Source organism: Podarcis muralis, chromosome 3 (assembly GCF_964188315.1).
Source record: "Podarcis muralis chromosome 3, rPodMur119.hap1.1, whole genome shotgun sequence".
In the NCBI taxonomy this organism is placed as follows: domain Eukaryota; kingdom Metazoa; phylum Chordata; class Lepidosauria; order Squamata; family Lacertidae; genus Podarcis; species Podarcis muralis.
This window is the reverse complement of record NC_135657.1, coordinates 118833701-118944710: the sequence shown is the minus strand read 5'-3', so window position 1 is coordinate 118944710 and position 111010 is coordinate 118833701. Positions and strand designations below refer to the sequence as shown.

The 111010-nt window shown below is 42.7% G+C and overlaps 3 protein-coding genes across 7 annotated transcripts; 2 read left to right on the top strand and 1 right to left on the bottom strand.

Annotated features, from left to right (window-relative positions):
• Nucleotides 1–8785: 8785 nt before the first annotated feature.
• Nucleotides 8786–73410, bottom strand: COMMD1 (copper metabolism domain containing 1). 3 transcript variants are annotated; one of them, XM_028721921.2, is made up of 3 exons: nt 73162–73402; nt 50278–50562; nt 8786–9043 (listed from the first exon to the last, which is right to left on the bottom strand). In XM_028721921.2, exons 1-3 carry the CDS (start codon nt 73351–73353, stop codon nt 8936–8938), a joined length of 585 nt encoding a protein of 194 aa, XP_028577754.2. In that variant the 5' UTR covers nt 73354–73402; the 3' UTR covers nt 8786–8935. The 3 variants fall into 3 exon arrangements, with proteins under 3 accessions (XP_028577754.2, XP_077782697.1, XP_077782696.1); XM_077926571.1 differs by lacking the exon at nt 8786–9043 and adding an exon at nt 23868–23897 and having other exon boundaries at nt 73162–73408; XM_077926570.1 differs by lacking the exon at nt 8786–9043 and adding an exon at nt 48626–48720 and having other exon boundaries at nt 73162–73410.
• Nucleotides 73411–75900: 2490 nt separating this feature from the next.
• CCT4 (chaperonin containing TCP1 subunit 4) lies at nt 75901–90006 on the top strand. Its single transcript, XM_028721927.2, has 14 exons — nt 75901–76157; nt 78563–78615; nt 79676–79765; nt 81101–81209; nt 82302–82444; nt 83355–83476; nt 83566–83698; nt 84312–84451; nt 84933–85029; nt 85430–85540; nt 87357–87487; nt 87581–87815; nt 89445–89558; nt 89848–90006. Exons 1-14 carry the CDS (start codon nt 76025–76027, stop codon nt 89860–89862), a joined length of 1626 nt encoding a protein of 541 aa, XP_028577760.2. The 5' UTR covers nt 75901–76024; the 3' UTR covers nt 89863–90006.
• Nucleotides 90007–93433: 3427 nt separating this feature from the next.
• FAM161A (FAM161 centrosomal protein A) lies at nt 93434–104453 on the top strand. Of its 3 annotated transcripts, none has more exons than XM_028721925.2 (7): nt 93434–93649; nt 95768–95998; nt 97503–98687; nt 100673–100840; nt 101019–101118; nt 102112–102272; nt 103963–104453. In XM_028721925.2, the coding sequence occupies exons 2-7, from the start codon at nt 95838–95840 to the stop codon at nt 104198–104200; spliced, it is 2013 nt and encodes a 670-aa protein (XP_028577758.2). In that variant the 5' UTR covers nt 93434–93649; nt 95768–95837; the 3' UTR covers nt 104201–104453. The 3 variants fall into 3 exon arrangements, with proteins under 3 accessions (XP_028577758.2, XP_028577755.2, XP_028577756.2); XM_028721922.2 differs by having other exon boundaries at nt 93442–93649; nt 95763–95998; XM_028721923.2 differs by lacking the exon at nt 100673–100840 and having other exon boundaries at nt 93445–93649; nt 95763–95998.
• The last annotated feature ends 6557 nt before the right edge of the window (nt 104454–111010 follow it).

Genomic DNA, 111010 nt, shown 5'->3' with positions numbered 1-111010 from the left:
TTGGCTTCATCTGGGTTGATTTTGGTTAGGCTAGCTTCGACTCCGCATATGATGTATTCCGTGGGGATGCGTCTCGGGTTTACTAATCATATATGATTTACTAATCATATATATATATATATATATATATATATATATATATATATATATATAAAGGTAAAGGTACCCCTGCCCGTATGGGCCAGTCTTGACAGACTCTAGGGTTGTGCGCCCATCTCACTCAAGAGGCCGGGGGCCAGCGCTGTCCGGAGACACTTCCGGGTCACGTGGCCAGCGTGACAAGCTGCATCTGGCGAGCCAGAGCCGCACACGGAAACGCCGTTTACCTTCCCGCTAGTAAGCGGTCCCTATTTATCTACTTGCACCCGGGGGTGCTTTCGAACTGCTAGGTTGGCAGGCGCTGGGACCGAACAACGGGAGCGCACCCCGCCGCGGGGATTCGAACCGCCGACCTTTCGATCGGCAAGCCCTAGGCGCTGAGGCTTTTACCCACAGCGCCACCCGTGTCCCATATATATATATATATATATATATCAGTCCGCTATTGGTCTTGTCTGCCCAATCCACTGCACCCTGTCTTTGCATGCAGGGGAAGTCCCTAACCACAAAGGGTTTGAGACCCATCGGCTACTCTGACCAGGTTTAGACAGCTACTTGAAGCCGTTCCTTGGGGCTTTGCTGCTGTCGCATTCTGACAGTTTCTAGGAGCCATAGGTGAGCACTGAGGGCAGGGTGGGGACCAAGATGGACAAACTACCACAGAAGGAGCACGACGTGTCCCTCACCAGAGGTTCTACCCTTCCCCTAACACCCCATGCATATTGCTCTGCTTTCCTTTGGACCACATCAGTGAGGCCGAGAGGGAGGTCTTGTCGTCTGGGCAGCCCAGGACCTCCAGACACACTGGCCCGGCTTCACCCTGGGGAGGTCACTTTGGTTCTGCTAATGCAGCGGTTTGGCTTCACTTCCAGAGGCACACGCCATTGTCTCTTGAGACAGATGGATGCCAATTATATCAGTCCTCCAAAGAGCTTGAGGTAGAGCCAGTGGGTTCCCCCCACCTTTTAATCCAAATAACCCTGTGAAATAAGGTAGAGACAGTAATTGGCTGTGATGGAGCCAGTTTGTCAGCCTCTATGGTGGGTGGCTAAGCTGTACCCTCCAGATAGTGGGCCAACTCTCTTCAGCCCCAACCAATATAGTCAGAGGTTAGCCGGGCTATTTTTGTAGAAAAATAGGTGCTGGAACTCACCATGAATGCCCTCCTTGTTCTCTTATAATGGCAATGGCACCCACCTGACAGGTGCTGTGTTCTGGCTAAAAAAAGCCCTGGTGGTCAGGAATTAGTGAAGTTGTAGTCTAATAAAATAAAATAAAACAAGCAACATCTGTTTTATGAAGTGTTATAAGAATTAAAATAATGACGTAGAGCAGAATAAGATGTTAGCAAGCTTATAGGTGAGCTCCACTCCCACAGTCTCTTATCAACCCCGATGGTGGGGAGAATGGATAGAAAACTGCTTTTGTCTCTCTGCCCCCACCCTGACCATACCACTAGAATTTAGGGTTCCCAAATGAAATTGGTTGGGAATGAATGCAAGACAGACAAAATGAAGTGCTCTGTTTTAATTAGAGAAATTTAAGGAGAAGTCTACCCATGACTCCTTTTCATGACAGCCAACTGGAACCAACCATGTCCAGGAAACAGGTCACTGAACACCAGTTAGTGGGGAGCTGGTCTTGCTTGTGGGCTACCCAGTGGCATCCAAATGGTTAGAGGGGAAAATAGGATACTGGAGTAGATGGACCTAGGCAGGGTTCTTATCACAGGTGCCAACTCCCTGCGGCCCTGGGTGCCCAAGCACCCACCAAATTCCCCATGAAGGGGCTGGGCACCCACGACCCTGGGCACCCATGGTCAGGGGGCAAGCTGGCACTCCTGGTTCTTATGTTTTTACTCCTATGCAAATAAAATGGATAAAAGGACCATTTAGGCATACTGATTTAGAATATGGCAGAAGGATAAAAAGATAGCTCATCTCTGTCACTTGAAGTGATTCTATGCAGCCTGAGCAGGGAGCGGTAATGGCAATGAAGAATGTTTTCCACAAAACTAGCCAGCTTTCCCCTTCTCAATATTGTTTCAGCTTGAACTACTCCCCGTTCGTTGTTTTTACATCCATCTTTGAGAAACAGAGAGCTTGTTGAAACACCCAAGTCCACGGTTTCAAAAGGTGACAATCGCAGGAGAAACTTTGTGAAGAATGCTTTAGGGAAGCCTCAGTCAGAGCCACCGCACATAATGAGGTAGCCTGTCAGATCCTCTAGTCCAGCAACACTTCCAGCTGTGGCCAGCCAAATGCCTCCCAGAGCTCACACGTAGAGCACGAAGATGATAGATATTCCCTGTTTGCCCTGACATCTTTTATTTAGAAACTTATGGTCTCTGATTTATGGCTTCTGCAGGAAAACATCAGTGATATACACACCCTAAATACTGCATTTCTCTTTAATGTTTGTTGAAGTCAGTTGTTTAGAGTTCCTGTCATGTTTTCTCTCCTCTGGCATTGCAGAACCATCTCAGAACCATCCACACAACTTCTTCATTATAAAGCTTGTGCAAGTGAATTAGTTCCATCAGCTGCTGGGAAGGATCACTGAGCCACCCCAGAATCTTCCTGTTTCTCCCATGAAACTATATCCTTAAAAGGCTCTCATTAGAAATGACTGCAGCTCCCCTCAGCTAAATTAAGCTACTCTTTCTAAATATTTAAAACACACTAACACAAAAATGTCTGGAAGTGGTTGGGGCAGGCAGGAGGAGAAGCGGAGGAAAGTTCAAGAAATAAACAAGTGTGAACTAGGGGAAATGCATTAGATTCATCAGTCAAAATGCTTTAATGTTTCCTGTTAGCAATCTAAGAGGCATTTAGGATTTATTTTTTATTCAAGTAATAAAACCCCCCTCACAGTCTAAACTGCTTATTAAAGGGAAGCAGTGATCATTGTCTACCAGTACTTTTAATATATGCTTTCAAAAATCCAGTTTTAAAGCAACTACATTCCACTAAAAGATAAAACTTTATGCTTCAAAAAATAGGAAATAACATGCATTAGGCAAATGGACAGAAAACAGAAAGTCATCTTGCAGGCAGAACAGAACATCCTAGAAGACTAAAAGAGTAGGCAGTGAGTTCTATCCAACTCAATTCTACTCAGAGTAGACACAGTGAAACGAATGGACTTAAGTTAGTTGCCTTCTCTGAGTATGACTAACATTCTTTACATTATTATTAGCCCCAAAACCCAAACTCACAGCTGGAAAATTATTCCTGTCATTGTGTTATGCCTGTGAAATCCATTGATAACAAAAGATGGTGCAGATGTTCCCATGGGCAAAATCAGCCACAGAACAGCTGAAGATGAGGATGTTCCAGAGCCATTTCCATGCCTAATATTGAGGACAAGAAGAGGCAAGGTAGCAGTCAACAAAGTGCCATGTTGGGTGAATAAACTATGGGATGATTTTAGTTGCCGAAAAGTTGATATATTCAAGGAAGAACAAAGTTGAAGATTACAAAGGTTTTGGCTGAAATCAGACAAACAAATGGGGGGGGGGGGGAGAAGAAGAATAGAGCCCATAATATTTTAACACAAAAACTTTGTAGTAAAATAAGAGGGTTTCTCCCCCAACCCCTTGCATTCAACTTTATCTGTATAAATCAGAAGTAAATGATACTGTTCAATACAGCTGTCAATGGAAGCAGATTAAAAAGAAAGTAGATTATTTTGAACTGCCACAAAAAGCTGGTAGGAGAGAGAAACAAAGGTTACAATCCTGAACACAGTTAAGCTGTTTACAGGATGAAAGCAGCCTAACTGCATGAACTGCTCAGAATAACAGTTTAAACTGTGAAGGTATTCTGTGTTAGTGCTTGGCAAAAACTAGATGCTTATACATATTACACGACATTTAACAGTGTCCAGAAACCCATCTAATTAATATGTGCACGTCAACTCACTGTAGTGCATAGTTTCTTTAACAGGAACTGTAATTTTCTGTAAAGCTAAATTACAGTGTTTATAGCTTTGATTACAGCCTTCATTGAGCCTTACAGCACCACCAGAAGGTAACATATCAACTGCAGTAAACAAGCAATTTTGGAGGTGGCGTACCTGGCATATTGTATTTTCTTGTGTTATCACAATTACTAACTTTCTGGAAAGAGGTGCTGCACCCACTACTCAGCTATGAACAATGACAACCAGTGAGTATTCTCCAGAAGGAAACTGGTCTGAATGCTTAACGGACAGTGTGATGGTGCAGAAATCTAGTTACAGTGCCTGTCTGGTACGAAGGTTGCAGACATCATGTGCCCTGTACAAATAATGCAGCGGTGAGGTATTGGAAGAAAAATGTAGATTGCTCAAGATGCTGAAGTCCAGCACCTACTTCCAAGGCAGCATTTCAGAAATCTAGACTGGCAGAGCTGAGGGAATTTTTACAAGAAGCCATACCTATGCAGAAGAGAGGTCTTCACTTGAACTGCAAGGAACCAGACTGTTGGCACTTAATGTAAAATCTATTTTGCATTTCCCTTTCTGCTTTGCAGATGGGGATTTTGGTGATAAGCTGGTATTCAGGCTTGAAACTTAAAATTGTGTGCTGAACAGACATAACAAATGTCATTCATATATCTCAGTATTTAATTGAGTTTTTACATTAAAAACAAAGCAAACTTACAAACAGAATGCCAAAATGGTTACTTTAAACCAAAGGCCTCAGGTTGCTAAGCCAGTTGCGCCCCATGCCCTCTGCACGGATATGATGCCTTGTGAGACCAAACCCGCAGTCCTGTGTCCAGTTCTGGGCACCACAATTTAAGAAGGATGTTGAGAAGCTGGAAACATGTGCAGAAGAAGGCAACCAAGATGATCAAGGGTCTGGAAACCAAGCCTTATGAGGGACAGTTGAGGGAGTCAAGTATGTTTAGCCTGGAAAAGTCGAGACTGAGAGAATATGATGAAGATGATGATTTATTTTATTATTTATTAAATTTGTATACCGACCTATACCTGCAGGTCTCAGGGCAGTCCATAGGATAAAATCAAAAAAGAAAACCACAAACTAATTAATCAAAATGAAAACAACCTAATCATTCCCCCCCCCCATGTCTTAAAAGGGCATAGGATGTCAATCAACCAAATGTCTGGTTGACTGATAGTACTCACCCCACCCATCTGACTGGGTTCCCCCAGCCACCATCTTCAAATATAGCCATTTTCAAGTTGGAGCAAGCTTGCCTTCTCCTGCTCTGGAGGCTAGGACCCAAACCAAGGGCTTCAAGCTACAAGAAAGGAGGTTCCAACTAAACTTCAGGGAGAACTTTCTGACAGTAAGAGCTGTTCAACCAGTGGAACGGTCTCCCTTGGAAGGTGGTGGACCCTCCTTCCTTGTAGGTTTTTTAAAAAAATGTATTTTTATTAAAGATTTTCTTGGTTTACAAAAGTATGTGCAATCTCTCTCTCTCTTTTCCCCCCGAGTAACATTTTTTACAGATCAGTTTCATTTGTTGAGACATTAGGAAGAAAAGGGGGAAAGAGGTGAGTGGGGGTGGGGTCGGGTGGCCATGTTTCTATTTTACTTAATATATGTGGGGTTTTGTGTCAGCGTCGCTTGTGCAGGTTCCGTGCTAGTCACTTGTGTTCCTTGGGTGGTGAGAGAGGGTGGGGTTGGCCGAGGGTGTGGTTGTTCCTTGCAGGTTTTTAAGCAGAGGCAGGATGACCATCTGTCATTGATGTTTTAGTTGAGATTCCTGCCTTGCAGGGGGTTGGACTAGATGACCCACAGGGTTCCCTCCAACTCTGTGATTCTCTGACTTACAGAAATATTTTTCAGTTACTTCAGGATATCATCCATTTTTTTTCTAAAATGATTCTGACTTTCCTGCCTCAGCAAACCTCTGGTAAACTATTTCATATAGTTTTGTAGTGTGTAAAATACTACTTCCTGACATCTACCTTGAGTTTCTTTGCAGCTTTCATTTACACCACACTGCTCCATCCACTGAAGAATTTGACATGATGTAGCTTATTTAAACTGCATCCTTCAGTTCAAAAAACAGTTCTTGTCCAAAGTATATTTGAGCATTCAATATAATTCTGTGATCAAAGGTCACAAGTGCCTCAGCAGTTAGATCATGGTTTTAGTGTTCTTGACTCGTTAGGCAAGATCACATATCATTAACCATTAATATTACAAAAATGTGGCAACAGAAACAAAACATCATTGCATGATAGGAGGCCAGACGTCGTCGTGGTGCTGAACGGAGAAGTAAAATGAGATGGGGAAGGTGCCTTCAGATACTTGGCCCAGTTGAGGGCTTGGCTTGCAAGGACATCTGCTGCCATGGCACCCATGTGGGCACTCTTGGCATATCCCACTGCACTTGTCCTATGACGAAGCAGCATGTGCTTTCTAGGGATGTGATTAAGAGGTGGAATGTGTGCTGCTTGGTTCCTTATATTCTGTCCGATGTGTATGCTGTGCTATAAGAGGGAGGGAGGACCTTAAATCTTGTCCAGTTTGTGCAAATTAAGGAAACCCACACCATTTATTATGTCACATTGTTTATTTTGCTGGTTATGAGGAAGACCAAGGAGCTATGCCTGAAAACTCAGTTGCTATAAATTCTACTCATCAAGTCATTTAGTTCCTGGGATTCCACAAGGCATTGCCCCATTTCCTGGCCCAATTCAGCCCATCACCTAAATCAAAGGTGTAGGACCTCATGCCTGGGGCATTAATCTAAACTTCTCTATCTTGTCTATAATGCCTCTTGCTTGCCTGGAGGTGTGAGTGTGTGTGGTTAGAAAGTGCTGACTTTTGCATGGCTGGACTGAAGTCATAAAAGATAAGAGTCACATCTTTCAACCCACCTTACTTTTTGCTTCTGGACCCACCTACTATTGCCATGCGGCTCCAGTAAGGTTGCGCCCGGTAGATTCCAACCCTCAGGTTTAATAAAGATTCCTCATCCATGATATAAACCAGGGGTAGGCAATCTAAGGCCCGGGGGCTGGATCCTGCCCAATCGCCTTCTCAATCCGGCCCACAGATGATCCATGAATCAGCATGTTTTCACATGAGTAGAATGTGTGCTTTTATTTAAAATGCATCTCTGGGGTATTTGTGGGGCATAGGAATTTGTTCATCCCCCCCCCCAAAAAAATATAATCCGGCCCACCACATGGTCTGAGGGACGGTGGGTCAGCCCACGGCTTGTACATAATGTGGAACTGCAGATTGCTCCAATGTGAAAACAAAGTTTTCACTCTCTTCCTCTCTTGCGGGCAAAGGAGGACAGTAGTGTAGGAGCAGATGTTTCCAATAACCATAAAATCGTGTTTATGACAATGAAACAAGGATCAAACTGTGGTTTGGTATCCAGTAGTAGTCCTTCAGAAAACCAGGTCTTCTGGGAAGAGATGTATTTCCTGCTGCCCCATAAGCAATGTTTTGTTTTTTGTTTAAAATATTATTCAAAATATGGAGGGAAGGGGCAAGAGAACTAGGACCTAGCATCAAATTATTTCTCACACTGTCAGAAAAAGCAGGAATGGGACCACACATGGGGCTCCTGGGCAACAACCAGTTCTCCTCTTGAGGCAGATAGCCCCACTGAGAAATGGGAGTAAGGTGAAACTGAACACTTGACATGCTGAATAAATTAGTTAAAATATTGAAGGATGTTCTCAAAGGAGGGGAAAGAAAAATCCCAATAGCAACCCTGCCAAAGAACCCCCCCCCCCCCACAATCAAATCCATCCACAGAAAGCAAGCAACAGTACTGTAACCCCTGAGAGGTTCTGGATTTCATATATGCATGTCACTTTAATATTTTGCCCTACAGTTTACATTTTCAATATGCACTGTTATATACCACAAGGCATTGCTCTAGAGATGTAACAGTTCATGCTGAAAAGTCTTTCTGATGTTAATTTGCTCTCCATCTGAAATTACACCTATTTAGGCTTTTCAAATGACTGGATAATAATTTCCAGCATGGGATTTTGAACTTTCATGCATTGTGCTTGAAGTAGCCAAAATACACTTATGCTTAATTTTCCTGATAGGGTCTGACAGTCTGACAATGGTTTCCAATTATGAACTCTTTGTGTATACAAAAAACTGCTGCTGAATATGAAGGGAAATAAAGGTACGTATAGGAATTTACTACAGGGATTTTTCTCCTGGGCCTATTGTCACATAGCAGCCACTGCCACAACTCACTGGAGGGAGGACCAGGCCTAGGCCTCACCGGCGCATAATGTAACTAGCCCCGCCCCCAAAGGAGGACCGTCTGTGCAATGGTCTGAGCCACACAGCATTTCTCCCTAAAGAAGGGGGAGCTTGAGCCAGAATGCACACACGAAGGCCTGTTTAGAGTACCTGTGCAGCGATGGGGCATGCACCTGTCCTTTCACCATGCAAGCTGCGATGTCAGCTTAAGATAAATGCCTGAACTGGCCTTCACGTCTGAACCAGGACTCTTGTCTTCGTTCCCCAGTACAATCTGTATGTATAACTTTCCATTCTTTTCACTTTCACATTCGTTCTCATTTGACGCAAGGGAGCTCTTTTCTGGTCTCAACTGCTGGAGAAAAAAAGTGAATAATAGCAATACCTCCTGTTGTTCTGCAGAGCTCTGCTATTAACTCTATTTTAATCCAATTACATCCTTTTGTTTTAATGGGCGGAATGATCTTTGCAAGCGTCTATGCATGTTTTTCCTGTGTTACTTTTTTGTCATCTTTATTTCAGTTCTTACATGACAGAAGAATGAACTAAAATATTTCACAACAAGCATGATGACCAAAGGAATAAACAGGAATTAAAACATATTTTGTGCCATACACAGTTTTAAATCAAAAGCTAGTTTGACTGAGTCAGAGAAGTAATGCTGTCTTCAATCTCCGAAAGCTTCCTCATCATTTGATTCAATTTGATCTCATCAAATTCCAAAGTCAAAAATTCAGATTCCTGGAACAAAGAAGGAAGGAAGATGTTAATGTTAGGAAAAAGTGCTGGAAACTTAACAAACAAAAAAAATCAGGAGCAAGAAAGACTATTTGGATGAGAACATCTGTGGACTGGTTCCAAACTAGACTTTTTCCTTCACAGAAATGCTTTGGAATAATGGCTGTGGGACAGTGAAAACAGAAAACAGTATGATGAAAGGAAATATCCATATTGATTTTTCTTCCAAAAGGAAAGTCATATGAGTATGTAACAGCAACACAACCCCCACCTACGAAAGGTGCAGCAGTAGGGTGGGGTGGTGGGGAGAAGTCCTGTGGGGCCTTAAAGACAAACCAATTTGTTGCAGCATAAGATTTCATGGTCCCACTGTCTACCACATGCAGGAAGTGTATAGATTACTGATGCGCACAGAGAGTCGCCAAGGATAGAGCTTGTCACATGGTCTACATGATCAATCATACAGTGTGAGAAAGTGACTGTCCTATTTTTTTGGGGGGGGGGCAATGTTTTTACATAAAGCTAATATGCATAAAGGTTAGCTTTCAAATTTCCCACATTCAGAAACCGTTTCTGCATCAAACTGTCTGCTGAAGAATGTCTACACATTTGACATAAATCCCTTGGGTGCAGCAGCGGTTTCTGAGAAGTAGTTGCTAGCATACAAGCCTCTTGGGCTTCATTTTTGCTCCAGAAACTGCTGCTAAACCCCAGTAGATATCCCCAGTATGTGGTTGCACTTTGTGGATTTTGCCCACCATTCCCCATCTTTTCATTTAAGAGCCCCTGATAAGCTTCGGAGGAACTCTTCAGAGTTCTGTTCTTTGAAAATCACAATACCAGGACAGTTGAAACCCAAACCAGACGCCTTGCAAACTAGTTACAGGATATATATTTTATCCCTCCCTGAATGCCAGCTTCAGTCAAGCAACAATGCTGCTCATCAGATAATTCTTATTTTGGCAGAGGAGCATGTTGGGCATTCCTCAGCACTGAGAGCAAGAAGAGCAAAAAAACTATTTTACATGTCAGAACTACTGATACTTACAAATATGCTGTACTGTAAAATAAAAGGATAAATATGGACTGACACATACATTAACGTTACAGAAGCTGCTTTAATGTAAACTGAAAGACGCAGACTGAATGTTATACATATTAATGAGAATAATATGTTTTAAACTGAGCTATCTGTGTCTTTCAAGGAAAAGTCTCTAAGTCAAAGTTATAGTGAAGAATTTGCGGCATTTACAACAAGTCAAACCAAAACTATACATACAGGGATTTAAAATGCACACACGCACATGCACAAACACAACCTTGCTGAGTCAATTCTGGCTATGAAGAATGTATAGGCAACAGCACCCCCCAAAAAAAACAACCAGAGTCAGTTTTTGTTTAACATACTTTATCTAAATAGTCTCTGAACTGATTCATGCTAGCAGTCTTTTTTTTTCTAACAGAATCAAGTGAAACCAAAACGGTAAACAACATTTCTTGCATAAAATTTCACATTAAAAACAGAGAAGAAAAACGAGGATGAGCCCACTGAGAATGGAGGACCAGATACATAACCTAAGATGAGTTTTGCTCCATATCTCTTATACATATAAGGCTAAATAAGCCATGCTTGTTTAGCTGAGAAACTGTCCCAAGGCCATGCTCCACATGAGAGCAAAAAGCACAGAGTCATGATAGTCTTAGGGGAGGTTTGTTTCAGGATCAGGCTTCAGCAAAACTGATTGGCTGGCAATTGTGGCGACAGGTCCTCCTAGCTCTGGCAAGTGGGTGAGGAAAGAGACTAAAAGTTTTTCTATTGTTTGTGATATATTAGAACAAATTGAAAAGGTTGGAGATGGAGGAAGATGAACCAGTCTTCTTCAAACTCGGCCCTCCAGATGTTTTTGGCCTACAACTCCCATGATCCCTAGCTAGCAGGACCAGTGGTCAGGGATGATGGGAATTGTAGTCTAATAACATCTGGAGGGCCGAGTTTGAGGAAGCCTGTTCTAGGGAAATGCTTACTTGGGTGAAACTCAACTGTAAAAAGGGAGGGGGAGTTGGGGAGTGGATTTGATTCCCTCCTTTGGCCTGAAACCCTCACACTAAGAGAGAAACGTTAGAACTGAAAGCATTTTTCCTCAACCTTTCCTCTTGTGGAAGCAAATTCCATAGTTAAGTATTTGGCCGGTCCTGACTCTTTCAACATTCAGATACACAGGATGTCCATGAGGTCCAGAATTATGAGAGAGGGAGAAAAACTTTTCTCAATGCCAGGCATAATTGCATGTACTTCTGTCATGGCACCTCTTTTCTCTAAAGTAAAAAGCCCCAAATGCTTAAACTTTTCTTCACAGGGGAATTTCATCATCCTCTTGATCATTTTATTTGCCCTTCTCTGAACCATTTCCAACTACAATGTCTTTTTTGAGATGAGGCAACCAGAACTGTACACAGTACAGTAAGCCCACAACGTATGCAGGGGTTATGTTCCGGGGATCACACCTAAAGCCAAAATTGTGTATAGCCAAAACACTTTGGTTTCAATGGTGGGTGAATGTGCCAAAGTAATTTTCTACTTTTTTTGCCATGCACGTAAAGCTGAATGCACACAAGTTAAATGTGCACAAGTTACGGGCTTCCTGTATTCCAAATGCAGTTGCATTTGCAGTTCCTTTCCTAATGATAGTTAGCATGGAATCTGCCTTTTTCACAGCTCCTGCATGCTGAGTCGACATCTTCATTGACCCCAAGGTCTCACTCTGGTCAGTCACCACCAGTTTAGACTCTATAAGCATGTATGTGAAATTAGGATTTTTTGCACCAATGTGCATCGCTTTACACTTGTTAACACTGAGTAGCATTTCTATATCCCTCCACTGTCCATTTATTCCTACGCACAGAATCATAGACTTGTAGAGTTGGAAGGGACCAGGAGGGTCATCTAGTCCCAACTCCTGCAATGCAGGAATCTTTTACTCCATGTGCTTGAACCCACAGCCCTGCGTCTCATGCTCTCCCCACTGAAGCATATTCCACACTCTCTGCTTCCTGTTACTTAACTAGCTCCTGATCCCCAAGAGAACTTTGCCTCTTATGCCATGACTGATAAGATTCCACAGACGTTTTTGGTGCGGTACTTTGCCCAAAGGTTTTTTGAAAGGACGGATACAACTATGAGCAGAAGAATTTTTTGGGGAAATGTATGCAGCCAATGAAATCCATGATTCACAGTCTAGCCTATTTCCTAGACAAGGAAATGTGAAAGGCTATTTTTGTCAAGCCTGTCAGTTCTGCTTACCCAGATTGATAAGTGCTGTCTGCTTTGCTGCAGTCAAATATGTTTCTTATCAAAGCCTTCAGAAAGCATCTTCATTCCCCCTGCCATGTTGCCCGGCCTCCCACATTCTTCCCAGTGACATTTAACAGTACTCTGAAGGGACACTAACATCCTTTGCTAAATCATATTTTAGGGACCCCTGAGTCTGTCCCCATAACTTGAAAGTTCAGTAGGTAATCCATTTTGGACAGGCACTATAATATATTTAGCATATCGGTTAACAAATATAACATGAACAATTTTCAGCTTTACTTTTCTCGTAGAGTCTTTTCTTTCCACATGATTGTCTTTCTAAGCCGGCTGGAGGCTGGAGGACGCATGGAAAAGTGGCGGCTGCTTCTGCGCTACTTGTGCATGTCAGCTGCTAGGCAGGGAGGCTGAGCAGCCTAAAAAAGCCCCGCTGTGCCTGCAGCCTCTTTGGGGCTTCCTCTGCCCCCACACTGGCTCTGTGAAGGGTTGGCCTCACAAGCCACAAGGACTCGCCAGCTCTCTCCCACAATTTCCTGGTTTGAGTCTATTTACTTCCCAGCATCGTGCGGATACATGGTCAAACGTGAGTTGATCATGTGTAAGTGGGGGGGGGATGCCTGTATAATGCCCCTTGGGGTCCCTCCCAACTCTGCAATTCTAATTTCAATGAGCCTGCTCTAAGTAGGACTAACATTGGATACAGCCCATCATTGCAGCAGAGCGGTTTATCGAAGACAGGCATAGGCAAACTCGGCCCTCCAGATGTTTTGGGACTACAATTCCCATCATCCCTGACAACTGGTCCTGTTAGCTCGGGATCATTGGGAGTTGTAGTCCCAACACATCTGGAGGGCCGAGTTTGCCTATGCCTGATCTAAGAGGATTTGTACACATGGCATTGCAGGAAGATGGCTGTTCATATAGATGTTTGCAAGTGAGGGGAAGTTAGAGGCACCCATAGGTAAGAGTATTTCTGTAAAGGCCAAAATGTTCAGGAACTAGCGGTACAGACCATCTATGCCCTCTCTGTATACCATGTGCAGTGGTCTTGCTTTCTTTGGAGAATATAGGCTGCAGTAAGCATCACCTGAAAAAGGTGCTTTTAAATCAATTTGACTATGCCTTTGGAAAACGTGTTCTCTTACCTTGAGAGTGAAAAATTGCTCACCTGAATATATATGTCTCAAGAGACCTTGTTATTTGCTGTTCAGTTAAGATTCCTACCTCAATGGGACTTGCCTAGATGTAGCTACAAAGCCATTGCTGCTAATATAAATGAAAATAAAAAACCAATATGAAATGTGTGTAGACCCCAGAAAAGACTGTGTGTCTTGCTTTTTGTAGCTGAGCATGACAGCTAAGCACACACAGATCATATACAATGAGTAGCATCAAACGAAGGCAAACAGACATTGCCAAAGTTGCTCTTTTCAAATAAAATCAGCAATCTCAGAAGACACAAACTAGTCCATTGTGCAGTTGGGTAAGGATGTTGTAAAAAATTATTTAACATCCTATTGCATTCACTTCAACTGGATCAAACTGCAGGACTCAAAAAGTTTTTTGAAGGACTATTCCTATCCTGTGAGGTTCAAACAATGTATGATCACCAAATAAAAGCTGGATAATTTCAAAGTTAATGAGACGCAGTACAATCTTATTGGCCTAGTTGTTTTCATATGCACTACAATCTTGGCAGCAAAAGAAAAGAACAAATCACTATTCATGATAATTTCTCAATACAGTGGTACCTCGGACTACGAACAGTCCTGTTAATGAACCATTCGGTGAACGAACTCCGCAAAACCGGAAGTAGGTGTTCCGGTTAGCGAACTTTGCCCAAGAGGGTGAACGGAAGCCAAACGGTGGAAGGGCACTGGTGGCGGGATGCCTCAGTAGGGAAAACGCGCTTTGGTTTAAGAACACTTTGGTTTAAGAACAGACTTCTGGAACGAATTAAGTTTGTAAACCGAGGTACCACTGTAAATATAATTCTGACATGTACAGTGCAAACAAATGCATGTCTACCCTGAGGTCAATTAGATTACTCCCCAGTAAGTGGATACAGAATGGCAGCATCAAAATCCTGAAAGTGAGGCTTGTATCTGTGATTCCTTTCCATGGGAGAAGCATTTGATATGCAAAATTTTGTTTGCTCTCCCATAATTAGTTGGGTATTACATGATTTAAGAGGCTATGTTATAGGAGGAGGGGGAAAAGTTATCCGTCTTTCAAGAGGAATTGTTCTTTAATTCTTCTAATGTAGAATCAATCATATCCTATTGGAGATTAAATTGAAAGGATTGAAGGAACTGGAGCAAGTCCAAGAACAGAAGTAAAGCCTTCCATTTGCTACAGTGCAGTAAATTTAATTTCACTGCTTTTATGATATTACGTTTTTTTCAATCCATCATTTATAACCCTTAAATCAAAGGAGGATTATTTACCAGCACTCAAGTTAACCTTTCGAGGCTGAGCTCCAGTTGGTATGTGTGAAGTATTGCACACAAAGAATTTGAAAGATACGTTCTAACCCACCATAAGCAGAATCCACCGGCAATTCTTCCTATACAAGTCCTGCTGGAATGAATGGTGAAGTTAACAAAAGCACATACAATGCCCCTTTGTTTTCATGTAACCCATAGTAATATGTTGGGTTCTAAGATTGAGAAATACAAATAATAGTATTTGCGTTGCTAGTCATTAAAAACAATTGTACACAAGCTTATGAACTGTCCCCTCCTTCAGGTTTCACTATTCAGAACAAACAAAGTTTTAAGTAGGGTGGTTCCTTATGTGCTGCCCAAAAAGAAAATATGTATCACTGAAGACGAGAACAAAGGAGCACACAAAAAAAACCACTAGTGCGGCATTAGCCTCACATGTAGACCCTGCCGTTGAATTTCTGCCAGTTGTGCAGCTGTTAAGGGGGACCTTCAAACATTCAGTGAGAGGAATCCATGTGTTCCAAGAGCAAAGGAAGAACGAGATAAGGACAGTGGAGGGGGAGAATGGGAGGGAAGAATGGATGCTGCAGTGCTTAAAGGTCAGAAGTGCTGCCACCCTGTCACCTGGCTTGCCTAATTTCAGTGGGACTGGCCGCAATTCCTTTGCAGACAAGGAAAGCCAATCCTCTCAATTTACGGTATAGGGGTACGCACATCACTCTTTCTCATTACTCCTCCTGCCTGAAATTATGCTTCAGCCCTTTGCAGAAGAGATTACATCCAGGGAGCAGATGCAATCAAGAGAGGAGGGGGAGACTTTGGCTGTGTACACACTCCAGTTACTTTGCATGCAGTGCAGTGCTACTAATAGTTTATGAAGTCGTGTAAGCATGTGGTTACCACATTCCACACTTTGCTTGTAGTTTCTTGGGAAATGCTGCATTTTGATGCATTTATCCCCAACCACTTTTTTATGGGAAGTTACCTTTGCCCTGCGTGTTTCAAATTTCAAATATGTATTAATTTTTAAGAAGTACACTACAATTGTCATACAGGAAGGTAACATGAAATGCTGTTCATTAACATGGCTTTTAAGGTTTATAGGGAGTAATTCCCTGAGCAGAGATGTGTAGGATTGTGCTATAAGGCAGCTACAAAAAATCCAGCGCCAGTGAACGCCCTCACATTTGTGATTCTCCATCTCATGTTTCTCTACATTATTGAAAAAGGGAGTTTTGTCATAATCACTTGGCTCCCCTCTCTGTGTTGCTAGGACACGGGTCATCCATAATTGATTTGGATTAGCTAGTTTTTAGAGCTGGATGTTTCAATATAAATAAAAACTGTTAAAATATCCTCTTCAAAAGTTTGCAGCATTAGCAGTGATGACATGGAAAGACCATGAAACAACTTCATGCCGGGTCCGTGGCCAGGGTGAGATTATCCCCTGCTGGAGACCTGACTAACCCAGTGCCAGTAAATAAGGGTGTACGCCAGGGTTGTATTTTAGCGCCTCTTCTTTTTAACTTATTTATCAGTGATATGAGGAACCCATTAGCCGTCTCACATAAACTTATCCACACCCCTCGTATAGCAGATTACCGTTGTCCTTTACTTCTCTATGCAGATGATGCGGTACTACTCTCTTACTCCAGAGTGGGTTTAAGGAGGGCACTAAAGATTTTTGCGACATACTGCCATTCTAATCATCTGTCTATCAACCACACCAAGTCCAAAGTACTGATATTTTCAAGGAGTCGAAAACTTTATTCATGGAAGCTGGAGGGCACGAAAATCGAACAAGTACATAAATTTAAATATTTAGGAATTTATTTTCAATATAATTTAGGGTGGGAAGCGCACGTTGAATATCTTCAAAACAAGACAAAAGCCCTATCACACTCCCTCCTCCGTTTTTTCTACTCTGAGGGGGCCTTATTCATCCCTGCGGCCTTGAAAGTGTATAGCATCAAAGTGATGGCCACAATGGCCTATGCTGCTCCTTTATGGGCTGCCTTTGCAAACCTCTCACCTTTAGAGTCACTTCAAAGCCAATTCTTACGCCGACTTCTAAAATTACCAACATGCGTAAGTAATGCGGCTATTCGCTTAGAAATGAAGATCCCCTCAGTGGAGCTAGTAATATGGAGGAGAGTTTTGATTTATTGGATATCCCTATGGCATAAACTCCCGAACCACTATCTCATTCAATGCATGTGGCGGGATGACTTCACAAATTTGTGGTCAGGAAAAATCCATGCCAAATTGCTGTCCTATGAGATCTCCCCCACTGAATTGCTCAAACTGGATCGAAATGTGGCAAAAAGGTGTATAAATCAAAGGCCGGATGATGCGGAGCTATACCAAAATTTCGTAGCTGGTGGCGGAGCCTGCTCGCCGTTAAATTTCGGCATAACCCCTATCTACCGCGCTCCGTCCTACTTAACATCGCTTATGGCCGCGTCTCACCGATATGCCTTCATTAGAGCTAGGTTCAATGTCTTTCCTACAAACGTGTTGAGACATAGATTCACTAAGGGCCAAGTCCCTTCAATGTGTGCTTGTGAAATGAAAACATCTGAATCTTTACATCATGTTATGTTTATCTGCCCTTTGTACAGTTCAGCCCGTGCCAGTATACTAAACTCCATAATCCAGCCTATGGCTGACAAACCAGTAGACCTACAGCTTGCCTGGGTTCTTCAAGATGTGGATCCTTATATTACCCTACAGGTTGCTAAATTCCTAACAGCCGTCCTCTCATACAAGAGACGGAATGGAATGTTAGCTGATTATTGATAGTTATAAGAATTTTCTATAATGACATCAGATATTGATTTTAGCGTAGTGCCAAATCTTTTTTATCTTAACCTTAAATTTTTCTTATGAATGGCTAATATCTGTCCTTGTGAGCTGTGAACTGTGTTATACTACTTGTGGTTTGTACGAGTCCGCTGTTTTATTTGATTTGTTTTGTTGTGTTGTGTTTTATGATGGGCGTAAAGCCGAATAAACGTTTTTGATATTGAAACAGAAGGTAATAATCTAAACACGAGAAAAATGACCACATTCCAGAGCACCAAGCCACTTGGTATGTGCACAGAGACTTGAGACCTTTATTTCTTAAACACTGGCCACCAAACAATGCTACACTAAAGGTTTTTTTAAACATAAAGGAGTCAGGGGCATAGGATGACTATATTTCATGAATATTGTTTACTTCTAAACAAGTAGTAGTCCAGGATGTACATATGGAGACCATTGTCTGCATCCTTTAGGGTTTGGATTGCATCCAAGTCAGAAATGTAAAGTTGCAGTAAAGTTTTTCATCTGTCAGGTTGATCTTGTTAACCCCAAAGCTGTTCAGTACTTAGTGTGGGCTTTGCATGTATTTCAAGTAAGCAAGCAAAAGAACATTTGCAGGGCTCTCACCTCGCATTCCCCATCTCAAGGGGCCCACCAAGATTACCTAGGGCAGGAAAAGAGGGACGTGATGGCAAAGGGTCTCCACGTCCTTGGTGGATACCCTTTTCTACCAAGGAAAGGACTGGAATGAGTAGTCCCAAGGGGAGTGTGACGATGTTTGCATCAGTTCTTCCACCTCTGTATGAGGTGGCATGAATTGAAACAGGAAGCAGGAAGCATTTTCTGACACCTTGGCAATCTGGCATCAAATAACGTTGCAGACGAAGCATTTGCTGAAAGCAAAAGTAATGTCTCGGAGCTTGCCATAGTCAGGTGACGGGGGCAGTGGGAAGACTCCATTGTGATTGATAGGTGAAACTTGTAATCAGAGGGAATTATTATACCAAGAAAGTAAATCTTTTTTCCTCTACCCCCAAAATCAACTTTAGAAAGTGTCTACCACTAAAGTCTGTCCCTATTTATTTGTATTTTGGCAGATTTCTTACTCAGTGTCACCCCTCTCAGGTCTGCACTTTTCAGACCAATTTTCCACAGTGCTTCCTTTTTCATTGACTATAAAACTGTAACATTTGCTCGTCGCTTAATTTTCTTGCCTTCAGAATGGGTCCCGTGCCTACTTTGTTTGTTTAGTTGTTTAGTCATGTCCGACTCTTCTTGAACTCATGTTGGTAGCTTCGAGAACACTGTCCAACCATCTCTGTCGTCCCCTTCTCCTTGTGCCCTCCATCTTTCCCAGCATCAGTGTCTTCTCCAGGGAGTCTTCTCTTCTCATGAGGTGGCCAAAGTATTGGAGCCTCAGCTTCAGGATCTGTCCTTCCAGTGAGCACTCAGGGCTGATTTCCTTAAGAATGGATGCGTTTGATCTTATTGCAGTCCATGGGACTCTCAAGAGTCTCCTCCAGCACCATAATTCAAAAGCATCAATTCTTCGGCGATCAGCCTTCTTTATGCTAATTTTATTCAATTCTGTGACAAGATTAAAAAGTATAGGCATTTCCTTAAAACACACACATCCAAAACTTTAAAAGTGGTCAGCACAAAAGCCCCTGTAATTAGGTAAGCTAGTAGGCCTGCAACCGTCATCCACTTCTGTTAAAAAGAAAAAAATTATAGCTTGATAGACTCTGAGCTACATCAAACTGAGGCAGGCTGTTTTCCAAAGCACCAAATTGGGGTTCAAACAAAATCTGGTGGTTGGTGCACACCCCTGCTAATTATTTGCATAAGGAAGTCAAAGTAATTAAGATACAATTGTACCCTTAATGTTTGAAAGATTAATGATATAAAGAATGCTGCAGAAGTCCCGAGAAGGAACTTAGCTATGCAATAGCTGAGCAAATATTTGCACAGTGTTCTTTGAAGTAAATGAGGACTAATAAGGCAATTATGCCCAGTTCAGCTTTGATGACATCCTCTGGCATAGAATCCTAAAACTCAATTATGGTTTATATATAATTACACACTGCTTCCTTTTGCCATTCTAAATTAATTACATATCAATGTCATTGATTTTCATTCTTCTCATTATTCTCTCTCATATAAGAATGCCTATTATTTCTTGCTTACAAGTGCCATTGAGTGGTTTCTACACAATGGTGAAAGTAACCTTCTAGGATAGTTTCACTGTTTGTACCAAGGAGAGAAAACTCATTTTGCTGCTTTTAGGGCAAAGCTTGCTCTTCTTTTTACTCTGAAAGGGCCTGCAAGCTCATTGTGTTCTTTAAACAATTAAAAATGCCATTTGTATAGGAAAGGAAAGGAGAGGAATGAGTAAAATGTGGAATCCTTATCAGATTCCAGAAGTGGAAGGAATACCACCAAGCCCATTTATTTAGCTAGATAAAGGCTGTAAAGTGCTTTGCAGTCTGAAAGTATGTGCACCCAAGAACACTTAGATTGAATTACTTGGGCCTTAACCCCCCCCCCCTGTTGTGGATTTTAATGGATGGGACATGGTTTTGAAACTATTAGTAACTGTGAGCACAAAACACAAAGGCTATTAGCTAAGTATTCCAAATGGGCAGCAACAAAATGCGAACTTGTGTGAATATTAGGACTGCAATTATGGAAGATGACGGGAGTGGTTTTTATTTTTGATGTTGTTTCTGCCTGAAGAAAAAACTGTAAATTATGGAAACAATACTTGATCTTTTAGCTACATGCCTCAGATAATTTTTGATGAAAATGAGTTTCGCTGCTAATAATAAGTGCTGCATAACTTGCAACGCATTTAATATACTATTATAGTATCCCACTCGACTCGGGAAAAGGGGTTGGCCCCTGATTTTCTAACAGCCCTTTTCCGACCACATGACAGCAGTCGCTCTTTCCCCCCAAAACTTCATCAAAAATAAAGTTCTCACCTCTCCCAGAAAGAAAAACTTACTGTTTGTGATTTTATCATATGAACATTTAAGTTCTTTTTGCATTGCAGACGTAAGAGGAAAAATAAATATTACTGATATAAAACCAGCAGAATACCCTTCCATATTCTTCACAAGGTAGAAGATTCAGAGATTTCTGTCAGGTTGCCCACTGAAAGGGGTTCAACTTAACACAGATAATTTTCCCTGACTGGAGTGGTTGTCAGTAACCGGCCTTATCTTTAAAGCCAAACAGCACGATGGAACATTTTGTGTAGGAATGGAAAGGCATTAAAACTAAAACAAATACAGAAGAGCCAACAGTTAAATTAGGCAGTGTAAGCCAGTAACCCTGCTGGCAATCTACAGAGACAATGCTTTCAAAGCTGGAATAAGCATTTGGAGTGCTGCTCCCATTAAAGTAAACAAACACACATTAGAATTGAATAAAATTATTCTGGCAGAAGAGCCACAGCTTCATTTTGTTACTCCATGATGCCTTGGCTTCACTTCCATTTTGTCAAGTGTTTTCCTGGAAGCACACACAAAGAGCCCTGCTGTGTCCGCCACTGGGGAGTCAAGACGGGATTGCGCTTGAAGTCTCTTCACTACAGAATACAAAAGCTGCGTAGATATTGTTGTTTTTGGGGAAGACATGGGTGCCTAACTTCCAGTTTCCTGGCTTTGTGGAGCTTGAGCCAGCAGAAGAAAACCTGAACTCTGATTTGTAACCTGGCATTAAAAAATGCATTTCCCTGAAACAAAATACTGGAGTTGGTTAAACATAAAGAGTTTTGTAAATATTAATTGTTTAGTACAACAATTGATAGTTCTCAAGGCTACAAGCATGTTCATTCACACTCCAAACTCTAAACTGAACTGCAGCCCATTGTGAAGGGCACACATCAAGAAGAGTGTTACTGCTGGATAAAGTTTGGATCAGATCCTAACAATTTATGTGGAAATTCCTCAGTTTGGTTGTATATGTTTACATGGTTTCTTTACTGTCTGACTACTTAGTTACGGTGCAGTTATATTTCCCCCCCGCCCCCGTGTTGTAAGCTGCCTTGTGCATGGTTTGAACTGTGGACAGGTGGCATACAAATAAAACCATGTATGTATGTATGTATGTATGTATGTATGTAACAATAATGCTTATTTTAAACTGCTAACCACATAGCAATTCTTTTTTGAAAGAAAAAAGAAAAGGACTAAATCCCATTTAAATTTAAATCCCATTATATTCAGTAGGCTAGAACAGGCAAATCTGGTTTAGATCTGGAAGACACCTCCAAAACCTAGGAGTAAGGGGGCCCATTATTATTATTACTACTACTACTACTACTACTACTACTACTACTACTACTATCCCACCCTTTCCTCTCAGAGAAGCCCAGGATGGCAGTTATTAATTTCATAGTTGCCAAAGTTTAGCCATCAAATGCTTGAGTAAACAGGAATGTTTTTAGTAGTGAGGGAGACTGACAAAGCTCAGCTGGGCGGGCATTCCACAAACAGAGCCACCACAGAGAAGGCCCTGTCACGGGTCAACCAGGCAGCAGCCAGAGGCGGTGCCACCAACAGGGCTCTTGTGCAGATCGTAATTAATGAACTTGAAAAGCAACTGTATAGCGAACTCCTCTCTCACACCCTATAGCCCAGGTTCACTGGTATAAGCCCCTGCATGTGACTCTAGAGAAACAGGAAAAAAGACTCAGCAGGTTATGGGATAATAGAAATATTGATGACCAACACAAGGAAGCCATAACTGGACTGGGGTTTGATATAGATCTCATATAACCCCTATTTTAAAACAGCTGCAGTGATTATCGGTTGGTTTCCAGGCCCCATTCAAGGTGCTCACATTAGTCTTTAAAGCAACTTAGACCCCAGATATCTGAAAGACCGTCTCCTTCCCTGCAGACCCTCTCCTCTCTGACAGCAAGGTGCAAAGGAGATCTCTTGGTAGTTCTGCCACCCTCAGAAGAGGGCAATCTGTGGCAGCCGCTTACTTGGGGAACTCCTTCCCCACAGACATGCCCCCGGCACCTTCACTATGCACCTTTTGGCAGATGTGTGCTTTCAGGACTCATCCTGATGTTGTATTTTAAATTGTTGTCACCCCCTGGGACCTTATGGTGAATGGTGGGACATACATTAAAATGATAATAATAATCCTTTGGTAGCTCAGTCAGTATAGCATGAGACTCTTAATCTCAGGGTTGTGTGTTTGAGCCTCACACAGAGCAAAATATTCCGGCATTGCAGGGGGTTGGACTAGATGACCCTGGTGCTCCCATTCAGCTCTATAAGCAAAGCAAAGCAAAGCAAAGCAAAGCAAAGCAAAGCAAAGCAAAGCAAAGCAAAGCAAAGCATATACTTCATATACATTATCCCTAGGGAGGAGACAAAGGTTGTAAAATGGTAGCTTATATAAGGACACCCAGTAACTAGTAAATTAAGAGCTGGGTCTATAGCTATGTTTGTGCAGATGTGAGATTAAAAAATAAAACTAAAATATGATAAAAATCCTCAGCACATTTTGCTGTATGGTAATTAGGCAAAGCACAAGTGAAAATGTTTCAGAGTATCTTTCCTCATAGTGTATTAAAACCACTGGGGTGTGAGGTTATGAATAACCTCTGAAACAGGCTAATGAAAAAGCATAATTTAGTCTCAGCCTCTTTCACCTCTGCTTAGAGACCAGCACTGGTTGTTATTATTATTACTATTATTATTATTAATTTATACCCTGCCTTTTACCCTGACGGAGATTCAAGGCGGCAGATAAAAGCATCAAAAGCTAAAAACATATTGGGGGAAAATTGTTAAAAAAAATGAAGCATTAATAGAATTAAAACTATATACATATTAAAATATGTTTAGAAACATAAAATAATTACAGTAAAAACAGCATGGCACCAGCCCATTCATTAAAAGCGGTCACTTCTAAAAAGCCTGTTGGAACCCACACTTTGGGGCTCCCCCCCCTCCTGGCACCAGGCAGACACCTATTCTGAACCCCTTTTGGCACCTGCGCCTTTTAAAAACATTTTTGTTTTGGCAGGCCTATCTAGGTATGTAGAGGTTGGCAGGTATTTTTTATCTGTTTACAGCTTAACTGTTGGTTAGAGTTTCTATCTACAGTCAAGCAATATATTTTGTTAAATAAACACATAAAGTAAATAATGGAAAACGCAATGTATTAAAAATACAGCAACGATACACTGAGCACGTTTTAGTGAAGACTGTTCTCACTGATATTCTCTGTCAACAATGGTGTTTCCAAGCTCTCTTTAGATATAAATATTCTGGAAAAAGAAAAAGAAAAAAAAATGAAAGAAAATGAACTTGAAGGTTCAGAAAGAAGGGTGGAAGCTTCAGTTCTGCAGAGACATCTGTGTGGGCGGACTTTTCTCTTAAACCTGAGCTGAATATCGCAGCACACAAAAGGCCTAGGGGCCCACCCACACAGATCCTGTTGTCCTTGCTCATGGTCTGTATTTTCATTAAACACATAATTCATAATTTGTTGCACAAAGTAAGATCGGCTAAAGTATGGGATCTGCACTATAATACTGTTCTTTCAGGGTCTTAAAGAAATTGAGCCAATAAAACAGGGCACATCAAAAATATTTTAGCACCATGTTTGAAAAGCAGCTTTCCCAGAACAAGCTTTTCTACAAACTGCAATATTTCAATTTGGGAAATTAAGACAATGAAGTTTGCCTTCTTCTTTGACACCAATTTTTTGTATCCATAAGACAATGGAAGAGAACAACAATTTAATTATCCTCTATGCCAGGAAAGAGGTCCAGGTCTGTATTCATAAAACACCTGCTTTTCAAGAGGGACAGCTATGTTTGCAAGTGGATCTATATTGACAAACCAAGGTTTGTGATCAGCTAGGAAACCAGAGACAGAAACTGTGATTTGCAAACTGTTGCTTGGCTGAATGTCTGAATTGACAAGTGATAGTTATACAGTAACCAGTTCTGCTTCTAGAGATTTCTGAATAATGGATAAGAAAGTGAACTGAACTTATGAAACTGTCCCAAGGATGGAAAACATAAACAAAAATGAAGCTTAAAATCCACGACTTGCCTATTATATACTTGGAAGCGCAGACTCTGGCCAGTGCCCAGTTCACATATCACAGTAAAGCATAATTAATAGCTTACAATGAACGTGTCTTTCTGGGTACCGTAGTTTTCTCTTCTCAATTTGCAAACTGCTATTACATGGATGAAACAAATGACAATCTGTGGCTTAGTGTTACATCTGAAACGAGAATTGTAGCTTATTTTGCTTTGAGCTTGAGGCTCTCAGTTGTTTTAAGGCTGATGAAACAGCATCGGGTACAGCAAGAGACTCTTTTGTTCTAGCCACACATGTTGATTGCAGAGTGTTATTTGATAGTAAAGGCACAGAAAACTGATAGTCTACCAACAATTGACCAATGGAAGAGGAAGATCTGGGACATAATGATCATTAATAAAGTAATGAGATATAAGCAACTATGGGATGGAAGGATGCAGGCAAAATAAAATTTTCAACAAAATTGAAAAAATTCTTTTGCATTGGAATCAATATAAAACAGATGAATCTGTTATTTTAGATATGTAAAGTATGACATAAGTAAGTGTATGTATAATATTGTACCTAAATATAAAATAAAAAACCTAAATATTAAGCTATTTTTAAAAGGGATACTGGTTTCTTTGAATTTTAGAATCTGGTTAAAAAAGTTCCACCGAGTGCTGCTCTGAATCCAACCCTATGATGGGGGGTTAGGACACAGCTTATCTGCAATAGCATTCATCCTGGGACACACCAGTTAGGATCCCATTGTGACAAAACACTTCATAAATGCAAGATATGAAATGGAGACCCTTCTTAATTCCACCTGTGTACTAAGTGCTCTGAAGTGTGATGGTTATTATTTTCAAGTCTGTGGGTGTTCTATTCTTCTAAATCTTTTGCTTAAGTAACAATGGCTATCTCCTGAAAAGAACTTATTATTTCAATACAGTAAAAATCATTTTGAACACTTTGTCCTTCAAGTTACCACGTTTGTTTTCCTCTTCTTGTCTTTGTGTTTACTAAGCTATTTTTTGCACAGCTTTTATAATATCATCTACTAGTGATTGCTTAAGTTCTCTAACAAACCCTCTTCTCAAACCTTTCTCTGAACTTTTGAAAATTACACCTCTTGCATACAAATCTCTCATTTCTGCTGCAGTCTGCTGAAGATAGAAACATTGGAAAGTGAAAAATGAAGTGATTTAACATGCCCACTTTTCCATTGCATGCCTGGACTGGACAACCACCTTCCTTTCTGTTCAGAACAGAGAGGTGCAAAGTGTTGTTCTCCCTACATAAGTGTTGTGGTGGTTAATATACTGTCAGCCTTTTCCCCTGCTACTTATAGGGGCCAAGGGACCATGTTCATCCCATTTTGTGGCCACTTTTTCAAAATTCCATACTGGCTCAAAAACATAGGCAACTTCACATTTAATCACTGTGAAAACATAGTTGGTTTTTATATCTTTAGGTTATAAAACTTCAGGTTCGACTTCCGGTCGGCGCCAGCGTTTAATGGCGGTCCTTGCTTCGAGCTCCGAAGCAGGACTGCTCCGCGAGTTCGGGTCTGACCCGCTACGGCGAGCGGGGGACCCCTAAAATCACAGGCGCTGAAGCCTGTGAACAAGGAGACTCGGCGGGCACCTTTTGCGCCCCCCGGTACTGCGAAAGAGCCTTTTTAAAGGCTCCGGAGCGGCATCGGGTGTGAGCGCGGTGCTGAGAGTCGCAACCCAGCCCGCGGAGTGAAGCCGCGTCGCCATAAACGGAGAGCGCCGATTCCTTCCTGAAACTGGAATTTGACCATAAAACCCGTGAGTAAGACTGACAGACGTGAACGGGACATTTAAATTAAGTTTTGGAAATTTGGCTGAAAACGGGAAAGGCATAAAGTAAGGAAGTCTGCCTCCCCGGACTGCATGGCAATCAAAGCAACGAAAGAGCAAAGCTGCACTTAAAAGAAGGCTAACTTTTAGGCTGTCAAAACCTGACATCTGACTTAAACTTCCCCCCAGTAAGCAGGAGAAGGGGGGAAGGATAATTGGACATTGTAAACCTGCTTGAAGTAAAGTGAGGAAAAAGACTTTCCACTGTCAAAACCCCGGGACGGGCTGCCGGAGCAAGGCACCGGGAAAGTGAACTGTCAGTTTAGATTGGATACAAAGTTGGGGTTTTGTCTGAAACAAAGTTATTGGACTTTGATGGAATTACTTTGTTGAATTTCTGACTTTTGAAAGTGTTACAGAAACTTTTACTGTGGACTTTTACTCAAGATGGTGAAAGAGTCAAATTACAGAGTTATGAGAAATTAAAGTCTAAGGTAAGAGATTGGTTGCATTACCTTCAGATAAACGAGGTATTTAAACAGGACAGGAAAATAGGTTTCCAGATGGAGAGGTCAAAATTAGAAACAGAACTGTTAGAATCCAATACTAAGAACTTGTCAAGAATGTACAATTTGCTGTTGAAATGGAATACACAGGATGAAACGGTGAAAGCAGCTATGATTAAATGGGCACAAGACATTGGTCATAACATTATGTTCGCTGACTGGGAACAGTTATGGAATACTGGTCTTAAGTTTACGGCATGCAATGCTTTAAGAGAAAACATTATGAAAATGATTTACAGGTGGTATATGACCCCAGTCAAGCTTGCAAAAATTTACCATTTGCCCAATAACAAATGCTGGAAATGTAATGAGACTGAAGGTACCTTTTACCACCTTTGGTGGACCTGCCCGAAGATTAAAGCCTTTTGGGAAATGATCTATAATGAAATTAAGAAGGTTCTTAAATGGACCTTCCCTAAAAAACCTGAGGCTTTTCTTCTGGGCATGGTTGGCCAATTGGTGACAAAGAAGGATAGGACGTTTTTTATGTATGCTACTACAGCAGCAAGAATTCTTCTGGCAAAGTATTGGAAGACACAAGAGCTACCCACTCTGGAAGAATGGCAAGCGAAGGTGATCTACTACATGGGACTGGCAGAGATGACCGGCAGAATCCGTGACCAGGGGAAAGAGACAGTGGAAGAAGACTGGAAGAAATTTAAAATTTACCTTAAAAATTGTTGTAAAATTGAAGTGTAATGAGATGTTAAGGTGTTAAGAAATAGAGAATTGCAGCTGTAAACAATAAGTTAAGGAAATTAGAATGAAAGTGAATTAATTAATCAGTTGGAGGGTTGCTGAAGAAAGGCAAAAACAAGGATGCAGAAAAGGGGAGGTATGGGGAAGTCCGGGAAGCAAGGTGTAGGAAGATAAGATTACGGAAGTATACATGTTTATATGTTTGTATGTTTTGTTTGTTTTGTTTGATTGTTTGTTTTTATTATATGCTTGGAAAATTAATAAAAATTATTTAAAAAAATAAAAAATAAAAATAAAACTTCAGGTTCAAAGAATGTAGCCATTCCCACCCCCACTGCCCACTAAACATAGTCAAAAGTGGAGAGGAATGCCAATACCAAATGCTGCCATCTATTGTTGCACCGATTAAAGAGAGATGGATTTACTGTCTTTGTACACAGAGTTTCAATTAGCTATCATGTCTAACAGCTATGAATTTGTTCTTTTCTGAAGCTAGTGGTCATCAAAGTAACAGCATTCATTAAGCTACTTGTTAGGACTCGGCTGTCTGTTTCCTAAAATCATAGAGCACATGAAAAACTTAGATATATACACGTTTGTTTGTTTTTTGTATTTGCTTTCTTCTTCTTCTTCTTTTATTTTGACAAAGTAATAATCATAAATAAATAAGAATAAAAATGTGCGCCCCACCACCGAGACCATTCCATTGTAACTATCTAACCTCCCAAAATTTCAACACCTCTTGCGATGGTTTGACCCTTTTCCATTTTAACAGTACAAATTCTACAAACACCTTCTATATCTCCTCAAAATCATTTCTCCTGCGTATTCCCCATCTCACCTTAAAGGCACATGTTAATTTATCATTAATAGCTACATCCCACACCTCTTTATACCATTCTTCCATTTTATATTCTGCTTGCCCCTTCCATCTTCCTAGCTATTATAATTTGTGCAGCTGTCAATAAATTTGTGAGCAAGTCCTTCCTAGCCTGTGAACCTTCCACCCCATCGTAAATTGATAATAATGCTACCTCTGGACTTTCGGTCAGCTTTAACCCAGTGATTTCTGTTAGCTCCTTAAACAGATATATACACATGTTGAAAGTATTTTATTTTGAAAAGAGGCAGGTCTTCCTGCAAGATCTACATACTCCTTACTCATTACAGATATGAGCAACTGTCAAGCAGAAAAACTAACCTCTCCTGATGTAGCCTATGATAAATTATCAACATACATAATCTACCCAATGAAAACGTACATCTCCCCAAAGTTTTACAAACATCGTATCTGCAGAGCTTTAAATGGAGTTACTAGCTGCTTACCAAGCTGCCTAATAGCAGCTTCTGGGGGCCAAAGTGTATCAAAATGACCAGCTGTGGTCAATTCCCTGTTCTGGTGCCCTGCAGCAGTGTGAGTGCTGATTTTCTTGTGGGTAGTGATGTGAGGTGAGAATATTCTCTGGAGAATAGTCTCTGCTAGAAAATTCTCCGGAGAATATTCTCCACAAACTGTAAATTCTGTGTCGTCGACACAGCTGCTTTAAATGTACAAAACTCATTAATCGAGAATATTCTCAGGAATATTCCCCAAAAGATTATTCTGGAGAATTTAACATCACTACTTGAGGATTCATCCCACAGCACTGCTGTAACATTTAAAGGTCTGACTGTAGGTCCTAACCAGGGGTCAGCAAACTTACCGTGTCTCGGGCCGGTGTCTCCAGCGCCGATTGTGCAGCGGGCCGGAGGGCGGGGGAGCGTGTGCCCATACGCATGCGCACACCCTATTTCCAGTGCACTTCTGGGTTGGAGGAGCACTGGAAATAGCTTGTGTGCATGTGCATGGGCCTCCTCCGACCCGGATGTGCACCGGAGATAACGCTTGTGCATGCGCACAAGCTATTTCCGATGCTCCTCTGATCCAGAAGTGGGCAGCCGCGCAGCACCGGCAAGAGCGGGCAGCAGCAGCGGGGGTTGCTGTGGGTCGGATAAACGAGTCCCTCGGGCCTTATCCAGCCCGCGGCCCTTAGTTTGGGGACCCCTGGTCCTAACCATACCATGGTTGCTCATGCAGAATCTCATTAGAGGCAGATGCTGCGTGCCAAGGACCTGTGTGACTGCCCCCCTCCCCGCATAATGACGAACCTATAATCATTACAGCGGACACGGGTGGCACTGTGGGTTAAAGCCTCAGCGCCTAGGACTTGCCGATCGAAAGGTCGGCGGTTCGAATCCCCGCGGCGGGGTGCGCTCCCATCGTTCGGTCCCAGCACCTGCCAACCTAGCAGTTCGAAAGCACCTTCGGGTGCAAGTAGATAAATAGGGACCGCTTACCAGCGGGAAGGTAAACGGCGTTCCATGTGTGCTGCGCTGGCTCGCCAGATGCAGCTTGTCACGCTGGCCACGTGACCCGGAAGTGTCTGTGGACAGCGCTGGCTCCCGGCCTCTAGAGTGAGATGAGCGCACAACCCTAGAGTCTGGCAAGACTGGCCCGTACGGGCAGGGGTACCTTTACCTTTACCTTAATCATTACAGCAATCCTGAAGAAGCCATCAGTTCCAATGCTTCTGCTGTAATGCATATGAAGTGCCTGAAATTGCTCAGATTGTATGCTAAACAGCAGGGCCGGCCCAAGACATTTGGCACCTGAGGCAAAAGGCCCCCCTGCTGCACCCTTGCCTCTGGATGGTATCCTCAAGGGAAAGTCCTTGCAGAACCTTGCCATCAGGAGAGGGTGTGTTGTAGCTCCACATCCGGAGTTTCACCTTGCTAACAACCCTGGCTTTAAACTGCATTGTCATTCAGAAAGAGAGAAGTGAACTATTATGGAACTCAACTTTCAGCCAAACTAAGGATGTGGTTTTCTTCTTTTTCCTGTCAGCATATACAAATGTAACTGGTGAAGATTTTGCTATCATTTCAGCTGCTAATTTTTCACCTATCGGATAGATGCTAGACAAAACTAGAGTCCTACCAGAAAATAGGATTTTGTTACTTGGTTGCATAATTAATTGGAAAGAATAATTTTAGAAAACAATTTCCCCTAAAATATAGATTGAATCTTTTATAATGATTAGCAGCCATGTGTTCATACCAGCTGGCAAAAAATCCTCTTAATATTTGGCTTGGACCATACAGTACTCTGATCTCTCTCACTTCATGTGACTATAGAGCATCGCTGATAAGAGCATACTCACTTTAAACCCTTTAATTACAATCAATCTGCTGAAAGGTAAAGTCCATTTTGATGACACTGTGGAAAGCTTTCATTTCATTAAACTGACATCAGACAAATTTCCAGTAAATATCTGATCAATTTTTCTGTAACACATGGCAAGCTTAAAGCACATAATTTCAGAAAAGCCTTAAGCTTTCCACTACTTTGTATAACATATAGAAGTCAGCCATGTTTTAATGCTCTTTTTAATTTTGTTTTTATTTATTGTTATATTTCTGTGAGAGTTGCCTTGAGTGCTGCCTTTTTCAATATAGAAAGGTCTATAGAACAGATCTAATCAACATTCATGCTTCATTTTAAAATTTGAACAGAATTGCAAAATGCTACATGCAATGTAAAAGAAACAAGAGATTACAGCTTTCTTACTACAGGATAACTGCTACCGCAGGATTAAATAAAAATGAAATCAGTAGACCAGAAAGATTCATGGGTATGTTGCTAGGTAGACTGCACAAAAACATATGTGCTTCCTTCCCTATGCCATGAAAAAAGAGGGGGGGGGGGACTTTCCCACTTCAAAGTTAACATATCTTTGGTTCAAACATGGAAACAATGGCTTTCTTTGGCTGATATGACTGGCGCTCCTGTCAAAGCCATGGCTGAGTCCGGGAGCACCCAAATGGCTCAGGCTGTTGACACAATTGCCCCTGAGCTGCCTCCCACTTTGTGTGGAGCCTGTTGGGCTCCCTAGTATATTCCAGAGCTTAGGGTGAGGAAACAAGCTGGGAAATGGCTCAAACATGAGTGGAGGAAAACTCCAGCTGAAAGCAGCTGAACACTGTACCTAGTGGCAGTGAAGGCAGCAAAGAAGACATACTTGGATGGCTCTGTTGCATCCTCCTTGTGCTGTGGTCTAAACCACCCAGCCTCTTGGGCTTCCGATCAGAAGGTTGGTGATTCAAATCTGCACAACAGGGTGAGCTCCTGTTGCTCTGTCCCAGCTCCTGCCAACCTAGCAGTTCGAAAGCACGGCATTGCAAGTAGATAAATAGGTACCACTGTGGCGGGAAGGTAAACGGCGTTTCCGTGCGCTCTGGTTTCCGTCACAGTGTTCCATTTAGCCAGAAGCAGTTTAGTCCTGCTGGCCACATGACCTGGAAAGCTGTCTGTGGGCAAACACCAGCTCCCTCAGCCTGAAAGCGAGATGAGCACAGCAACCCCATAGTCGCCTTTGACTTAACCGTCCAGGGGTCCTTTACCTTTACCTTTAACTCTGTGCCATCCAGTAGAGCTTTCCCAAGTAGTGCAGGCAGGGGCGTACGAAGTGGGGGTTGGAGGGGGCGGGCAGCCCCGGGAGCCACTCTGGGGTGTGTGTGACAAGATGGCCCCTGCCTCCCCCTCCAGCTGTAGAGTGGCCGAGGGTGCACGCAGTCCATATGGAGTGTGCTCTCACACACCAACCATACGGGCATCCGTACAGGCTGCCTCTCGCACGGCGACCGTACGGGCTGCAGCCCGTGCACACTCCATACGGGATGCCACACATGTGCAGTCCGTACGGGATGCCACTCACACGGCAGCCTGCATGTCCACTGCACGCAAGCGGCATCCCATATGGAGTGCGCATGTGCGGCATCCCGTACGGTCGCCACACATCCGTACGGGCTGCTGCTTGCAGGGCGGCCATACGGGCTGCCTGCCGCACATGCGCACTCTGTACGGGCTCCTCCGCCCTGGGTGCTGGAGAGGGTTCCTCCGCCACTCAGTGCAGGGCCTTTTATGGTGTGACCTGAAGGAGGTGACAGAATCAGTGGTATCTCACTGTGACTCGATTGCAAAGCACTGGCTGCCAATTGGATTCAATTCAAAGTGCTGGTTTTGACCTATAAAGCCTTAAACAGCTCAGGACTACGATACCTTGAGGAGCACCTGTCCCCATATGAACTGGCTCAGACTCTGCAATCATCACCTGAGACCCCTCTTTGTGTGCCTCACCACAAAATGTTTGGAGGGCAGCAACACAAGAAGGGGCCTTTGCTGTGGTGGCTCCCCATTTGTAGAATGCTTTCTCCAGGGATGCTCCCCTGGTGCCATTATTACGTATCTTTAGATGCCAGGCAAATACATTCTTTTCCTCCCAAACTATGGCCTCTTAAACTGTGTGTTTGCGGGGTGTGTGTGTGTTGTTTTTGTTTGTTATTGTGATATGTATTTCTGTGTTTTTATACTGTAACTGCCCTGTGATCTTTGGATGAAGTGTGGTATAGAATTAACAACAAGAATAGCAACAAGAACCACAGACAATTGAAGTGGACAGTGCTCACTTGAAATTAATGCCCTTTAGATCTATCAGACTGATAGTAGCCTGTCCACTTGCATAATAAAGCTCTTGAGCTGAACTGCCTCCTAGTCATTCATGTTCTGGAAGATCTTATTCCCTAAACGTGAAGAATTAGCTTCTGGTGTGCATAGGTATATATCCCAAGCATGCATGGCAAGAGCAAGCTGAGTCCCACTCTTCCAAATGCTCCTGGAAGTCCACAACCAGGCCAGGATGACAAATAACCTTTCCACATGCTTTGTTCCTGGCCTTAAAATTTTGAACACAGCAACTCCAGCTAGGCATCATTTGTTTTAGTTTTATTTATTATTTTAAAGGTTCCTACGTTGCCTTTCTGTGCAAGCTGTCAGGTAGCAAGCGCCTAAGCCTGCTTGGTCAACGTTTTTAAGACAGACCAGTCTCCAGTATTGACACGTACTTGAACTGCGCTTCAGTTCTGATAGCTGCATTTCAGCTCAGCCCATGGACGTAGCCAGGATTTATGTTGGGCAGGGGGCAGAACCAAGCTATCTGTCATGCGATAGGTCAGTTAGCTAAGCATTTATATTTATTTACTTGATTTAGGGGGGCAACTGCCCCCCTGCCTACGCCCATGGTTCAGTCTTAGTATTCCCATCGCTGGTGTGCAGGACTTCCAAACCCAAGTCCTGCTGCCCACGCCCTTGTTCTCCCACGCAGACATTGGGCTCCACATTTACCTTGAGAAGGAGACTGGGGTCGGGGGAGCAAAGAGTGGGATATGTTTGCTATTCTAGGGAAGAAGCTGGGGAATGTCACTAGAATCGTTGATGCTGCCCAAACCAGGACAAAGGAAGATCCACCCAAAGCAGTGTGTGCTTTGTATGCTTGGGGCATTTCAGCACTCGCTTAAAGGTGGAATATGAGGTGTGAGGGGGGAGGGCTATCAGAAGGAAAATGGGCCGCCATCAGCCCCATACAGACATAGCATTGCTGTGTTTCCACATTTTGGCTTCAGTTCTTTATGAATAAAAACAAGCTTTCATTATGCCAAGCACTGCAAATACACACCCACAGAACTTGGGATGATAATCATGTGAAAGGTCTCACATCTAAAGACCTCAAAATAAATGTTTTGTCCTGTTCCACATTTTTCCTGTGACCCAGCAGACGTACAGAAAAGCTAAATGAGCTCTTTGATAATTGTCTGCCATGGGACAAAATGAAATTAGTAAAGGAAGAAGCCAACATTTGAAGCAAACCAGCTAGAATTCTCCACAGAGAAATGGGATTTATTGATCTCAGTTAGGAAGATTTGTTCTTGCATTTTCAAGCATTTGTTCAAAAGTATCATTTTCCAACTGCAGAATCTGTTCCAAGAACACAGGAGGCTGTGTTATACAAAGACAACTACATCTAGCTCAGGATTGTCTTATTTATTTTGCATTAAACCCAACAAAAAGTGGATTCCATAATAAAATATTAGTCTTTTAAGAGCTGCAAGGGAGACTGGGTTGGCTGATCTGCTTGCTTCCCTTACCTCTCACAGCACAGGCTATGAAGGAGCATATTACAATATAACTGTTCTATTATTGAAGGACATGCTTAAATGTTACATTGCAAATGGGCCCCTCGTTAGAATGTCTAGCCTGGGCAGATAGAGATAAAGAACAAGGATTTATTGTCACACCAGGATGAGGGAGGTTGCAGGAAGGAGGGAGAGAAGACCAAGACCTTATATGGTAATATAGGAACTTATTATAAGTTTCGATTTCCCAGAAATCAGGTGACTTACAAGAAATCAGGTGACCTACAAGAGATCAGGTGGTATTCTATTTTGCAAATCTATATAAAGGGGCGCACCCTGACTACTGTGTACAGGTTGCGTACTGATCGCCCTGTGCCTTTGTTCTGCATATGCACTTCAAATAAAATTCCTGTTAATAACCTGCAAGAGCGTTTTGCCGCTTTGTGTGAATCTGTGCTTCAGGGACCCAAATAGCAGATATGTGTGGTCCTTCAGCTATAGCCGATGTTGTCACCCTTGCAAAATGTTTAATGTAAGTTGTGTCAAATACACACACACACACACACACACACACACACACGATGAATAGATCTATGGAAATAGGTGTTTTTCAATTGGGGTGATACCTCAGATCAGGAATAGTGGTTTTTACTAATAATTCTCTTCTCCTCTGCAAAAACCCACCTTGAATTGTAGTTACACTAAGAATTATACCATAGATCAGGTTTCCCACCCTGTTGCCTTCCAGATGTTGCTGTACTGTAACTCCCAACATTCCTGGATAGTACTGGCAATGCTGATAGGGCAGATGGGAGTCCAACATCTGGAGGGGAAGGCTACCACAGATGGTCAGCTTAAGGACAAGGACTCCCTCTTAATGATTTGTTAGCTGCCCTGGGAGCTGTATTTGGCTGAAGGGTAGTGTATATTTCCTTTAAGTAAATAAATGAAACTTTCAACACCAAGGAGGTGCTTAGAGAGATGAGATTTCCAATAACATCATTAATTGTGGCAGAATCTGGTGACTCACTTCCTCAAGCACCATTACAAACTCCAGCCACAGCAACCGCTTCATCCTCTGCAACATCTGCAGCTCTGCTGTCTCTAGCGTGGAGCTGGCTAGACATCCAAGATGCCTGAAACCAGGAAGCAGTGAACCCCTATTAGTCAAATTTTTCAATATTTTCTGTTTATTTGTGAAACACCCAAAAGGCAATACACACAGGAAAAACTTGCACGCACATTATTAGAAGAGGTGGTCTCTACTGAAAGCCTTTCCGCTTGTAAAATTTCACATGCGTCCACACAACCTTCATGTAGAAATGTGTGAAAGCAGACATACATCTCCAAGTCTGAGCCAGAAAGAGAGGAACTGAAAGGATAGTGGAACTATAACATGTATCTCAAGAAAAGGAGTTCCAGAAAAGTCTGTGCTTGCGCTGCGTTTTGTATGGCACAGCTGAGAGTTAAGCATAAGGACTTGGTACAAGTATGATCCCCTGGAACTGCCACTACTATTGCCTGGGTACTGCTGAGAGGAGCTCTGAGCTAGGGAAGGAGTAAGTTGATGGCACTTCCAAACATAAATATAAAAGAAAATGTAGGAAAAGATGTATGGATAATGGGTTTAGAGAGGTTTAAACTTTTGTCTCTGGGTCAGAGCCGTTTTGCCCAGACTGCCTTGGTTGTGCATACAGTGGTACCTCTGGATGAGAACGGGATCCGTTCCGGAGCCCTGTTCGCATCCTGAAGCGAACACAACCCGCGTCCACACGTCTGCATGCCACGATTCGCCGCTTCCGCGCATGACGGCATTTTGACCATCTGCGCATGCACGAGCGGTGAAACCCGAAGTAACACGCTCTGTTACTTCCGGGTTGCTGTGGAGTGCAACCCAAAAATATTCATCCCGAAGCTACTTCAACCCGAGGTATGACTGTATTTCATACCTTCAGACTATGGGGAGACAGATTCACTCCTTACAGAGCCCTGAAAAGCAACATAATCTTAAAATAGCTAAGGCATGGGCTATTTCAGAAAGGTTTTTTTAAACAACTAAAACGGGGGCTACTCTTAACAGGGGTCCTATAATGAAAGTGTAACCCGTCCAAATATTCAGGCACATAGAATGCAGCCACTCCCACGAGCCTAGGCTGCAGCTGTAGTACTGAAAAACTTGCAACAATCTGAGAAATATCTGTGGATAAACAGATTATTTTGAATTACAGTTTATGCAATGAATCCTCACAGTGATCCTAACATAGAAAGCAAGGCATAAAAAAACTGCATGTGGGAATTTTACTTGTTTAAGCATCGCACGAAAGATCTAGCTTTCAATAAAGCTTTTATTAACTGACATCCTCCAAAAGCGCTTCAACATTATCATTCTGTAATTTGCAGGAAAACATTCCTACATCTATGAAGTGCTGCCTACTATTGTTCTAGCTCCACAGAACGAGCATACTAATAAGTTATAGAACACTAGCAGCCCTGCACCGGGCTTTGCTTGGGAATTCTAAGAACCAAATAATTTTAAAAAAATCAAATCAGAACAGTTTTGAAAGGCTCAGTCTACCATCTTGATTCAATACGGCACCCAAGTCTACTAAATATAGACAATCTTCTCCTTGTTCTCAGGAACAATTATGCAAACATTGGTGAAAATTTCTGGTGATGCTAGGAATGCTAACAAGAACAACAATTAGAGTAGTTCTGAAAGTAGTGGTTAAAATTGGGACAGTTTTGAAAAGTTCAGTTCACTACCTTGATTAAAAATGGTGTCCAGTTGTATCTAAACACAGATGAAAAACCTACTCCTTGAACTCACAGAATTTGTTTACGGTATCTTAAAAGCAAAGCTAACCAATAAACAACTTTCCAAAATAAATAGTGGATGCTTTGCCACGTGAAATTGTAAAATGATGACAACAGGCTCTAGAGGCTCTGTTATACTGCTTATATATTCTTTGTTTGACAAAGGAAATTCAAATCTATACTTAACAAAATTACAGGACTCTGTACAAGTACAAATGCTTAAGGATTAAAAGGCTGACTATTAAAAGCAATAGTCTTCTGAGAAACAGAAAATTGACAGGAAGTCATGCAACAAGGAATGGTGTCACATTCTTAATCTACAATTATAACTTCTTCTTCAGGAACTTCCACATCCTGCCGTAAACCACATGCAGTAGTCATACCACAAAATGGAAATTCCTCAATACCCCTCCCCCCCCAAAGGAATTACAACAGAAAACAGAGGTGATCAGTTACAGAACAACCAATAATGGCTTGAACCCAGAGTTCCTGTGAGTCGAATTCTGCTCATTGAAAATTCATGCAGAAAGGATAGGAGAGATTTGCAGGGACCCCTGCAACCCACTTTCCCCAGTATTATTTTCCACCAATAAGAAAAGTTATTACGATAAATATTTTTTTAAATTAAATAATTAATGTTTTAATGACGTCTATATAGCTTCTGGGGGACGCGGGTGGCGCTGTGGGTAAAAGCCTCAGCGCCTAAGGCTTGCTGATCGAAAGGTCGGCGGTTCGAATCCCCGCGGCGGGGTGCGCTCCCGTTGCTCGGTCCCAGCGCCTGCCAACCTAGCAGTTCGAAAGCACTCCCGGGTGCAAGTAGATAAATAGGGACCGCTTACTAGCGGGAAGGTAAACGGCGTTTCTGTGTGCGGCTCTGGCTCGCCAGAGCAGCGATGTCACGCTGGCCATGTGACCCGGAAGTGTCTCCGGACAGCGCTGGCCCCCGGCCTCTTGAGTGAGATGGGCGCACAACCCTAGAGTCTGTCAAGACTGGCCGTACGGGCAGGGGTACCTTTACTTTTACCTTTTTATATAGCTTCTGGCAGGGTGAATCAACATGTGGCCCTCAGCAACATTTGATGCTCCCCCTGCCTTTGCGCTGTGTTTCCAAAGCTGGGTAAGCAAGGCACTTGGCTTTGAGGAGGCATGAGAGCTCCAACAGGGTCCTAGAGTCCCGCCTCCTCCTTACTCAGCTTTGGGGAGGAGGTGGGAGGGCTGTAATAACCTGCCAGAGCGCCCCCCGACATACAACAAGGCAGTTTGCAGCCCACGGGTTCTGTATCAAAGTGCTCTTGCTGTTGAAAAATTTCACTTGCTATGAAAAGTCGGGCCACCTTGGCTTAGGGAGTGCACAGGGATATCTCTGAGTTTGAATCTGGCCCTTGAACTGAAAGTGGTTACCCCCTCCTGGTGCCTATGAAGGGCGAGCAAGGTTCAGGCAGGAAGCAAACGGCAAGAGAGCTGGAAAAGGTGGAGAGAGAAGAGAAGGAAGACTGGTCTTTAAGAACCACAGATTCTATTAAAAAATACACACAGGAAACATAATTTTACTCTGTACCTGGTTAGTGTGGGTTGCTTGTTGGCCTGAATTTCTTTTTCACATGAATGTTTGAGTACTTGGCATTTGAAGGCAGAGGCACATATACTGTAACTGACGTTTCTTGAAGGATTCATCATTGTGGTGAAATCGACATCTCCATCAGACACATATTTCCCCATCTACTTATGGATAAAAGTACTACTACGAATCTCAGTTTGCTAGGGTAAAAACATACTTTAGTTCGGTTATTGAAAGAGGAGCCACAGTAAAAGTGCCAATACATATTTTGGCTAAGATGATTTGAGCACCTCTGTAGTATGGAAGCTAGTAACCCTAGCCTCCCCCACATGCTTAGAAAGGATGCATATAGGCTCAGTTATGGCAAACGAAAGTTAATGTGGTTTACTGTGAAGACACGGAGGTGGACTGTTTTTTCCTTCCTGTTCAGGCTAGAAAGAAACAAACCACACTCCCTGGTTTAGTTTTATGTCTAAATGAGGGAACATGGTTTGTTTCGCACCAACCAACCATAACTAGTCCATTCCCAAATCAAATTCATCCAGTTAATGTATTTGTAGATACTTTTGACATTCTCTCAATTTTACAATGCAATTAAGTTCAGACATACATATCGGTATGTTGCAACAACTTCCAAAGCAATATACCGGTAATAATATAAGACTATCAAGGGTTCAGCCTCATTCTTCCTGAACTTTAATCTACATGTCCTGCCAGAAATCCAAGACAGCAGCTCAATGACAGAGGTTAATGGTGCCATTCAGAACGTGAATCATTCAACCCCTACTTCTGTTTCACAGCACCCAGGTTAAGGTGATCATTCATGTGAAATGTCAGGTATATACTTTGCAGAATGAGACATCTCCCTGTATCAAAGACCTATTCCTTGGATAAGGGTGTACGTTCTCCCTCAGAAATTGTCAATGAAATGTATGCAAGCTGAGAGGGTTATACCAAGCTACGATTTACTCATGGTAAACCCACTGAAATTAATGGAGATAAGTTATTCACACCGATTAATTTAAATGGGTGTACTCTGAATATTTTTAACAATGGATATAACTTAGTGACTGTAAGAGACACTAGTCTAGAATGTCTGAATCAACGTAGTCCTTTTACATTTAAGCATCACATCTGGCTACAGTTGAAATAGTGCTATATTTTCTTCTGTAATAATAATAATAATAATAATAATAATAATAATAATAGCAGCTATGTGTCATGGGCTGGCTGGATGCAGAGGAGTGTGAGGGGGCACTAGCTGGGAACCCCCAGGGAAAGAAGGCTCAGAGCCAGGGGACTAGTGGTAGGATCACAATGAGTAGTCCAAGGGAGGAAAGGGAGCTGACTGGGAGGAACAGGTGCCAGAAGCTGAAGAGGCAACAGGGTTCAGTGAGCAGGAAGACGCCGTGGCAGAGGAGGGGGTCCAGGAGACAGAGATGAGGCAGGCTGCTGAAGAAGCCAGGGAGTCCCCCCCCCCCTCGTGCTACAATCAGCTCCCCTCCCACCCCATCTCCTAAAACACACAGAGAATTGAAAAGAGCAGAGCAGAGTTTGTTGTGTGCAGATGCAATTTGTGAATGCTTGAGAAAGACCCTGGAGAGAAGGAGCCTTAGAGAGTGTTGAGAAGTTGGTGACCTTCAGTCCTTGCAACTGCCTCACTGGAACAAGACCTACTGGGAGGAGTTACTGGGATCACTTTCAATAAAGAGCCAACTTCACTGACGCCATGTTTTTTATCGCTGACCTATGCCTGCCACTATGGGCCAAAAAAGGCAACTCCTTTTCGTGACCAGATCAAAAGGCATTTAGAAAAATGATCCCATTGAATAGTCATAGTTACATCACTAAATCCCTCTTGATCACCTTCCCTCCAAAACACGGTTTTGGCAGCTGGGCGGCAGTTATCAAGCACAATTGGATCCAGGAAGAGCCTTGGAATTGGATCCAGGAAGAGTACTTATTAGACCTTAATAAGACAGAGTATGAGGAAGACATGGGGACTGAACAAAGGACTGCAGTTGGTGCATAAAGCCAGAAAACAGGATGAAAATGTCTGTGTACAGGAAAGATTTACATTTTCTTCCTCCTGTCCCTCATACAGCAATACCTTGAATTTTCTTTGGATGCATCATATTTGATTTTTCCCCCAGCTGCTAAAGAATGTCTAGTGTATTCCCTGCTTATTTACACCTGATGCTTAAGTAAATTTACCCACCCACAAGTAAAGCATTCCACTCACATTTGCAGGTTTGAGGCACACACCTTTCCACTGTGCTAATAATAAGAATGGTTCCTTTTTCAATTTGACATCGGAATGGGAGAACCAAACTTGAGAACACTATTTTTAAACAAAACAAACCCAGATCCCTGTGGTCCACAAGCTGGAACTAGTTATAAAATGGCAGCGCAAGAGTTCAGAAAACACTGGGTGAAATTCAGACAGGCAGCAACAACTAACCTAAGTGACACGGATCGCATGAGTGAAATGGGTTGTGTCCACCAGTGCTGTTCCTTGGTAAGAATGGGAGGGAAGCCATTTTTGGTGATTCTCCCTCCCTCCTGTAACCCCACACCCAAAAAATGGCTCTGGAGTGTTGGGGGATTCTCCAAAACAGATTTAGGATGCCAGGCGATGTGGCAGGTTGGTGGTGGAATGGCTTTCCTCTCCATTCTGCTGACAAAAGTCTTTCCGTTAGCTAAGTTGTACCACAGGATACAACCCAAAGTTATGATTTTGTTGTTATTCATTTCATTTCTATACCGCTTTATATTTTTAAGAAAAAACTATCCAAGCAGTTTACAAACTACATTAAAACATCAAATAAAACAACCCAGAATAAAATATTACAGAAGAAAGCCAACTATAAAGTGTACATTCAAAGCAAGATAATGAACAGAAAAATAAAAAAATTATCTCAAAGGTTTTGGAATAAAATATTACAAAGGACCTCAAGTACAGAATGCACATTTAACAAAGCAAAGCTTTATTTTTTTTAAAAAAAACTATCTTAAATGTCTTGATTCCACCTCTTCGTGTATTATAGTATTAAATACACGAAGCGTTGGAAACAAGACATTTAAGACAGTGGGGAAAGGCCAAAGTTCAGCATCATGCAGAAAGTCTCTTGTTCAATTCCCCTCCAGAGAGGCTGGGAGAGACCCAGGACTGGAACTCTAAAGCGCTGCTTCCTGTGGGCATTGGCCGGACTGAGCTAGAGGGACCAAAGGTTTGCCTTGGAAGACTTTATATTCAAAAGAACTATACTTTCATAATATATAACTGAGAAGAATATGTTTACAATCTCATGCTTATTCACGTTGTTCCTTATAGACAGCTCCTGCACCTGTTTCTCCCTATGAACATTTAGGGATCTTCCTCTGTCTGTTTCACTTCAGAAAGATCACACTGGCACACACTGTCCTCAGCAGTATACAGCATACCATATACCAGTGTTTCCCAACCGGTGTTCCGCGGCACACTAGTGTGCCGCGAGACGTTGCCTGGTGTGCCGTGGGAGGGAGGCGGGCGAGTCGGGCAGCGAGAGGCGGGGCGGCGGCGGCGAGGATCCGCGTCGAGCCGGGGGCGGCTCCGCGGTGGTGGTGCCGAGGTTTCTCTCTCCATTCTCCCCTCACACACACACAGAGGAAATAACACAGGATCAGCTGATAGGACCTGGCCAATGGGGCGGCGGCGGGGCAGCGCGCGCAAAAGGGAGGAGCGCGAGACGGCGGCGGCGCAGGACGGGAGGGCGGCGCATTGCGCGTGCTCAAACCCGCCCTCCGAGGCGCAGAGGGGAGCTGGGCAAGCGCCTTCTTCAACCACGCGCTCGTTTAAAGAGGCAGCGCCCGGGCGGAACAGAACTCTGTGCCTCTCACCTAGGGATGAAGGCGGGCACCGGCTTAAGCCAGTAGTAGCCTAATAATGCATTAACTTCCGTGGGACTTCCAAGTAAACACAGTAGCCCAGCGCCTCCCTCCCCAAAAGGAGGGGGAATTACAGCAGCGCAGGCGACTCCTGCGTCTCCCCGATATTTAAGGCTGCCATCCCTCGTGCACACTTACGCGGGAGCAAAACCCCGTGAACAAACTAGGGCTTACTCCAGAGTAAATACGGGTAGGATCTGGCTGCAGTTGTACAAGAAGAAGCAATTGATAACGTTTTCGCGCCTTCGGGATTGCCTTCACGCCTTCCTCCTCCCGGGTCCTTGAGAGCGCGGGAAGCGGCAGCGCGAGACCGGCGTTGAGCCTGGTAGGTATTGCGCTTGCCAAGGCAGTCATTTGGGAAATGAAAACTTGCAAAGCAAGCAACCAGTTCAATCTGAAGTACGTGTATGCTTAATATCCTGTATCTGAAACCTGTTCTGCCCCCTCCCCCACACTTGGTGCCATTTTCATCTACACATGCAGCAGAGTAAGTTGACCCAGAATAGTAGCAATTCAGATGGGAGAATGACAGTGCTGAATGCTTTCCCATGTAGAACAGTCCCTGCAAATAAAAACCTAGCATATTTGGAAGAGGGATGCTAGCCTAACCATTACCTTCTATGCTGTTACTATTTTTTTATTTTTTTTTACATAAGTAAAAAGTGACCTTTCCCCATCTGGCATGGTGGTGTGCCTCGAGATTTTTTTCATGAAACAAGTGTGCCTTTGCCCAAAAAAGGTTGGGAAACACTGCCATATACAACCTAAGGTCCGGGGGCCGGATGTGACTCAATCACCTACTCAATCCAGCCTGTGGACGGTCCAAGAATCAGCATATTTTTACATGAGTAGAATGTGTCCTTTTATTTAAAATGCATCTATGGGTTATTTGTGGGCCCTGCCTGGTGTTTTTACATGAGTAGAATGTGTGATTTCATTTAAAATGCATCTCTGGATTATTTGTGGGGCATAGGAATTCATTCATATTCCCCCCCCCCCAAAAAAAAATACAGTCTGCCCCATTTTCACCACCCCCCCGAAACATCCGGCCCATCATATGGTCTGAGGGATGGTGGACCGCCCACGGCTGAAAAAGGTTGCTAACCCCTGGTATACAGAGAAACCCATCTCAGCAGGCATTCTCCCTCACACACAGAGAGAGAAACGGAGAGCAGACAAAAACGACAGCTACTTGAATAACAGTCACAACAGAATGGAATGCCTCCCTTGTGTGTCTCACAATCAGCCAATCACATGAGAGCTGCTGCCAAAGGAAAAAGCCCAAGTTAAATATACTCAGTAATTTAACATAAGTAAACAGTCCCATTTCAAGAAATTAAACCATTATCCTTAACATAATCTGCATAAGAAATGGACAGTCAAGATTCTCTGAGCTGCATATTAAAGAGGGTTTAGTGGATTTGAGCATGATCATCTTGCTTCATTTCCTCACCTAAGGTCAGATATGCCAGGCAACTAAACATCACATGATAAACTCTACTTGGATTGAGTCTTTTGAGACATTGGCAGCTGCAGAACAGTTTCAGCCTAGTTCATTCTGCTTCTTCAATTAACCCACCACCACATTCTATTTGCATGCTAATGAAAAACTAAAGTGACGTCTTTCAAGATTGGCAGCAAAATGAAATCTCAAGAATTACTATTGAGTTCTTGTCTCTTGCTGGTTTCCTTCATATGCACAAAGCCAAAGTCTGTTTAGCCTAACTATGATTTGTTCAAGTCTCCAAACCCTGCTCTGCAGTTAACCACGGCTTGTTTTGGCCAACAAACCACAATCTAAAACTATGATTTGTTGTTAGCTTATGAATCATGTTTTCTTTTAAATATGGCTTGGTGTTATGTTTGAACCTGGCACCTTCCCTTAACCATGGTTTGATTGCCCATCCTGTCCAAGATGTTTGCCATGCTACAGAGTCTCAAGGCACGAATGGTTTGAGCGGCTAAGTTCACTAGGCTAAGTTCACTAGTTCACTAAGCTAAGCGGCTGTTGCTCACACTTTCGTCAAAGGTTATCTCACTCCTAACTCTTCCCTGTCCTGCTCCTCCCTGACAAGCCCTTCCTTGCAAAGCAGGCAGCCTTGCTTCTCAACAATGAGAGGAGATGACTGCAGTCCAGTGAACATCTATAAGGGTATGAATGGCAAAGCAGCAATGTAAAATTGTATAAAGTAGATAAATAAATGAGTAAATTAAATGAATATGGAATAGGCAGAAAATATTAAAAATAAATTTAAGGAACCTCAGAAAGAGGGGGAAGGAAGTCAGGTTTCAAAATGTTAAAATGATTGTAAAATTACTGAAATGTATAAAATTGAAAATGATAAAAAAGCAATGTAAAATTGAATAGTACACTAGCATAGTCAAAATTACTTGTATTTTAATTACTTAGATTGAAAAACACAACAGCAATTCAACTGGGAGTAGTGGTGGTGGTGGTGAAAAAAAAACAGAAATCATTAACACTTGTAAAATGGCTAAGGCTTAAGTAGTTCACACAGCAACTCCACAAAATCCTAGGAGGATAAAACCAAACAGTGAGTTTTCAAACAAACCTCAATCCTCCCCATAAAAAGCTTGCAGCCTGCAGTTTGCAATTGGTTCCTCTTCTGCAACCACCTGGTTGGAAACCACGGTGCCTGGACATCTCAATAACGTTGTCTGAACCTACTCAATGATCTAAGCTGCTTTGGGCATGTGCTTTCACAACACATTTTAGAGGTGGTCTTTTATGATCAGTGCTAAGGGGCTCCGAGATGCTGCTTCTAGAGACCACCATTCTAGGGAGCTCTCACCAAGCTAAATGACACACTGGGCAGCGTAGGTGACACACAGGTATGGTCTGCAAATTCCTCCTGTCACAGCCAACTCCTAGGGGGTGAGGTCTCTTTGGTCCCTCCTAATAAAATATTTGAGAGGGCTGGGCCTCCCCAAAGTTGATGGGCATTGCCATTCAAATGGTCCTTGGAATCCCTTGACTCATGGCAGAAGGCACCCCTGAGGGAAAAGACACAATAATAGACAGAGGAAGAGGTTGGGGTCTTTAGTGATCTTTGGTCCTCTACCAACATTCAGGAGAAACTCACTCATTAGTTTAAGGAAGATGCCATTTTGCCTGGCACTCCAAGGAAATGTGCCAGCAGAGCAAGGAAAAAGGGAATGCCTTGAAAACGAAGAACAAGGAAGTGCTCAGGAGTGGAACCCAGGATGATGCCCGTCCACAAGGCGGCAACCACCCTTCTAGGTAGGAGAGACGCGACTCCTGGCTACGCTGCGAGGAGTGGCATTGTGTTCCTAACCAGCATCAGTAGAACAGTTCAGACCAACTTGCGCAAGGAAACCAGCCTGTCAAGGCAGACTCCTCACCCCATCCTAGGCATCTCAAGGCAGCGACAGGTGCCAACTCTGCAAAGGCCACTATGAAAAAGCACTTCTCTTCCTTGGGCAGTACTCACAGCAGCCTTTTCCAAGGCTTGGACTGACTGCACGTGGTGCCAACCCAGTGAGCAGCCCAAAGTCAGCCAAAGCACCATCACCTAGGAGACAGAAAGACCTACAGAAGAGCCGTCTTCAAACACCTCCAACATCACTGTATACCAAAAGTTACTATTGCCTAAAGAAGCCATAGCAGTGCTCTAGAATGAAGCTTTTGGTGCTCCTCTTTTCCCACAATAGGTTAGAGGCAAGAACAAGAAGGGAGGCAGGCACTGGAGGAATTGCAACATCTTCTGTTAGCACTCAGTCAGTGCAAGGAGACTGGTTAGAAGTTGAAGATCTAGCCTGCAATGAGTTGGCACTTGCATGCTGGCGGAAGTGAACAGTGGGACAAAGATCCAGCGGACCTTTGAAGATGCCAGCTACAACTTTCACAGCTTTCAGCTCAGAAGCATTCTAGAGCTGGAGCATATTCTGGGTGGGAGCTTACTTACAAAGTAGAACTTCCCACCTTTTCAGAAGCAACCTATTCTTCCTCTTTTTTCTGCTTGTTTTAGGTGGCACAGACAAACAAGCTGAGGAACCTGAAAACTGCACTTGCCTTCAGCAACAGGAGAAAGAAAAGGTGCTACTGACCAATGCGCAGGTTAAGGAACTGGATAAAGAACAGCATACATACACCGAAAGGAAAAAATTAAGAGCAAAAGGGAGTAACAAAAGATGCACTAAAGCCTCCCCAGCCACCTTTCTCACAAATGAGGCTCAGGTGCCAGAAGTGGACTCAGAGATGGGCAGGGGTTGGGAGTAAGTGGCAACAGAAAATATTGAAGGTGATCTTGTTCCCAATTGTATCCTGCTAACACACATTTTCTTTTTGTTCAGTGTTTGATGATGTAGTAGAGAAATAATGTAGAGGAAAAATAACCATTGACATCGTGCACAGCTTTTAAACAACGTTCAGGATAATAAATCTGTTTTAGTCCACTTCTCCCTCAACAGTGTGAACCTTGCCCTTTTATTACTGTTTTGTTTTTGTTTTTCACATTTCACTTTATCCAGTTACATAACTGTTCCAGCTAATACATATATTTTCAAGGTGAACAAAGCTCAAGCGATTACATTTATCCTGGTCACTAGGGTGACCGATTTCTAATAGTTTTCACTTGGGAGATAGTATATTTTTAATAAATTGCCACTATTACACCTGTCATACAAAAGTAAAGTAAGAAAGACATGTAACAGTCTGGATTAAAGTTGCAGGAAATGGGAAAACACTACTGCTCCTCCAAGTCTGTGCAAAGTCTTTCCACAACTACTCTAAAAGACATTTTGCATGCTTTTTCCTGCCTCTTAACACCTTAACTTTGCTGCTTCCTTTTCTGAGCCTGCTTCTAAAAAAGGTAAAGGTAAAGGAGCCCTGACAGTTAAGTCCAGTTGCAAACAATTCTGGGGTTGCGGCACTCATCTCGCTTTATGGGCCGAGGGAGCCGGCGTTTGCCTGCAGACAGTTTTTCTGGGTCATGTGGCCAGCAGGACTAAGACGCTTCTGGCGAAACCAGAGCAGCACACGGAAACGGCGTTTACCTTCCCGCCGGAGCGATACCTATTTATCTACTTGTACTTTGACGTGCTTTCGAACTGCTAGGTTGGCAGGAGCAGGGACCGAGCAACGGGAGCTCACCCCGTCGCGGGGATTTGAACCACCGACCTTCTGATCGGCAAGCCCTAGGCTCTGTGGTTTAGACCACAGCGCCACTCGCGCCCCTTCAAATATATGTAGAAACCACTATTTCATGTGATCCGTCTGTAATGGCAATCAACTCAAACAACACAAATTTGATACAACCACAGTTTTCCAACTTCCTATTTCTTCCCCTTTGAGATAACTGTAAAAATTCCTACACATTGCAAAGGATTCTGAAACAGATTCTGAGGGCATTCTCAGGTCATGAAGGGTGCCATCCAGGCCTAACTGCTTCTCCATTAAGTGTGCATTTCAAAATGCACTCAACATTCTCGAGAGATAGTGCCTTTCACAAAAAGTTCCAGAGTTTCTCACAATCTGTGTACTTGGTTGCTTGTCCACCAAGGCTAAGCGTCTCTTCAGGGAATCTCTGGTCAGTTTCTGTGGAATGCCAAGTTTCCTAAGAACACAATCTTAAAATGGCTGGCACATGGTAATGATCACAAATGCCAGCACATTCTGAAACAGGGAGGGGAGAGAGAATTATTCAGGTCACTTAAACTATTTGTACAATAAACTATCTGAGATAAAGTTCTTGAGAAAAATTCACAGGATGACGTTATCGTTAGCTTTGACCAGATCAAGGAATATCAGATGAATAATCTGATTTCTGTTATTTGGGATGAGTGTAAAACTAAAATGAGAAAGTGACTTTAAGAAAGTAATGCTTTTAAGAGATGTAATGCTTTCAGAAACATATATTAAAGCAGTAAATACTTTTATCTTGAGCAGAGAGTTAGCCACAGTACTGCTGCATGACATGCTTCTGTTTAACATTAGTAGGTGCCAAGAAGAACCAAAAAGCTGAGAACAGATCCCCCACCCCAAAATCTGGCTAAATCCTTATATATACCTAACTGTTCCTCCAGTGAACTGAGAATAGCATTTGAACTTCGCAACAGCTCTGTCAGCTAACCAAGTTGTGAAAGAGTGACTTGCCCAGTGAGCTTCAGAGCCAAGTAGATATCTCAAAATAGGTTTTTGCATGCGCAATTGTAAAGCTCTCATCACAACAAGACCAAGGCTCTCATCCAAAGACTCTCTTCTTCACACATGGTGTTTTTCTTACACGGAAGGTAACTGGGAGTCAGCTCCTGTTCTGCAATAATTCTACATGTGTAGAAGCAGGCTCACACATGTGTAATTATTGCAGAACAGGATTTGTGTAGAAGCAGGCTCGGGGACGTGGGTGGCGCTGTGGTGTAAACCACAGAGCCTAGGGCTTGCTGATCAGAAGGTCGGCGGTTTGAATCCCTGTGATGGGGTGAGCTCCTGTTGCTCGGTCCCAGCTCCTACCAACCTAACAGTTCGAAAGCAAGTCAAAAGTGCAAGTAGATAAGAAGGTAAATGGCATTTCCGTGTGCTGCTCTGGTTCGCCAGAAGCAGTTTAGTCATGCTGGCCACATGACTCGGAAGCTGTCTGTGGACAAACACTGGCTCCCTCGGCCTATAGAGTGAGATGAGTGTGCAACCCCAAAGTAGTCCGCAACTGGACCTAATGGTCAGGGGTACCTTTACCTTTACATATATTTACCTGAAAATAAGTAAAACACTTTTCAACCATATTCACATCGAATGTACATTTGTTTAGGACTGCAGACACCAGTGATCAGCTGATTGGTAGTGCCTGGAAAGCCCATGCACAGCACTTTGCAAGTCCTGATAACCAGATGCTTCTTGGGGCTTGCAAAGCATTGTGCCTTTGACTAGATTTCAAACTGTGCATACTAAAATGCTTCACCTGATATCATTGTGATGTAATGTGACTGACAAACCTGCCAGTCTTGTTCCACAGGGGGGGGGGGGGGGAGAGATAAAGATCAGTTCTGTTGGTGAGAACCAGTTCTCTACCCCTGAGTAAACAATAAACTCTGTAAGATTGTATCAATAGACACCCACAACTTGGCAGAGTGCTCTGTGTCTGTACGGTTTCTCAGTTGTCTGACATGGTTGGAAGCTGAACCCCATGTTTAAGAAACATTTTCGCGCTGATAAAGCAAGATAAAAATTCCTCACCTGTCCATGCTTCTTCCCCAGTTCCATTTCAACTATTGCCACAGGGTTGTTTAATTGGTCAGCGTGTCTTGACTGAGACTTTAAATCCACTCTCCAGCTGATGTTTTTCAAGCTATTTTCCCACTTGCTTTGATTTATAAGGCTGTCTCGAATTTTCACTCGGTGGCTTTTCCAAAATTTGGCAATGACTGCAGCTTGCTCAGTTGTGATGCCTCCTGGTTTCTTCGTCTGTGCAGTCAAAAAAGCCTCTAGCTGATTTAAATCCATGTCAGCTGAAGCTATTGACTGAAACAAAAACAAAAAAAAAATATAGATTCAGGTAGGCAGCTGTGTTGGTTTGACGCAGACGAAATAAATGGTCCAGTAGACAATTAAAAAAAATTAAAAATTAAAAACATAGCCTGTATTAGTGTACTTTTGGAAAACTGAGGTATGGAATACAAGTCCCTAATAATACTACATTAGTTACCACTCCTCATTCTTGCAGAAGGAAACATGGAATGGATTCAGTTAACCAGTTCCCAAAACATAATGCAGTAGTATATAATCAAGGAAGTGCGGACAGTGAACATAAAAGGCATAAACTCTTCCATAACATACATTATTTGGTCCTTAATACACGATAAGCAGCTGTGTGCACTGCATGCCACTATTGTGCCTACTATTGTAGCTGCAAGCAAGGTGCCACTTCCTGTCAGGTTCTGAGTTCAGAGTTGATTTCCTCCCCAACACCATCCAAGTAAGTTACTGTATTTTTTGCTCTATAAGACTCACTTTTTCCCTCCTAAAAAGTAAGGGAAAATGTGTGTGCGTCTTATGGAGCGAATGCAGGCTGCGCAGCTATCCCAGAAGCCAGAACAACAAGAGGATTGCTGCTTTCACTGCGCAGCGATCCCTCTTGCTCTTCTGGCTTCTGAGATTCAAAATATTTTTTTTCTTGTTTTCCTCCTCCAAAAACTAGGTGCGTCTTGTGGTCTGGTGCGTCTTATAGAGCGAAAAATACGGTACCTTCATTTTCCTTTGATTTAACGGCCTCATACAATGGAGAAGAGTGAATTCTGTCACCTGGGTGACATACCTCAGCCCCGGATGTACCCCATGAACAAATTCTTCTTCCACAAGGCAGAACTTTTTCGAGAAGCACAGAGAACTCATGAGAAGGGTGAGCGGTGAAAGCTGCTTGGTATTAGCCAGCACGTATGTGAAATTGTGGAACTCTGAATATTTTATATTTAAGCAGGAAAAAGAATAATTAAAGGCTCTTAAAAATGGGGGGGGGGGGAGTTTGCTAACCTGCCTAGAATAAATCTGTTATGGTTCTATTTGTTCCAAACAGCTGCCTTCTCATATCTCACCCTATAAAATAGTAATACTCAATCAATCTTTATTACGGTCCAGAGACCCAACAAATCGTTACAAAGCAATACACAATTCATATAGCCTACCTCCAGGTTAAACATGCATTTTGTTCAGAATATAGGGATCATTGGTTCTTGCAACCACTGATAAAAACTTGACCACTGCTAATGTTCTAGCATTTGTCCGGTCTTCCAATAGGAACCTGACATAGTGAGCCTCTGATTTTCCCGGGAAAGGCACCAGCAAGGGTAGTATCAGTTCAGCCCTGGCTTGCTCATATTTTGCACAGTGCAACAAAATATGTTTTATGGAATCGATGTCTTGAGCACACGAGCAAAGTCTGTCCTGGTAGGTAGGGAACTCCTCTCAACCTGCCATCCAACAATACTTTCTAATGTTACTTCCATAATGGAAGAATAATTGATCAACAAGATGGTTTTTATATTAGATCCAAAAGCAAAGCAACCCTACTACACACACAACAGGAAATACAAATATAAATTCATTATGTTTTCTGAGAAAAAGAGTCTGACAAGCAAATCACTATTAGTTTCCTGAAACAGAACTTTTCTTACTCTGTTGTATGGGACCGATTTCAACCTGTTACCTCTGAGGATGTGGACAGGCTGCTTGAACAAGTGAAATTGACCACCTGTCTCCTTGCCCCTTGCCCACATTGGCTCATAAAAGCCAGGCAGGGCTGGGCAAAGGGCTCCATGGGGTGGTGAGTCTTCCCAGAACAAAAAAAAAAAAAAAAAACAAAAACAAAAAACCACCATCTTTGGACACAGCCATAATGTTCAATTATTTTCCGGTCTCAAATATTCCATTCTCGGGCAAGATGATTGAGCAGGTGGTCACTGAACAACTCCAGGCATGCCTGGAGGATGCGGACCATTCAGATATCTTCCAATCAGGTTTCAGGCCCCACCATGGGACTGAAATCACCCTGGTCATGGTGCTCGATGATCTCCGGCGGGCTAGGGACAGAAGTAAAAGCTGTTTCCTGGTTCTACTGGATCTCTCAGTGGCTTTTGATACCATCAACCATGGTATCCTTCTGGACTGTCTAGAAGGGTTGGGAGTTGGGGGCCATGCCCAGAAAGTGGTACAGGGGGATGAGTGAGTCCCTGGGCTCTCACTTGTGGGGTGCCTCAGGGTTCCATGCCCCCCCCCCCCGCTTTTCAACATCTATATGAAGCTGCTGGGAGAGATCATCAGGGGGGTTGGACTGGGTGTTCACCAGTACAGTGGTGCCCCACAAGACGAATGCCTCGCAAGACGAAAAACTCGCTAGACGAACGGGTTTTCCGTTTTTTGAGTCGTTCCACAAGACGAATTTCCCTATGGGCTTGCTTCGCAAGACGAAACGTCTTGAGTTCTTGTGAGTTTGTTTCCTTTTTCTTAAAGCCGCTAATAGCCGTTAATAGCCGTTAATAGCCGCTAAGCCGCTAATAGCCGTGCTTCGCAAGACGAAAAAACCGCAAGACGAAGAGACTCGCGGAACGGATTAATTTTGTCTTGCGAGGCACCACTGTATGTGGATGATACCCAGCTCTACCTCTCGTTTAAATCTGAACCGGTGAAGGCAGTGAATGTCCTGTGTGAGTGTCTGGAGGCAGTTGGAGGAACAGCCAAGTCTCAGGGGGGTATTGCCTGGAGGCAGAGCCCGTATGCAGAGGCCCTTCTTGGTGGTGGTGCCCACTCTGTGGAATACTATCCCATCAGATGTCAAAGAGATAAATAATTGTTCAATCTTCCATAAACATCAGAAGGCAGCCCTGTGCCAGGAAGCTTTTAATGCTTGATGCATCGTGTGTTCTTTTATACTCTGTTGGAAGTCTCCCAGAGTGGCTGGGGCAACCCAGACAGATGGGCAGGGTTCAAGTAATATATTATTATTATTATTATTATTATTATTATTATTATTATTATTATTAACAACAACCAGGATCTAAAGTGATACTGCTGAATGCCAGTTGAGTCCGTTGTAAAGCATCTGTGATATAGATTCAGGTAGGTAGCCGTGTTGGTCTGACGCAGTCAAAATATATATTAAAAATAAAAAATTGTCCAGTAGCACCTTAGAGACCAACTAAGTTTGTTCTTGGTATAAGCTTTCGTGCGCATGCACACTTCTTCAGATACTAATCTTCTTCACATCTGAAGAAGTGTGCATGCACACAAAAGCTTATACCAAGAACAAACTTGCCGTAGTTGGTCTCTAAGGTGCTACTGGACAATTAAAAAAAAAAAATTATATATATCATCTGTGATATAGGATTTGATCCTGGATTAGAAGGTTGACCAGGCTAGCATTACAGAGACAAGTTGAATGAAGAAGGGGAGTTAATTTCTCTGAGTTGTGCCCGGCTGTATCATTAGTACAGCATCAGCCTAGACCTGGTGGGCAGTATATATGAGGTGTAGCAGTATATATAAATATTTTAAATAAACAACTAAATAAATGTATCCATGCTGGGCTCCTTTTAGAAAGGACAAAATATAAATGTAATAATAGCAATCTATTTTGGGGGAAAATATCCTTGATTCTATAAGATTAAATATATAATAATAATCACAATCCACAGAGCACATCAGGCAAGTGTGTTTAATGCTAGCTTTTATAGTTCATATATTTTAGAAGTTCTTAAAGTGTAGACCTCTCTCTTTCATCTCCTGAAAGTATTTGTGGTTTTAGTCACTCCTTCAACTCTTTCCCAAATGGGTACTAAAGGTAGCGTAACACTTTGTTCTATAGAAAACTTGGGCTTTCAAAACAAAGGCATTCTCTTGAAAGCCCTTTGCAAGGTCACAGCACTTGTGTGAGCTGAAAAAGAGTTTGCTTACACCCACGGATCTTCATAACCAGGAAAATGCAGATCACAGGCAGGAAGTGTGCTGACCCCATTACTTCCTCACTGAACATAGAAACTGCAATGCTGTATTGCTCTGCCCATTAGGGGAAAAAATCGTTACAAGTTGGAATAAGCGTCCTAGTTATGCTTATGATTTATTTCATTATAAAAGTTGTACTTTGTCAGACATGGCTCCAGGAGGGTAGCCATGTATTCTGTTTCACAGAGCTCAGTCCTTTATTTCAAGGTTTCCTCTAATTGAAGGGCTGCCAGGTCCAAGGCCAATTTAAAGACAAAGAACCATAAGAAGGCAGAAATGGGGCTTTCAGCAATTAGCACCTGGAGAGCAGACTGAGCAGGCATGCAGATCACCTAGTCGCAGTCTTTCACACTATGGTGAGACTATTGTATTTCTGAAATTGCATCTACACGTATAAATTAGCATTTGCAAATTGTATGCAAATATACCCCATTTTACCCACTTTTCGTTGATGTCCTTTTGACAATACATTAACTTGCCACATCTGGGAGCCCTCACAGGGGCAGACTGGTCTTTCAAATGTCAACAGTGCAAGAGCAAAACTTGGCGCCTCCTTCCACATCTTGCCTCCTGTTCTGCTCAATTCACTACATCACAGTTGCAGCCCCCTGCAGCGCCCCCTAGGCTCAGCGCTCAGTGCGGTGGGACCGGTCGTGCTGCCCTAAATCTGCCTCTGGCCCTTAGGTCAGCTGACACCACACAGTATTGCTTCATATAAAACCAGTGCCATTTATCCTTATCATAAAAACAATATGACAGAGCAAAACAGAATAACCTGCCCAGCAGATTCAACCAAATACCAGTGTCAAGTCATGCAGCTGAATTAGATCCCTGTGGTGTAAACCACAGAGCCTAGGGCTTGCTGATCAGAAGGTCGCCGTTTCGAATCCCCGTGACGGGGTGAGCTCCTGTTGTTCGGTCCCAGCTCCTGCCCACCTAGCAGTTCGAAAGCACGTCAAAGTGCAAGTAGATAAATAGGTGCTGCTATGGCGGGAAGGTAAATGGCATTTCTGTGCGCTGCTCTGGTTTGCCAGAAGCGGCTTAGTCATGCTGGCCACATGACCCAGAAGCTGTACGTCAGCTCCCTGGGCCAATAAAGAGATCTGCAACCCTAGAGTCGTCTGCGACTGGACCTAATGGTCAGGGGTCCCTTTACCTTTACCTATGTAAGAATTAACAGTCCCAGATAGGACATATTCCTTAAGGAGGATTCCTTTTTAACAGATAAAGAACTACATTAAATGCAGCCTATTTGGTCTGTTGTCTGAAAGGCAACTATTTCAAGGGAACCAAATGGGGCGGGGGGGGGGGGACCTATGGGAAATGGACGACAAGCAATAGAACTTTTAAATGACCTTCGTTGCCCTGGAGAGGTCATGTGAATTACTCTCCTTCCTTAATCTTTCCATAAAAAAATCACAAGTTCCTATTTATTACATTTCTTCAAGCATTCTGGGAAACCAGCTTGCTGCTTTGGACTGCTCTTCAATGTCTCATCTTGTTTCACTTAGAAAGCTAAAAATAGAAGACGGGTCAGCTCATGTTTTGAAGACACGAGGGACAAAAAGTTGCAGTTCTCTCTGGCTAAATTTAGCATAGCGGCACTCACTCGAGGTTACTGTAGGCAATTACTGCACATTTTGTTTTTTCTGCACACTACAGTAATGAACAAAGATGTGCACAGCTCCACAGAACAGTAGAAATACTGTATTATTTCACAGACAGTTAAGAAAGGAATACATCTTTACGCTTGAGAGCTTCCACTTATTTGATTTCCAATTATGATATACCTAATTGTAAACAGAATTCATCTGAAAGCTTGTGTAAATAACACTCTAAAGCAAGCTGGATTTGATTTAAATCACGATTTAAATCACTAGTCAGTAAGACTTCATTTAAATCATTTCCCACCCCCCCAGAAAGCTTCAGCCTTGCTGGCATCCTCTTAATATTGACAACCAGATGAAGGTTTCATTTTTTGAATAATAAATTTTCAGAGAAGTTTTTACAGTTATATCAAAAATTACTGATTTGGTTATACTATTAGAAATACATAGATAGATAATTATTAAATTATTGTGAGGTTTAATAAGTTAACCGTTTATGTTTGGACAATTTTTCTGCTGTACTTTATTGGAAGAAGAAAAAAAATCATTTCCTTAAGAACAATTTACACACTTTATTTAACTAAAGCAATAACATTATAGCATATGTATCCATGTTTGTTAACTGATGTGGCTAAATGGTTTTTTAAAACAAAAAAACCCCCAAAAACTTTGACTGAGTTTTAGTACACATGAAAAACTTAAAACAAATCCTTATTTCCTGGTGAATAGCCTTTGGACTATAATGTATCTTAAACAGAAAACTATATTTAGAAATATTTTCCCTCCAAAAGCATTTTATTTTAAAAATCTGATTTAAATAAAAAAAATCAGATTTAAATTTTTAAAAATGGATTTTTTTAAAATAATTGATTTTTATCCACCCTGCTCTAAAGTTTTAGATATAATAATGTGTGGACCTAGTGCTTCAACATCACACTTGAGACATGGCCAAACCAAGGCCACGAGGTGCATAGTAAGATATCACAATCCTGATATTTATTCCCCCTCAATATTTATTTAATAATATTGAAATCCTGGTATTTATTCCCCTTAAGCCCATAAGAACTAGACATACATAAGTAGTAATAGGCTCTGCAGCCATGCATATCTACTAATTAATAGTTTGCAATGTCACAATAAGACTACAGCCTGGGAGCTTCGGTTGTTGCACCTGGCCCCGCAGTCCTGCAGTAGCCAGGGGCCACCTGGCTGGTGGGAGAAGCTTGGCTCTCTTCTTTAATTTCAATTGTTTCCACGATGAAAACAAGCAGTTAATGTCACAGGCCATTGCTTAGTGGGCAGAGTGTTGGACTAAGGGAAATGCAGGGAAGATGCAGCTATGAAGCTTCGCAGACAGTGTTGCATCTGTCCGGCTTTCTGAGCTACAATGCGTCACCCGCCCCCCCCCAAGTTAGTGATGACATTCAGTGTTGGGAAGGCAGGGGGGCAACACCCCCACCGACTGTGGCTGCATTTGTCACCCGCTCTTAGCATAAACTACCTCCCAGGGCTGTAGCAATGATAATATTAGAAGGGAATTATGCATGCCAGCCTGAAATCCTTGGGGGAAGGGGAGAATAAAAATTTAATAAAATTGCTTTATTTAAGTTAATGCAATTGCTTTATAATTCACAACCATCAATCAACATTTGCTGATTACAAAAAGTACAAAAACTTGTTGATTATCTTCTTGGGTTTGTTTGTTTTACAAAAATTATCGCTTGGTCAATTGAACAACATTTACTGTCCACGCTACAGGTTTACCATGCTAAATATTGAAACGGATTTCGTAGTTTAAATACAGCTACTTCAAGAAAAATGGAGTGGTTGGGGAAATCAGGAGCTACCACAAGTTGTTTTGCACTGCTCCAAGACAGAATAAATTGCTCCCACTGAAACGTTAACAAAAAGGAAAAATGCAGAAATGATACACATATAAGCCACTGTGGTTGCCATGTTCTGGACTTGATTGGCCCTAGCATCTCCTTTTGACGACCATCTTGCTTTTGTTTAACTTATCCGGTATGTGAGACAGTTGCCTGTTCTTTCTCTACAACTATTTAGGCCACATTCTCTTAGTATCATGGAGAGTTGTACCAATTTTCACTGCACAAACGTACAACTTCAGTTTCAGCCAGATGGAAATGCAATATGGCCCAATTTAATAAGCAAAACATGCAGACAAGCTGGCCTATCTACATAAAACTGAAAAGTAATTGGGAGTACAGAGTAGATTTAAGACACCCACAAAATTTAAGGCCCCTGCCATGCAGTGCTATGTGTGTCCACCGACACCCGGGTTTAAGCATGTACAGGATTGTCACCTCAAGAGCTGGAATGTGTTTCAAGCGAACCCCATGGCGGCAGCAGACGATGCTCCTCCCACAGCTCCTGCACCACGTTGACCTCCCCATGCGTGGCTCCTCCCCCTCTTGGTAAGTAGTGGCAACCCTCAGAAGAACCAGGCGCGCAACTCCATCTTCCTGGCTCCTGTTGGCCGATGGCACTATCAGGACTCCTTTGACTCGAACCATTGGCTGCTCAGAAGATGCTCAGCTTGTCTTCTGTTAGGAGAACACTGGAGAAGCCAGTAGGAGGACCTCCCTCTGCAAATTATTTGTACCACTGAGCCTAGAGCTTGCTGATGGGAAGGTTGGTGGTTTGAATCCCCAAGACGGGGTGAGCTCCCGTTGCTCGGTCCCTGCTCCTGCCCACCTAGCAGTTCAAAAGCACATCAAAATGCAAGTAGATAAATAGGTACCACTCTGCTGGGAAGGTAAACGGTGTTTCCGTGCGCTGCTCTGGTTCTCCAGAAGCGGCTTACTCATGCTGGCCACATGACCCAGAAGCTGTACGCCGGCTCCCTCGGCCAATAAAGCGAGATGAGTGCCGCAACCCCAGAGTCGTCTGCGACTGGACCTAATGGTCAAGGGTCCCTTTACCTTTACCCTTTTGATACAGCAATTGTGCAAATGGGCTGCATGTCATCTAGAGAACTGCTAAGGTGATCTCAGACACCGGTACATTTTTCTCTTTCCCTACCTTTTAAAATCCCACAAACTGCTTTTAACTCTCCCTGCTTTCAAAAGCCGTTTTCCATACAGCACAAGGTAGTTTTCACTACTGAAAAACAAGGTTTAAAGCCCTCCTAGACCACAAGGAACTACCGGTAGTTTTAGGGTCCCTTTAATCCTTGTAATCATATTTAAGTATAAAATAATTCAGCTAAAGAGATTGGGGGGGGGGGAGGTCACACACAATAAAAGGGGAATAGTTATAATGTTTTAAACATTCTGTCCAACTCTGGAGGTGGTTCTGTATTTTGTAGGGTTGTGAACTACATTAAGAAAGGTTTTATGGAATTTCAGGGACACTGACCTTTAAATAGAATACAGTTGGATGAGCCTCTTCATGCTAAAGCTTAGAAAACTGAAAGAGAAATAACAAAATCCTCTTGCCTCTAAAAGGAAAGGAAAAGGAAAGTGCACTCAGAAAAGTATTTAATGAGCTCTTCCAAATGGCAAACAGCTAAGCCCTTGCCTTTGTGAGAAAGAGAGCTGTAATGCTTTGTACTTCAGAGGTCAAGAAAGAAGAAGAAGAGCCTGGGATGGGGAAAATGCAGCCTACCTCCAATCAATAATCCCTGCAGTGCACAAGAGGACACAGGCTCAGTCTTTATCGATTTATGTAATGCCTGGATATGGAGGTGGTGCTTTAGAATCTAATAAGACGTTCGAGGTTTGCTACATTCTGTAACCTGATTCAGAAATATGAGGAAACTGCAGGATGTATTCTGCAGGACTGCTTCCTGTGCAAGGAAGTGTTGGAATACTGTACCACCAAAGGGTTGTGAACATACTATATGGTAAACACCCTGGAACTTTAGGTCGACCCTCAAGACCTGGCAATCTGATTTAAATCCAAACATGAGAGAGGGACAATTCAGGGAAAATGTGTGATACTGTTAACTGAATTCAACCTCATCTTCCAAAAACGGGTAGCTACACGCGGGTGGCGCTGTGGGTAAAAGCCTCAGCGCCTAGGGCTTGCCGATCGAAAGGTCGGCGGTTTGAATCCCCGCGGCGGGGTGTGCTCCCGTTGCTCGGTCCCAGCGCCTGCCAACCTAGCAGTTCGAAAGCACTCCTGGGTGCAAGTAGATAAATAGGGACCGCTTACTAGCGGGAAGGTAAACGGCGTTTCCGTGTGCAGCTCTGGCTCACCAGAGCAGCGATGTCACGCTGGCCACGTGACCCGGAAGTGTCTCCGGACAGCGCTGGCCCCCGGCCTCTTGAGTGAGATGGGCGCACAACCCTAGAGTCTGGCAAGACTGGCCCGTACGGGCAGGGGTACCTTTACCTTTACTAGACAACAGATCTTTAAATTTCTGACTCACAAATGTATGTCTTATTTTCAGAGTGTTCTCAAAGTGCGCACACTTTATCATTTTAGTTGTGCCAAGTTAAAGGGTAGTTATAGTTCATGTTTTAAGACAGAATTCCTATCTTTAGTAGCACTGAATCTAAACTTGTGGAGGAAAACACAGGAGAATGGCACTTCAATGCTGGCAACACATAATTGCCCCATTAAAAGTGTGTGAAAGAAACCTGGCCAGTCCAGAGTAAACACATAGTGCTTATGCCCCTAGTAATAAAAACAATAAAACAGCATGCTTAACTTTGGCTATATTGTTCTTTTTAATTCATTCCAAAAAGCCAGATACATTTGTTTATCACAAAGTTAAACCAAAGTTATACATTTTAAAATAATCTACACATTGTAAACATCGTGATTTACCTGTTTCAGGTTTAGTCTGTGTCAGTTATAGTTGACTAAGATTAACAGTGATGCAAAATAAGCAAAATAATAATTTGAACCCCTAATTTCATTTGACAGCATCAACTATTCAGAAGTTTCCTGTTTTCTTTTTTGCTATTTATTTTATACAGTGTTGTTCAAGAGAGATTTTAAATAGGAAAAGAAAAGAAGGCAACCAGAATCTGAATTGTGAAAGCTGGAGAAAAACTGAAGGGTCTTCAAAATCTTTATACTCTAACTATACGATTAAGTAGAAATAAGCAATGTGTGTAACAGTTCTGTTACTTCATTAAGCAGGAGAAAGGGCAGAGAAAAGCAATAATAATGGAGTTGGAATATCTTCCCTACATATAAAGAATTATGACAAGGACTATGTTAACAAAAAAGAAAAGGCTGGGGGAACATTGAAGACGATGGCTCATTCAATAAGACTGGAATAGGTTTAGGACAAACAAGAATATGCCGTCCGTGAGCTTTCGGAGAAGGTGAACCTTTGGTATGATTCAGCAAAACAACTGCTATATTCTTATAGGCTCTTTCTTACATCAACAAGATACAATGAAGTGCACTTTGTGCTGTTCTCATTTCTTCGCTTGGCCAGTAGGCATCAATAAATTAGACAGTTAACTGGCACAGTACATACTGTACAAGCCCACAAATTAAATGAGGCACTACAACAGTAGAAATAAAACATTTTCAATTAAAGTAAGGAACACAGCACCTTGGCATAGTCACAGACCCCATGGGTGATATCACATGTTCATCATACTCAAGAGTAGACCCACTGAAATCAATGGCCTTAAGTGATTTATTTCCTGTCTTCGGGGACGGGGGGGGGGGGAGCAGTTTGCAAAGGATTTTTGAAAATGGAAATCTATTCTGTGCAGACTTTATTAAAAGGTAGTGAATGCAGAAGACAACAAATGTTCTTTCAAATAATGAAGTCCTCAGGGTATAAAAATATTTATTTATTTGTGTATTTATAACCTGCACCGTTCTAAAAATATTTCAAGGTGCAGTACAACATTAGATGGAGTGTCACAAAAGAACAGCAAAACCAAATAACTGCTTCTGATCCAGAGATTTCTTATCAACTCTGCCTGTCAGTTCCTTCGGTTTTCAGCTGCTCTTTGCCCCACACTCAGACTGGGCAAGCTAGTTTGGGCAGCCCATTCAAAGGCCAGGGTGAACGGCAGCATTGTTTGCTCATTAACTAGCATTAATTGTAACCAAGGCATGCCAAAGCTAAAGGAAGTCTTTGAATAACAGGACTGCATAGCTCACCATATTAAGTATTCTGGCTGATCCCCAAATCGTCTCTTCTTGTGAAACAAGTGATGTCAGCTCAAATGCTAGTTCTACCATCACTATTTTTCCTGTATAATGTTTTACTTACAGACTACAGTGGTACCTCGGGTTACATACGCTTCAGGTTACAGACTCCAATAACCCAGAAATGGTACCTTGGGTTAAGAACTTTGCTTCAGGATGAGAACAGAGATCGTGCTCTGGTGGCGCGGCAGCAGCAGCAGGAGCCCCCATTAGCTAAAGTGGTGCTTCAGGTTAAGAACAGTTTCAGGTTAAGAACGGACCTCCGGAACGAATTAAGTACTTAACCTGAGGTACCACTGTAGTCTGAAAACAAAGCCAGTTAAGAAAAGCAACACATTATTTATTCCTTGCAACAATAGCCATGTGTAATGCTTCTCTTCTCTTCTCTTCTCTTCTCTTCTCTTCTCTTTTCATTTTATTTAATTTATTACATTCCTTTCCCCTTTCTTCTACCATGGAAACTCAACTCAGTGTAAATACAGGGAGGAATTCAATGCTGTGCTATTATGAGCAGTGCAAGCGTTTCCACTTGCCAGATAGAACAATCTCCTCCTTTCTCCCCCCCCCCCCGATGATCAGGTGATTGCACAGGCGGAGGCTGGAAGTGGGGGGGAAAGCCTTCAGACTATGATCTGGGGCTGCTGTCATCTAAATTTCCATATTTAGTAAATTGGGAAACCCATGTGGGTTTCAACAGGAAAGATGCTAATGATTCAATCACACTGCTTTGCCTTTGGCAATTCTTTATTATGCCCTGCACCAATTTTTCCATCTATGTATTAATCCCATCCAGACCTGAATAGGTACAGATTCATATGCAGCCCCCAAGATACCCACAAAAGGTTTTTGGAGTGCTAACTCATATAGAGAGCTTTATTGAGAGACTGAAGCAGTAGTCAACCTTGTGAGAGGTCTCTGATATAAAAGATAATACAGATTCAGAATGAGAAATGCGGCCATTGCTTAGAAACACGTTCTGAATTGAAGGAACTTGAAAAACAAATCATCACATAAGCTGACTATAACCTTCATGCAGAACAACAAGTCTTGTCATGGCTTAGTGAGCCATCTGTACTACAAGGATGAAGGTATGTGTTACACTTTATTGTTATGAAAGTCGTGTTCTTCCTAAAGTGCAGTAGCAAACGCATGCTTCCAGCTGCAATGCAATCCTAATTCCCGTGGTTTCTCTGTCAGATAGCTGAAGCACTCTGGTAACTGCTGTTCAATAATTAGCAGAGGTCAATCACAAGCATTTTAATTCTTAAGGTTGAAAAGCACTGTTCAAAAAATAAGCCTGAAGAGGGAGTTGCTGCAAGAGAAGCTCTGTTGTGCTGGCTCCCTCTAGCACAACCACTCAGTTGAATCCGGTCCATAGGGACCATAAAAGACAGATCACAAGACTGTCCCCCTTCCTCACACAAAAGCCTTACCAGTTCAACATACCATTAGACCCATTCAGACCTGCAACAGTGCCACTGACACAGGAAGATCCTTAGGCCTTTGTGCTCATGAAGAAAGACACATATAAGCTTGAAAAATGATTTCGTGCAGGACAAGGCTATGAGTGGCTACTAGTCATTATGTCTTTGTTCTATTTCTACTGTAAGAGGCAGTGATGTCTTTGAATGACAGGTGTTGGGAAATGCACATAGACAGGTACTGTTCTGCTCACATCCTACTTGAAAGCTTCCCCCAGGTCTATGGTTGGCCAGTGTAAGAACAGTGATCCAGCAGGCTCTTCTAACATTCTTATTTGTGCCTTCCCTTTTCCAATTCACCACTATTGCATCATTCAGTTACATTATGCTGTAGGTACTTACAGCTTCAAAAGCAGTCATGTACAATGTAATATCTAGCATCTCTGAAATAAGCTAAGCAAAAAGGCAGTAACAGATTTAGGAAGCAATCCAAACTCCACCTTTCCACTGGTGGGGCTTTGTGGAATGGGGAAGCCAATGCCTCATACATAGCTCTCGGCATTCACGTCAGAAAGTGGGGGCAGGTGGGAAGATGAGTGGGCTTGTTTCCAGGTCAATGCTGTTCAGTGCCGGATTTACGTGTAAGCTAAACAAGCTCTAGCTTAGGCTCCACTCTCTTGGGGGCCCCCCAAAAAATTAAAGGGATAAAACCTGGATGTACATTTCCAAAATATCAGATAAAAAACTAATAAAATAAAGCCTACATACAGCAACAGTGTTTTCTGTTGTGTAGGCTCCTATTTGTGATGTGGAAATGGCTTTAGATACCTATTAAAGGTAAAGGTACCCCTGACGTTAGGTCCAGTCGTGGATGACTCTGGGGTTGCGCACTCATCTTGCTTTATAGGCCGAGGGAGCCAGAGTTTGGCCACAGACAGTTTCTGGGTCAGGTGTCCAGCATGACTAAGCTGCTTCTGGCGTACCAGAGCAGCGCACGGAAACACCATTTACCTTCCCGCTCCAGCGGTACCTCTACTTGTACTTTGATATGCTTTTGAACTGCTAGGTGGGCAGGAGCAGGGACCGAGCAACAGGAGCTCACCCCGTCATAGGGATTCGAACTACCAACCTTCTGATTGGCAAGCCCTAGGCTCTGTGGTTTAGACCACAGTGCCACACGCATCTGAGATACCTATTAGGTCCATAAATTACCATATAGCATACATTCAACACAAAAAACAGCGACAATTTGTTGTTGACAAAGGACAGCTGGACATATAAAGGGCCCCATTACCTTCAGAAGCCTAGGGCCTCATCAAGCCTAAATCCGGCCCCGATGCCGTTGCACAGTGGCTCAGTCTCGCCTCCTCCCTTGGAATGCCCCAGGAGGCCTCCTGCTCGCCCATGTAATTTTTGGAGGGCATCTTAGCTTGGAAGAGCAACACCTCTGCCTAACCTCAGCAGCCCAGCTTAAGGAGGGCTTGGGTTGCTCTGTTAAGCTACACTATTAAATACACTTAACATGAAAGTGCATTCTCTTGACATCAGCGTGTTTTGCTTCCTAATGGGCTTGGGACATTAAAATATATGCATGGTTTTGAGAGAATTGTATGGCCTGCTTTGGATGCGATTGCACTTCCCCTACAATTAGGCTTGCAGGTCGAAAGTTCTCCTAGATCTGGCATTTCTGGGTGTTCAGAGGTCATCAGTAACCAGGATGTCTGTAAACAGTTTCTAAGTTATAACCCTCTCAGGGGCAACGACTGGGAATGGACCTAACCAAAGTCATTAATCTCCAGCTCTCATAGGCTGTCATTCAAAAGCACCTGTAATTTCTGACTTGCTCAAAGTGCAGAAGCTGTATTATTAGCTAGAGTCTGCTGTGTGGGACATGCAACACCAGTTGGTTTCATCTTTTTAGCTAACTATTTGCATCCAGGATTAATTCAAAATGCTGATTAAAACTGTAAAGGTTGTAAACAATGAAATTAATTCAACAGGGACAAATGGAAAGTTCTACACTTATGCAGAAAGAACCAGCTGCACAAATATAAGATGGGGGACACCTGGCTTCCCAGTAGTATACGAGAAAAGGATCTTGGGGTCTTAGTAGACCACAAGCTTATTAACATGAGTCAACAGCAAAAAAACAAATGCTATTCTAGGCTGCATCAACAGAAGTATAGTGTTCAGATCAAGGGAAGTAATAATACCACTCTATTCTGCCTTGGTCAGACCACACCTGGAATACTGTGTCCAATTCTGGGCACCACAGTTTAAGAAGGATGTTGACAAGCTGGAAGGTGTGCAGAGGAGGGCAACCAAGATGATCAAGGATCTGAAAACCAAGCCTTATGAGGAATGGTTGAAGAAGCTGGGTATGTTTAGCCTGGAAAAGAGGAGAGATGAGATATGATAGCCATCTTCAAACATCTTAAGGGCTGTCACATGGAAGCTGGAGCAAGCTTGTTTCCTCCTACTCCAGAGGGTAGGACTCAAACCAATGAAACCAAACCCAATGGTTTCAAGTTACAAGAAAGGAGATTCTGACTAAATACCAGGAAGAACTTTCTGACGGCAAACATTGTTTGACTGTGGAACGTACTCCCTCAGAAGGTTGTGAACTCTCCTTCGTTGGAGGATGGATGGATGATTAAAGCAGAGGGTGGGTGGTCATATGTCCTGGATGCTTTAGCTGAGATTCCTGCGCTGCAGGGGGTTGGACTACATGACCCTGGGGGTTCCTTCCAATTCTGCAATTCTATGATTTCGCTATCTGAAGGACTAGCCTGCCTGCCTTGAGACTCTATTCTACGTCCCACCATCCAAGTCAGAAGCGGGCACAAGGGATACAGCCCTCTCAGTTTCAGCATCTAGATTGTGGAATGCCCTCCTGAATGATGGCCACTGGGTGCTCTGCCTATCACATTTACATATTGACCCCCCCCCCCATTATTTCTGTGGGCTTTCGGCACTGCACAAACTCTGTGGTTTTAATCTGTTAAAAACTGTTGTTTTCAACAATTAACTTCGTTTCATTGCAGCCCGCCTTGCAGTTCTCATCATCAAAAGGCAGGCTAAAAAAGCACTTAATAAAATATACAATGATATTGCATAACGGTTATAGTTTAAGTACGATTCCATATTAATTATGCAACTTGTTTAATATTCAACCAGAGTTGAATAACAAAATGCTGCAGAAGTCAGCATAATATATTTTGTATGTTCTAAGAAACGATACATATTCATGAATTTTAAATACTGAATTTTAAAACAAGAACTATGACCCATCTACCAGTATTTGAATTGAAGCTGATATTGTATTGCCATCTAGAGGCAGAAAGTGAAGTAGCCTCTGCTTAAATTATTTCTGTAAGAAGGATGGTGTACAGTACTTCGGATAACAAGTGGAATAATTTCAACTTTCAAGGCTAGACTATACCAGTGTTTCCCAACTGGTGTTCCGCGGCACACTAGTGTGCCGCGAGACGTTGCCTGGTGTGCCGTGGGAGGGAGGAGGGCGAGTCGGGCGGCGAGAGGCGGGGCGGCGGCGGCGGCGAGGATCCGCGTCGAGCCGGGGGCGGCTCCGCGGTGGTGGTGCCAAGGTTTCTCTCTCCATTCTCCCCTCACACACACACACAGGAAATAACACAGGATCAGCTGATAGGACCCGGCCAATGGGGCGGCGGCGGGGCAGCGCGCGCAAAAGGGAGGAGCGCGAGACGGCGGCGGCGCAGGGCGGGAGGGCGGCGCATTGCGCGTGCTCAAACCCGCCCTCCGAGGCGCAGAGGGGAGCTGGGCAAGCGCCTTCTTCAACCACGCGCTCGTTTAAAGAGGCAGCGCCCAGGCGGAACAGAACTCTGTGCCTCTCGCCTAGGGATGAAGGCGGGCACCGGCTTAAGCCAGTAGTAGCCTAATAATGCATTAACTTCCGTGGGACTTCCAAGTAAACACAGTAGCCCAGCGCCTCCCTCCCCAAAAGGAGGGGGAATTACAGCAGCGCAGGCGACTCCTGCGTCTCCCCGATATTTAAGGCTGCCATCCCTCGTGCACACTTACGCGGGAGCAAAACCCCGTGAACAAACTAGGGCTTACTCCAGAGTAAATACGGGTAGGATCTGGCTGCAGTTGTACAAGAAGAAGCAATTGATAACGTTTTCGCGCCTTCGGGATTGCCTTCACGCCTTCCTCCTCCCGGGTCCTTGAGAGCGCGGGAAGCGGCAGCGCGAGACCGGCGTTGAGCCTGGTAGGTATTGCGCTTGCCAAGGCAGTCATTTGGGAAATGAAAACTTGCAAAGCAAGCAACCAGTTCAATCTGAAGTACGTGTATGCTTAATATCCTGTATCTGAAACCTGTTCTGCCCCCTCCCCCACACTTGGTGCCATTTTCATCTACACATGCAGCAGAGTAAGTTGACCCAGAATAGTACCAATTCAGATAGGAGAATGACAGTGCTGAATGCTTTCCCATGTAGAACAGTCCCTGCAAATAAAAACCTAGCATATTTGGAAGAGGGATGCTAGCCTAACCATTACCTTCTATGCTGTTACTATTTTTTTATTTTTTTTTTACATAAGTAAAAAGTGACCTTTCCCCATCTGGCATGGTGGTGTGCCTCGAGATTTTTTTCATGAAACAAGTGTGCCTTTGCCCAAAAAAGGTTGGGAAACACTGGACTATACATCCATAGTTTTTGCGGATGAATGTGAAGTTTCAGTCTGAAATACACAAGACATTAATGCTTGACAACCAACTATTCCAGTTACAATTTCTATGGTAAACAGACTGGTCATCAATGAGATGGCCAGCATCTAAAGTGGAAAGAGAATGCAATAGCCCAATACTGGTGGGGTTTGCATGTCACTCTACACCATAATTAAAATGAACTATTGTTTAATGTAAGGTTTAATGTAAATAGGCAGCATGCTGCTCCAAAGTCCACTCTTTTCACTTTGCCCTGTTGGAGAGGAAACAAGCCAGAGTCTAGGCTCCTGGTTTGTTTGTCTCCAAACACAATGCAAGCAGAAGCCAAAGTTTGTTTCTTGGCTTACCATTCCTCATTTGTTTGGGGGAAACAAACCATGAGCCCAGCTTCATAGGCAGTAACAAGGCAGATTCTAGCGAGTTTCTTCACTGGCGTGGTAGAAACAAGAGCAGAGGAGACGAGAAGCGTGGCCCTCGGAGCGGCGTGCGCCAGCATGCTGCCCATTCACATTAAACCACATTTAATTTAATTAGGGTTTACTGTGACCTGCAAATCAGATCACTATGTGAGCAAATGCAGTACCCTCATGAAAAGGAATGCCTCTGAAATACCAGTTGCTACAGATCACACAGGAAAGGGGCTTATTTTGCTGATGCTCCGCTTGGGGGCTTCCCTGAGGCCTCTGGCCAGCCACCCTGAGAGCAGAGTGCTGAACTTGGTGGGTCTTCTTATGTTCTTCTGAAAATGATTCCAAAAAGGTGTTCTGCAGGCCTAAAATGCAGTATTACTAATTCTTCTTGCAAGAGTACTAAATCTTTTTGCGCCGATACATTCCTACACCACAGAACTTTTTCCAGCATCATTATATTTTATTCATTTTCTGTCAGGCACGTCACTGCAGAAACTATATTTGCAAACACACTGCTAGGTCATGGGAGGTGGGGTTAACGAAGGTAAGACTCAAAGAAGGCACACAAAAAGAAAAGGATTGAGTGAGCAACATGCATTTGTGGGGAGGCGGAGAAGACCCAGACCCAAGAAATTTTTATTGCCACATATTAAACTGGAAACATCCAGAGGGACAGACAGGTAACAATAAACAGAAAACGCTACAGAAAATATAATGTGTGCAGACATGTAAACTGAAATAAATTACATAAATGGGAAGAAATCAGAAGGCCCCTACCATTTGGCAACGTCAGAAGAGAATGTAAAATCACTCGCAAAATATTTAACAATGAATTACAGTACAGTGGTACCTTGGGTTAAGTACTTACCGTAATTCGTTCCGGAGGTCTGTTCTTAACCTGAAACTGTTCTTAATCTGAAGCACCACTTTAGCTAATGGGGCCTCCTGCTGCTGCCACACCGCTGGAGCACGATTTCTGTTCTCATCCTGAAGCAAAGTTCTTAACCCAAGGTACCATTTCTGGGTTAGTGGAGTCTGTAACCTGAAGCGTATATAACCTGAAGCAGCTGTAACCCGAGGTACCACTGTATGTTAATTTCTATCCACCCATCAGAGGTAGAATGTCCTAGTTGCGTCCTTCACATAGCCTGAAGCACACTTATGAAAATAAATTATCTTAAACAATTGTCCTGCCTCCCCAACAGTGATGTGGGTTTTTCGGGGGGGGGGGGGGAAGATGAATTAAAAGTAATTTGCATTGGAAAAGGTTAGCTAGAGAGTAAGCAAATTTTGTATGTTTCTTGTTCTTCCGTTGAGTAAACAAAGCTAAACACTCTGAAACTACCAAGTCTGCCTGATATTTATTTGCAGTTGGCATGCATTCATTGCTACTAATGAACTTTATGAAACAAATTTTGTTTTACCTCATGGAAAGTTTTTGCTCTGTAGCACTGCTTCACAATAAGCATAGCTCAGGATGGGAATCGCCACCATCCGGCCCCCAGGGGCCCCTCCCTACCCTAAGGGCCACCACAGGGGCTTCTGAAGAACCCCTTTGCCCTGAAGGGAGCGAGAAAAAGCAGTAAGAACTTTTTCTAAACAAAGAAGTTGCATTTTCCATTCAGCTGTAACTTTTTAAAAAAGCAATGCTTACTGTTATAATAACCTTACATAAACCAATATGTGAGGTCCACCTGAAATGAGCTATATAAAGACAACAAATAAATAAGTCTTGCTTGCTCGTATGGAGGTTAGAGAAGCATGTGTGTGTGTGTGTGTGTAGAAACTACCCTACTGCACAAAGGTAAAATTCGCATTTGTTGCATCACATACATTTGCAGTCTCCTCCCTGCCTTAGCACATGGCCCCACAGAGATTGCCTGGAAGGGAATGTGGCCCTCAGGATGAAAAAGGTCCCTGCTTTTGAATGAGGTCACAGCAGAAATGCCCTCAGCTACAGCAGTAGGGGCTCATTCTCTGAAGTAATATGCACCATTGCTTCTGCACAAATGAACAAAGGGATACAAATCTGGCATTCAAAATAAACATAGAAATCTGACGTTAAAAAAATCACAGCATTCAGAAACAAGTGGTAAAACGTTTTAGTCTCTCAGGATATTTTGTGGATGACCTAAAAGAAAAAGCTTTTCAAACTAAAGAATTTCAAAGGTAAACTGCAACGCTATATTGCTGATCAAAAATTTGTCAGCATCTTTAATTCTAGTTTAGGGCTCAGTTGGTACCAGAGATCTCTGTCCCAACAGAGATGTTAAAACTAGTTTAGAAAAAAACTCTTGCCAATTGCTCCTGTTGAGAATGATCACAGTGCTTCTGTTTGCATATATTTGGGCATAGGCCTGCATTTCATGGTCTTTGGGGCCCACTCTTCACAAAAATCTCCTAGATTTTATACATGTAGTTGTAATCCTATTAAAATTTAATTGTTGTTTTAATTATTCCTTGCCTCCCCCACCCCGTTTTCAGCTGCTCTTATTTTATCTGTATGCCACCTTGAGTCCTTGTCAGGGGAAAAGGATGTAAATATAATAAAAATAATAATGTGTTTCTACATTCTGTGCCACCCAGACTGAGGTGAGCCCTGCTCTCTCCTTGCCCAGTTTCTCATCCCGTCTCTCTCCTGGCAGTTGGTGGGGAGGCCTGTGCTAAACTGGAGAACAATGGTTAGTGTGTTGGACTATGACCTGGGAGACCAGGGTTCAAATTCACACTGGCCACAAAGCTCACTGGGTGACCTTGGGCCAGGCACCATCTTTCACTGCAAGCCTACCTCCCAGGGTTGCTGTGAGGATTAAATGGGGAGAGAAGCATGTATACCACCTTGAGCTCCCTGAAAGAAAAATGTGAAATATAAATGTAATAAATAATTAGAGGCATGCTGCCAGAGGCCACCCACAACCTGGAACCGCGCCTCCCCCCGGGTTATTTTTTACATGGCACTTGCTTTATGAGTAATGCTCACCACTTAAAGGCAACTAGGAAAATTTCCCAACTCTGGCTTTTCAATCACATTAGGGTTTGAGGACCGGGCAAAGTTGTTGAGCTTTTTTGGCAAATTTGCAACAAGAAATGAAGGTTTTCAGTGACTTTTTGAGGAAAATTGCTGAAGAAATGCCATTTAAGGTTGCCATACGTCCGGATTTTAGCGACTTCCATCTGGGTATGTCTGGAAATTTCCCGACGCATGGCAACCCTAACATGGTGTTTCATGAGAACCCAAGAAGAGCCCTGTACATTCATACCTCAGGTTGAAGTAGCTTCGGGTTGAGCGTTTTCAGGTTACACTCCACGGCGACCCAGAAGTAACAGAACGCGTTACTTCTGGGTTTCGCCGCTCGCACATGCGCAGATGCAGATTGCGTTCGCATCCAGAGGTACCACTGTATCCTGATCAGGCCAATGGTCTAGCCCAGCCTCCTGGTCTCCCAAGTGGCTGAGCAGTTGCCTCTGGGCAACCAGAGACCCGGATCCGAGCATGTGACGTTTCCAGCAACTGATATCCAGAAGCATTGCTGCTTCCGACCCATCCATATCGCTGTCTCCTCTGTGAATTGATTCACTGCATGTATATCCCAACTTTTTCTCCATGGAGGTTCTCATTTTATCTCCACAACAACCCTGAAATATACTCGGAGTCAAGTGGATTTCATGCTCTTTATTCAGCTCATAGTAGCGAGGAATGGAAATTTTCCCAACCTGTCTGCTTTATATACATTATTATTTTAAACAATGTATAGAATTCGCTAATTCTGGGATTCACCTGTAGGCCAATCAGGTTGCGGATTCCCTTCCAACTGGGGCTGGATTGGGTGGCTCCTGCGAACCAATCAAACTGCTGCATTCTGGATCCTATTGTTCTAGGACCAATCAGACTGCTGCATTCTGGATCCTATTGTTCTAGGACCAATCAGACTGCTGCATTCTGGATCCTATTGTTCTAGGACCAATCAGACTGCTGCATTCTGGATCCTATTGTTCCAGGACCAATCAGACTGCTGCATTCTGGATCCTATTGTTCTAGGACCAATCAAACTGCTGCATTCTGAATCCTATTCAACTCCTGTTGAGGAAGGTTAGGCTGAGAGTGAGCTACTGGACACCCCCCTCCCAGTGAGGGGGGAATTTGAACCCGGATCGCCCAGGTCCTGGTCTGATGCTCTAACCACTAGGCCACCCGGCCTGATTCGTCTAATCCTCTTTCGAAGCTATTGGCTGCTCCGCTGCGCCGCCCCGCCTTCCGCCCGCCCCGACGCCCCCACCGCGCCGCTCCATTGGCTGCCCGGCAGCTCTACCTGGCCCGCCGGCCCCGCCCCCGTTACCTTGACGACGCCCGTCGTCTTGGCCAGCAAGGCTCGGAATTCCTGCGGCGCCGTTTCCGGGTAGAGCTGGTCCCGCAGCAGCTCCTCCGTGATCTCCGCGTTGCCGTAGTAGGTGGCCTGGGCGATGCCGTTCAGCAGCCCCAGCAAGGGCTTGGCGGCCTCCGCGGGAGGACGGTCCGCTGCCGCCGCCATCTTTCCCGAGGGGACTAGGCCGCAGCCAGGAAGATTGGTTCGGACGGCGGCCGGGCGGGGACAAACCAAGCCGTGAGCGGGGCGATCCTGCCCAGCTCGGTGGCGACCCCTGCTGGTCGCCGTAGTAATAACAATGGTAACAGAACAATATTAAACCACGTTGTTAGTTAACATCGGAAACATTGTTTTTTCACGTTTGAGCTTGCAGGTTGTTTTTTTTTTAAGAGTGTTTTTTTCTTTTTCTTTTTACAATCAAGCGCTGCATTCATTTTATGAAATAAATAAAAAGCACTGAAGGCGTTGTCTTCAACGCAGGTTTCCCATTGACATGGCAGTGGGGCGTCGTCGGTGAAACCTCCATCTACACATAACGGCCTTTTAATGCATGTCTGGAAGTTGCTTAAACACAGGACGTTATTTAAGCCAACCAGCCGCGCAGTGCATGGGAACGGGGAGGGCTTCGGTGTAATGTGCAAAAGGCCAGGAGAAAGGCTTTGTGATGCTCTCTAGGGTCACATGGGAAACACAATTTCCATCTTAAGCAAAGAAGCCCATGCCCCTCTGGTCCTTGCTCTCTTCCTCATTTTTGCACTGTGATCCTATTTAATAGTTACAATCAGTGCTTTTTTCGTAAAAAAATATTTAGGGGTACAGTGGACCCTTTGGATATGGATTTAATTGGTTCCAGGGGCCCATGCACACCCCCAAAAATCCGTAACCAGAGGCGCCGCTTCTGCACATGCGCAAGCGGCAAAATGCGGAAAAATACGTATTACCTATCCACAGAGTTACGTAATCTGAGTGACCACTGTACTCTCATTTTCTTACTCATTGAAATACTGCCCCTCAATGAGGCCAAACTTAGATTCACAAAATATTTAGGGGTATGCATACCCCTGCGTCCCCCCAGACAAAAGCACTGGTTACAATAACTTTCTCGCTAGGTGCTGAGCTGGCCTCCCTATAAGACCAGATGAGGCAACCCTCTTAAACTGGCCTTCGCTGGAGAGGGCATATTTTATTGATCCCCCTATCTGAAAAATACAGTAGAGAACACATTTCCTTTTGAGCTACTCTTACTGACTCGTGGATCTATTTCCATTCAAAGATCTATTGACACATCTATTTCCATTCAAAGTATGTTTGTAAGGAATAGACAACTCATTGTAACCATGTAAACTTACATGAATCTCTCTCTACATTGTTGAAATATCTCTGGGGATCCATATTTAAAGGAAATTGTCTCCTTTTCACTGATATGTTGTTATTATCACTGAAAATACTGGTGCTCTCTCTTGTCACATTTAATTTATATATCTAGTCTATTATTCAGTGTATTAGCAAATCAGATAGGGTCACATGCTGCTCTTGTTGCATTATGGTAGTAACTTGCCTTTTTGTCCCATGAAACAGTGGAACAATGTGTTGTCGCCTGCCAAACTACTTAGAGAAAATGTTTTATTGGTAACATATGCTGCTTTTGAAATGTTTTGTCTGCACTTGGATGATTAGTTGGAATTGTAACAGCCCAGTCCTGTGAATGTTTACCCAGAAATCCCACCAATTTCAGTGGGGCATATGTTCAGGTAAATCTGCATTTGACAGTCTTATCTCGTATTTGTGTCAACCTGCTCCAATCTGCAGAGTTTGACCTTAACTACTTTATCTAAGGACAGTTTCATATGCTATGTTGTAAAAGTAGTAAGTCTACAGATTGTAAATTCATTGAGATCAGGAACCTGTAGTCTCCTGCATTGTGAAGCTTTATATATATATGTTTATTTGATTAAATTTATATACTGCCCTTCAGCTGAGGATCACAGGGTGGCAAAATCTGTACTTGTTTTATTTAAAACACTTCTATCTACCTTTTTCACAAAGTGAGTTCAAAGTGATAAAGAACAACAGATCCATTATAAAAATGTGGAGTAGTGGTTGGATCTGGGAGATAAGGGTTGAAATCCCTGTTCAACCAGGAAGATCACTGGATAACCATGGGCCAGCTGATGTCTCTCAGCCTAACCTCAATGGGTTGTTGGGAAAATAAAACTGCTTATGCCACCTTGAGCTCCTGGGAGTTACAGGTGACATATAAATAAAATAATAAAAATTACAACCGATAAACACCAAATAAACATCAGTAACAGAAGTAGTGTAACTAAAATAAAACCAAGAGAGCAATAATTAAAAGCCTTCTGGAACAGCAAAGTCTTTGTCAGACTGTTAGAAGGAAAAAAAGTTGATGAATAAATAAACGATATTACATTTTGCACTCTGAGATCAGAAATCAGAACAGCACTGCCTGTAGGTGCCTATCGCACTCGCCAGTTCCTATTCTTTCCCGTTTGTAAATGTTTTTGGCTTCTGCCAGGTGTCTTTTCTTACGTGCTCCTGCTTCTCTTCTCCAGATTTATACCACAGCAAGCCATTTAAAAAATATATGTAATAATTTATTTTTGGTGCGGAGGAAAGGCATTTGCGATAGACAGCCTTTGTGGATGACGTCATTCTCGGCGACTGCGGGAAAGGCCCTTTTCTTCCCCGGCGCCTTCTGGAACTTTCGGGTCGGCGAGGGAGCATCGGTTGGGGCTGGCGCCGGAGCTTGGCGGGCGGGGGGAGGCAGCGCAATCCATCTCCATCGGGGGCTCCAGAGGGGCATCCGGGGTCAGTCATGCCGGAGAATGCGGGCACGAAGGGCGGCCTGGTGGGCGCGAGGAGCCGCAGCTCCGGCGGGAGCCGCGGCTCCTACCAGGACAGGGACAAGCCCACCCAGATTCGCTTCAGCAACATCTCGGCGGGGAAAGGTAATGTCGGGGCCCAGGCCGGGGAAGCGCCCCTTGTCCCCAGGCCGCGCGGGGGGGGGGGGAGGTGAGCGGAAGGCGCCATTGTCTCCTGATAGGCGGCCGGGAGGGGGGTTGATAGGCCGCGCCACGCCCTCCGTCGCCCCTCCACCCCTCGGGGACCGGGCAGCGGCTCCCCTTCCCTCCTTCGCAGGTGGCGCCGTGTGTGGTATTGGCGCTGTGCAGAATCCATTGAACGTGCTTGGGAACATAACATAGGGGGCTATTGCTTTGTTTCGTTTTTCTTCTTGCTTTTATTATGTGCTTTGTATTCTGCATTTTTTGAGCTGGGAGCCGCCCTGAGATTTCAGGAGGCAAGGCGGTATACAAATTTAATTAATAATAATGATGATGGCAGTAGTAGGATAATAACCAAGTATGCTAGACAGTGATTTTGCAGAACTACATTGTGATGCAAGTTATCTATTTTTCAGCTACAAATGTACCACTTGTACATACTGATTAAATATTGTGCTGTGAAACTTTGGATGAAAGGTGGTATATACATTTAATTTTATTATTATTATTATTATTATTATTATTATGACCCTCGCTGGATCAATAGCCCATCTAATCTTGCATCCTATTCTCACAGTTGCCAACCAGATCAGTATTTTGGGAATGATTCATGTTCTGCATTGTTTCATACTTTCTGGATGTCTCATGCTCCTATTATAAAGGGGTTGTGTTCTGTGTTATAAATCAAGCACTGATAGCAGTTGTGTCTTTTTGTTTTCCAATGCATTTCTTATCAACAAAAAACTTGATGTGGCCAGTTTATTCTAAAAGTGTGACCCAGAGGAAAGTTTGAGAACTAAGTTATGGTGTTAGGATCAGCACAAAGGTAACCATGCTGAAGATTGCTGAAGTCAATCTTTTGCTGTGTAAGAGGAAAGGAAAGGGGGCATCTCTTCTACAAAGCCGGAAGATCTCCAAAGATGAAACAGTATTAATAGTGCACACACAGCTTGCTGAATAAAAGCTATTGGGGGGACCGGACACTTTCTGTGTTGCTCATTCATGTGCATACCTACTCAGAAATCAGGCCCTTGTTCCCTTAGTGTTTGAGACTGCATGTGCCATGTACATAGATAATGCTGTAACAATCATGAATAAATTGGAGGTATGTATCTTGGTTATCAGAAGGGACGCAGGTGGCGCTGTGGGTAAAAGCCTCAGCGCCTAGGGCTTGCTGATCGAAAGGTCAGCGGTTCGAATCCCCGCGGCGGGGTGCGCTCCCGTTGCTCGGTCCCAGCGCCTGCCAACCTAGCAGTTCGAAAGCACCCCCGGGTGCAAGTAGATAAATAGGGACCGCTTACTAGCAGGAAGGTAAACTGCGTTTCCGTGTGCGGCTCTGGCTCGCCAGAGCAGCGATGTCACGCTGGCCACGTGACCCGGAAGTGTCTCCGGACAGCGCTGGCCCCCGGCCTCTTGAGTGAGATGGGCGCACAACCCCAGAGTCTGTCAAGACTGGCCCGTACGGGCAGGGGTACCTTTACCTTTATCTTGGTTATCAGAGCAAAGTAAATCTAATTGAACATATTGGTGGACTGTGGGCCCCCCAAATACTAATATAGAATTACAGTGATCTGAAATAAGCTTCACTTTTTATGAAAGGCATTCCTGTATTTTGTGTAAGAGAGTTGTCATTGTAAGATAGTAACAGCCCAGAGGACTGAGGAAGGCTTTCATGGACACCATGGTGCCTTCACATATTGGGCTGGAGATGACAGGGTTAACTTGTATTGAAAACATCTAAGCAGTGTAGAACAAACATAAAGTCAGGATAAATGTAAGAAGACTAAAAGCAGAAAAAGTTGTGAAGAATTCACCAATCACAAAGTCATAAAGAACTGGCCAATCTCATAAAATGCGCATGCATACCTGGAAAGGCCTGTTGACACCTGGAAGACTTCAAAAGGCACCTAAACATAAGTGACGAAAATAAATTTAGGGGGCATCATAAGGTTGTTTGGGAACCTGACATGCCTCAGGATGTCAGCAAACACATTTTTAGTGCTGCAGGGAACAGCTCCTCTTGTCCACAGAGAGAAGGGAAATTCCCATAGGTGGTGGTGCTTTCAGTCCCATCCTCCATCACCTCCCATGTCTAGGCTGAGTTTGGCTCCAGACAGGGATAGATTTGTAATGGGATCAGAGCCCAAGGAATGCATGGGGTAGCATTTCTACTAGCTCCATCCCATCAGTTAGTGGTGTCCATGGCTAGGCTTTCCTGTGCAGCCAGCAGAACCAACTTAGAATAATTAGATGGGCATCAGAGCTTCAGGGATCTGCCATGTATGGTTGCTGCCTGGTTCATTCCAATGTTTGCTGGAAAATAAAAATTTATATTTTCACTTTTATTTTAGCGGTCGCAGATGCGGTTAGGACAAGCCTTGGACCAAAGGGAATGGATAAAATGGTACGTCTTGAGTGTATGCCTATCATATTGTGCATGTAGCAAATTTTTAAATGGTGCTTATGAATTCTACGTAATCCATTTTCTAAGCTGCTGTGAAGTTATTTATTGTTCATAAACTTTTTCAGTTGTGTGGGGAAAAGGCTTTATGATTAAATCGTCATGGAGCAGGTTCCATGTTGAGTGAAATTAATTATTTTGGTTAGCACTAACTATACAAGCAGACAAACATAAAGAGATTGTGCTGAGAATGCAAACAAAGTGAGGTTGTTGGGTGGCAAGATGCTTCAGGATTTTGAATAGTGCAAAGGGAGGGCATATCCTTTGGCTTGAAGAATAAAGAGGACCTGGAAAAGAGTAAGGTGGGATTAAACTTTTCTTGACCTTTATAGCAAAGAGGGTACCTAATGCTTCTTGCGGCAGTTGTGTAATTGGTGCAAATATTTCAATTTCCCCCCACCATAAACATGTGAAATGTAAATGACAGATTTACACCTTTAAACATGTTTGGGGAGTGATAGCCTAATCAAGGCTCCAAGGTAGGTGTGCTTAGATGTTGAAGGGCATGTATCTGTCATACTTGATGAACCAGCTTTGCCCTTTTCAAACAGACCAGATCACTGTGATCATCTGGAGAAGCCCTCCTTACTGTCCCAGTTTTCACACATTCATTTAGCTTCAGCACAAGCCAGAGGTGCTGGCTCATAGGGGCTGAGAATTTTTGGGCCCCTTCAGTATTTTCAGGGAGTGGGCCCAGCCACCCCAATGTATGGGGTGCTCTGGTGCAGTTCCTGGCCTCCCGACTGCGGGGTGCCCAGCAGCGCCTGGCCTTCTCATGGCGTCATAAGTGCATGTCACATGTTGCACATGTAACATCACAAGCATGCCTTGTGTGCATGTAGCATAAGACAGCCCCCTCAATCTTTGCTGCCAGATGGCACTGCTGGTACAAGCCAAGGCTTTTAGCGTAGTAATTTGGAACATTGTGCCTTACAAAATCAGGCACTCTCTGTTTTGTTTTTCTCTTTCTTGAGTTGGTCTACAACACTTGTGTTTTTTTCAGATCCAAGATGGCAAAGGAGATGTAACAATCACAAATGATGGTGCAACAATTCTGAAGCAGATGCAGGTCCTTCACCCTGCAGCCAAAATGGCAAGTAATATTTAAATTAAATTTCCTGTCAGTCCCCAAGGTGACATCAAATCATACACATACAATCCTCCAAATTTTTAGCTGTTGTTTAGTTGTTTGTAGAAAACAATATCGGGCCTAGAATTTTGTGCAGCTATATGTGGAGCTCTTCCTTCTGACGGCATCTGTCCAAAAAAGAAATATACAGGACTGTTACAATGATTCAGTACACATAATGTTGATCCTTTTGCGGAATCTGGGACATTACACAGCCCCTCTCGAAGAAACAACTGGCAAAAGTGCCACAGAAAACCACTACTGTAATTGTAAAATGCTTATGGTCCACATAAGCCTGATAAACCTTTTTTGTTTTTGTTTTTAACCTGAATTCGGGCTATTGGTGTACCATTCCAAGTAACAATGGACAAATGGCCGTTGCCAGAACATTCTAGTTAAAATTTAATGTTCATTGTGACAGATTGTTGCAATGGATTTTCAGGCTGAGTGGCATGAATTAAATTATTACAGTATTTGACCAGAGTGCCCCTTGGCAAGAAGAGCATATAATTGATTAGTGACAGCTAAATCAAACGCAGTTGTGTCTACTTTGAGTATGACATTGGATATCACCCATAACCAATATTTAAAAACATTCCTTCAAGTGGTGTAGTTAGGTAATCTTATGTTCTGGGCTTAATGGTCTAACATAGGGTTGAGAGTGGTGTTGAAAACTCCCATTGTTCTAAGTGCATTTTGTGACAGGGAATTTCATTAGCGTGAGCAGTTTCTGAGCTCTGGGGCAGTACTGCGCCTAAGATTTCAGATTAAAACTGCAGAGTGGAAAAAAAGGAGGACCCTTTTCTGCCTCCCCACTTCCAGCTACTCTCTGAAGCCCGTAGAAGAGACCCTCTTAAGAATATTAGGGGGTGCGCAGGGGAAGGACTAAACCATGTGGAAAATGCGCACAATATTTTAGCTGCAGTTCATTCATTTTCAGCTTTGCATTCTTGTTATAAAAACAGCACCTAGACATTCCGTTGTTGCACCCATAACTTAGTTTTATGGTGCCATTTAGCTCCTAGCTTTCATATCTCAGTTTGTAGCACTGGTTGAGAGATTTCATTAGATGCTAATACGTATTAACTTCAATTTCCTCAAAATGTGGTAAGCTAGATCTGCTGCGTTTGGGAGCAGCACTGATCTCAACTGGATTAATACTTTCCCGGAGTTACTGCAGTGAGGTTTTGCAGCATATTCAGTATACTGTTAATCACAGAATATTATTTTTTGTTCTTGCATTTTTTCTTGCAATTTAGGGCAAATAATAATAATTTTTTAACATTTGGCAACACACAGCTGGTGGAGTTATCCAAAGCGCAAGATATTGAAGCTGGGGATGGCACTACTTCTGTTGTTGTCATTGCCGGAGCTCTGCTAGATGCTTGTTCCAGACTCCTTCAGAAAGGTAGGTTTCACTTTTAAAAATATACATAGGTAATTTTGGCATATGAAATAAATGGAGATTCAAAAGGATGAAATTGAAAGAGAAAACTGAAGATATAAACACCTGTGTAGTCCTAAGTATAGCATACGTGTTTTCTTTTCCCAAAGTATGTGTACTAGTGGGTCTGTGGGAGGAAAGGGGAAAGGTGGTTGTCTGTTTTGGACTTACTATTTTTTGGATACATTGATATATCATCCAAAGCCAGTTTGAAGTCCATATCATGATATCAGTTTCACAGTTTTTAACCTGGCAATATATTGTGAATCATTGTGTGTGTGTGTGTGTGTGTGTGTGTGCGCGCGCGCGCGCGCCATGTAAAAATCACAGCGTGGGGGGGGGGGGGTGAAGCCAGCCAGTGCCTCTACATGGCTCCATTCTTATTTCTGACATTATGATATATCAGTGTATCACAATGTTTAGCTGGTGATATATCGGCATGTTGAAAATCAAATATTGCCCAGCCCTACTCCTGACATGATATGACTATTGGATGTATCTAAATTTTTGTATTGGCACTATTAAGTACCTGTGGTAATTGCAACATATCTCCCCCGAATGGATTTTTGTGTATATGTTCAGTGATACAAAGTTTTTGGAGGGTAGTAATAATAATGATGATGATAGATGATGATAGATATGGTGAAGGAAAATATTCCAGAAAACTTTATTATAATTTTATTAGGGTTTTGGGGTTGTTGTTTTTTTGGAAGGAATTGGATCTTAATCAGAAAAAGAAACAATCGTTTTTATGATGGGCCTAAAGTGTTCTTTCATGCATTGTGTTTTCTCTAAAATAATGGGGGTGGGGTCCAGCTAAAATGGATGATTAGTGTTTTCTTTTAGTCAAGGCAATGGAAGGTTTGGAATTCTATTGCTAGAGTTCATTTGTCAACCAGTTTAATATTCAGGATTAAGGGCAATAAGTGGATGTGAGCTATATTAATGTGCAATATTGCAAAGCATATTTTATATGCTAATTCAACTGGAGACTTCACCCCCCAAAGACTTGTCTTTAAGTGTTGTTGAATAAACTTAAATCAAACGGTTTTCTAGGAATTCATCCCACAATCATCTCTGAGTCATTCCAGAAGGCTTTGGATAAAGGTACTGAGATCTTGACCAGCATGGGGCAGCCTGTTGAGCTGAGTGACAGAGAAACCCTACTTAACAATGCAGCTACTGCACTGAACTCAAAGGTGGGTAACTTGTGACATACGTGGTTACAGCATGTCTAGCTCGTGCTTTAAATATAAATTGCATGCAACTGTATTAACTAATAATTGAGACCAAAGTTTGGACCCTCCTTACAGTAATATTAGGAATGCTTCAATTACTTAGAATTGCCAGACATTTCTTGAGAGGAATGTTTTATGGTGAAGAAGAGGAGTTTGGATTTGATATCCCGCCTTTCACTCCCTTTAAGGAGTCTCGAAGCGGCTAACATTCTCCTTTCCCTTCCTCCCCCACAACAAACACTCTGTGAGGTGAGTGGGGCTGAGAGACTTCAGAGAAGTGTGGCTGGCCCAAGGTCACCCAGCAGCTGCATGTGGAGGAGCGGAGACGCAAACCCGGTTCCCCAGATTACGAGACTACCGCTCTTAACCACTACACCACACTGGCTCTCAGTGGTGTTCTGATCCTGCTTGCTAGCATTTAAAGAGAGGTGCACCCTCTGCAGGATCCTTTGAATGTGTGTGGCATCATTATTTACTTGCAATGTTGCCTTTTAATAGTGAAAATTCCGCCTTTGCAACTGCGTATTCTTTCCCCTTAGATCTTGCCCTGCTGCTCTTTAACTTCACCACTAAAATTGTATTGCTGAGTCAGAGATTTACTTAGAGATTCAGAATGGGAATTGCAACCTCTGTACTGCTCTCTGGTTCTATCTTAAATAAGAAAAGAAAAATTAAGAAAACAGCATGCCAATTACTTACTGTTATGAGTCCTACAAAGAAACAATATAAACTGTTGATCTCCGTTTGTTTAATGTAATGTAACTGTTAGGTAGATTGAAATTCAGATCCGTTGGTGGAAGTTCTTATGGAAATGTGCATAACCAATGAAAACCCCCCAAGTAAAATGTGGGTCTTCACTAAATCCCTGCAGGTTGTATCACAGTATTCTAGTTTGCTTTCTCCAATGAGTGTGGAAGCTGTGATGAAGGTGATAGATCCAAATACAGCTAGCAGTGTGGATCTTCGAGACATCAAAATTGTTAAAAAGCTTGGGTAAGTAGTAATCTCAAAATACAAATTCTGTTACCTGTTTATTTTTAATTATTATTGTGCTAGCTTACTCTTTCAATACTTCTTTCTAGAGGAACAATTGATGACTGTGAATTGGTTGAAGGGCTGGTCCTCACCCAGAAAGTGACCAATGGTGGTATAACCAGAGTTGAAAAAGCTAAGATAGGTCTCATTCAATTCTGCTTGTCAGCTCCAAAGACAGATGTAAGTTGCTTTGCTTAATTTGTTATGTCTGCATCATTATCAGCTATTTTTACACATTGATTGCAACTTCTTAAAAATTCTAAGTATGCTAACAGTACATTATTTTACTTTCTGAATAGAATTACATGTCAAAAACATAAAATATGGGTGGGCTGACTTGTATGATCAGTTGCTTACATAGATTTTATGTGGTCCAACAGCATATCAGATATTAAGCACTCTTGTTTTTAACAGTCAAAATCTTTGTTAAGGTTTCCTGTTAAGAATCAGCAGGAACTACTGGCCCACTACTGAACTGCCTATATCTCTTCAGTTTAAGCCTGAAAAAGAGGTATTAGCATAAAAGAAATAGTCATCAGTGGCATATTCTTCTATAAACTAAGCTTAAGCTTGCAACTGCTTAGGTTGCAACTGAATGCTTTGATTGTAGACAGTGAGTTATATATTACTATACTACATATAGAAATTTTGATTAAGGGTAGCCAGCATGCTGGTTCCAACTGCCATCAGTCCCAGGCAGCATGGCCAATAGTAAGGAATGGAGTTGTACCACGATGTCTTATCTCTGATTTAGATGCTTAGTTAAGCTTTGTTATGCTTCTTCTCCTGTTAGATGGATAACCAAATCGTTGTTTCTGACTACACTCAAATGGACAGAGTCTTGCGTGAAGAGAGAGCTTACATTCTCAATTTAGTTAAGCAAATTAAGAAGACAGGATGCAATGTGCTGCTCATTCAGAAATCTATTCTGCGGTATGTTTATTCCAGTAATGTGCTTGCTGTCAAAGACTGAATGATATTCGGGATTAAAATTGTTCACGGTGTGATAAAGTTTAAGAGACTTGCTCTGAAACGTATTCCTTAAACCAGGGGCAGACAACAGAATCTGGCCAGTGGACCAGACATTCAGCCACATTTGAGGCTCTGACCAACTGTCAGATTTCACCCACACACATGTGGTTGAATGTTTAGTCCAACTACCTATTATGTTAGGTGACTCAATTTGAGTAAAGTGGGGAGGAGAGAGGGAGAGGGCTTGTAGGCCTTTTGGAGAGATTTAGGAAAAGCTTCAAACCAATGATGCACTTCATGACATCCAGTTGGGCCCAGGATACATAAAGGTGTGTTCTGAGTCTTGGGAAATTCTGAGTCTGATCAGAGCAGCTTGCCCATCACTAATAATGCTGCTGTGAGTCTGGTTGATTTTCTAGCTCATTCATTGTGTTGATTTCAGGGATGCTCTAAGTGATCTAGCTCTACATTTCTTGAACAAAATGAAGATAATGGTGATTAAAGATATTGAAAGAGAAGACATTGAGTTTATATGTAAGGTAAGGAGGAGCTGTTAACTAGTTCTGCTGTAGGTGAATATTTGATTCAAAAAGTAATTGAAATTGGTCATAATACTGATTGGCGCTGCTTTGGAATTTGTTACACACTTGGTATGTAGGCTGTGGGAGGAAACAATATGTGAAAGAATTAGTAGGCTCTATTAGTCTCACTTCTTCCCAAGGAGATAGTAATGTGTCATCTTGCTTATAAAGATGCAGCTGTAAACTGCCTTACTTCAAGCTTATATATGAGTGGTCGGAAGTAAGTCCCACCAAATTTAATGGGACTTCTTCCCGGGTAAGTGGATATAGGATTGCAGCCTGAGTATAAAGTATAGCATATTGAACTATATCATACCTTTTTAATCTATGGTCCTTGTGTTGATTTATTTTTGAAAAGACCATTGGAACCAAGCCAGTTGCTCATATTGATCAGTTTACTGGGGATATGCTGGGATCTGCTGAACTGGCAGAAGAGGTCAATTTAAATGGATCTGGAAAGCTAGTAAAGGTAAGCAGAACTCCTGTTTAGCTATTTAGCTTGCTTCTTTATGACACTTGAGGAAGTAATTTTCATGTCATTTTTATAAAATGTATACATTGCTTGATTGTAAAAACCTTAAAACGGTTTACAAAAAGATAAAAACATAAAATCAGGATTTTAAAAAATACAATACATTAGAACAGGGAGGCCCAACTTTTCATACTCTAGGTCCCTGTCAGAGCCCTCCTGCCTCCTTCCCAAAGCCCAGTGCCTTGCTTACTCAGCTTCGGGAAAGTGAGATGGAGAGGGGGTCAAATGTTGCAGGGAACCGCCAGAAAGGCCTCAAGGGTGGCAGATGGCCCCAGGGCTGTGTGTTGGACCACCTGCATTAAAACATACAAAAAGTTAAAAAACTAGATTACAATTCATATCATTACCAAGCATTTGGTTAGGCTTGTATAAACAGGAATGTCTTTAACAGAGCCCAAAACAAATACAGTCGTACCTTGGATCCCGAACGCCCTGGAACTCTGATGTTTTGGCTCCTGAACGCTGCAAATGCAGAAGTGATTGTTCCTGTTTGCGAACTTTTTTTGGAACCCAAATGTCCAACAGGGCTTCCACGGCTTCCGGCAGCCAATCAGAAGCCGTGATTTGGTTTTCGAACGTTTTGGAAGTCGAATGGACTTCTGGAATGGATTCTGTTACACTTTCACTGTACAGTTGTACCTTGGAAGTCTATCTATTGTTTGATATAAATAGGCAGGGAGTTCCACACTAAACTATTGAGTTCTTACAAATGTGTAAGGGGTGTTATGTGGAACCTGTAGTAGTGCCAGTTCCACCGATTGAAGTTGTCAAGTGGGCACATGTTTGGTAAGGCAATCTCGTAGGTAAACTGGTCCCAAGTTACAGTTGTACCTCAGAAGTCGAATGCCTTGTGAGTCGAATGTTTTGGTTCTTGAATACCGCAAACCTGGAAGTGATTGTTCCGGTTTGCAAACGTTCTTTGGAACCCGAAAGTCTGACATGGGTTCCGCAACTTCCAGTTGGCTGCAGGACCTTCCTGCAGCCAATCAGAAGCCGCGCCTTGGTTTCCTAATGATTTGGAATTTGAACAGACTTGCGGAATGGATTCTGTTCGACTTCTGAGGTACGACTGTGTATGCTAATAGTAACACTAATAGTAGCGTGTGTGAAACGCAACATTCCACACAGAATGTAACCTCATCACCTTAGAGTTAATGATTCCTCTATCATAGTGCTGATTCCCAAAAGAAATTCTGATGAAGCTTTACTGTGGGGTATTTTCATAACTTCTGGACTACTGTGAAAATTGTTCATTGAGGCTCTCATCTTTACCTGGCAAAAAGATAGTCCACCCTTTATTGGTACCAGGAGATTATAGCAGGACTCAGGGAAGACAGTCATCTCTAATTTGTGATGGGCCAAGCCTCTTATAACATAGTTAGCCTCTACAGCAGACCATTAATGAAACACCGGGGTAATATGCGTCTGCTGATACAGCCCTATAACGGAGTAGACTGCTACATTTCTCACCGGTTGAAGCTTCCAACAATGTGAAGAGCAGCCCCAAGCAGGCATCACAGTATTTTAGGTAGTTTGATGGACATGCATGGTTGTTATCTTCTTTCCATCTGATTAAGAACTTTATTCATCTCCATTGGGATTGTCCGGATATTGGAGTCAATTCTTTCTGCTCATTCAGATCTAGAATGGCCTTTGGGGGTGCTTCATTGACTCTTTGGGTGGGGCGGGGGGTCCATAGGAGCAGTGCTGCTAATTCTCTAAATATTGTAGTGACACTGTTTTTGTCCTGCAGATTACAGGGTGTGCTAGCCCTGGAAAAACAGTAACAATTGTGGTCCGTGGCTCCAACAAACTAGTAATTGAAGAAGCTGAACGTTCAATTCACGATGCTTTGTGTGTCATACGCTGTTTGGTAAAGAAAAGGTAATGTATAAGACTTATAGACCAGTAAAGTCACCATTCAGCTTTACAAATGCCTTTTGTTAACATTTTCAAACTGCAAAATTCTAATTTCAGAGCCCTGATTGCAGGTGGTGGAGCACCAGAAATAGAGTTGGCCTTGCGCTTGGATGAATATTCTCGCACCTTGAGTGGCATGGAGTCTTATTGTGTACGTGCTTATGGAGAGGCCTTGGAAATAATTCCATCCACCCTGGCTGAAAATGCAGGCCTTAATCCTATTTCTACTGTGACTGAGTTGAGAAACAGACATGCACAAGGCGAGAGAACTGCAGGAATTAATGTCAGAAAGGTAAGGGGCAAAGTGGTGAGACAAAACAAATACATATTATTGTATATTACGCCATAGAATTTTGTTTTTTATATTGGAGTTTATTATGTAGTTTATTGTATGCTGCTCACCGCATTATGCATAACTCAAAGGAACAGTCAAAATATCATGTATTTGTTTTCTTTATTTCTGGTGTTCCGCCTGTGAGTGTAATTTTACATGTAGCCAAAATGGTACCATCTGTGCAGAACAGAGAGATATCAAAAGGATCGCTGAGGTACAGGATATATTTAAAGGCAAAAAAAATTGGGCGGGGGGGCCCTCCCTAGAAACAGCCTGATTAAGATTGAACTTGATTAGTGACCACAAAATGCTGACTGGTGGCTGGGGTGGTTTGGCTGGTTGAATAGAAAACGAGGTTTGAAGTAGCTGGACTCATGAACAGCAGTTGCCTGCACTGCAACATTTTGTTGCAGTGGCTGGGGCAACCCAGTCAGGTGCGTAGAATACTACTACTAAGTGTATTTTCAATAATAATTGGCAGCCTCTGCAAAGGAATACAATAGAGGAATCTCTTGGGTTGCATTCTAGTTACATGGTATTGATTCATCAAAAACCAGAGACGAAATGTTGACCCCAGTTAATATATTCAGTTTCATAAAAACAGCATTGACATAAAATTCACTTGCATTCTCAAGCCTATTTTGCTGTTCAGCTGTGACAGTTGCTAAACGTATTTTTATTTTGTTTATTTCTGAGTATAATATTTTTAAAAATTCTAAGTGGTGTACAAGCAATACAAATTAACATAAAATGGCAAAATGGTATCATAAAAACAAATCTAGTGATACAGGGTCCAGTTGGAACTTAAACATAGACTCAGATGGATTCATTCAACACGGATCTTGGTCCAGTTGGTTCCAAAATATAAAACTTTATCTTAAATGCAAGAGCTACTCATTGGAACTTCACTTTGCTTATGTTTGAAAAATGTCAAGTGTGGTTTTTGAAGCTTGATAGTGGAATGTACCTAGAGATAATTGATTGTTGTGGCTTACTGATCCAAGGAACCAAGAATTAAATATTTGGCTCTGTAGATCCATCAAAAGTGACCTTTTATTGCCCAGAGTTAAGCAACAGAAAAAGTGGCTTGCTTTTATTTTCATGTTGTGAAATTTCATCTTTGATGGAAACCTACTATGTAACAACTGATAAGTCGTCGTCTTCTTATTATTATGACATTTTACTGGTGTTACAAAAATAATTATATATAACACTTGATTGCACAGCTTATTGCGGTTTTATTAAAAATGGTAAAGATTAACATAGTCAGCACTATAAAATATTTGATTATTTTAAGGCTATTTCAACTAGAATTAGTATAATTACATATATTCCTTGGCTGCATGCCATCAGTGCCTCATATACTTACAGCACAAGAATATTTGTTCTTTCCTACAAGCTGAGATCATGTACAGCATGCTCAAAAACACTTTTAAACTTGGATGTGAATATGGTTATGTGAGTTGATTGGCCACCTGATGAGACAGAGGTGCATTGCTCCAGAATGAAAATGTTGAGATACATAATTTCATGTAATTTATGCTGGTAATTTGTTTATAAACTGAGGTTTCCATTCTTAATTTGTAGGGTGGAATTTCCAATATCCTGGAAGAATTGGTGGTCCAGCCTCTGTTGGTTTCCATCAGTGCTCTGACCCTAGCGACAGAGACAGTCCGCAGTATTCTTAAGATTGATGATGTGGTAAGTTACACTTAAAGGCTAACATTCTTGCAAATGGATATTTCATAGCAGTTAGCAAATGTTAAATGACAATTCCTATTATATCACAATGTGAATCTGCAAGTTAACATGCTGCATTTGTAACTAAATGATGAAAGTTGCTGTTCAAATTTAAAGAGACAAATAACTTAGTGAAAGTGTAGATTAATGCTGGATGCAAACAGTGATACAAAAGAATGTTGGTGATGCAGAGACATTTGAAGGTAATGGTTAAAAGTATCATTCCATACCATTCTGTTTCTCTTTGCAGGTGAATACTCGATGAGATGACTAAAGAAACAGACTGTGCAGCTCAGCACAGTGTCGCAAGTTTGGAATGCAGTTCCTTCATTGGACGTTGCATAACTCCCAGTTACATTTCATGTATACTTGTCAACTTAAATTAATAAAACCTTAAATTCTCAAGGCATATCTTGTTTACTATGTCTTTATAGCTAAACAAAGCACGCCCCCCGCAGTTTACAACAATTGATGCTGTTAGAGTTAAAACCAGTATTGCCACAGAAACCAAAGTTGCCACTCTTGATTTCAACTGATCAGTCACTTAAAAAGGTTTATAGTTATGCTAGCAGTAAGCCATGGTAGCTTCAAACTCAAAGTCAAACTTAACAGAAGACAAGCCAAAGGGTTTTCTGGATAAGGATGGAAGTAATTTGTGTTTCTCGTCTGTCTGTAATTCCACATCTTTGCTTCAGCTGAGAAAACATGTTTTCATTTCAGCTTTAATGAAACGCCTAAAATGAATGGTGTCAGAAGTTACATCAGTTCATGCTGCTGGTGACAGGAGCCCTTGTACCATAAATCTAGGTCAGTCTTCTAAGGTGCCTCAAGACTTTGCATTAATTCGGTGCTGGTTCAGAGGACCGCTGTTAAACCATACTTACCAGTACAATAAGCTGAGGTGCATATTTTCTGAAAGGTCTCTTGCAGTATTGTCCATTTTCAATGCAATTGCTACTTTTCAGTTAAGTAGACATGGTTAGCTAAGTCAGTTCAAGGGCAGTAACCATACATCTTCTCTATCATCCAGTGCTCTCTTCAACTTGGGTAACAATATAGTTGTACAGCATAGAATGAATGGAGATTTGCCCCTGATAATGTATTTCATCAATAGAAACCCAATAAGGCAATAGATCTTGAAATTTATAGAGAGCTGTTGTAAAAAGTTTATTTGGCTATGCCTGAAGTAAGTAAGAACAAGCAATGCTATTGGGTGACAGAGAAAAAGTGGAACTACTCAATACTTACTTTGCCTCTGTCTTCACCCAAAATAAAAGTGATGCTGCCCAACCTGGTGATGACAGAATAAATGATGTAAGGAGGGAGCTGCAGCTCAAGATAGGAAAAGAGGTAGTAAGGGAACACATAGCTATTTTAAATGAATTCAGACCTCCAGGGCCTGATGAACTGCATCCAATGGTACTAAAGGAGCTCGTGGATGTAATTTCAGAGCCTTTGTCTATTATCTTTGAGAATTATTGGAGAACAGGTGAGACCCCCTACACACTGGAGGCGGGCAAATGTCCCCATCTTCAAAAAGGGAAAGGAAGACCCAGGTAACTGCTGACCAGTGAACTTGACATCGATAATAGGGAAGGCCGTAGAACAGATGAACAGTCAGTCTGTGAGCATTTGGAAAAGGATGCTGTGATTACTAAAACCCAGAATAGGTTTCTCAAAAGTAAGTCATGCAAGACCAATCTGATTTCTTTATTTGATGGAATTACAAACTTGGTGGATCAGGGGAATGCTGCGGACATAGTGTATCTTGATTTTATTAAGGCTTTTGACAAAGTTCCCCATAATAGTCTCGTAAGGAACCTGGAAAATGTGGGTTGAATGAGGTAACTGTTAGGTGGATTTGTAGCTGGTAGACTCACCAAACCCAGAGAGATTCATGGTTCCTTGTCATCCTGGAAAAAAGTCACAAATGGGGTACAGCAGGGTTCTGTCCTGGGCCTGTTGTTATTCAACGTCTTTATAAATGACTTGGATGAAGGAATTGGGATGCTCATCAAATTTTCAGATAACACCAAACTGGGAGGGGTAGCACAGAAGACAGAATCAAATTCAAAATGACCATAACAGATTGGAGAACTGGGCACAAGCTAACAAAATGAATTTCAATAGGGTTCAGATCAAGGGAAGAAATAGTATCACTCTATTCTGTCTTAGTCAGACCACACTTGGACTACTGTGTCCAATTCTGGGCATCACAATTTAAGAAGGATGTTGACAAGCTGGAATGTGTGCAGAGGAGGGCGACAAAGATGATCAAGGGTCTGGAAACCAAGCCTTATGAGGAGTGCTTGAAGGAGCTGGGTATATTTATCCTGGAAAAGAGGAGACTGAGAGGAGATATGATAGCCATCTTCAAACATCTTAAGGGCTGTCACACGGACGATGGAGCAAGCTTGTTTCCTCCTACTCCAGAGGGTAGGACTCAAACCAATGGCTTCAAGTTGCAAGAAAGGAGATTCCAACTAAACATTCGGAAAAACTTTGTGAAGGTAAGAGCTGTTCAGCCGTGGAACAGACTCCCACAAGAGGTGGTGGACTCTCCTTCTTTGGAGGTTTCTAAACAGGTTGGATGGCCATCTGTCATGGATGCTTTAGCTGAGATTCCTGCATTGCAGGGGGTTAGACTAGATGACTCTTGGGGTCCCTTCTAACTCTAAGATTCTAAGATTCTATTCTGCTATTCATGATTTTTGGTTCCCTTGTGAAAGAACGAAAATCATAATACACAAACTGAGTAATATACAAAAGAGAGATATGAACAGTGGGCTACATCATAGCATGGTTCATAATTTACATACAATCTCAGTGGTGTTTCTAGGACTAAGGTGAAGCTGTGAAGCTCCCTTGTTATTTTTGCTACTGAATGCTTCTATCTTACTATATAGTATTGAAATTTGATTTTTTGTACGGTATTATTAAATTGCTTTAGTGTTTGAAATGTATTCCTGTTTTCTTTGTTGTAAGCTGCTTTGAGCAATTTTCTTTTTGGGTGTGGAAAAACTCCATACAAATAAAGTGAACGAATACTTATTTGTCCCCCACCGCCCTGAAATTCTGATAGGTGGACATGATACACTGTTTTGTTTTGTTATTACATTATGTATTTTGAGTTCTTTACGCTGTAAACTGCCCTGCCTGTGATGATCTTCATTGAAGGGTGGTATATAAATTAAAATAAATTATAATTATAATAATAAATTATAATTATAATTATAATTATAATAATAATATCCCTCACATGGCCTGCTGCTGTCACTTGGGCACATCACGGGGTGTGTGTGTGCTGATGTGATGTGTGCACCCACATGCTACAGAGTGGAACTTGGGGGAGGGCGGTGGCCCCTCCATTAAAAATTTGTGGGCGCCCAGGCACAAGTCAGTGCCTATGCTCACTATGGGGTGGGGAAATAATAGTGTCCAAATTTCTTTCTTTTTTAAATTCACCACTTTTACTGCAGAGCTGGAAGGGGCCCGAGGGTCATCTCGTCCAACGCCCTGCAGTGCAGAAATCTCAGCTAAAGCACCCAGGCCAGGTTGCCTCCTATATATATTGAGTTGGCGCCCGTCTGTCTCGGCAGACAAGGGAGATTATACGTATTGGGTCAGTGCGCCTGGATGTCAACCAGAAAGTCGGTGGTTCGAGCCCAGCCAAGGACAACGCAGGGGGTTGGACTAGATGACCCCTGGGGTCCCTTCCAACTCCGCAATGCAAGAGATAGGAGAAAGGACGAGAAGAGCTCATCTTGGCTTCGCAGCCCCGCCTCGCCAGGAAAGGGCCTTTCTCCGCGTTCGCCAGCAGGCGAGGGCTTTGTGTCCCGCGGGAGCCGCCGTAGCGCCGTCGCCTTGGCAACCGAGCCGGGCCAAGCGGCCTTGCGCTGCGCCGCGCGAAGAGAGCCATGGACGCGGCCCACCGAGCCGCCCTGCTCGCCGCCTCCTGCCTCCACACGCCGGTCGACCCGCGCACCAGGGCCCCGGTCGCGCTCTACGAGAGGGAGGGCGGGCGGCCCGCGCCGGGGGGCGGCGAGCGGCAGGTAGGCCGAAAGCGGGGGGAGGAGGCCGGAGTCGGCGGCGGCGGGAGGGCTGCCCCCTGGTGGCCGCGGGAGGGAACGGCAGGAGGCGCCTTCGCCCTTCCTCCCAGGAAAAGTGGGACTGGCTGCGGGTCTCGAGGCAAAAGAGCGGAGCGGAGGAGCGCATTAATATTAATTAATAATATTTATTAATTATTAACTATTAAATATTAAATTATTAACTATTAAATATTATTATTATAATGTTTATAATAATGTTTATAATTATTTAATAATAATAATAATAATAATAATAATAATAATAATAATAATAATAATAAACTTAATAGTCCCTTGTCCCCTGAAGGTCTGTTATACACACACGAGCACATGCAATAACCACAAAGAAAGAAAAATAATAATGAAGAATGCTCCCACCCAGTAATTAGCAGGCAACTATTTTGCCAAAGAGCAGGGAGGGGGATTAGGCTAGATGGGAAATCTTCTTATTGTTTTTGTTTATTTATTTATTTCACACAATTTATTGTGTGATTGTTAAAAACCTCAGAGCTTTTTAGAAAAAGATAAAACAGTAAAATCGAGAAAAATTCACAACCATAGTTTAAAACCTGCAGAAGTTAAAATACTGAAACAGATTAGAATTACCTGAACTTTCTAAGCACCTGGGTCGGCTTGTCTAAACAAAAATTTTTATCTATTTTTTAAGCTTAAAAAGGTAAACGTAAGCTTGTTAGTCGCTTTTTACCCAGAAGATCGCCAAGTGACTTACAGCCATGGACACAATGCCTTAAGAGAAGGGAAAATATTGGGGCATTGGGAATTATACATCGTCTAACATGTATGAAAAAATAAAAGCAAAACAACCACCATGTAAATAACTAGGAGAAATCAGCAACCAAAGCTTTTCCAGCTGTGATTGCAATGACTGGAAATCACAAATGCTAGCAGCTAAGAAAAACAGTTGTTAAACCAAATATGCTTAATAAGAAAGAAAGAGAAACACTGAAAGATTGACAATTCCTCTCAAAATCACCCATGCTTGTGCCTTGAATGACTGCTGGATTGACACACATTTAACCAGCAGTGTTTTTATTAGCACAATGAAAACTCTGCGAGTGAAACATGTGCCTCTTGTGCACTTTTGCTTTAAACGGAGGTGGCAGGTCTTTCTGATGTTGGGAGTAACCATGACATTTTTTATATGCTGGGCTGAAAATGCCGACAATCGGATATTGCTGTAGGTCCAGTTTTGTTCTGTATGAGTGGAAGTTGTACCTTGCCAGGCTGTGCTAAGGTCTGCCTTTCCTCTCTGGCATGAAGGAGAGTGCAAATTGTAAAGTCTGTGTGTCTTTGTGTATGATGGATCAAGCTCTATGACACATGGGTCGTCTTCCTGCCTCCCCTCTTTTCTGCTGCCAATCATGTCACTGGGCTGTCACTTAGAACAAGAAAGGTGGCAGACTGAAAACCAGCTGTTTAATGAGTAGTAGTGTTCTAAGAATAAAAGCTTGCACTTTTAAATTTGTCAACTGCAAAGGTAATAACACTGCAAGTTTTGAAACATTCTAAATTCTTTAACTTGCATGCTTTTTTAACAATCAAGTGGTATATACGTAAATTGTATGAAATAAAGGAAAACCGATGGAATCAATTCTAAATGGTTTTACTTCTCTTATTGCATTTTGATTGAAGACATTAGCATAGGTAATGTTTCTGAGAATTTGTAAGTCACAAATACTATAGGAAACAGATGGTATTTGTATACCAAGCCTACACAAATCTCTTAATGAGCTTTACATCAGAGGAGTCGAAATGAGTTTACGTGCAGCTAACCAGAAAGGTGCATAGTGTTGTAGTATATCTGTTGCTGAAATGCAATTATTCATTTGAAATTAGAAATAAAAATGGATTTAAATGTTTATTACAGTTGAGCAATTTTGGCTACAGGATGATGTCATGCAGATTGGACCCTACTTTTACCATTTCTCAGCAGTTTTCAGTGCTGAGAGGCGCCATGTTTCACAGTTGATGGCACCTACCACTTGACCAAATTACTGGCATTTTATACTTATTTCTCCAAGGGGAATGAAAACATTATAATAATATTCTGTTTCAGGATAGTTTGAGTCCTGAGAGACAGCAGCGTTCTACTGGACAAGCCGATTGCAGAGACTGGATAGACCTCTCCAAAATGTACCTTTCAAATCAAGAATATTATTTAAAGCTGGAAGAGCTTAAGTACGCTCACCTGGAGACCATGGCAAAATTGGAAAACATGTATCGGAATAAACTGTATCTAAAAGATGTTCAACCTTTAACAAATGTGGATGTGACCCATAGTATGAATGATAGGTATGGTTTATAATCTATTTTTGTAGTGTTATTTCTCTGAAGATGTTAAATATTGCAGTTACAGGCAGCAACCCTTTTAGGGGTTGACATGTGATTGCTGACGCGCAGGTCTTTTGGACCTGGAAGTGGGCAGAATGGGGTGGGGGTGGGGGGACAGGGCATAATGGGGTGGGGTGTGCTTATGTGTGCTCTGCTGACACATGCAGGGGCCAGGAACGGAGCCCCTGCATGAAATAGTTGCTGCCTGTATATATATTATGGAGGAATCTGCATGCTGATAATCTCACCAAAACAGTGTTTTATATACTATATGCCAACAGCTTAATTTTTTTAAACTGCCGAAGAACCTTCAGTTCTAGATTTTTGTATCTGGCCGCACTTGCCTCCCTGCAGGGAACTCAGAAAGAACAGCTGAACAAGGAAGAGAACTGAGTATTGTGTGTGTGTGTGTTTCTTGCCTTGATTTGTTTGAAAATATCCTTAATTGTAGGATAAACTCCTTAATCCTACTGAAAACGTCAGAATTGGTTCAACTATTGTCGTGTACAATAGGTTATATATAGATATAGATGTTGGAAGGTAATTATTTAACTTTCAGAGTTACCGAGTGTGTAACACTGCTAATTGCTTAACTATGCTTAAGCAATTGGGAGTGCACTTTCTTCCCCACTCGATCCTTTTGGACTGGAGTGTAAATTCTTCCTAGGGATTCAGCACCAATTAACTATTACGTCGGATGGTGGCATTAGCTGATGCTAAGACTAACCAGGCTTCCTGCTTACACCAAAATCTGAAGCCGTGGTTTAGGACAGAAATACTGAAATGGGACTGAAATTAAATTTCGGGAACATAGTATGCGGCTTTAATACCAGGTCAGCCCATTGATTCATCTAGCTCCGTATTGCCTCACTGACTGGGAGCAGCTCTCCAGAGTTTCCAGTTGGCTTCTTTCCCAGCAGCACCTGAAAATTCCAAGGATTGAACCTGGGACATTCTGCATGCAAAGCAGATCCTCTGCTAATGAGCTGTGGCTTATCTCCCGATTCATAGTAACAAAGTACTTTTGCATAGGGGTTTCCAAAGGTTTCAGAACACTGTGCAGATACTCCTTAGGGAGCGCCTTCTAAAATTAATTTTCAGTTTTGCTAATAGGAATATTTCTTATTTTTACTTCTATTATCTGTCTTACAGGAGACCCAGTGATGTGAGTTCTGATCGCAGACGTAAAGCTAACATCCAGCCTATGGTTGCTTGGTCCTAACACAAATATTTCACTAAACTCTACATTTTATCATAAGGAACAAATGCAGTTTGGGGAGAGCTATTTTTCAGGCTTCTGGTAACAAAGGCGATGAGCTGGGACACAACCAGTATAGCCCAACCTGCTATACTGGTGGGATTCTTTAGACTTGAAATGCTCCTCCAATCTGTTATTCATCAAAGCAGTCTGGTTATATTTTGCTGCTTGCAGAAAACTAACCGTCACATTTTTATTTCCTTTTAGATCTTGGGAGCCAAGCCCTTTTCAACCTCAGAATATGTGTAAATCATTTTCTGAGCCTGATTTGAACAACTCTTTTCATTCAGATTTATCTCATATATCTGATAAAGAATTAGAGTTAGAAGAAAATAACAGTGAAAACAGATCACTAACATTTGGTAAGGAGCAAGCTGAAAATTCATGGGATGGGTCATCTTTGGAGGACTATTCTCACTGCAACCAAAGTATTTTATCCAAATTACAGACTTTGAGGAAGAGCAGGAGGAAGAAAAAAAAGTGGTCCCCAAAGATCACAATACCTGAGCCTTTCCAGATGACTATCAGAGAAGCTAAGATCAAACAACAGAACATAAAGTCAAAGTCACTGATTGAACTGGAAAATAACTTGCTGAAGAAAGAATTGGAGGAGGAAGCAGAATGTCAAAAGAAATTCCGAGCCCATCCAGTGCCTGCTTATGTCTTTTTCCCTCTCTATCATGATATTATGCAGCAAAATGAAGAACGTAGAAAGTCACTAAGAGAGAGGAGGCAAGAGATCCTTCTAGCTACACAGAAGCCATTTCAGTTTATTGAGCGGGAAGCACAAAAGAAAGAAATGAAGAAAATGCAGTTGAAGTACGTTTCTTCACCAGAAAAGAAAGCAAAAGTATTCAAAGCAAAGCCAGTTCCTAAATTTGTTTATAGTTCAGAAATTAATGAGAAGCTAAAGGAGGAAGAGCTTTATAGAGATATTAGAATTCAGATGAGATCAGAAGAACTTCTGCGCAATTCATCTCTCCCTAACAGTAGGTTAGGAAACAGAGGCATTAATAAGAATAGGCAGCAAAATCATCTTGAGCTGACTAAAGAAGTGGAACACAAACCAAAGACCAAAGCCAAGGTCCCAGATTTTGAAATTTTACATCAAAAATTCCTGAAGCGGCTTCAGAGACAGAAGAATGTGAAACACATTACAGCCTGTGAACCCTTCAATCTCTGTACACCAAATATAGCATCTAACAAAGAGAAAATTCTTGAGGACATTCAAATGGATGAAGAAAAATTAAAGGAAACACGCTGGCCCTTTGCTTCTTCAAGAGCTAAGCCTCAAATGAGGTCTTTGAATGCAAATTCATCTCCTTCAGGCTGTGAAGAACCTGTATCTCCAAGAATTACAGAATCTACAAGACGACGACTACAAGTAGTCAGGTGAGCTGTTCACAGGCCTGGACTGATGTAATTGTCGTGAGTTTAATTTCAAGTTGCTTGTGGAAAATAAAACCATGTTGATGCAATAAGGTACTAAATACTTGTTTTAGTTATCGCTGCATATCTTAAGTGAAGTTAAAACTACGATCCGCATGGGATTAATGAAATTATTATTCTGTTTATAATGATTTTACTAATTGCATGTGGATTTTTTTTATATAAGTAATTTTTATTGGTTTTCATATCTGTTTAACAACATATGACAACTAAACATAATCATGTTAATCATATTAATTTTGATTTTTTTGATAACGAAATATGAAGATTATCTTTGAATGCATGAAATTCATGCTATTTTGGAGAGGAATTCAGTGTTGCACTAAGGCAATCATCAGAGCAAGCATTTCAGATGAAATGAACCCCCCTTTCCTTCCTCCATGTGCTGTTCTGGGGCTTTCAGGGAATGGGGGTGGCGGGTGGGGAAGTCCTTTTCCTCCCCATAATTGTTTTAAGCCACACTCCATTGTCAGCAGCTGATTTTGCGTCCCCTCTTCCCAGATCTTGTGTCTGGTGTTGGGGCACCAGTCACTTTGCCCTTGTTACACAACTGACAAGACTAAGGGGGCCAACCATTTCCTGAGTTCAGTCTTCTGATGTAGTGGTTGTAGCAATGGATGTCTCCAGAGAACTGTGGATGGATGGTTGGCTATGTTCTCTTTTAGGGTAAGAGTATTATAGAAAGTACATTCTTACATTGCATGTATGTCTGAACTCACATGCATGTCTCACACTTGTGTATTCATGCACACACTACTGAGAGGTTTAGGATCCTTTGATCGAGTTATGATGTGTGTCCGTTGTGCCAACAAGAAGTTCCTACACCAGAGGTGTATTATATAAATTGAAAGTGTCAGAATAGATAAATGTTGCTTCAGAAAGCAAAATTACAATTTAAGCAGGCAAAGAGTGAGTGAAAGAATCCTGAACTGTTCTCAAAAGCCTGTAGAAAATGAGTGTGACAATTTCACCACAGAACCCACACTAATAGCAAGTCAAGAAATGGAGCGGGGGAAGGTAGACTTGTCCTTGTGTTGTTTCCTTTGGAGTGCTAAGTAAGAATTCTTTCCTGGAGCTTGGAGAGCTAACTATCCATAGAAAATCTAGGGTTTTTGTAAAAAAATTAGCCAATTCATTCTAATGGAGAAGGAAGGGAGCTCTGAGATGAGCAATTCCTATAATTTTAGTATTTGTATTCTTCTGTTGTTTCTTCCCAGAATTTCCTGCCTACTTCCCATTTTCTTTATTTTGCTTAATAAAAAGTTGAAAGGATCTAGTGAGCAATGACTGAACTGTTTATCCTTGTTTACTTCCTGTCTTAAAGTTACCTTAGTATTATCGTGATGGCATCCATTCAGGTGTTGATTAGATGTTATTAGTTGCTAGATTTACACGTGCTGATATTTGCACAAGGTATTTGGCGCTCAGGATGTCTCTTCAGTGCCTCCCATGACATATTTTTGAGATACGGCTGGTACCAGCATCAAGAAAGTTCATAATGCGGATCTCCTGTTATATTAAGTTATGCCAACCTTCTTACTCATTCCATGATCTACAATAATAAGTCATAGAAAAAGTTGAGATTGACACATACCCATTCACATCATTTTTTATTAAATGTATCACAAGACTAACAAAGTATTCCAGCAATTCAAAAGAAAAAAAGTAAAACAATTGTGCACGATCATGTATAAGGGTAAAGAGATAAAACATATGTTTAAATAATAAAAAATATACTTACACAAAAGAGGCAACATGGCAGTATTCCAAGACAGGACACAGGCACCAGATGAAATAGTATTTGGGTGGGATTTGTCATCTGTGTGAACTACATTACTTCTTGATCTGTGTAAGTGTATCCTTGAGAAATTCTATAAAGCCTTTTCTCAATTTAAATTTATTTAGTTCTGCTTTATTTTGTTATTCAGGGAGTCAGCTGAGGAAAAAAGAAAGGTAGAAGAAGAGAAGAAGAAAAATAGAACAAAACAAAAAGAAAGAGCAAGAAAGCTACAGAGACTTATATACACCCGGGCTGAGGCAAATGATCCCCATCAAAGTCTAGCTCAGATGCATAAATCGAAGTTTAAAATACTCAGGTATTCTGCTAATGTAGCCTCCAAATCCTGACCCTATAGGTGCAAGAGCATTAGTTCAGTAGCAGGCCCTCAAAGTGTGTAACATAGTTTAGTCTTGCTGCTTCTATTTTCATTTTGCTGTGAAAGTTCATGATTAATTTCCATACCATTTCCATGTCATGGTATATTAAAAAAACAGGAAACATGAAAAGCAGAGAATGAAAGAATATCTCCAGGAGCTGGAAGAAATGGAAGAAAGAGTGGAAAAGAGGCCACTGTTGTTGGAACAAGCTACACAGGTTATTGACATCTCTCATATATTGGGGTGCCAGATTTCTTCTTTATCTAATGATCAAGAACTGTCATTGAGGTGATGCAAGTTACGCCACCTTCCCAGGCTCTGGTCTCCCATTGCATCACTTCTGTACGCCTCATTTCATTTGTCTGTGCTTTCTCAACCAGCAATGATTGCTGCCTTCCTGGTTATAATTGTGTACAGCAAGGTCCCGGTTAAGCTGTCTTATTTTATACTCTGCATTCCTAATTCACCCATCACAGTGTGAAGAGTAGAGGAGACGCCACTTAATTTAACTGTGATTATTTACACTTGTTTCGTTTACTTGCTTGATCTCTAGTCTGCCTTTTGATCCAGAAGGATCCCAAGTGGCTTACTTAAAATAATGAAACAACATTAGGTCTGCTTCTTCCATTTCTGGCACATAGTATTGCTCTGTTGTTGTATGTCTTCCCTTCTACCTAAGGCTGCAAGTCAAGGGCAGAGATGGATGAACCAGCCCTAGCTGAGCACATATGTAATCTAAGCGTTTAATATATTTAACATGTAATTTAAACATTTAATGTGTTTGCTGGCGCAGAGGTGTTGAGTACCAAATTTAAAAATGCCACTGTCTAAAGCTTTGTGTTTGTGTTCCACAACATTTTCATGCTCTGAGGTCATGGATGTTTGGCAACCAATGTACACATCCACAGCCGTATACAGTGGTACCTCAGGTTACAGACGTTTCAGGTTACAGACGCTTCAGGTCACAGACTCCACTAACCCAGAAATAGTACCTTGGGTTAAGAACTTTGCTTCAGGATGAGAACAGAAATCGTGCGGCGGCCTCATTAGCTAAAGTGGTGCTTCAGGTTAAGAACAGTTTCAGGGTGAGAACGGACCTCCAGAATGGATTAAGTTCTTAACCTGAGGTACCACTGTATATTCTTTAAATTTAAGAGTATCTTAGTAATGTATTTTGTTATTCTTTTACTCTACCTCTCCTAAAATATAGAAAAATGCACGAATAGCAGCTGAGAAGCATTACTGCGGTATTCTTCGAGAGCTGGGACTATGTGAAGAGTTTGTTTCAAAGAAAGGTGAAACAGCTACAGAAATGCTTTTGCAGGACCATTCCAGTGGTGGCTCTGACATTTTGACAGCAGACGGCGACAGGTAAATACTGCCAGTGGTTGCCATAGATCAGGATAGGCAACTTGTGGCTTTCCAGATGCTGTTGGACTCCAACTGCCAAGGTGGCCAAGGTTCAAGGATGATGGAAGCTGTGGTCTAACAAAATTGGGAGGGATGCAGATTCCCCATCCCTGGCCTAGATGTTTTAAGAGGGAGACTGACAACTTTAATCTCAAACTGCCCCTTTTGCTGTAGTTTATTCTAATAGCCCAGAACTCTAAAATCCAAAGCCTCATGTGCATGTGGTATGTCTGCACCTCCTCTCTGGAGAGAGACTTAAATCTCCATTGGGTGACAGCATCATGTGAGTCAGCATCGACTTCCCCTTCCTCTTTTTCCTCTTCTGGCCCCCATGCTATCCCAGTCTGGTCTAGTGGGTTCCCCAACTCTCCAGAGCACATTTGGGGGACATGCAGGGGACTACATGGGAGATGGTGAGAGATCTGTCCTGCCAGCTGTGGTTATTCTACTGGCAGATGGACACTGTTGGATTTCACCCATTGAAAAGAATGTGAGACTATTCACAGCCCTTATACCTGCAGTTGATTGGTGGATTGAAGAATTGATAGTAAAAGTACTCAAAGTAAAGCAAACTGCCAAAACCTAAAAGTCCACGGATGCTTCCTCTAGCTGGGATTACACTAAGTGTGGATTTCCTTTTTTACTCAGTTATTAGGTTATTACATCAGAACTGCAAGAACTGGAATGGGCAAGGTAATCAAGCAGCTTTTGGAAGATCAACAGCAGACTTGGAGCTCTCTAGTGGACATGACAATAGCTGCCTTTATTTTTCAGGCGTATTCCCTAGAATGGAGGGGCTGTGAGGCCACCCCCTGAACCATCCCATATATACCAATCATGTTGGAACATTAGTAATTTTAGCTTGATAACTTCTAATTGAGCTGACCTAGCTGGGCTTGTGGCTGATTATTCTATGGAGACTGACTGGCACTTACAGCTAGAGCTCGGTCCATGAGTATGAGGACCAACCACATGCGTGGCTCCAATATCGGAGTGCTGATTTTAAAACCAAGGCTATTCTGTATATTGCTTCACACAGAAAGCAGGCTGCTGGGTGACTTGCTTCAGGATGTCCTCAAGAAAGGACACAGTGATGGTTTTATCACTTACTGTCTTCTTACAGTCAAGATGGAGAAGGGCAGGCATTTAGAGTTTGCATGCTGCTCCAGGGATTCTTTGTTCTTGTGGGCTTACGATCCATTTCATCTGGGGGACAGTGATCTTCTGTACCAGTGCACCCTTTGAATGTACGTGCATGGCAGCCTGATGGCTTCTTTGTTCATGAAGCATTCCGAGATTGATGGTTTTGTCTCTGCAGATGCCTCCTTTGAGGGTATCTGGGAGGGTTCAGGGCACATGGGGGGGGGAGGGGGAGGAAAAGTGGAGGGGACCTGCTGCACAAAGCATAAATCCTTGCACTGATGGACCTGTGACTTAGTGAAGCATTGGGTGCAAGCCATAATGCTACACAAGTTGAAACTAAATTTTACAATGCAATAACATTATCACCAGTGCAATAACACGAAATCACGCCAGTTGACAAATTTGAAAATAGCTCCTTATGGCTGTGATCTGATTGGGTCATAATATGTATTCAGCTGTTCTTCAGAGGATGCCAATGGGCAGTGTTTTTCTTCTGTTTCTCCTGTAGTGATAATGAAAATAAAGCAGGAGATGGAGAATCTGAGAGAGAATGGGAGAGCTCACAGCTCCATTCTGCCCAGTCCTGTGGAGAGGAGGATGGTGATGAGGAGGAGGATGTGGAAGCCTCTGAAGAGGAGGAGGACATGGAAGCTCAGCCAGATCACGATGGCCAGGAGGCTCCTGAGTATGAAAGTGAAAACAATGAACAAGCTGCCACAGAAAAATCCAGTGATGATGAAGGCTAACTGAAATACATGTCTGCTTCCATGTTGTGTGGGTTTTGGTGTTTTGAATTTATTCTGTTGCTCCAAATAATATAAGAGATGGAGAAAATGAGACAACTGGTGCAAATAGAGTTTTGAAGTATTTTTAATGTGCTGATCAGCTGTGAGTTTTCAACTGGCTTATTTTATTTATTAAATTTGTAGACTGCCCTATATCTGCAAGTCTCAGGGTGGTTCCCAGGATAAAATCAATATAAAACCACAAAATTCATAATTGAAACAGAAACAACCCAATAATCCTTCCCCCACATTTTAAAAAGGCACAGGATGTCAACCAACCAAAGGCCTGGTTAAAGAGGAATGTTTTTGCCTGGCACCTAATGGTGTATAATGAAGGCCCCAGGCAAACCTCCCTGGGGAGAGCAATCCACAGATGGGGAGCCACTGCAGAAAAAGCCTGTTCTCGTGTTCCCACCCTCTGGATCTCGTGGAGGAGGCACACGAAGAAGGGCCTCAGAAGATGATCTCAGGGGCTGGATAGGTCCATATAGAAAGAGGTGGATCTTTGAAGTATTGTTGTCCTGAGCCGTTTAGGGCTTTATAGGTTAAAACCAGCACTTTTAATTGGGCCCAGAAGCTAATTAGTAGCCAGAGCAGTTGGACCAGGATTGGTGTAATATGCTCAAACTGTCTTGCCCCAGTGAGCAACCTGGCCGCTGAATTCTGCACTAGCTGAAGTTTATGAACTGCCATCAGAGGCAGCCCTACATATAATGCATTGCAGTAATCCAGCCTAGAGGTTACCAGAGCATAGGCAACAGTAGTTAGGCTATCCCTGTCCAGATAGGGGCATGGCTGGGCCACCAGCCAAAGCCGATGGAAGGCTCTCTGGGCCACTGAAGCCACCTTTCATTTACTCCTTTTATTAGAAAAAAGGAAAGGTAGCTGTGTTGGTCCCTAAGGGGAAAAAACCCTCCAAAATCTACAGTTTGCAATTCCTTATTAGGACAAATTGAAATATCAGAAAGCAGTGGCAAGCATTTGTGTTTTCCAAAATTCTTAATCAGGCAAGATATTACATAGAGCAAGGGCAGGGGAATGAGGCAAAATAAGCAAGTATAAAGCATATAGATTTTAGTAGAGGTGTGCATCAGCTGTGTGTAGAGGCTGAATAACAAGGTGAATTAGGCTGATTTGAGGTATCCCCCCCAAGTTGAAGCACAATGTATATAATTCCCCTTCTCAAAACTGAGTAATTGCTCCCGCAAGGCCATGTGATTTTCTGCTTGTTTTGTACAGAATAGTTCTGTTTTTTGTATACAGTGGTACCCCGCAAGACGAACGCCTCGCAAGACGGAAAACCTGCTAGACGAAAGGGTTTTCCGTTTTGGAGGCGCTTCGCAAAACGAATTTCCCTATGGGCTTGCTTCGCAAGACGAAAGCCCATAGGGAAATCTCCGGGACAGCGGGGAAGCGCAGCGCGTCTTCCCCACTGTCCTCGGACCTCCTCCGAAGCCTGGCAGCGGGGCGGAGAGACCTCTTCCCGCCGCCAGGCTTCGGAAGGATGCTCCGAAGCTAAAGAAGCTAAAGCAGCCTGCCGCGACCCTCTCCCAGCTGGAGAGGTGACGCGCGCCTATGGCAGGAGCCTCCATAGCCGAGCGTCACCTCTCCAGCCGGGAGAGCGCGCGCGGGGCTAAAGCAGCCCCCCGCGACCCTCTCCCAGGTGACGCGCGCCTATGGCAGGAGCCTCCATAGCCGAGCGTCACCTCTCCAGCTGGGAGAGCGCGCGCGTGGGGCTAAAGCAGCCCCCCGCGACCCTCTCCCAGGTGACGCGCGCCTATGGCAGGAGCCTCCATAGGTGCGCGTCACCTCTCCAGCCGGGAGAGCGCGCGCGGGGCTAAAGAAACCCCCCGCGACCCTCTCCCGGCTGGAGATGTGACGCGCGCCTATGGCAGGAACCTCCATAGGCGCCCGTCACCTCTCCAGCCGGGAGAGCGCGCGCGGGGCTAAACCAGCCCCCCGCGACCCTCTCCCGGCTGGAGAAGTGACGCGCGCCTATGGCAGGAGCCTCCATAGCCGAGCGTCACCTCTCCAGCCGGGAGAGCGCGCGCGGGGCTAAAGAAGCCATAGCCCCGCGACCCTCTCCCAGCTGGAGAAGTGACGCGTGACTATGGCAGCAGCCTCTGAAGGATGCACCGAAGCCTGGCGTGGTGGGGGGGCGGAGAGGCCTTCTCCCCGCGCCAGCCTTCAGATGGCTGTCCTGAAGACTTGGGGTGGGAGAAGGGTTTTCCTTCCCACCGCCAACATTCAGAATGCTGTTCTGAATGTTGGCGGTGGGGAGGAAAAACCCTCCTCCCACGCAAGCCCCGGGAACAGAGGGAAAGCGCTGCGCGCCTTCCCCTCTGTTCCCGTACCTGTGCTGAAGGCTTGCGGTGGGGAGAAAAGCCCTCCGCACCGCCAGCCTGGCAAGCGGTTTCCCTAGGAACGCATTAATTGATTTTCAATGCATTCCTATGGGAAACCGTGCTTCGCAAGACGAAAAACTCGCAAGAAGAAAAAACTTGCGGAACGAATTAATTTCGTCTTGCGAGGCACCACTGTATCTCTCTTTCTCTAGGTCCATGGGCTTTGTAAAACACGACTGCCAAAAATGTTGCTTGTAGAGCCCTGGAGAAATTTGGATTGATTTTTGTTAAAGCACAGCAGCAGAGGATACTTTTTAAAAGTTAAAATTTACATCTTTCTCATAAATTCTTTGCTGCCCTGCTTTAATCAAACCATAAGAAAGCTCTCCGGGCCATTTTCTAGAGGCCTGTACCAGACGTCTGAAGGCCTATCTTGGAGGACACAAACAGCCACAGGAAATTTTTTTGAAATGTAGAAGCAAGAATACACATCACATGGACCTTCTATTTATTGTCTTAAGGTAAGAAAGAGCAAGAGACAGTCCCCTTTGAAAAGATGCAACTGCTATGGATTTGGGTGTTTTAGTTGGCCTACTGAAGTCATTGTCCTAATACAGATTATGAAGGAAAGTTAACAGCACAAACAGACTGTCTGCAATTTGGCGGCCTTAATCCATTCTGGAGAAGGCCAGTTATGCATCTATATTTTGCCTACTTTGGCCAAAGGGGGGGGGGGGCAAGTCCTAGGTATTTTTTGATTCTACACCATAGAGCTCTGTTTTATATAATGTAGCTTGGAATCCAAAACAGATTGAAGTGATGAGAGCACAGAGCATGGCAGGAACAGAGAGAAATTGCATATAGATTCAAAGCAAATCTTGGGCCCTGTGGACAGCCTTAGCTTTCAGGCACTGTTCCAGGGTAGAGATTGCAAACTGGTAAGTCTCTGTTTAGTGCTGTAGGTATCAGGTTTTGCATTTAGGATTCTGGGACAAACAAGCAATGGCTGTTTATGAAATAAATACACACACACATAATGTATATATGTGTGTGTGTGTGTGTGTGTGTGTGTGTGTATTTATTTCATAAAATTTATATACCACTTGTTTGGGGGGGAAAACCAACAACCCTCAAAGAGAAATGTGGCAGTCTAAATGTTAATAAAACTAGAGATTAATTTTAAGTGATATCTTAAGTAAATGAGTCAATTGAAGCCCAAACCATTGCATAGTGGTTGAAGGGTGTGTCACTCTCAGAATGCAAAGTTCCTCTATGAGTGGTAAAAATCATCTCCCTCTGGTTATACATTTTGCCCTGAAGCTTGGAGAAGCAATGGAAGCAAGGGAAGAACCCCACACCCACCGCTGGGCAATGTTTTCCATTAGGAAGCACCGCCCTACAGCGCCACCTGGTGTTACATGCTTATAGCAATAAAATGGATGAATGTAGCTGAGCCCCATGTGAATCAGTGCAGCAGAGCTTAGAAGTGGGGAAAGTTGCCAAGAGCTGTCCTTCTAATGATTGCCAAGATTCATCTCTAAGATACAAATACTAGATTTGTAGCATCTGCGAACACTTGTTACTTCAAAACATAGTTGTACTCTATTATTGTCATTTTTTTATAGTTTCTAACTTTTATTTATTCTGTCTTCGCTATTCCTTTCCATCTGAAGAAATTTCAGATCGCAGATTAGATCATTACACAATAATTTCATTGAGTGAGTGGTATGGCATGCACCATGACAATAACTGAGGTGGTACCTATACGTTCGGTCCTATCGCTTGCCTAAGATTCCTTTGCTACATCATTTATCAAATTATTTCTACATCACGTTTTGGGGCACAGTCCAACCAGGTGGCTCACAGTATAATATCAATATGGACTCATCCTTTGAATTTTCAAAATGTAGGTTTACTGTTCTGTAAAGGGTTTGTGAAAATGATACTTTCCTCAGCAGTCATGAATCTCAGTATAGTGATAAAATCTTTATAGTAAAAGTGTTTTGAGAGTGATGAGGAAAATATAAAAAGTACAAAAATTAGGTAAGTGTTGCAGCCAATAGGTTACTTTTTAATTATAGTTTGAAAAACAAAATGACTTAATGTGCGTAGCAGTAAATGCTTAGCTCAGGGGTCGCCAGTGGTACTGTAGGTCTCCATAAATATCTCTTCAAAAATCCACAGTACAGAAGAACTTGTTCTTCCTACTCAGTTCCTGTTTCCATTGGCTCCCCCCCCCCCCGCTGAACATGCCCCCATTTCATCTGTTTTGAACAGAGGAGAGGTACCAAGAGCTTCCTTCTGAGAGCAGGTGTGGCAGTGGCTGGTCTAGTTGCCTTCCTTTGATGAGGCAGATTGCCCCATCACTTTGTGGTCCTGTCTCTCAGATGCAGTAGCAATGGCACCCCCCCCCCCCCCGTGGCAGCCATGTTGTGTTATGCCACACTTCTGTGGCAATCCTTTTGCATTATACCACATCTCCATGGCAACCCTGTTCATAGGATCATAGCATTGTGGAGTTGGAAGGGACCTCAAGGCTCGTCTAGTCCAGCCTCCTGTAATGCGGGAATCACATCTAAAGAGTCCTTGACAGGTAGCCATCTAATCTCTGCTTCAAATGAATGAGTGTCCACCACCTTCCAGGGAGTCTGCTGCGATATGCCGTAAGACGTTTTCTCAAAATTTCCTCAAATATGGCCACTGACCCCAAAGAATTGGCAAACTGCGTCTTAGACATAGCATGCAAGCTGTTCATTTTTTATTTATTCAGATAAGATTTCATCAGTTATTCCAAGAGTTCCCCAGGTCTCAATGCTAGTCTACTATCAGGAAATCTGAACGCTTTAAACCGCTGCTTATAATGTGGCTCCTTTAAAATTCAAAAGGACTTTTGCCATTGATTCAGCATTGTGTGGCTTAATCAGTGTTGCATTGATTCATTACTTTAAATATATACAGCATTTCAAAAATAAAACTTTCTTACTGTTACAGTGTTCCTAAACATTTTAAAAGCACAATAGTAATATCAGACATACACTTACATTGGCTATTAAATAATTATAATGCTGAGTACAGTGAAACAGCTTGATGGATGCTTCTCTTGATTTCATTGAGAAGGTTACACGGGTTAAACTTGTATCTGGGGTCCTTAACTTGTGGTCCATGGATGGGCTTGAGAGGATCCATGAACTGGGCAGAAAAGCAATGATTTTTCCAATGCAATAAAATAAATTGAATGCAAAATTTTGTGTTTATGTGCTTTCATCAGATTCTCAGAAGGGTTCATGACCCAAATAAGGTTAAGATCCACTGCCTTACTTGTTAACTAGATGTCAAGTTTAAGGTTTCCATTTCCATGTTCATTTCAAGACTTTGCCCTTGAAGTATCATAGTCTTTTTCTATTTACTGTCCAATAGACATTCTTAAAGCCCTCCAAAAGTACAAACATAATATTCCCCCCCCTCCTAGAAAAGGCTTTTTCTCAGCAAGAGAGGGAACATCTGATTGGCAAGGTAATGTTTCCTGGCACGTGAGTTTCCTGTCCACCAGAGGCCTTGAGATGTTTCTGTTTCTTGAATAGCAGTTATCCCACTGTGGTTAGTCACAGGGCAAACGTCCTTTAAAGCTGGTGGAAGCACTTTGAGATGTCAGGTGGGAGGAGAAGACAGTTGTCATTCAATGTGTGTGTGTGTGTGTGTGTGTGTGTGAGAGAGAGAGAGAGAGAGAGAGAGAGAGAGAGAGAGAGAGTGAGAGAGTGTCACCATAGCTGCCAGAGGGCTGTGAAAATTTGTGTCCTGGGCTTTTTAGACTCATCTACCCTGTCCTTTTTTTCTAGAAAAAGAGGTGCTGCAACTCACCCTTCTCATAATGGCAATGGCACCCACTTGAGAGGTGCCGGAACTGAGTTCCAGTGAGCTCTGGCTGAAAAAAGCCCTGAGCAGCTGCCATTTACATCAGGAAGGAAGCTGAAAATAGGGGTAACTCTTCTCTACTGTTCACTTATATATATATATACTGCAATATAAATATATATATTGCAGTATTTATATCAGAGCCTGGCAATAAGATGTGTGGGGTATAAATAGTAAAATTATTGTTATGGAAAGGGACGTCCCTATTTTCATCAGAGAAATCTTGGAGGGTATGAAGTTGGGGCAAATTTGTTAACTGTTGCTCTAGAGGCAAGAACTAGAAATGATGGACAGAAGTTTCCAGAAGCAAATTTCAGCTAAGGATTAAGAGAAGCTTCTAACGGTATGAGCTGTTCAGCAATGGAACAGGCAGCCTCAGGAGATGTAGGCCATTTTTTCTGGAGGTATTTAAGCGGAGGCTCAACAGCCACCTGTCTGGGAGTGCTGCAGTTGCATCCTGCATTGTGGATACTGGACTCAGTAGGGGGCTGGACAATGACTGCCAAGGTCCTTT

Bases quoted from the DNA above. Each gene is read 5' to 3' on its own strand.
- COMMD1 (XM_028721921.2), bottom strand. From the start codon at position 73,353: ATGGCGGCGGCAGCGGACCGTCCTCCCGCGGAGGCCGCCAAGCCCTTG. The intron at 50,563-73,161 runs GTAACGGGGGCG...TTTTTGTTTCAG, and splicing joins AGACGACGGGCGTCGTCAAG to TCAATAGCTTCAGCTGACAT. The intron at 9,044-50,277 runs GTGAGGAATTTT...TCTTTGTTCCAG, and splicing joins TGGGGAAGAAGCATGGACAG to GAATCTGAATTTTTGACTTT.
- CCT4 (XM_028721927.2), top strand. From the start codon at position 76,025: ATGCCGGAGAATGCGGGCACGAAGGGCGGCCTGGTGGGCGCGAGGAGC. The intron at 83,477-83,565 runs GTAAGTAGTAAT...ACTTCTTTCTAG, and splicing joins AAAATTGTTAAAAAGCTTGG to AGGAACAATTGATGACTGTG. The intron at 87,816-89,444 runs GTAAGGGGCAAA...CTTAATTTGTAG, and splicing joins CAGGAATTAATGTCAGAAAG to GGTGGAATTTCCAATATCCT.
- FAM161A (XM_028721922.2), top strand. From the start codon at position 93,515: ATGGACGCGGCCCACCGAGCCGCCCTGCTCGCCGCCTCCTGCCTCCAC. The intron at 95,999-97,502 runs GTATGGTTTATA...ATTTCCTTTTAG, and splicing joins ACCCATAGTATGAATGATAG to ATCTTGGGAGCCAAGCCCTT. The intron at 98,688-100,672 runs GTGAGCTGTTCA...TTTGTTATTCAG, and splicing joins CGACGACTACAAGTAGTCAG to GGAGTCAGCTGAGGAAAAAA.